We start from the raw sequence: 126,829 nt of genomic DNA, 5'->3' as shown, positions 1-126,829 counted from the left end.
CCATCCTATATTTTTGCTCAGATAACTAATTTCATGAGTGTTTAAAAAAAATTATAAAGTAGGGCCGGGCCGGTGGCACAGTGGTTACGTGCACACCTTCCCCTTCAGAGGCACAGCGTTGGTGGGTTGGGATGCTGGGTGAGGACACGGCACCGCTTACCACGCCATGCTGTGGCAGGCGTCCCACATATAAAGTAGAGGAAGATGGGCACGGATGTTAGCTCAGGGCCAGTCTTCCGCAGCAAAAAGAGGAGGATTGGCAGCAGATGTTAGCTCAGGGCTAATCGTAAAAAAAAAAAATTATAAAGTAGTCCTTTCTGTAGCAAATTAACAAATTTGGTGGGACAAGATCCGACACACCAACACTGACCTGCCTTGAGGGAAAACCTACAGGATGTGCCATTGTGTAACTCCAAGAAACTCAAGGAAATGCTTTCTGAAAGTTCCTATCTCCTGCAGGGTCTGGTATTACATGTTTTTTGTGTGTGTTTGTTTGCTTGTTTTTGTTTGTTAAAGATACTCTGATGCTCAGCTGGAAGTTTTAAGTCTATCTTGAAAAAGTTGGCTCTCCAGTACGCCCTAGTTTCCTATAGCTGCTGTAACAAGTTAGCACAAACTTGGCGGCTGGAAAGAACACAAATTTATTCTCTTCCAGCTCTGGGGGCCAGAAGCCCGAAATCAGTTTCACTGGGCGAAAGTCAAGATGCCGGCAGGGCTGACTCCTTCTGGGGGCTGGGAGGGGAGAATTTGGTTTCTTGCGTCTTCCGAGGCGGCTGCTGGCATTCACCGACTGTGGCAGCGTTACTCCAGTCTTTGCCTCCATAATCAAAATTGCTTTCTGTTCTGTGTCAAATCCCCCTCAACTTCTCTTTTATGAGGACACTTGTGGTTACAGTCAAGGTCCACGTAGGTAACCCAGGATAATCTCCGCATTTTAAAATCCTTAACTTCATCACACCTGCGATGTCCCTTTTGCCATATAAGACACCATTCACAGGTACTGGGGACTAGAAAGGTATCTGGATATCTTTGGGGCCCATGATTCACTATGACAGTGCCTATCATTGTTCTCCTTGAACAAAAGGATGCTTCCTTCTCAAGGGATGGCGTAGGAACACCAGGCTCGGCTCAAAGTTGCTTCTACCCATTCTGCCAGCAGCACTCACGTGTGCTTCCAGAAACTCTCCTGCTCCTTTCACCCACTCATGCTGTGCCACAGTTTCCAAGTTATTTTGAGCTTTCTTAGCAAAATATATTCCAGCAATATAATACTACTTAAGGAAATAATGACAGTGCTCTCTTGAGTAGAAAGAATATAATAAAGTAAAATAAAATAAATCAATAAGCGTGCACTTTGAGGCCTATTGATCCTAGATTTGAGTTCTAGCTTTGTCACCCATCATCTGGGGATTCTTGGCTAAGTTTCTTAACCTTTCTAAGCCTCTTACTTACTTTGAATGGTGGTACCAACCCATAAAGGGCTGTACACGTTAAATGAGGTAATTCGTGTAAATCTCATAGCATAGTGCTTGTTAGAAATTATTATTTGCAAAACGAACTGTTTTATTTCTCTATTCTAGCAACTTTCTTCTTATTAATAGTTTTACTTTTTTAATATGAGACCCACAAACTTATGAAATGCTTTTACTGATCTTGAGAAGAATTTTTTCCAGATTTATTGAGATATAATTGACATATGTGTAAGTTTAAGCGTACAATGTAATGATTTGATATGCATATATATTGCAAAATGTTTCCAGAATAAGCTGAGTTAACATATCCATTACCTCACATATAAGTTTTATATGTGTGTAGTGAGAACTTTTAAAATTTACTCTCTTGGCACCTTTAGAGTATACAATACAGTATTGTTAACTATAGTCACCATGCTCTACATTAGAGCCCCAGAACTTATTCATCTTCTAACTCTGGAAGTTCGGACCTTTTGACCGCCTTCACCCATTTACACATCCCCCCTAGGAACCCTGCCCCCAGCTCCTCTGTCCATGGCAATCACCAGTCTGTTCTCTGTTTCTGTGAGTTTGGCTTTTTTCAGTTCCAGTCTAAGTGAGATCATACAGTACTGCATGTGTCTTTCTCTCCCTGACGTACTTCACTCGGCATAATGCCCTCAAGGTCTATCCATGTTGTCACAAATGGCTGGGTTTCCTTTCTATGGCTGAATAATATTCCATCGTGTGTGTGTGTGTGTGTGTGTGTGTGTATCACATTTTCTTTATCCAGTCACCTGTTGATAGACACTTCCATGTCTTGGCTATTATAAATACTGCTTCAATGAACATGGGGGTGCAGATATCTCTTCAAGACTGATTTCATTTTGAGAAGAATTTTTTTTTAAGAAGGGCAAATCATTAAAAAAAAAAAAAAAACAGTACCCATCGCAGCATTATTCACAATAGCCAAAATGTGGAAGCAACCCAAGTGCTCATCAATGGATGAATGGATAAAGATATATATATAGACACACACACAATGGAATACTACTCAGCCATAAAAAAGACAAAATCGTGCCATTTGCAACAAGATGGATGGACCTTGAGGGTATTATATCAGGCTAAATAAGTCAGACAGAGAAAGACAAATACCATATGATTTCACTCATGTGTGGAAGATAAATCAACAAACATATAGATAAGGAGACAGAGTAGTGGTTACCAGAGGTGAAGAAGGAGGAGAGAGGGCAAAAGGAGTAAAGGGGCAAATGTGTATAGTGATGGGTAGAAACTAGACTATCAGAGGTGAACACAATGCAGTCTATACAGAGACTGAAAAATAATAATGTACACCTGAAATTTACACAATGTTAAAAGCCAATATGACCTCAATAAAAAAATTACTCAGACTTTTGCTATATAGACCAAATAGGGTTTGAGTATTGCATTTTATATATTTTTAAATTTTTAAGAAAAGAGTAAAATTCATCTTTGAAAGCATCCAGTACTGTGAATTCTGACAAAGACATGCGGTCATGTAACCAGCACCACCACAAGAGGCTATTTCCTTCACCCCCACACTTTCCTCCTGCTCCTTTGCAGTCAGTCCTCTCCCTGCACCCTGGCCCCTGGCACCCACTGATCTTGCGGTCAGTCCTGTGTATTTTGTTGACTTTAGACTTGGGTACAAAGCGAGCTGCAGGGTGTCTGCAGGAGCGTTTACCTACTTCGGTTCTGAAAGTCACGTGCAAGTTAGTAGCCCTCTTCCTGTGCCCCACATCAAAAGAACCTGGATGCCATCAAGGTCCGGGGCAAAAGGGATTCCGGGACAGGCCTCACTGGGATTTCCTGAAGCTCTTTGAGGAATCCTGGGCAGCCCTGGGCCGGACGGCAGCTGGGGCTGAAGCATGGACAGCAGGGGCTATTCTGGAGCCCTTACAACACTGTTTGAAGTCATAGACATGACAGTGTTGAGACTGGTGCCCCAGATGTTGGAGGAAGCAGTGTAAAAGCAAGAGCACGAGATACAGAGAGACAGCCGTCAAGCTGTGGCCCCTCTTCATGCACTCGTCCCCCCAGGGCCCACTGCCTCTGCGTTAGAATCTTCCCATCTCTGCACTGTCTGTGCCAGTGAATTTTACGCCTTTATTTCTCTAATACAACTAAAGGTAATGGGGTTGCAGATTTTCCTTCTTCATTAAAAATGGTGTTCTTCTTGGGAGAAAATTACCCTTTTGCTCTAAGAGGTATTTAGACCCAGACAAGCTAAACAGTGAAAATGTTGTTGAAGGGCAAGAATACTACTACTTACCTTCCTGTCCGTTATGTAACTGTGTACTTTGGGGCACTAATCTGTGAACTTCTGGGAAATGAAAGCCGTATCATATTTATCTTTGTTTTCAAAGACCTATCACAGAGCACGGCGGCGCGTTAAGAAGAGCTCACTAACTTCATCTTCACCTTGTCAGCATCACGGTACAGGACTCTGTGGAGGGGCTTTTTAACATTCGATCCGTATTAGTAAGAACACGTTTGAAAGTTCATTTGGTGTTATGAAAAACAAGGATTCAACTATTTGTGTTGCGAAATAAATAACTGTAATGCTGAAGTAAACCACTAGATGGCTTCTCAAAAAAACCAACTATTCCTTTGGCTTGCTCAGCAATTTGCTATAAACTGTAAGCCACTCTTGTATCTCTATTGATATATAGATGTTATCCTTTCTTTAAAACCGGAAAGGAGAATAGCTTGTTTCTTTGTTCCGTTGAATATGATGGATGCATTTTTTTGTGGACATTCATAATGTACAATTTCATATTATAAAATTATGACTTTCTAGACTTATAAAATATATTCTGCACATTAAACAGTTTTCACATAATGATTTAAACAGCATTTAGATTGAACATGATTACCGAGCATATAGTACTCCCTCCATAAATATGGATGGAATAATTAGTTGTTGGATTTGAACACACCAGGCACTGGGCTAAGGCCCTTATAATATGTTATCCTGTCTCTACTGGAACCCCACGAGGTAGGAAGTATTCCTTCCATTTTACATATGTAAAAACTATGGCTTAGAGAAGTTAGTTGCCAAAGTAACATAGCTGATCAGATTTCAAAGTGAATGGTACCCACATCCACTCCATTATCCACTGCCAAGTAGATGAAGGCAGTTTTTACTGTCTTTAATTTGATAAAACAACTTCTTTTCTCCTGCAGAGTAAGCAAGATTATTTAGAGGAATAGCTGAGACCCAATTCTAAAAGCAAACAGGAAAAAAAGGAATATTATTTGTGTTTTTGTTCTCTAATCTTTATTGTGGTATAATTTATATCACAAAGTCCACCCATTTGAAGTGTTCAATTCAATAGTTTTTAATATATTTACAAAGTTTTGCAAGGTTCACCTCATCTAATTTCAGAATAGTTTTATCAACCCCCAAAGAAATGTTAGTAGCCACCAGTCCTACCCACCTCCATTCCATAGCCTTTGGCAACCAATAATCTGCTTTCTGTCTGTATAGATTTGCCTAGTCAGGACATTTCATGTAAATAGGATCATACAGTTTGTGGTCTTTTTGTGACTGGCTTCTCTCACTTAGCATAATGTTTTCAAAGTTCATTCATGTCGTAGTATGTTTTGGCACTTCATTCCTTTTTATTCCCAAATAATATTTCATTGTATGGCTATATCACACTTTGTTTATCCATTTATTGAATGATGTACATTTAGGTTGTTTCTACTTTTTGAGTATTATGAATAATGCTACTATGAACATTCATGTACAAGTTTCCTGTGGACATAGGTTTTCACTTCTTTTGGGTATATCCCTAGGAGGGGAATTTCTGGGTCACGTGATAACTCTATATTTAAATTTTGAGGAACTGTCAATCTGCTTTCCAAAGCAGCTGCACCCTTTGCCATTCCCACCAGCAGTGTATGAGGGTTCCAGTTTCTCCACATCCTTGCCAACACTTGTTAATCCCTCCCTGCCTGTTTGATTATAGCCATCCCAGTAATTGTGATGTGGTTGTTTTTTAAGCTTTTTATATTAGATTTTTATAAAGCAAATATGGTTCCAAAATAAAACAGAAGTCCTTACTACATGGCTGTAATAAAATCTTAAATATAAAATAAAATCTCTCCATTATTCTCTATGTGAAAATATAACACAGCAAAGAATTAGTTCAAGTTCCAAGAGTTACACTGTTTCCAATCCCAATGACAAAGGCATTATGATGCTTCTGCTGATATTTGAGAGGCTCCAATCTATCACACAGATGTGTTCTGAGGATTAGAATGAAGTACAAAAGGCATCTGGTACTACGGGTGCTATTTAGGAAGTTCTCAATACATGGATGTTTATTTTCATTCCAAATCAAGAAAATGGTTACAAAGAATTGCTTTGCACACTTGGCTAACAACTCGAATGGTGACTCATGAGCCAGAGAAATGGAAATTATAATGTATGGTGAAATCTCAATAAAAAACAGCATTAATGGGAACAAAGTCCAACAATGGAAACTAATAGGAACACAATGAAGTCAAAATTCACATGATGCGCAAAAATAAATAGAAAATCTATACAGTTATGTGCTGCATAAAGACATTTCAGTCAATGACGGACCACAGAGACAGCGGTGGTCCCATGAGATTAGTCCCATTGAGCCTGGTGTGTAGTAGACTATATACCAACTAGCTTTGTGTAAGTGCACTCTAGGATGTTCACACAATGACAAAATCATCTAATGACACATTTCTCAGAATGTATCCCCATCATTAAGCGACACGACTGTATTTAAATTGTCAGACTTTGGAAAACGAAATCTAATAGATTAGCCAATTAGATAAGGAATTTCTGTGTTCCTTCAAATCAGAATTCAGATAAGATAGAAATGTATAACATTTTCAGGTAAAACTTGACCTTACTGTAGTGAAATTGAGAAAAGCTTTTGAATAAGGTTTATATGTTGCTTTTTTACTGTAATTTTGAATAGAAAGAACTTCTCTGTATTTCTGTTATTTATACTCACTCAGCATATGTTACTAAGCCCATAGCATGTAGTCACATCTTTCCTGTTCTGGGGCTGTGTGGAAATTCTTCATTTGGGCCTTTTTATAATAAAATAAAGAGATCTGTGCCAAGATACCCTCTGCCTTTGTTTCATGAATCTACTTTTTATTGCGATAGTCATAAGTTGCCCTGTAATCAAGAAAACAGGACAATGACTGCTATAGGAAATCTGCTCTTCAGAAAGTGCTAGTAATAGACAAAATGCATAGCACGTGGTGGAGGGCAGCTTGGAAAAAAGATTAAAAGATTGTTTCAATTTGGAAAATGAATCTGTAATACTGACAATTAAAATTCACTTTCAATCTCTTATGTTTAAGACTCTGGGAAAGGCTTCTGCATAGTTTAAAAAAATTTTTTTCCTTTGTTTAATCCTTACAGTAACCCCTAAGGATAGGTGTTATCCCATTTTCCAGATGAGACAACAAGGCTTAGTGAGATCAAGTGATTTATTCAGCTATAAGAGTCTTCAAGTGGTGGAGCCAGGATTCACACTGTGATGTGTCTGACTCCAAAGCGCACCCTTTTCCATCTCACTCTTATTTCTCCTAAGTAAAGCTTCTGTGTCGCTTTTAGGAGGATGTTAAACTTTTTTGGGCTTGAGCCTCCCTCCAGCACATAGGAAAATCCATTCAAATTGACATCTCAGTATCTTTACTTGAAATCACTCAGTAAATTCTTTTCAAAAGCTATTTCATTATCAATAAACCACGTGTGCCCTAGGTTAGCATTGGGTGACTTAGTCTTGTCATGTTCCAGCACTGGTTTCCAAATTTTATGAATTCTCAAAGCCCTTTGTTCAAATGAAATCTTACAGGAAAGTCCAAGAAATGAAGAGAGTTGCTGTTGGAAGAGAGCAGGATGAGCAGTTTATTGATAACCCAACCATCAACTGCAGCTACATGAAGTACTTAACCGTCAGTCTTCTAACTGGTTTATATACATTGTATCTTTTAATCCTGCAAACCACTGTTGTTATTCCCAATTTAAGGGCCGCTCATTGAGTTAGGAATGTATTACTCTGTGGCTAGCTGAGAAGTCGTCTACAGTTGCTTCACGTAACCAGTAGAGGTAGCCACACCGAGGCTGGTGCAGCTGCTCAGGGATATCAGGCTTTTTTCTCTTCCTTTCCCCAAACCTTTAAAATGAGGCCCCTCTCCTCCTGGATATTGGGTATGCAAGTCGCAGTGTTTGCTACAATGAGGGATCTAAGTGGTCTGAAAATCACGAGGTTCTAGGAGTCCTGTAAGCACCTCTTTCCAGATTCAGTCCCTATGGTGATTTCCTCGGGACTCCGGCTCAGCAGGATCCTGTCTCCTCGGTCTTGGAATTCCCTTCAACTCATCACAGTCGGGCTGCTACAGTTTCTTCTCCCTTTTCTTGCTCCCATTTTGACTTTTATTCTAGGTTGTAACTCATTTCCACGATCCCAGGGCAAGTGCCTGCACTCAGAAGCACTTGGAGTAAGCACTCCTTCAGGATCTTCAGAACCCACGACTCTTTTTGGACTTTTCACATACAATATCTCATTTAATTCAAGCTTCAGAGATGTGTTCTGTTTAACGTTCAGACAATGACAATAATAGCAAACACACAGCACTTCCTATAAGCCAGGCACTGCTCTAAGTGTTTTACGTGTATTAACTTATTTAATCCTCCAACAGTCCTATCATCCCTGTTTACAGATGAAGAACTGAAGTACAGAGTGATTAAGTGACTTGCTGAAGATCACATGCTAGTAAGGAGCAGGAGAGGATTAAAACCCAGGTAATTTGTTTTCAGATTTTTACCATGTTGCCTCTAATAAACTTAAAAATAAAACTTTTATAGGTTATATCATGTTGAAAGTGAAGTTATTTCAAATATAGTTGAAAAGTAACCAATTAACATTTACCAACTGCTAAATATGTTTACTTAAAATTGCATCAATGCTATGATTTCTGACTCAAATAATATGCTAAGGAAAATTGTTTTATAATAATTTGTAATAAACAAATATAAGATATGCACAATTAACATACTTGACATATGACAAGGAGCTGAGTTAATTTGATATCATTTTAGCAAATGAGCTTCTTACTGGTACTGTAAAACTGTTTTTCTGCTTAAAATATTACTACCTGCAATTTAGTGACTCTTTTCTATCAAGTACTGTGTGCTGTGATAGATTATAGATGTCACTAATTCTTCGCTATATTTACTCTTGAGAGTGCATTCTATTTCTCTTTCTACTCAATCTGGGTTGGCCTCAATGATTTCTTTGACCAAGAGAACATGGCAGAAGTGACGTTCTGGGCCTTCTGAGACTAGGTTGTAAGAAGCCTTGCAGCTTCTGCAGAAATGTCTTGGGATTCTCACTCCTGGACCCCAGATCCCATACTGTAAGGAAACACAAGCGCCACAGAGAGGCCCAGATGGAGAGGTTCCCAGGCTCCTGGTGAAGCTTCCAGCCTGCAGCCAGCACAGACTTGCCAACCACACAGGTGAGCTCTTTTGGGAGTATATCCTCCAGCCCCAGGAGATGCCAAGAGTAGGATGAGCTGATTCACTGAGCTCTGCCCAAATTACTGATTTCTGAGCAAACTGAATGACTGTGGTTGCTTTAAGCATAAAGTTTAGAAGTTTATTACACAGCAATAGATGACCAGAACACGCGCTATGGCCTTTACAAATGTTTTAATTTATTCCTCTCAATAATTTTATAAGGTAGCTATTATTATCCTTACTTTAAGAGGAGGAAGCTGAGGCTCAGTGAGTTTGCATAATCATCCAGGTCTGTTGGCTCCAATGTGATGGCTATTTCTCCTGATTGATATCACTTCACTTTATGATCCATCTCATTCACAAGACAACTGTTGAGTCAGACAAGACTGACAGTCAAGTCAATTCTTAGTTTTGCCCTTATTGGCTGTATGCCCTTGGGTAAATAGAAGTAAGATATGGTTTCCATTTCATAGGACTGAAGATTCCAAAGATACATATAAAGGACTTGGTAGATGGTAGGCACTCAACAATGAGTAAATATTATTTGCTTTGAGAATTCTTTCCTGAGATGAAAAAGTAGCTAGTGGTAAGGACTCTCAGAAATGGTTGTGATAGTGTGAACATGGCGTACCTCACATTTAGGGTCAGGTATGTGTTGAAATGCCCAAAGAATTTCCTGACTTTTTAAAGAAAAAATCCTGTTAACATAACATAATGATAAACTCTGTATAGGCGTATTGGCCTATTTACACAGCATATATTAAGTACAGATTTCTTTGAAGTTGAGGACATTCCTGATTCATCATCTATGTATGTTGCTTCCTCAATTTTAAAGATTCCTTCCAGCTCTAAAGTTCTGTGAATTTTACTTTGCCTTATTCTACCTCCTTGAATGTGGACTACCTTAGGAAAAATTGCAATCAGCCAACTTTCAACCCATGCCAATATCCACATGCAATTTGTAGTCTGTATGCTATTCCTGAACAAGATATTCTGAGAACTGACCTTTCCCTCTACTGCCTGCTCTATCAATTTTTAAACAGACATCCTCTTGAGTAAAACAGGTCCTATCAAGTTGCTATCTCTTCTCCCTCAGAATTCAGGGGAAAGGGTGTAAGCAGTGACCAAGCAGTTTGAATGGAGAGCAGCGGTAAGGTACACTGCTGTCAACGCCACTGGCTCTGCAGCAGGTACTCAATAAATACCTAAAATATTGAATCTCCTCTTTTGCCTTTATCCCTTTAACCTGTCTTACGCATTTATTTCCACTAACAGTGGATGATGGTGGTAAGCAGCAGTAGCAACTAAACCCACAACAGCTTGTAGAAAGACTCCCCTTCATGCTGTGCTATATTCTCAGTTCCAACCTATGGCAGCTCAGGCAGGGGCTGCCGGCCCACAGAGCCCTTCTCAGCCCAGCCCCTTTTGTTTCTCTTCTCTTCCACACTAATACGAGAGCTCTGACAGACTGACAGGACAAGACAAAGCGCCGTGGAGAAGATCTAAATGATGCAGGATAAATCTGAGTAATATCTACTAAAATCTGTATCCTGTAAAAAGAGAATACACTTTTTTTAAGGTGCTCCTCAAACATTTCAAAAATTGAGGAAAGACAATAGACTCCCCAAATCAGATATAATACACATAACGTTCTCTGATCTTGATGCCATAAAAATAAAAATTAATAAAAGAAGCAGAAAACAAAACTACTGACCATACCAAAAATCCCATTATCTGGGGGGAAAAAACAGCAAAGAAAAGAAAAACGGAAAAAGCCTTCTTTTATATAACTTTTGGGTTAAAGAGGAAATAAAAACAGAAATATCAGAACACCTAGAATATAAAAGTAATGGCAACACTAATATATCTAAGTTACTCAGCTTAAGCAGTGCTCAGAATTAAGCCCACACCTTAAATCTCACATTAATAACTAAGAAAAAATAAAAATGAATGAATTAAGTGCTAACTCAAGGAGTTAGGGGAAAAAGCCAACAAAATAAACTAAGGTAAGCAAGAAGTAGGAAATTTATTAAGGTGAAAATCAATTGGAAAACAAAAATAACGAATATAGAGACATTCAAAGCATACCACTTTGGGGGAAACAAAAGAAAGATAAAAAATAGGTCAACAGTGAGCTATCTTAATTGAGAAAATAAGGGAGCAAGTATAATACATAATAAGAGGAAAAGAGCTATTTGCACAGAAGAGAAGAAGATAATTTTGTTGAACTCTAGGCAAATAAATTTGAAAACCTGGATGAAATGGATGATTTACGATCCCAGCTAAGATATAAAACTACACAGACCAATTACCCTAAAAGATACCAACAAAGCTGTCAAAGAGCTACTTGCCAAACATCCACCAGACTCAGGTAACTCCACTGAAATTTTAAGGAACAGAAAATTCCAATGCTATTTAAACTGCTCCAGAGCATAGAAAAGGGAGGAAGTTTCTAAATTCACCAGCATAAAATTACTAACAAAACTGCTTAAGGATAGCACACACACACAAAAACTATAGACTAATCTCACTGATGAAGACAGATGCAAGTATCCTAAATAAAGTATGAAACATAACCTAGCAATATTAAAAGAATAATACACATGGCCAAGTAGAATTTATTTCAGGAATGCAAGGATGGTTCAAAATTACAAAAACATATTAACAAAATCCATCATATTAAAAGATCAAAGGAGAAAAATCATATGATCATCTCCATAGATAATAAAAAAGCATGTGATAAAATTCAACATGCATTCTTAATTAAAACTTTTAAAAAAATAGGGATCAACAGATACTCCTTAACATGACAATGTATCTGTCTCAACTCAGTTCATTACAGCCAATACATTTAACATTATTCCAGAAGTACTAGACAATGCAATTAAGACATAAAGAGGTATGCAAATTGGAAGACATAAGTGTGTATCTGGAAAATACAAAGGAATTAACTGAAACTCTATTACAAATTATAAGAAAATGGGAGTGTGGTAGTTGGGTAAGAAGATTAACATAAATAAATCATTAGCCTTCATATACACTAAAATCAGACTAGATTACAGAAAGTATTTCCTTAAGAATAGCAACAAAAATCATGAAATTCCTAAGAATATACTCTTGAAAAATATACAATCTCTGTAAAGTAAAATGTAAAATGTGTCTGAAGGAAACAAGACTTGAACAAATGGAAACCCTTTTTAGATAGGGCACCATGATTTAGACAGAAGCTTTAACATGATAATGATGTCAAATTTCCCGAGGTCAACCTATAAACTGCCCCCCAAAAAGTACTAATAGATGTGTTTTGTGAAACTCAGTAAGTTGATTCTAAAGTTCAAACAGAAAAATAACTAAGAATATTTGAACATTTAAAAATTATAGTTATTTAAACAGTGACTGGAGAAAAAAAGGCAGATAATTGAAGAAAATAAGAGTCTAGAAACATATCCAAATAATATGGGAATTTAGAATATGATAAAAGGGTCATTTTCAATAGTAAGGAAAGGACAGATTATGTAATAAACAGCTTTAGGGAAACTAGGTAAATTACCTGGGAAAAAGACTATAGCCTTAAATTCAGCATAGACAAATGATCTAAATGTAAAAAATCAAATATAGAAATATCCAATTTTACTTTTAATATTCAAACTCTGATACATTTTTTCCCTTGAAGAAAGATGCAGAAAAAGTATACATGGAATGTTACAATTTGCATTACTATATATGGCATTTATATGTATGGATACATCTATGTATCCATATGGTATCTCTTCAGGGATGCACAAGCATCTGGTATTGGTATCTGTCTCTGTGAAAGGAAACTAAAAGCTGAGCATCAGGGGTAGGAGAGACTTACTTTTCCCTGTTTGACCCAGAAAGGATGTATCTGTTAATTTAAAAAAAAGAAATTAAAAAACATGCCAGAAAACAAAACCAAAAAACCTATATATGATAGTATATTATTAGAAGGACTTATTTTTAATTTGGTAACCCAAATCTGCTGGTAGAATATTCTATAGCAGTTTGAAATGTATCTGAAAATAATATAAAAAGAGAACTGATTGAGTTACTGTATTTACAAGGTATATCAATTAAGAGGAAGTTTTCTCAAAAGCAAAATAATATTCAGGTCCTTAAGGATTTTTACCCTTGAGTACTGGTATAAGCTACTACTTTACTATAAAGTAATTAAGGAACAATAACCGCCTTTAATTTTTCTTCTAGACATAATTGCATATTTTGTGACCTGAATTTGTATATGCACCAAAAGGAAAGAAAAATAAAGAGCAATTTTGACTTAAAAAGTACCTCAAGACAATATAAAAAAAGTCATTTTAATTTTTGATACATATTAAAACATTTCAGTCAGTTCTTCCTGACAGCATAACACGACAAATACACAAGACCTCAAACATGCTTTAAAAGGACATTCAGCAAAGGATTTAAAATTTAATAAATAGCAATAATCACACACAAATACATTTTTCATAATCATTAAGCTAGTAAAACAGACAGCTAAAGAATAAATAAACAGGAATTGACAAATAAAAAATGCAGGTTTTGCAACTCTTACTTAAAAAGGGGGGGTGATCTGAATGACTTCTTAATTTGCTTTTCAACATGTAGCATGATCGCCCCCACGAATAAAATATATTGAAAAAAATCACTTTCTTACAACAATGCAGTCTTTAAATACAACAAATAAATACGAAACCAGCGAAGCAATTTCAAGTTGTAATAAAAATGCCCCCCATCCCCCCCAAAAAGCTATGGAAATATATAGTCATTATGATAGCAAATAATAGTATTTAAAGTGATAGTGCTTGTGCACTAAACTCATCTGAGACCTTGATACGACTTTAGTGCAAATCCCTAGGGTCCAATACAAGCATAGCCCTGCATCAGGGAAAGACATTACCAGTTGGAACTTATCTTGTACAATTTTTGTACATATTTTATAAAGTTCAAGATTTAATGCATAGTAGAATATCTTCATCTGCTTAATTCTGTCCCTAAATAGAGATGAAAAAAGAAATGATTTGGGATTTTACCATTTGGTTTGTACCATATTAGAGTATTAAAGTCAACATTAGAAAATCTATAAAAGTTTTGTTTTTGCCATTAATTTATCTAACTCTATCTAAATTTCACATCACATGTTAAACATAAGAGAAAAGTCTCTAGACAAAGTTTCTTTCCCTTTGACAAGCTCATATTATGATGAAATCCAATAATATTTAGACAAATGTTATACAAATAAAAACATACATGAGTATAAGGGGTTTTTTTGTATATTAACAACTTTAACATCTAGTATATTAAGTTACAAGATGTACTGGCAAAAGCATAAAGCTTCAATTAAAAGAAGGTATTATTTTGTACAAACAAATGTTTTAACATAAGATAGGATAAACGGACAGTCAAATGAATTTCAGCAGCCATATTTCTACCGTGAACTACAGTACCAGGATAAAAACAATTAGAAACAAACGGAAGAACGTTACTGAACAATATGAATACATAATGCATTTTCAGATGCTAAAATAGTAAACTCTAAAGTTCATAGAGTTAGAAGTTGTTTAATTTAACCATGCAGGCTAACATATAATAATAAGAAATCACCCTGCATCTTTTTTCTTTTTAAATTAAAACTAGTTTAATTTTAAAGTTACAAAACAATGAATGGATATTGCTCCAACTTGTATACAACCTCCCTTATGTGATTCGTACCTAACAAAGTAACAAAGCCTCATCATCACTCGTTTCATTTTTCAATGTTGCTTCTAAGCAAGTGTCCGGTATCTGGGCAGTGTGGACAATACCACAGCGCTCACAGGGGCCATCTCGACTACTTGGCCTTACTCCTGGGTTTGTTGCACTGTATGGTTGTCTAAACCCTTGCCCTTGATCTGAGGCAAGATCAAGAAGAGGTCTGGAGCAGTCATTCACATCAAAGTCTGAAGCTCCATCAGAAACTGGAATTAGCATTTCGACATCATCATCTTCTTCTCTTCCATTTACCCCATTATCAAGTTGTCTCAAAGGGCTCTGGTTCTGGTTTACAGAGCTTGATCGCCCTAATGTAAAACGTACCCAACGCAGCCCCTGAGTCATACGACTTAGTGCACTTGTGAGCTGGTGACGTGCTGGACTCACACTTGGGGGTTCCACACTTGTCACATCCCTTCCATTATCTGTGTGACCACCTCGGGTACTCTGAGTTGAAGAACTTCCACTTGCTCCCACTGTTGCTTCTACTGCCGTTATGGGAGGGACTTTTTGGGGCAAAGGAGCTGCAACACCACCAGATGCTCCTGGTGTATCTCTTCTTTCATTTTCTGTGTCTGTGTCGTCAGACTCCACAGAAAACAAACTTCTGTGAGTATGACTTCTTTCAGGTTCTCTGTTGGTACTCTGACTAGGGCCAACCTCATCTCCATCCGCTGAGACCAAAGCCAGTGACCCTGAATGTCGTGATCTTGCAAAATTAAAAATACGGTTCCAAATGTTGCTGGATCTGCCTGCCATAGGAAGCCTGATTGAAGTAAATCCAAGCTGGGATCGTACAGCTAGCCTCAGGTTTTCCAAAACAGAAGCCTACAAAAATAAGAAAACATCTTAAGAGAGCTAACAACCAAGTATTAAGATGGAAAACATCTTTCCATTAAGAATGTATTGTGGCTAAAAATTCTACTACCCATTGTTAGGGTCTATGAAGGATGAATTAAATTCTCTCATCTACAGAGGCTCACCCCACTATAGAATCTAATCTGTAACCTGAACCACTGCTCACTGTGTTTAAGATTTTCTTGACGCTTCCTGTTATATATGCAACTTTATTTTATTTATGTTTTTTAAAGATTGGTACCTAACAACTGTTGCCACTCTTTTTTTTTTCTGCTTTTTTCTCCCCAAATCCCTCTCGTACATAGTTGTATATTTTAGTTGTGGGTCCTTCTAATTGTGGCATGTGGGACACCACCTCAGCATGGCCTGATGAGCGGTGCTATGTCCACACCCAGGATCCGAAACAGCGAAACCCTGGGCCACCGAAGCAGAGCGTGCAAACTTAACCACTCAGCCATGGGGCCGGCCCCAATATATGCAACTTTAAAATGATATTTAATGTCAATTATAATAGCTATTTTATTTCAAAACTTCACATAGAGGTGTCCCAGAGCTGGAAAATAAAATTATTTGATACTTCTTTAGCTAGGAAGGTAGAAGAATCTCTACCATAATTCACTAAACGACCTAAAGTAGTGTGACAACTAGGCTCTTTATCTGGTGTTTTTTGTTTGTTTAAACACAGAACAAGTTAGACTTGATTTACAAGGTTGAGACTTTCCAAAACGTGAAAATTATATTTCACAGTTTATCTCAGGGATTTGCTGAATGAATGAATACTGAGGATTTATTTATATTATCATAAATAAAGGAATTAATACATTTGTAATACTAAGAACAGGAAACTAACAAGCCAAAGTAATTAATGTGGTTATCGCACTACACAATAGTATCTGAGACATGTGGATTCCTTCCCAATCTTTAAAGATTAAGTTTTATTTTCTACAGCTTAGTGTTAAGCATAAATTATCATATCCTCATTCTTTGAAAATTGGTGATTTTTAATTAGTGCATATGGGAGGTGAACTATATTGCCCAACTGAAAGAAAATTCTACTCTTTTTTTATAGATGAAAGAATTTACGGATCATTTTAAAAATGCACATTTTTTATGTAAAACAGTCTTTAAGCTCCATCTAGTGGTTATAAAAAGGAGTATTCATACTTGGAACAGACACAGCTTTCATCAATCTGGCATTTAGTATTTAAATGACAGTATTTCCAGGAAACAATGGTGACTTGATACACTCCCTTTCAAATGATGGTACAGTTTCCCTCTGCCAAAAAGAACGGCTCTTGCCTTTCCCCTCACAGACAAAAAGAGGGGAAGAGAATAAGGATGATACCATAGTGTTATGTTCTCCATCTCTCTCGTGACTGGTATTGAATCTATTTGTGATTTCCATATAGGTGTTTTGAACATAATCCATGGAATATAATTCACAGAAAGCTAAGAAGCTACTATCACAGGAATATTTCATAGTCCATCTTTGGTATAGCACAGATTGCCAGTAAGAAATCTGGATGTTAGCACACATAGATGTGCTATACAAATGAGTAAGATTTTTCACCAGTTAAGCAATACCCAACTATAAATTAAAAAAAAAAAGTGGTTCACATCGCTATGAACTTCTCCATAGATCTGGTCCTCGCCATTTAGCACGCAGGCTCTGAGGCTTGTGTGAGCAGTTACTACAGCCAGCAAGGCACAAACGGCTCTTCAGATAGCCTTCCCTTTCACGCAGCTCCCATCCATCAAGATCCACAATGCCTTCAGCACACTTTACTGCTGACTTTCACGTGACAGTGTTACAGTCTGTCACAGTGAGGCGAAGCTCTCTACTTAGCTCAAAGTCTGTTTAACTAAAGGACCACCATTTTAACAGTAGATGGTACAAGGGGATCTCATGAATGTTTTAGGAGTAATTTCATATACTTCTTCAGTTTATGAAGCAAAAGCAAGTAACCTTTAGAAAGCATTTCTATTTTGAATGAGATGGTAATTTAGAAGATTATTTTTCTTTTTAAAAACGGCTATGGAAATTTGATAATCTGTTACCAGAAGTTTCAAATTTGAGTTTAATCTTATTAACTGAATAAAATTTAGTTCATCAATCATAAACATATTTTATCTTAAAACTTTGTTGAAGAATAATTCCATCACAAGGGCAAATTGTAACCCTAGAGAATGGTGTAGTATGTAATAAAGATCTAAACCTTACCCTAAGTGAGGTCTGACCTTTGCCTCTTGCTCTGGGATGTGATCGCTGTCCTTGGAATGTCATCTCTGACAGAGGTGTCAATGCCTGGAGATTAGGCCAGCCAGACAGTAACAGTGTGTTTCAGGTGGAGGCTCTGAGCCACACCAACAATGTGATGTAGGCTGGGGGCTTTGGGTCAGCATTATCAGTCAGTCTCTGGAGGGGCTAGAGACTGAGAGCAGCCACAGGTGCAAATAATCATGCTTACGTCATGGTGCCCGAGTAAAAACTCTGGACACTGAGTCTTGGGTGAGCTTTCCTTGCTGGCAATATTCTGTGCATACTGTCACACAGCTGTGTTGAGAGAGTGACACTGTCCTGAGTTTACAGGGAGAAGACAACTGGAAAGTCCATGTTTGGTACCTTCCGGAACCCTGTCCTACTGTCTCTTCCTTTGGCTGATTTAACCCGTGTCTTTTCCCTGCAGTAAAAGGTAACTATGAGTATAAGAGCTTTCAATGAGTTTTGAGTCCTTCTAGTGAATCATCAAAACTTAGGATGGTTTTGGGAACCCCTGAACTTGCAATTGGTGTTAGAAGTGAGGGCTGTCATGTGTGGCCTGTGCTCCCTCTAACCTCAAGATTGGCTAAACTCTTGAAGGTAGCCTCAAGGTACAGGGGTGGTGGGTGGTAGATGGTGGAGTGGGTGAATGGAATTAACCATCATCTGAATTCCTGCCTAAAAAGAAATCTTCCCCATGGCCAGGCCAATAATATACAGAAGCCACAATGTAGGTTTTTTCTATTTTGCATATAAAATTCCAAACAGTGGAACTTCTCAATTATTTATTTATTAGCAAATTACACCCAGAGAAATGTTTTACAACTAGGAATTCTCACCAAAGATTTCCTAAAAGACTCAAATAAGGCAACAGACTGTAATCAGAAATCTCATTTACTGAAAAAGAAATGTTCTTCCATTTTGAACAGAATTAAATCACTGTTTATCAACTCTTCTTAATTCTTCTACTGGGAACAATTTTTATAAATGTTTCTGGATGAATTTACATTTTAAATGTATAAACTCAACACCCTTATAAACCCTGGCACAATTCTAAGCATTAAAAAAGAAATCTAAAAAAATCGCTAACAGAAATTTAAAGAATTGAGAAACATTAATAAAGAATGAATGACTATTTAAAGAAAATGGTATGAATTCTTAAACACTGTAAAATTCAGCTGAAAAAGTTTTCTCCTAAGTCTGGTGAAAATGTTAACTTCATTTCAACTACTTTTACTTATAACTAGTTAATCTAGCACGTTACTAACATAGTACTAGCATATTAATTTTAGTACACATTCTTAAATCTTCTAAATGTTCAGTTCAAGTAGAAAATTTGCCAAACTTTACTTTTGAATTTCAATGCATTAAATTATCCTAAACAGTAAAATGCTTAAGAATCACATAACCAAATTGGAAGAATGAAAAATATACCATTTTTTTTTTTAAAGATTGGCACCTGCACTAACATCTGTTGCCAATCTTTTTTGATTTTTTCTTTTTCTTCCCAAAGCCCCCTAGTACATAGCTGTATATTCTAGTTGTGAGTGCCTGCGGCTGTGCTATATGGGACGCTGCCTCAACATGACATCCTGATGAGCGGTGCCATGTCTGTGCCCAGGATCCGAACTGGCAGAACCCTGGGCCGCAGAATTGGAGTGTGCGAACTTCACTTGGCCACAGGGCCGGCCCCAGTATACTTTTATATTTTGTAATATTTGTTAAAATACAACGAAACAATTGTAATTTCAAATCTTCCATATATTTAATCCTTGACTTGACTGCAAAAATTCTGACACAGTCAAGGGTGCTTTACCATACATACAAGTATAGATTTCATTTTAAGAGGAACTGAAACAGAAGTCATAAACTGCAACATACCTGATTAGGGGAACAAACGGGAAAATCTTCAACTGGTGGAATTAAACCCTGAGCAATCAATTGTCCATAAGAGGGAGGGGCTTCTCTTCTTAACAGTTCTGCTTCCACTCTTGACAACTGCGTTTCAAATGATCTTTGAGAGGAAATGGGGATAAAAAGGGTTAAAAAAAAGGCAAGCCAAAATATTATTTTTTTTATTACCAACAACTAAAACAATCTGAATTTTAATATAGGTGATCATTTTTAAAGCCTAGTCAACCAACATTTACCAAATATCTATTCTACCCTTAGACACTGAGAATACACAGATGAAGCAGACAGTCTGTCCTCATGGGGCTTTACACTAGGAGCCTGGATCTCTTAAGTTTTAATAAATTAGAAATCCCTGTAAAAGGTAAAGGTATTAGATCTTTAAATTCCTAAGAATATAGGGAGCTCGAGACTGTAGGTCAAAGTATCTGAATGCTCTTAGAAGACACACAAAGTGTCATGAAGTCCAACACTTATTTTTCAGATAAGGAAAAGAGTGAAATGAGTCACCATACACCTTCTGGAATCTGAACTCAAGACCTCTAACTCTTCATTGTGCTTTCATGTTGCATGTCGTAAAAAGTTTTCCGGCCATTTATACTCATCCAAAGAAAAGCAGCAGCATGCTTACTGTGATACTGTGTGTGTGTGCTTCCACTCTTAGCTGTCTGGTTCCTGAAGTACTCTGTTGAATCGACTGTTTCTAACACTTCTGGGGCTGGGAGGTTCACTGTCTCCACAACAGCCTAGGAGGCCCTTTCCCATCAGCTTATCCTAGGTCAGTCTATCCTCCACCACATGGAAGACAACTCTCACTGAAGGTCACCCTTTAACGTGTAACCATTTCTTGCTTAACTGAGAACTCTGACACCTGGCTTTCACTGAGTCCACAACATGACACTAGTCCTGTGGTTCCAGTCTTATCTCCTATTAGTCCTTCATATGTGTCGTAGGCTCTAGACAAATAGAACTATGTATTATAATAGAACTCAGAGAGTATTTAGTCTCCAAGCAATGCTGGGCATTCCTACTTCTCTGTATTTTCCTAGGCTATTTTTTTCAACTACAATAACTTTTCCTATCTACATTCCACTCAGAGATTTCAAATGGTACCTCTTCAATCAAATTCTTTCCACCTCCTCCTCCCAACAGATTAGGTATCTTTTGACTTTTATACTATTTTGTTTTATAGCTCTTACAACACTGATATTTTCTGTCATCTAGTTCCACCCACCAATTCCTTCCTTATAGCTGTAAACTGCCTGTGAGATTATGCCTTACTCATTTTTCTATTCCTCTGTAGTGTTTTGAACATAGTAGGTTCTCAAAATATCTGCAATTGTTTAATTAATATTTATAAAAACTCAGGTTAAAAAATTACAACTGAGAGCTGTGGCTTACAAAATTCCTATAAAGCAGATTAATCTGAAAATAGGAACTGGTAAATATAGATTGGCTTTTCTCACATCATAACTCTAAGTATTTATTTATTTTTTAATGTGTTTAAGCCTTTTGAGTTGTAGGCTTTTAAGAGTAATTTTATAAATCATAAACAACATTTATGTATTTCTAAAACAATATAAAACAAAAATACACTGCTAATCACATTAAAGTACTTGTTGCAAATATTTGGGTCATGTTTTTATCGTGGAGAGCATAACCACGTAGTTTTGTCTTGATACTGACCTTCGTTCAAACATTCTCAGAGAATAAAGCTTACAGGTACATCCCAATGCAATGACCAGCAAGAGGCCACAGATAAGGCTCCCTATGACGGCCGCAGTTATGACTCTGGTAGGCACAATCACCGGGCAATTCTCCTCATCGCTGCCGTCACCGCAGTCATCCTGAGAATCACACACCCAGCTTTCAAACACACAACGATTGTTTTTACAATGAAAATTTCCTGGCTGGCAAAAAAAGCAGTTTTTTTCATCTGAGCCATTTGGGCAATGGTTCTGGTAGTTGCAGCGATCAGAACGAGGATAACAGACACCGTTTCGGGAACATGGAAATTCTTCCTTTTGGCACATGGTACAATTGATTTCGTCCCTTCCATTTGGGCAATGCCAATACCCATCACAACGCTGCTGCTCAGTATAACACCCCCAGTTACCGCCACAGGGTATTTCCCACGGCAAACAGAAGCCATCTACTTGGTAAGTAGCATTAAACCCCCTTGCAGCGTTCACTTTATCGGCACAAAAATGTACCCTTATCTGTCCAGAAGAAGAAACAATGGTAAGAGGTGCATGAGAATCAAAAGCAGTTAACACACGCAAAAGCTTGTGTGGATTCTCCTCTAATCCATCGTATATTTTGACATAATCACCATAACCAGTACCATCCAGTTTAAAGTCAGTGAAGCGTAGAATAACTTTACGATGATCACCAGTGTCTATCAACCATGTGCAATTGCTTCCAGGAGGATAAAAGTCTGGATAATTGGGAGAATTAAAAGTACCGTAAAAATATTTTAACCACTGCCCACAAGTTGGCACATCACAGTCTATCTCATCCCCTAGGTCGAGGCAGTCAATGTTCCCATCACATTTTAAAGATTCGGGGAGGCAAGTGTAAACTTTGGTAAACCGGGACAGACACTGGAACTGGTTGTAAGCACAGGGCTGAAAAGAAGCAGATGTTGGAGGAGCTTCTCTGGCACAGATCTCTTCATCGGAACTATCTCCACATTCATCCATGTTATTACATTTCCAGGCTTCTGGTATACACTTCCCATTACCACAACGAAACTGATCACAGGCACAGTTTGGTTCCTCAGATTTCCCTGGGAGGACATGGGGAGGAGGCAGATGGAGAGGGAAGGAGGAAAAAACATATCCTTTAAAAAGATATATAATGGCAAGTGATATTTTTGTAATAAATGTTGATTAAGCCCAAGTGATAGGGGTTTAAAAGATCTTGTTTTAAAAAATAGGTTCAGTTCTAAAGGCAAATTAACATTGGCTCACTACTCAACAATTCAATGTATTAAACAAGTATGATTTGTTCCATGAAGATCTTTGCAGTCAGATCTAAAGAAAAGGGACCAATTCTGTTTTTGCAGAGAGCTATTTTACTGCAGAACACCTAGTAAAATGACGTAAGATATATGAGCCAATGAGCATATACTGCCTAAGAATTTTAAATAATCTATTCTGTAAACATCATTAGAATAGTAGACATTTTGAAATGAAGAAAAATTCATCCACAATAATCACCTTTTCAAATCCACTTTTTTCATATTCTTTTCTAGCTGTTGTTTACATATACAATATTTTGCAATGTATAATTCATAGCATATTTTGCAAGCCCACTACTTAGAGTCAAATATTTGCTAAGATTATCATAAGGTTAACTTTATACTGTTCATAACATTTCATGTAATCCTAACACAGTACTTCCATTTAAAAATTCCTATTGTTTTAACACAACTGCAAAATATTGCATGAATCTGAGCTAAAGGTATAAATTTATTCATCAAAATAGTAGGGAGAAGGAGAGAGAAAAAAACTGAAATCCTTACAGAATTCTAATTATCTTAGTGTACCATCTAAATATATAACAATAACCAGGGGAAAAAACCAAACCTTAGGTCCCCACAGTGCCCAAACTGACAGTGTTGGCCAATGTTTACTTCTCCATTAATGACTTACTTATTGGTAAATGGGTGACAGAAAATATGCTTCAGAAGCAAAATAAATATTGTAAAGACTGCGTTTTTAAGAAAAAAGAAAAAGCAGCATGTATCCTAAAGGAGATCATGTAATTTCAGAAGATGTAAAATGATTTTCAGCAAAAAGCATACATAACTCTAATGCTCTGAATTATTTACATTTATATGATCTAGTCACTCTTTGAATAAAGTTTAAGAAAAGCAAAAGAAGACTTCTGAAACTATAAACTATGAAAGCAAAATTAGTTATGCCTTTTTTTGAAGGTGTAAAGACAATGCTAATTTATACTTTATAAAAAAATATATTCTGAAGTAACTTTCAGGATATGGGTAAGCACTTGAGGGAGAAAAAATTACACGTAAAGTAAACGTATTTAAAATATTTTAAAAGACAGTTGACCTTAGTTTATAAAATTAATCATTGGGATTATACAAAACACCTTTTCAAGACCCAGCTCTAGGGCCCCTGAACCTTTAGCTTTTAATTCCTCAATCTCAGGGGCCTTGAGGACTTAGTTACAATTAAATGGACATTGTTAGAAGACTAGCCCGAAGTGACTGAGCACTTAATACTCCAGAATTCTGTCCAGTATTTTCCTTCTTATTTAAAAACACACCTGAAAAATACGACAGTCTGAAACCCTTTCTAGAGATACTGTCATCGGAATGGAACCTGATCCAGATGTGGTCTTGTGAAGAAATATATGGTGGTGGAATTGTGGAACCACAAGCTCTGTAACTTTCAATATTCTTGTATGTTTCTATCGTCAACCAGTCCAAACTGCATCTTCTGGATCCTTGAATATCAAAATCCTGAAAACTACAAATAAGAAGTCAGAAAAGGCTTAATAAGTAATTTTGGAAAAAATTTCATAATAATACAACATAGCTGAGGATTTTATTATAAGCCTCCATATAGTCATTGATTCTCCTGGGTTCTCCAAGCATACAGCCATATCATCAGCACATAAGAACACTGTTGCTATGTTCCTAATATTTATATCTCTTTCCCAGATTACAGAATAATACTTCATAAATAACACCAGATTCCAAAATGGTGCTAAAAAAAGGTGATAGTTGGCATCTTCTTTCTTTTTCTTCTCTGTGTGTTTGTGTTTAGGAATGACCCTTCTAATTCAGAACATCCTAAACTGTTCTGTGTGAAGCAGAAACACTACTCGCTAACCTGATGAACTGAAGCACACACAGAGAAAGCCAGCCTTCTGCCAGATTAGACTGTTTCATCTGCTTGCTAAATGAAAAGTCTATAGCTTGCTTTTTCATGAGAGCAAACAGCACAAATCTCAGCAAAATTAAAAAAATTAAAATGAACAAAAAATTTTTTCAGTGAAAAGTCCCCAAATTTGGGAATAATTTTTTTACACAAATTACTTTATAGCCAAACATTATCTTGTAGATCATAAAATATGGGCATGAATAAAGGGCAATAAAGTCAAATAAATAAAAGCACCTATAAAATTAGCCACTGCTATGAAAAAGAGAAACCAAAACATCATTTTCCAGTAACATGTCTCACCAAAAAGAGAAGATCTGACTTTATGTCCTTGCCTCTGCCTTAAACGAAGTGATAATGAAGTTAATTATCTAAGGATTATTAAATCAGGGTATTTCCTCTTTAAACATTCTGAAGAACGATAACAAAGGCTGACAATTTGATTGTTTCCAGTTTTTCACCGTTATGAACAACGCTTTAAAGAATCCTTATACATGTATCTCTCTATATACACATGAGCAACTATTTCTTTAGGACAAATTTTTCTACAAGTATAATTGCTAGGTCAAAAGACACAATTCCACTTTAAATTTGACAGACACAGAGAAATTCACCAATTCACAATTCCACCAAGTGTGCATGAAAGTACCTTATATCCCACAACTCTGGCAAAAGTGATATCCCATTTTTAAAAAAATTTTTGCCAATTAGGTGGGAAAAAAAGATTTATCATTGTGCTATTTTGCATTTCCTTATTTACTGAGACTGAAACACTTTTCCCTATTTTTATTAGCTATTTCTATTTCTTTTCTTGTGAATTGTCTTGCTACATCCTTCATCTGTTCAGAGTTTTTCTTATTTATTTAAGAGCCCTTTACGGTGTATAACCACAAACCTGTTTGGGGGCATGTCTGTTCTACGTGAACACACCCACACTCTCTCCAGTAGGTGATGCTGTCAGTCTTTGTATGTAATTTTAGTCATTAGTGGGCGTGAAATGGCATCTCTCTCTCTGGTTTTATGTGCACTTCTCTGAAGACTAATGATGTTTAACACCTTTTCACGTTTATTGGCCATTCTTAGATCTTCTGCAAAGTGTCCAAGTCTTCCGCCCATTTCTTGAATTATAAAAATTCTTATTATACTCTGGATTCAAGTCCTTTGTTTGATATGTGTATTGCTAATATTTTCTTCTAGTCTGTAGATTGCCTTTCCATTTTCTTAAGGGTATCTTTTAATGAGCAGAAGTTTTCAATTTTAGTTCTGATGAAGTTTAATTTATCATTTTTTCCTTTACGTTCAGTGCTTTTAGTGTCCTAAGATACCTTTGCCCACTCCAAGATCCAAAAAGTAAAGTAACAATGTTTTCTTCTAATATTTTAGAGCTTTAACTTTTACGTTCACACCTAGGATTTATCTTGAATTAATTTTTGTGTGTTCTCAGGGATAGGTCGACATTCTTATACTAATGTTCATTCTATCATGCAGTTAAATTACTGTCTGATCACCCTGAACTTGTGGAGGTTTGGTTTTACACTTTGTTAGTGAGTTTGGTTCAGCTTTGCTCTAAGTCTTAGATGAACTCTTAATTTTAAGACATTGTCTTTACTTACAAAGTATGATATTTCTGGGATTTCAATAAAAATTCCAAGTTATTTACCAATCCCCTAAACTTAGCAAGTTTCAAACTCCAAACTCCGTCTCCCCTGTGATGGACGGGATTCCAACTCCAAACTCTGCCTCACCTGCAGTGCAGAGCAGCTGAAGTCCTTGCACAGCTTATCCTACCGGGTTCCTTGGAGTCTCTTTAAGCATGCACAGTTCGGGGGTCGGCCAAGGATTTGAGAAGGATTTTATGTGCAGACATAACGGCTTCCTACTCTGCGGCTCTCTCCTTTCCAGGATTTGCCTTTTCAATTTTCAGCCACTCTGACAGCCTCAACTCCATCCTCTGACACCACCAGTCGAGAAGACTGTGGTGATGCTTGAGTTCTCGTCACTCCATTCCGCACAGACTGGGGAGCACAGAGGAAACAAACATATCTCACCCAGTGTGGTTCTCTTCTTTCAAGGGGTGAATTCCCTCCAGTTTCGGCCAGCTTTTAATTAGTCTCCAGTGCTCTCAAATAGTTTTTAAAAAAAATTTTATCCAAACTTGGTAAGTGTTGTGTATGGCAGGGCTAGCTGGAGTCAAGCTAGAGAATCCCTTACCATACTTTTAATCCACTAAAATGTTTAACATTCATGAAAGCAAGGACCTTGTCCAGAGCAAAAGAAATAATCAATCAACCTTTATTCATGTATACACTGTGGCATTTTGTTTGCTAATATTTCATTTAGGATTTTAAAAATACATTTATAAGTGGAAACAGTTTTCAGTCTTTCTTTTTTCATGCTTCATAATAGTTTATGTAACAAAGACACTGTTCACATACCTGTGCCTTTTGCCTCTTCGGAGTGTAGATTTATAGAGATTTTCAATTTCTTCATGTTTTTGGTTTTATCAGCTTTTCCTAAGCTTTAATTTTGATTCAGTTTTGATAATTTAAATCTTCTCAGAAATTTTTAATTTTGAGTCAGTTTTGATAATTTAAATCTTCTTAGAAATTATCATTGTACCTTGATAGTAATCTTTTTTTGTGAGGGACAAGAGGGAAATAGGTCTTTTTTTTAACGCCTTTTTGTTTGGTGAGGAACATTGGCCCTGAACTAACATATGCTGCCAATCCACCTCTTTTTGTTTTCTTCTTTTCTCCCCAAAGTCCCAGCACATAGTTGTATATCCTGGTCTTAGGTCATTCTAGTTCTTTCACGTGGGACTCCTGCCACAGCATGGCTTGATTAAGTGGTGTATAGTTCCGAACCCGGGATCCGAACCTATGAACCCTGGGCCACCAAAGCAGAGCATGCAAACTTAACCATTGTGCCAGTGGGCCGGTCCCCTACTGTACAATTTTTTAAATTTTCGTATCTCTGATCTTTAAATTGGGTTGGATTTTGTATGTAGATATGCAGAGTATTGGCAAATGAGGAGAGTTTCATCTTTTCCTTCTCATTTTTTTATCACTAATTTCTATTTGTTGTCTTGTGGCATTGACTGAGGGTTCTAGTACAAGCTGTGAAAGGATGCGTATCCTTGTCTTGGCTCTTGGTGCTAAATTAACTTCAATATTAAGTTTGACTTAAAAATTTTTTTAACAGATACTTTTTATCAGGTTTTAAGGAAATTCCTTATCTATTCATCTGGTAAAACTTGCTTGTAAAACTATCTGGGTGTAAAATCTCATTTTGAACGTTGATTCAATTTCTTTAATGGCTAGTGATTTAACCAGTTGTCTAATTCTTCTTGAATCAATTTTGGTACTATGAGTTTTCTAGAAAATTATCCAATTCATCTAATTGTATAAAAGTATTAACATAAACTATTCATAATATTCTCCTACGATTTTTAAAATATCTATTACTATATTTATAATTATAGACATTTTTACTCTTTTTATTTATTTGTACCTTTTCTCTTTTTTTAGTCTTGCCTTGAGATTTGTCTTTGTCTATTTCCCCCAGTTTTTCAGAAAGCCAGTTTTTTGTTTTACTGAATCTGAATGTTTATTTTTTCTATTAATTATTTTTGATTTTATCTTCATCTTTTCTACCGAAGACTTATCTTGTAGTTCTTCTAAACTCGAGTAAATGCTGCGCTTATTTCCCATCTTACTAATTTTTAAACCAATGCATTAAAGCTGTAAAATTTTCTCTAAGTACTCTTTAAATGTATTCCAGCAGTTTTAATATACAAAACTTTCACTATGGATGGTTATTTTCAAAATATTTTATGAGTTTCACTGTGATTTTCATCTTTAATGCAGGAATATGTTTCCAAACGAATGGGTTTTGTAGTTATTTTTTCCCCTCATTTTTTATTGTTTGTTTCTAATTTAATTGCACTGTGGTCTAAGAACACAATCTAATGATGTAAAGTCTTGGAAACATATTGAGAATTCCTTTGTGATTTAATACATGATCAATTTTTTATAAATGTTCTACATGTCTTTGAAAAGAATACACATTCTCTATTCATTGAAATAGGTGTAAACATTACACACATATGTAATACATACTCCTACTGATCAAACCAACAATTGTCAATTTTGTTTATCAGATCTTCTATATCTTTACTAATTTCTTTCTGTTTAATCTATTAAATTCTGATTAAAGGTACATTTATAAATTTCCACTATAACTGTGGATTAGTTAAACTTGCTTGGCAAATATTACCCCACATTTTGCTTTGTTATATATTTCAGGCTGTATTGTTAGGTACACAAAGTTTACCGCAATCATATCTTCCCAGTGGATTATTCCATTTATCACTATTATTTTGTGTCTTAAGTCCAATTATATCTGATGTTAACCTTCCCACTGTAGCTTTCTCTTGATCAATCTTTCCAAAGCTTATCTTTTCCTATCCCTCTTTTTTAGACTATGTTGGTTTTGTTTTATGTATGTTCTTATAAGCTCTTTCTAGGGGAATCATACCAATCAACCAACCAATAAACCCAATCAGACAGTCTGTCTTTTAAAGGTTAGATGAGTTTTTATTGAATAGCCTTTCTATTTAGGGAAAAGTCCCCATTTTCCTCCTTTCCCATCTTCTTTTGTATTGATAGATTTTTTTGGCTTTCTTTAAAGTTTCTTTTTCTTTACTGGATACTTAAGACTATTTCTATTTTTTCAGTAGTTATCTTTAGATGCTGTAATTCAAATACTAAAACACACTTCTGTTCTAGTAAAGTTCAAGTAAGAGTATCCAGTGTTTCTAGTCTCCTCTTAAATTCTCAAAATTGGTAGAAAAACTTAGTTTATTTTCACTAATCTCAAACTGCAATTTAGCATTTCTTTCACTTATAAAAACCGAACTATGACAGTATTGACAATACCTGTCACTCTGTTACCAACAGAAACCACAGATTTCACATTACATTTCAGTTTTAACAGATATCTAGAATAACTGTTTACATTCAAAACCACTTTGAAATTACAGTACTTGTTAGGACCACCGCTTGCTAATATGTTAATAAATAAGCATGTATTACAGCCATGCACACGTAACAGACATTTTGGTCAACGATGGACTGCATAAAGGACAGTGGTCCCATGAGGTTAGTCCCATGTGGCTCAGGTGTGTAGTATGCGCTACAATCTAGGTTTGTATAAGTACACTCTAGGATGTTCACACAATGACCAAATCACCTAACAATGTATTTATCAGAAAGCATCGCTGTCATTAAGCGATGCATGACTGTACTATATTACAAATTAAAAAAAATGTCTGATAGCTGTATTTCAATATAGTTGGTTCCCTTTGTAATGCTATGTATTTTATTTCACGAATTTAAAAACATTATTCTCGGAAAGGATCTGTGAGTTTGACCAAACTACCAAAGTGTTAATGGCATAAAAAGGGTTAAGAAAAAAATTCCGATATAATAAAGTTTATAATGCCTGGCACAAATCTGTCTTGCAACTTGATTTTGTTGGCTGTTTTTGTTAGTATTAAATTTTTTCATACCTTCTGAAAATTTGGGTTACAGGCTTATTTTGCAGGTTTTTTGGTTCTTTCTCTTTTTTCAATCCTCTCCCTCAATATTCCCCCAGTGTGACAGTTTTCTAGCTACCTCCACCTGGGTCTCCAATCCAGAACCAGTCTTAACATGGTGATGCAGAGTATTACGGATGCTGTCATGGAGTCAGTAGGTGGCTTAAATTCCTATTTGTCAGGGTATGTTCTCCCATCTCTCTGAGCTCTCAGCACCATAAAAGTTCAAGCAGTGGCTAGCGGAAGTTTTCAGCTTCCTTTCTTAAGCAAAATATCCTGACCCTAGTGCTTGGTTTCAAGCAGGGAGCCAGAATCCAATCCTCTGTCTCCCATGGGTAAGGTAGTCTTTGTTGAATTTAGTAGGTTCCAGGGGAGAGGACTGAAGTAAAAATGCCTTGATATCACCATCTTTAACCAGTTGTATAAGAAGAGCTATAAGTGTTGTTTGTTTATAGTCTGTAATTTCAGTTTCCCTCTTTTATCTAGATTTTAATTCTATTTTAAACTCAGGAATGAATGTTCACTTTCTTTTTACCAAAATGCTTTAAAACATCTATCTATGCTACCTAATCATATATTTTTTCTTTGATTTAATATGGTAAATTAATTAAAAAATTTCCTAATACTGACTCATGTGTATGTATAATGAGCTGCATTTGATAACAGCATAAAATTCTTTTGAACAATTTAAGATTTTACATCAATATTCACAAGTGAAACTTGACTGTTTTGTATGTGTGTCATTTTTTTCTTCTTTTTTGGTGAGGAAGATTGTTGCTGAGCTAACATCTGTGCCACTCTTCCTCTATTTTGTGTGTGGGATGCTGCCATAGCATCGCTTGATGAACAGCATGCAGGTCCACTCCCAGGATCTGAACCTGCGAACCTCCAGTTGCCAAAGTGGAGCACGCAAACTCGACCACTATGCTACCAGGCCCTCCCCTGTGTCATCTTTTTAAAGTTTGGTATTATCATGATAATGATTTCAATAAGAACTAGGAAATTACTAAAATCACTTTCTGATCTTATTAGGTTGTGTAAATCCAAATTCATTAACTCCTTCTAGACTTCAGGAAATCTTCCTTTAGATGTGGGGTTCACTTCTAATTTTGTTCTGCATCTCAGCATTGTGCTTGGTTTTCAGTGTAGGTTACTTAGTGAAATCTCAAAGATCCAATATATGATCAGAACCAGACAGCAGTATTCCAGGTAACCTCCTCTGAGCTGGCAAGAATTTCCAAGTTTTACAGGACTGAGCTGGTAAGCTGTGAGTTTAATTATGAGGTTGGATTTTTATGTTAAAATATAAAATTCTTCAAAAGTTCTAGTTTCATGTTGAAAAATCCCCAATATTTGGAATCTCTATGGTAAAAATGCTACTTTGTAAACACATTTATACTTAGTCACATTACAAGTAACAGAAAACAGGCATAGTGTTCAGATTCCAACATTGGTACTGTTGCAGAAGGATGATAACCTTAACGTACATCCTACCAATCCATCAGGCAAGAGAATCACACTTCTGACAGAGGAGTGGAACAGCTTCAGCTCGTGTTCCAGAAGATGTGGCCTAGGGCAGAGGGGACCAAAGGAAAACAAACCTATTCGGCGCCCGTTTTATGGTTTCCATAGAAAAAGGGGACAGATAACAGTTGTGTTTCTCAAGAGACTGGTTCTCTCACTAGTTAATGGATATAAAAAAGGAAGATGGAAAGATTCAAAAGTAGGTTAAATTTACAATCTCATTTTTTAAAAATGTAAAATGAAAGGATTTGAGTCCATGATCTGCCAAGTCTCTTCTAAATCTAAAATTCCACGATTCTCACCTATAAAAGATATTAATGAAAGACTGCTGAAGACGCCTTTGTGGCGGTACAGAGCGCTGTCTCTGTGACAGGAACGGCATTCTGATTTGTGCTCTAGCTCTAACTATAGTTCTTTGTGTAGGCATGCTATTTTTTTTCTGCCCTTCAGGCAAATTTTTTTTTCTAATAGCCTTGATATAACTTCCTTAAGCAAGCAATATCTACTTCCACTGAATAATTTCTCCTTAATATCTTACCCCCCAAGTTTTTCTCTGCAATTTTAAATGTTTTTAAAATGAATCTTAATCTTCTTTATATCATATTTATTCATAGAATCTTAAACTTACGGTTATTTCCCCTAGAAATATCTTTCTGTTTGTATTCTGATTACAAATATTCTTTTGTTTCATTGTTACGAAAAAGAGATTTTTCTAGACACAGTATTTATCCAGTATCAGCTATTTCAAGTTTTATATGTACACACACATACAAAGACACACCCAACACTCATGTCTTAACTCATTAAGGTAGAGGACTCTACTAACGAGACCAGGGTTATGGGCTAGATCTCCAAGCAGATTAGTGAGTTTTGTTTATTTGTCTAACGGCTAAAAATTACTTTTGATCCTAACAAGCTATTCAGTAAATGTGTACCTTTTGTTAAAAAGTGGCCTGGAAGAATATGGATGGCCCAGTGCAAATCTATTATCACAATCAGAAAATACTCAAAACACCTCCCTAATGGTAGGGGAAGGATGGGCCATTATTCCTACCCCTTAAGATGGTACTGATAACTGTAATTTATTACGTTTTCTGCAAACTGTGTTTTTATGTTACTGCATAGTTGAGTGGTGATACTTGGAAACTGAATTTATATTTTGTAATAAAACATCATATAATAACGCAAAGGCATCAGAATTACCTTATTGTAATGATTTCCCCTGGGTTTGCCCTTATGAACCAGCTACAGTTGGTTTTGGCAGGATACTCAGAAGGCCAGCCTGGGCTCGTGATTATACCACTTGGTGCTCGAATTTGTTCTGGAGTCTCTCCACAAGCTGGAAGACAGCCAAAGCAATCTTAGCTAATTATTATACTTTAACACAAAACATTAAGTAAACCAGTGTTTATTTAAAAAAAAAAACACACTTCAGACATCAAATCATATGCAATAAAATATGGTATTATCAACCTTAAAAAGCTTTTATTATTGTAATGAGATCTATTTTATTTTCCTCCCTTTTAGTCAAAGTATCCTATCGTAATTAAGTACTCATTTTAAAATTGGATCTTTGAGTAACAGTTTGAGAGTCAAGATTGCTAGTTTTAGCCATGAGATTGAAGGATCTCTTGATTGATCGATCGATTGATCTATGCATCCATCCATGCATCTGTCCATTGACCCACCTATCCATCCACCCATCTTTTTTCAAAACTCACCTCTTAAATTTATTTTCTTTATTATACACTATCTAAAATTCAATACATACTGAACTACTATGTTTAGATCCTTGGACACTTTAAATAAATATATAAATAGTTTTCTGAACAAAATAATTAAGGGAAAGCATTAATAAACATAATACTAAGATGTTGCATTGTTAAGAAGTGAGCGGATGATTGGATAAAGAAAGCAAAACATTACTTCAAAATTACTGCAAAGTAGTTCTTTAATTTGTTCCATTGATACTTCCAAATTTCATTACAGGGTCAGGAATGAATCCAAAATTATTTAAAAAATAAAGCCTTGAAATAGTGATTGAAATGTCATCACATAATTAGATTTCTGAATATCACAGAAGAAATACAGAATAAATTCATACTACTGCCAACACTTTCCTTGACTGTTCTTGCAGGTCTGAACTCTCACAGCAGTACAGTTAACATCTTACCTATCCAGAATTCCACTGATAATTTGATGACTTGTTCTCCCTCAATTTAAAAAATATTCACTGGACTCCAAAAACATGTGAATGTATAAACCTTCAGTAAAATTTAAAGTCCTAGAATTTCTTATTTGATCCAATTTTGACAAATTGTATGATCTGATTTTTAAAGTAAGAGCAGATTAGAAGCAGCAAATTAGAAGTGGGGAGAGGAGCTGCCAGAGGTACAAAGAGAGTTAACAGAGTGATGGGGTAATTTTCAGAAAAGTAATAAAAACCATGTGCTGAACTCAAAAAACATGAGAGCTCAGAAGATGGACGTACAACACTGCCTATCTTCCAAAAGGTAAGAGAAGATTCTCATTATATCTTAATTAATTAACGGTTATACCTAGCTAGAAGAATTGTTGAATGAATAAATGAATCATTGCAAGCAAAGTGCCTTGTCCAACATGTGGCCTGAAATTCCAAGCTTTTTGAGTTCTGCTGTTAGTTTAAAGTAACCCAATTTACTGATAGGCAAGTATCCCTATTACAATTATAATTTGCCAAAATGACTTTTTTTCTGGTAATAGAGGTTAGAGTCTGTTTAATTTAGGTTAAAAATGCTAGAAAGTATACTGTATAATTCTACAAACTTTTTTCCCATAAGGATCAAAATAAAGCAAACTGTATTGCTTAAAGAGTCAATCCTTATTTCTACAGGATAACACATTCCCTGAAGCAAACATGCAATCAACGTTTTAAAAATATATTTTACTGCAGAAAAAATGTTCATGCCTAAAATGAAATTGTTCATGCCTACCCTGGATTTAGGGTACATGCCAAAGAGACCTTGTTTTCAATCACTTTTAGATCGTAGATTAATGGCAAAGAATACAAGGACATAATACATCAAGGGCCTAGCATACATCTTATTGTCCATTCATAGTCAAAGCTTTCAATTTTTTTTAAAGTTTCATTAAGAGTAAAATTTCCCTTACAAAAATTTTTTTAATTTTAATGAATGATACTTCAGAAAAAGACTAAATTTATCTGAATGTGACTCTATTTTAAGAACTTATTAACAATGAAGTGCCAGAACTTTGCTTTAATGAGTTATCACCACAATAATTAATGAAACGATAATCTAAGTCCTTTATAAGACTTTTTTATTTCTTCATTATCTCTTGCCAAAGCATTCTAGAGTAGTATATTGAAGGAATTCTTAAGTTCATGAAGATACAAACAAATACACAAATAAACAGGCAAAAAACAACTACCCCTCCCCTAGAATGTAGAAAATTATTCATTTTCGTTAAAGGATTCATCTGCATTAAAGAAAATAATATAATTTTGAGTTCAATTATTTAACTTAGAATTATAATACTGTACTGCCATCTAAGTACTCAAATATTTATTAGCTAATTTAACAGCATTAGGATACATCCAAAAACTAGGTGGAAATAATTTAGGACAAAGCAGGTAACTGTTAACCTTTAAAATAAATGGATGGAATAGCTATAGGGAAAAACTAGAAAGAATTTTACTAGGTTTTGTTTAAAATTTTTTCCCCAAATATCTGAGAAACCCATAGGTGGTGCTCTTATACCAAAAACCAAAGAAGTTATGTTCTGGTATGGATGCTCAAAAATACCACTGTGAATATTTTATTTTCATAAAACTGCCCAAGGATAAGAGATACCACACATAAATAAGAACGGTTATTTTAAGATTCAGTATTTTACATTTCTAATTCAAGAAATACTTTAAAAACAAAACTATAGTATCCTGTGTCTCCCTTAATTGGTTATAAGTACATATTTTGATTTAATTTTGCACATTTGCAACATGACTGAGTTTGGCATTTTGTTTCAGATCCAACCAGAGCTTTTTATTAACATATTTTTGCAAGTACAATACATTGGGCATGTAGGTAAATATACTCTAGCACAACCCTAACTTACTCCCTTCTCTATCTGAGAAAGAATAAATTCAAATGCCAAAACAGTACGATTAACATTAGAAACCATTAAAAAAATTTTCCCTACCTTTTGGGTTAAGAATTTGCATATACACACTGGTAGATTTAGAATCAGAAGACCTAGATGCCGTCTGTCCTACCTGCCATTTACTGCCTTTGCCATAGTGTGAACTACTAAAACTTCTCGGTCTTGGGGCTGGCCCCGTGGCCGAGTGGTTAAGTTCGCGCGCTCCGCTGCAGGCGGCCCAGTGTTTCGTTGGTTCGAATCCTGGGCGTGGACATGGCACTGCTCATCAAACCACGCTGAGGCAGCGTCCCACATGCCACAACTAGAAGAATCCACAACGAAGAATATACAACTATGTACCGGGGGGTGTTGGGGAGAAAAAGGAAATAATAAAATCTTTAAAAAAAAAAAATTAAAAACAAACAAACAAACAAAAAAAACTTCTCGGTCTTGGTTTCCTCATGTGTTAAAATAAAGAGTTGCTATTTGAATATCTCTACGGTCTATTTCAGCCCTAAATCATGCCACCCATCTCATCATCATGATATATTTCTACTATACTTCGATAGCTCATCAGGATGCATTGAAAGATTTGTCCTTATTTTCTCACTTTGCAATTTCTCTTCGACCCACTGAAATGGGACTTCCAATTCTCAACTTCATGAAAACCTTGCTAGCAGGCAAAGGCCATCACTGACCTCACTGCCAAATCCAACGACCCTCAGTCCCCACCGTACTTGATCTCTCTGAAGTCCCTGACAGCGATTTCTTTTTTTCTTCTTGATGCTGTACTACCTTGACTTCGCTGACATCAGCTCTTCTGGTTCTCCTCCTAATTCTGACTGTTCTGTGCTAGTTCCCTAGCACTGGCTCCTCCTTCCTCAGCCAGCTCTTGGTATGCTGGTGTCCATGGTTCATTCCCAAACCTTCTACTCTTCTCACTCTCTATGGAAGATCTCATTCACTCCTACAATTTCAATTATGGTCTATACATCATGGGTTTAAAATCTCTAACACAGAGATTTTGCACAGTCAAATGTCCACTGGACATTCCAACCTCAAATTCAACATGATCAGAACTGCGTGTTTCCCAAACCTTCTCTGTATCCTATATTCTGAATCTTTATTGTCTTAGGAATCATTTGATTAAAAGAACACTCACTTTTCCTAATTCAAATAAATAGGAAATTTACTTTATGAATACCAAAGACAATTTCAAGGATTTTCAAGCACAAGAAATAAGTAAAGTGAGGCCTCACAGTGACTAAAACTAGAAATTTCAAAGTCAGAGATTGAGCCTGCCTTCACCACCTCTTAGGGAATCAAGGCCTGCTTTATCGCCTAACATCTGCTCCAATTTTCCAATTGGCTTCCTCTAAGTCCTCTATTTTTTCATTATTTCACTATCTTCTAATGATCTTCCATTCCCAACTCATTGTAACCCTTCAGCTCATGCACCTACCATCAACTGTAATTTCATTTTTCTCTTATTTTATTATATTTACACTAATTATATACACTATATTTATATTATACCTTTTTATATAAAAGATTTAAAGTGACTTATGGTTGCAATCATTTTAATAATACTTAATCCTCCATTTCCTCACTTGTGAATGGGGACTAAAACACTATCTACCATACAGAGTACTGGAAGGATTAAATACAATCATTTTGGTAAAGGACTTAGCACGCTGCTTAGATTACAGTAAATTGTTAATAAATAACAGCATATGATATACAATCAGACTGGTTGGTGTTAATGCCTGAAATGCTGTATTAAGATGGCTACTAAGGTTGTGTTCAGACTAAGTGGGAAGGAGGGTAGTGACTGTTCATTTTATACGTACTGGGCACCACTATGCTCTGGAAAGAATAAGAAATTATGCCACAATTAACTGGTTATCTGACAAGGTAGAAGCCAGAGTAAGAATGGAGTTGGGATACATACTCACAACAGACTGCTATAGGAATAAATCTCTGTTTTAAACCAAAGTGTTTATATGATTCTGCTAGTTTGAACCTCATCTTTCTAGATTTTGACTACACTCCCAATTTAGGATATATCAAATCTTACATTTTTACCTACATTTATTATACCCATACCTTCTTTATTGCTTAAACATAATTACTTTAGCCACAGTCTGATTAATTCTTCAATGAGAATTAGTTTCTATGTAATTGCCAAAAAAAGAGGAATCTTGCCAGTATAATACAAAGTTGTGAAAAATTTTATTCCCGGCATATTAATGATTTGAAGTAACCAGAGGCAGGAGTTTTCACAGTTGAAGAAAAAATATAAAAACTCTATAGAATAGCCTTCCTTTATTACAAGAAGAGGTTACTTTACTAGCTAAGAACTGCTTGACTTTCCTCTATATAAAGCTATCTTGTGAGGCTGCAAATACAGATGGAGATGAGAAGAAATTTCCCTGCTATAAAACAAAATACCTTAATTGATGAAGGATATCTCTAAATTATATTTTTAATTGATTAAATTGGTCTCCATTAGAAGCAAATGTCTTTAAGGGAGAAGTATGAACCCCAGAGTATATGGCTGCAAAGTATGGACTGATTCTAGGTGTAAATGTCAGGGGATCTTTGACAGTGTGAGTATCTGGATTGATGTTTGATTTGTTAGGCTGTACCTACTAAGGTACATAGTTGTAAGGGACCTGTACCAACACTACTTTTCTCATAAGGTCTGTTAGTTTAGTATTTGATTTTGCAGAATATGAGATTTCCCAGGAACACATACAAGGCATCATGGCAGAAATGGTTATATTTTAGTCTTCATTTTCCTTTCTTACTATATTTCTTAATAACCAGTATCAACTTTCTGTTCTTGGAATACAAAAATCTACAAAAAAACTCATATCCATTTAATTTACTTTAGTCAGTATCTTTAGATATAAACAAACATTCAAGTATTTTGAAGGAGTAGGATATATATCTCTACTTTTGATAAATTTCCCATAACTCCAGAAATAGAAACCCCCAAATTAAAGGTTTCCAAATGTTTGTTCAAAAGACAGCAACTTTCAACTCAGACGGACAGCATCTTCATCACAGGAGTATGCAGTGATTAGGTTACCTGATTTAAAAAGCCTATTTAATACATATTGGTTTTAGTGTACAGGACATCTAGAATGAAAAATAAAAGAAAATGGCATTATTACAATGCTACTGGTTAAGCTACATTAAAAGGCTAACCTAAATATACAGTCTTTAATTTATCCTGTATGCTGTCAATTAAGAAAGGGAGAATTAAGCGAAGAAGGGATACATAAAGATTTCCTGATGGAGTTAATAAAACTTTGATACTAGTTTCGGGTTTAAAATACAAAGATCTCACTGTATATTAGAAAACAGGGCAAAAATGATGGGGAAATACTCAAGATTTCTTCATGTTCATCCTGATACTATTTGAATAACCTCAAAGAGAAGCAAAGAACTATGGTTTTAAACTAGATTTATGCATTGTAACTATTATCTTTAAAAAAATCATGTAAAAGGGGCTGGCCCCCGTGGCCGAGTGGTTAAGTTCGCGCGCTCCGCTGCAGGCGTCCCAGTGTTTCGTTGGTTTGAATCCTGGGCGCGGACATGGCATCCCACATGCCACAACTGGAAGAACCCACAACGAGAAATATACAACTATGTACTGGGGGGCTTTGGGGAGAAAAAGGAAAAAATAAAATCTTTAAAAAAAAAAATTAAAAAAAAAATCATGTAAAAAATAGCGAGGGTTCTAACCACCTCTATTTTAGAAGACACATGGAAGAGGAGAGGATGACTTCCAAATAATGTCCAATAAACTGCCCTTTGATTTGAGATTTCATGTTTTAAAGTCTGAAAAAAAAGGCAGGCATAGGAAATTTATTAGAGCTGAACTAGTTGTAAAAGAAAAAAAAAAGTACAATTTCCTGTTCTACAGATGAAGACCTGGGTTTCTTTTCAAACCTGACAAGGGTTGATACTTTATGACTAGAAGTAGTGGAGACTAAAAGTGACACAAGATCTCTGTGCTTTTGGTTTTAATAAATCACAAAACTGAAATGCAAGCAAAACGCAGCCCTGCTTACAGACCACCTAAGTACTTAAGATACATACGAAAAGCATAAAAGAGAATATGAAGAGAATTCATGGTGTCATGAAAATTGTAGTTTTGTAATAATAGGATATACTTATTGACTGAATCCAAGAAACACATAAACAATTATGAGAGTATATGACAATATAGTCCTAAATGATACAATGCATATTTAAAGTAATTTTAAACAATGTATCAAAAGGGCAACTGGTATTATTAAAAAGATGCAAAGCCCCTCTCAAAAAACAGCATTATGTAAGTATAGACCAGGGAGGGTTTACTTGACTATTAACATAGGATTTCTTTCACAGAACCAAAGTGTACAAAGCCAGAACAAAGAGCATAGTCCAAATTAAAAGAATTTAATGACTCAATTCTGTAGACACTAGGCAAGCCAAGGTAGGCTACTGCGAAAAGAAGTGATATGATGCAAATATTTTGTAAAGATTACTTTGTAATGCTATATCCTGTGGGGGAAAAAAAACTGGTGAGGTAAAGAGATCAGGTAAAAAGCAAATACAGAAGCTCCTCTACGTGTAAAATTTTACACAATGAAAGTTTCACTATCTAACAAAGCACACTCACCCAGTTTATAAAGGATAACATTTATAGTCAATGGTGGTGACTAGCTTTTAGCTATCTCAGAGTACAGAGTGGTTTATAAATATTAACTCCATAATGGCTGATGGATACAAAAATAATTCCAAATGTTGAAAACACTAGTAAGAAGGGTTTGATTACAATGGAAATAAATGTACTGAAGGAAAAAATACCATCTCCAAAATAAAAACTAGTAAGCAAGTGGTGATTGTTGGATGGCTACATGGGATGAGAGCAAGAATGATTCTGAAGGTTAACAAGTGAACCATGCAATTCACGGAAAATACTGTGCCTATCAAGCAATAAAAGGCACCGAGACATGGCAAAATTAGAACATGTAGAAAACCAGATACCTACTGGCCCACTGTTAATTTGGGAGAAGGGAGCGGTTTGAAAACTTAAAGGCTAAGTATGGTGCACAGTGCTGAGGGTACTTCTGTTGCAAGTCAGAAGTTTATGGTTCACGAGCTCAAGGCCTGTGATAAAATCAAAGTGAGGAGCGTGTGGTCAGGTCTGTGGATCCCATGGCTGATGATAATGTTACTATGTCAGGTACTTCCATTTCTCATGTCTTTTATTATTTAATTCTTCATATTATTATCCCTATTTAACAGATAAGAAAAAAATTGAGGCGGAGAGAAATTAAGTAATTTTCCTAAGATCACAAAAAAGCTAGTAAGTGTCACAACTGGGACTGGAAGCCAGGCAATAGGCTCAGAAGCTGGACTCTTGACCATCCAGGCACACTACTGCCCACTAGGGAGCTCCCTATGACACTGGATAATTATTGGGGTGGGGGCAGGGGGAGAGCTGCCTCAAAAGACTTCAATAAAGATAAAAGTCATCTGTCTTGGAAAAAAGATCTCTTGGTCCTATATTAACATGGAAAGCAAAGACAGAATCTATGATAACACAGAGAAAGAAAGTATACTTAGTTTTAAAGCTTCTAAGACTGATTCCTACTTGCCTCCAGTCTCTGTAGGGACTGCAGGCAGGACTAAACTGCTTCTTAGACTCTTTGGAATCAAACAAGATTTTATAAACAGCATTCTAGAGCCACCTTTTAATAATAAGGAAAAGGTATATATATACACATTAATTATAGGTAAGATGATTAGGGCATGGGGTAGAATAGTAGCAATAAGGGGATGCTGAAGGCTGATGGAGATACTGGAAAAGAAAGAGGAACAGAGAAGCAGAGAAGGTTGGGTGACAATGAAATGTGGTAGTATTCTTAAAGATGGTTGATACTGGACAGAGTCAGAACTTAGAAAGCAAGCATGTTGATTATGAAGTCTATGGGCCACAGGGCAAGTATCAAGTGAGTATCAGAATCTGCAAGATAAATGAAGTTAAAGCACAAGAGTGGCCCTTTGTCAGACTGTCCCATACGACACAGCTAAGCCCTGCAACCTCAATGGGAAACAAGAAGTCCAAGGCTAGGAAGAACCGACTTTAGTTTGAAAGTCCTCTTCTTGCAACTTGACTGGGTTTGTGGCCCCCACCTAGTCTCTTGATTTCCTTGACCCTTTGTTGTTCAGACTCCTTGAATACCTCTGAGCTCTGACATAATGGGAATGTCAGAACCATCAACACACTGAGGATGGACAGAGCTGGAAAGAGACAGAGATTGGACATGACTCATGTTCCCCTAGAATTACTCCAATTTTCATTCCAATTTTTTCAGGAAGTTAGAAAACTGAACTTCTCTTTTTATGGAAACAATTTCTGTAATAGCAATACTTACTAGTCTAAGATGGGGAAGCTTTTAATTATTTAAAAAGTAAGAACCAGTCCAAGTAGAAAAATTTATATTAAGCTACCACTCACACTCAGGACACTCTCTCATTACCCTCAGACCTATTATCAGAAATCACACATTTCTACAGCAAGCAGGCAATCCTACACCCAGCTGCTTATAATTAAATGAATATTCCTCTGCATTAGCACAGATACTTAAGAATGAATGCAGCAATCTATTTATTCCTATTATTCTTAGAGATGTTTTTTAAGGACCAAAACATTTCACTTGGTCATTAGCTCTAATCAAGGCAGGTAATTCCTTGGTTTCTTGAAGGCTACTAATGTCCAGAACAAACAAACAAATAATAATCAGGGGTTACATGGCAGTAAAATAAAAAAAATTTTAAAGTCAAAAGAGACACAAAATATGGAAAAAGACAAAGAAAAAATAGAAAAAACAGAGTTTTTCTAGTTCCAGTAGGTCACAGCACAATATGAACAAGATGAGGAGAGGATTGTTAACGGAACTATGTAACTAGCTTTACCCTAAAATTTCTAACAAGTAAGAATAATTTTGACTTTTGCTAGCAAAGCATCAGATAAGATGAATACAGAAGATCCAATCTTTTATATCTTTTCTTTAAAGGGTATAAAAGGGCATTTTTTTCCTGTAAGGGCATAAAAACTATTGATATCTGGTACTTAAATTTTCTAATTTTAAGCTCTACAGAAGACTAAAATGCTATGTAAGCTACTACTTCTATTTCCTGAATGGGAAAAATTATTAATTTTTGAAGTTTACTGTGATTCTTGCTGGAAATATAGAAGAAATAAGGCAGAAATCAGCACCTGAGTGAAGATAAATTGGCCTTGGAGCTCATCATTTCCTAAGGCAATTCTATCAGTTTTGACATGGTTTTTAGGATACATCTTCTGAGTGTGGTCCACTGTTAGTGTCTTTCTGTCAAGGGCGATGCCCAGAAACAAACACAATACTCAGAGAGTGTTTGGGCGGGGGGGGGTGGAGAAGAACTATCATCTGCTTTGTTCCAGATATTGTCTTTCCAGTGCTGCAGTTTCAGATCAAGTCACCCCCTAACTTAAATCAGGCTATTTGTCAACTGAACACCAGTGTGCAGTCTGCCCCCCTGCTGAGTGACTGGCTTCTGCACCACAGCTGCACAGCACATCCAATTCAAACTCACGCCTTAGCAAAGCTACAAATAATTAACATGATGTCACACTGAAGGATTATTCTCAAGGTGAAAAACGATTATTCTCAAAGTTACAGAGTGAAGAAGAAAGTGTCAAATGTTTGAATGCAACTCGTTTTTATTCCTTCACTGGATCTGGCCCACTCACTTGAGTGGACGAACTTCACTTCTACCATCTAAGCATCACACACTTCTGTCACATTACGATCTGCTCTGTCTACGTTCCTGGAGCTCCCATTTACTGTTCTAATGCTGAATTTATTTCTTGCTTATTATAATAATGTAATATAAAACTCTAAGATGCAATAATCTTGTTATAAACATATAATTGTTCAAAAATATTTATAATACATGAAAAGTTATGATCATGTAATACAGAAATATGCTTCACATAAAATATATTATTGTATAACAAAACATTATAAGATTTAATTACGTAGCATATAATATTACATATGAAAGCATAATATATAAAAATTATAATACTACCATTACTTTCTTTTCTAAAACCTACAGGGAGTGCTCTACTCCAAAAGCTTAAGTGTCTCATAAATAAACTCTCTGAAGGCAGGCAATGTCTCTAAAAATTAACAGTATCCTAAACTCATGTGTTTGGTCTTTTTTAAAAAAATGTACTCTGTCTTGTATTCTCTACTTACTTTCTTCATCTGAAGGATAGTTTCTCGGGTTCACGCTAAGCTCTATTTTTATATTCTGAAATTCTAAAAACCCTAATGAATCCATTATCACCTAAAATACAATAAGCTTTCTTTCCTTTCCTCATTTGAAACATGGATAAAAGACACACTGTATAATATTGGTTAAAAGAACTGGTAAAATTCTTTTTATTAAGTTTAGCAAGAGGTCCAGGTATTTGATTGAAAAACTGAAAATAACATTAAAATCATATAGGAAAGGTAACTTTTCACTTATGAAGTCTAGTCCTTTTTATTAACGGCTTTACCAGTATTCAATCATTTTTAGCATCAGACAATGCTATTGGTCAGACCCATTAAAATCTGAATGCTCCTGAAAAGAACTGAAAACAAAGGGACAGTTTGACTCTCCCAGGTTCATGTGGCTTCTCAGTGAAATTGGATCATCAGATCCTCGGGCACCAACAGCCCTGCTCTCAGCCCCTGTGCTTTGCTGCCTTTCTGCATGGTCTCATCCACATCAGTGTGTTTCCCACACAACTTGTCTGATAGGGGTTTCAAGTGCACACTGAATTCCATAATCTTTCTGAAGCCCAACTTTGATTCAGATGGAAATCCAGTGAACTATAAGATGAAAATATTGAACTGAGAAGAATTTATTACTAATTTTCCTCTAGTCTTCTGTCAATAACTCTCTCAATTGTGAATGAACTTCCCACAACCGATCTTCTTTTTTTTTTTTTTTTTAAAGACGTGGAGAAACTTTAAAGATTTTATTTTTTATTTTTCCTTTTTCTCTCCAAAGCCCCCAGGTACATCGTTGTATATTCTTTGTTGTGGATCCTTCTAGTTGTGGCATGTGGCACAGTGCCATATCCGCACCCAGGATTCAAACTGATGCAACACTGGGCCGCCTGCAGCGTAGCGCATGAACTTAACCACTCGGCCACAGGGCCAGCCCCCCCACAAACGATCTTGATGTATTTTCATATAGGCTTTCATGTTCCGAAAGCCCAGAAGATCCTGGTATGCCCAGGTAACAGGGTGTGTCTGAGAAGTAACTGCACCGAAGGTATTGTGGAAATTCAATCATTCGGTTGATTCAAGATTAATAATGGTAGCTTATTAAATTTCCTGTTAGATAAAACTACAAAAAGGCTAAACCGTATTCTTTTTTTTGTATGTGAAAATTTCATTTAACCTAGTCAAACAGTGTTCCTACCGCCACAGAATTAAAGATGCAATGAAATCTCATTTGGTTAACATTTCATAGTAGACAATCTTTCGAGCTAATGTCTAGATGTTATCTGATTGTTGAACGTTAGCAAAATCAGATCTCTGCCTGAGACAGTAATGCCAGATTATTAATTTTTTTTTTTTTTTTTTTTTAAGATTTTATTTTTTCCTTTTTCTCCCCAAAGCCCCCCGGTACATAGTTGTGTATTCTTCGTTGTGGGTTCTTCTAGTTGTGGCATGTGGGACGCTGCCTCAGCGTGGTCTGACGAGCAGTGCCATGTCCGCGCCCAGGATTCGAACCAACGAAACACTGGGCCGCCTGCAGCGGAGCGCGCGAACTTAACCACTCGGCCACGGGGTCAGCCCCCAGATTATTAATTTTTAATTAATAGTTTGTATCATCTAGCAGAGGTTTAGAGTGACATGAAAATTGAGCAGATAATACGTGTAGTTCCCATATTGCCCCTTCCCCCATCCCTACTACACAGTGCTCTTTATTATGAACTTTTTACATTAGCTGGCTACACTGGTGAAAATTAGTGAAAAATATTGTTTCACTATTATGATCTAAAGTTCTCAGTTTACATTATGGTTCATTCCTGGGGCTGTAGAGTTCTATGAGTTTTGAAGTATGCATAATTTCATGTTCAAGATTATAATTTACTGCATTAAAGTTTCATTGCCCTAAAAATCCCCTGTGCTTCACCTAATAACTCCCTAGCAACTGGATGTCAGGCAGGTGCAGTGCTGACTGAGAGACCTCGGGTAGAAGGATGGCTGGGACATACGGCCAGAGACTTAACCTGTCCCTGGACTGTCTGCATAACGAGGACCACATTTGTGAACGCATACAGTGAGACTACGTGTTGCTTTGTTAGAATTGGGCAGAATTCATCAGTGAAACAATATGAGTATTTTATTGTTTTGGAAGATTATCACTACTAATTCAATTTCTTTGATAGATATAGGATTATTTCAGATTTGTGATTACCATAAGGATCCTATATAATATTCTACATATACAGCAGTTTATATTGAGGTGATAGACTCTTCAGCTTGACCTCTTTCTAAAAGCTCTACTTTTTCATTCCCCTCCTCCCGTATTTTATGTTTTTGAAATCATATCTAATCTCTTGTTTTGTATGTGTCTATCCCTTACCCTCTTATCATTGAAATAGGTAATTTTAGTACTTTTGTCTTTTAACCTTCATATTATCTTCACAGGTGGTTGATCTGCTACCTTTACTATATTTTTACCTTTACCAATGATTTATTGCCTGGTTTTTGGGGGGTTTTTTTTGATAATTTTTTTATCCCTGTTTGTGGTCACTGATTTCCCACTTAAATAAGTCCCTTTAGCATTTCTTGTAGAACTGGTTTCTTGGTGATAAACTCTTTTAATTTTTGCTTGTCTGGGAAGCTCTTTATCTCTCCTTCCATTCTGAATGATAACCTTGAAGGATATTCTTGGCTGTAGGTTTTTTCCTTTTAGCACTTTAAATACATCATGCCATTCTCTTCTCATCTGTAGGGTTTCAGCTGAGAAGTCCACTGAATAGCCTTATGGGCTTTCCTTTGTATGTCAACGTGTTGCCTTTCTCTTGCAGCTTTTAGGATTCTCTCTTTAATTTTGGACATTTTAATTATAATGTGTCTTGGTCTGGGCCTCTTTGGGCTTATCTTGTTTGGAGCTCTCTGTGCTTATTGTACTTGGATGTCTGTTTCCTTCCTCAGGAAAATTTTAAGCTATTATTTCTTCAGATAGATTTTCTGCCCTCTTGTCTCTCTCTTCTCCTTCTGGGACACCTATAATACAAATGTTACTGTGCTTGATATTGTCCCAGAGTTCCCTTTGACTGTTCTCATTCTGTCTCATTCCTTTTTCTTTTTTCTGTTCAGCTTGGGTGATTTCCTCTTTCATCTAGCTCGCTGATCTGTTCTTCTGTATCATCTACTCTGCTGTTGAGTCCCTCTAGTGAATTTTTCATTTCCAGTATTTTATTCTTCATTTCTGATTGGTTCTTTTCTTATATTTTCCAGTTCTTTGTTGATGAGCTCACTGTGTTCATCCAGTCTTCTCCCAGTACCTGTGAGCATCATTATGCGTTTTTGTTTGAACTCTTTGTCAGGTAGGTTACTTATTTCTGTTTCATTTAGTCCTTTTTCTGGGGTTTTGTCCTGTTCCCTTGTTTGGAATGTATTCCTTTGTCTCCTCATTATGCCTCTTTCTCTGTGCTTATATCTATGTATTAGGTAAGTCAGCTATGTCTCCTGATCTTGGAAACGTGTCCTTATGTAAGAGATGCCTTTTGAGGCCCAGCAGTGTGCTTCCCTCTTGTCACCAGTCGAAATAATCTAGGAGTGACTCCTTTGAGGGCTACTTGTGTCTTTCTGCTGTGGCAGAGCTACTCATAAGGCAGGCACCCAGGGAGTCTAGTCTTTCTTTCCTTGGCCAGCTGATTGTAAATCTGGTTTGGCTAGCCTCAGCACTGTTGGCTACAAGGTCTAACAGCACACTCCTGTTGCAGTTTTCCTGTTAATTGGGTAGGTACCCAGTGTAGCTGGTTGCTAGGCTCAGGGGCTTACAGTTGCTATAGGCTTCAGGCCTACAAGACTGTTGTCAGTTCTCTTAGGAGTGCAGCTGAGTGGGGCTGGCCCTGGGCAAGTGAACACTTGATTGTTTTTCAGGTTTTGGAAGGTCGGGTTGATCCTTTTTATGGCTATTTGTGAAGCACAGGTCTTCTGCCACTGATAAGCCTCACCCCCACAGGACCACAAACACTGTCAACACAGTCCTGGTCCATGCACACTTCCCAACCCCCTGAAGCATACCCCAATGCCCCACTGCAGAGGCCCTCATCTCTCCACCAATGTCCCCCACAGTTCACCTGGTCCTCACACAGGTGCTGCCCCACAAAAGCGGACACACGTGCCTGCCTGTAGAGGATCAAGGCACCCAGTCAACACAGGACAAGTAACCTGAGGGCTTGCTGTTGGGTGGGGCCAGGGTGGGCTGCCTGCCCTGGCTGAACTAGATTAAATCTGCACTCTAGTGGGTGTGGCAGACCCCTGGGCTAACAGGACAGGGTAAGAACTTCAATGGTGTCTGCCTGTCTGTGTCAGCACGCATGGACCAGGTGATAACAATGGCCACCACCAATGTCTCAGTCTCCAGAAAGGTCCCTCCTCTCACTGAGATGACCCCAGAGACCACCAGGTGAGTCTCTTTTCACCAAAGAACTGTCAGCCTTCTTTCTGGTGATTTTAGGTTGCTGAGACAGGTGAGTTTGTGTATGGGCCCTCTAAGACCTGAGTCTTTTTGGGTTTCATAAACAGCTTTTCTGGGGGTATTCCCCACTGCAGTTAATAGCCAGTGAAGCCAAATAAGACCCTTGTCTCAGATGTGCTGAGTCTGAAGGATGCTTATAGCAGCATCGGCCCACACTCTAGACCTTGCTCCTCCAGGGAGGGCTGCGTACCTTAGGGTGGCTCCCGACTGGCTGGCTGAGAAACTCTGCTGCTCCTGAAGGTGGCTTTTTTTCTCTCCAGAAGGAATTTCTGCCTCTTCCACATTAGTGAGGACTGTCCATTGTTGTGGGGGTTCTTTTTATCCAGTTTTCAGTTCTCTATCCAGAGCAGTTTTTCCAAGAATAGTTGTAACCTGGTTGTGTTCATGGGAGGAGATGAGTTCAGAGTCTGCCTATGCCGCTATCTTGACGAGATCCTCAGGATTATTTCCACCTGTTACTTTATTCATGCAACTTTTCCATATTTAAAAAATAATTGTAAACTGTATAAAGTCATTATAGTTTAAGCTTTATTTCCTTTCAGATTCTTTATTTGGAAGATCTTAAAATTCTAGAATAATAAAAGTGTTATCAGACTAGATATTCTTCCAGGGAAACTTCAAAATACCATATTATAGTATTTAAGTCTCAACCTGTGGCTAAAACAAAAGCCATTTTACAATAGTGTAGGGCACTATTGTAAAATGTTAAAATGTTGCTAATTAACTTGTAAGCAAATTAACTGCAATTTAGACAAAAATATATCCTAATTAAAACGGCTCCAACTCAATTATTAGTTTTAAAAGGCTAGAGGACCAGCAGTGTGCTAGGCCTTTGAGTACTAGAAAAGGAACTATAAAATGTAGATACACAAAAGCAAGAAAGGGTGACGATTTTGATGGAATAAAAATTATGACAGAATAAAGGAAAAATAATTACTTGAAATCCACTTTATATACTCTGCTAATTCAGTTAATATGAACAAGGATTAAGAAAGAAACTTCTTAAATAGACATTCTCTTTCTCAGCTCTCAGAAATGTCAGCTTTGCCTGACAGAAGATTCCAAGTCAAATGTAAAGCAGACTCAAGATCAAGCTAACCTCAGATAGAGATTTCAGCTATGGACGTTATAAGGTAGGAAAATTTAGAAGCTGTATCACTGGTGAATTAGGAATAACATGCTAATCCTCATGTGTAAAAACTATCTACTTGAGAAAGCAGCAAGTCTCAACATCTGTTCCTATTAGCAACCACAAAATCTTTTTTAAATTTCAGGGTAGTTTTGCCTAACTATAAGGGAAAGTCAATCTCATTCTCCTATTCTTTGCAATGTTATAACTCCAGGTAATGAATCAGAAAGAGAGGTAAATAGTGACATTTCTGAACAGTTTGGGGAAAATAAAAGGTTGGGGACTTTATAGAAACATGGTAAGAAAAAAGTTAAATAGGAAAAACATGATTGTACCCAATTTAAGTGCTTTCATACGTTGCAGATAGCTGTGTAAACTAGTACAAACCTTTTTGAAACTGATCTGTCAAAAGGTTTTTAGAATCATTAAATTATTTATGACCTTTGATACAGAAATTCCACTTCTAGAAATCTATACTAAAGAAATAGCCTTAGGAATAAAAAAGTGCTAAACATATATTAATATGTCCCCAGCAACATGACCCAGACTATAGAGAACCCAGTGGAAAAAATCCATTGATATGTTTAAGAACATTAGAATACAGCTACAAGATAGCAATTTTATACAATTATTAAAATAACGATAAAGAAAAAATGTATTCTATAAAATGTTAAATAGGGCAGGAGATAAAATTAGTTATAATTCAAATGCATACACAATTATTTTTAAGGTATGCACAGAAAAAGGACAAATAAAACCTATTATTAATTATACTAAGAATTCAGGGTTAATGAGTAATTTTCTTAATCTTTCTGCTCTTTTTCCAATTTTTATAAATGTTTAATAAAACTTGTATAATGAATAAACAATATTTGTGAAAACAAGTAAAAAACTTAATTTGGAAATAGTAATTAAGAGTAGGGAGGGCATAATCAAATTATTTCTATAATTATTCTGATTCAAATAAATATCATAGATCATAGAGTAAAATTCAATTTAAAAGTAGATACATTTAAAAAGTCAAATATTTTTTTAAATATGTGCAAAGATCTTGTTATAAATCAATTTGACCTAAAAACGTTTCATTCTATACAGATGAGTAGTAAAATTTAGCTATTTTATAAAGTTTAGACATTTAAAAAAGAACATGAGATTTAATTTAGACATTTTTAAAAAAGAATATTAAAATGGCCTTCCTACTCTCTCATACATACAATTAAACTACTTGGCAGTTTCTATGATATAATTTCATAATGATTTTCACAAATTATTACATTCACGAAAATACCATTTGTCTTTTCTTCTTTCTCTATTTTATATACAAAAGTAGATTTAAAATTCTGGAACATGAAAAGTTCTAAAGTAAAGAAAAAATATAAAAAATAAGAATTTATCCAATAATTCTTTTCCATTATATAATAACTAGATACACACTTTTTGATAATTTATGTTTTCTTATGCTACTACTTGTAGCATAAGAACCAGAAAAAGGGCAAAGATTTATTTCTCTTGGCAAAGATGAAAATGAACAGAATGTTAGAAATAGAACAAATTATCCCAAGCATAAGAACCCAAACTATATTATCAATCAGAAATTAATAATTCCTATAAAAATTCACCTGAATAAGCAAAACTAAGCACTTAGTACTTTCATAATAAATAAGAAAAATATTGAGTCATTTACTACTCACCAGACATTGTAACTAAGCCTTTTATAAATTCATTATCTAATTTAATATGCTCATTATTTACCACAGGATTGACCACATTAAGACCACATTATAGGAGGATTTTGCACATGTCTATTTACTCCATTAAATGGTAACTTCCTTGAGACAAGAATATTTTACTCATTGCTTACTCCCAACACTTCTTGACACAAGGTCCACATCAGGTGCTTAATTCATGCTAAATGAATTTAATTCATTATACATCCCAAATTGTCTAAGACAGTCCTAATCTTGTCTGTATCAGCATAATTAAAAATAGTGTACCCTTTCACTTTCAAAGTGTCCTGATATGGACAATAAATTACCTGAAAATACTAACTGCAGACAAGTTAAAATTCCTTCTAAAATTGCCAGTAAAATTTCCAGAACGCAAATGATGCATGGGCTATGGCACTGAGCACCGTCAAACGGAGCAGCAGAGGTGAAAAGGGCAGGTGAGACGCAGAAACATGGAGCACCAGAGAACACCGAGCTACCTCATCACCTCCACTGCTTGGTCTCAAGAGAAAGCAAGTCCTACATGTAGAGATTCTTCCAAAGGTTAGTTCTCCACGTAGGCCAGCACTGAAGGGTCTCTTGTTTCAACTGGGGATGCAAGGAATTCAGAAGGCTTATACTGTATCAAGTGTTACATTTCTCTATCTCCATGCCGACCAAAGAAAAACTGGCATGAATCTCTATATCCAAAAGCACCTTATGAGACAGCATCCATTTATTTTTTTTTAAATGGTATAATGGGAAAGGTTTCATATGATTCTTCTCTTTCTACAAAAGAAAGATTTTATAAGACCAACCTTCAGGAAAAACAATAAGCCATTAATAAGGTTTCAATGACCTCTGAAATTAAGTATTTTATTGATGTATAAATACACTTAATTAAAACATATTTTGTTATGGGGTGAACTGTGTCACTCCCAAAACTGTTATGTTAAAGTCCTAACTCCCAGTACCTCAGAATGTGACTGGATCTGGAGACAGGGTCTTTAAAGAGAAAATTAAATTAAAATGAGGTCAGATGAGTGAGACCTAATCCAATATGTCTGGTGACCTTATAAGAAGAAATTAGGACACAGATACACACAGAGGGAAGACCATGCGAAGACACAGGGAGAAGACAGCCACCTACAGGTCAAAGAGAGAGGCCTCAGAAGAAACCAACCCTGCCAACACCTGGATTTTGGACTTCTAGCCTCCAGAATTGTGAGAAAATAAAACTACGTTGTTTAAGTCACCTGGTCTATGGTGCTTTGTTACGGCAGCCCCAGCAAACTAATACACATTTCTAAATATATGTCTGAAATACATCAGTAGAAAATAAAAAAGAGTAAAGAAAATAAACAAGATTAAAATATGCAAAACATGTTTTACATGGTCTAAGTGATGAATTTTTAAACTGCTGAATATTTTTCACGTAGGAATTTAAGGGTAATTTCAGTGCTCAACAAGAGCCTAGTTGTCTAATTTCAAGCAAACAGATAACTGTAAGAAGTAGAATCTAATCCTGATGAGTTGAAGCAAAATTCAGAATTTAAGTAAATTCTGGATCTCTCCAAATTTCCATAACTTACCATACTCCATATAAATCTGCATAACTCAGAAAAACAATATTTTGCAAACAACTAATGCAAATTACAAAATGATGCATGGTAAAAAAGAAATCCATTCAAAGGGCAAAAAAGGCCATTGGATTTTTACATGACAGAGAACAACGTATTCACTCATATGATTGCAGATTCCACTTGCAACTAAGCTTCAAGAAACTACCAGTTGTTGAGCTTTGGTATAGCATCAAAGAATAATATTCACAAGTATCTGAACAGGCTATTAAAATACTCCTCCCTTTTCAAATTGTCTATCAGTGTGATGCTGGATTGTCTTCATACATGCCAAACAAAGCAACATGTTACAAAAGACTGAGTGCAAAAACAGATGTGAGAATGCAGCTAGTTTCTTTTAAGGCAATCTTTAAAAACTTTGCGAAATTATAAAACAATGCCATTCTTCTTCTTGATGTTTTTGCTTTGGAAAATACATTTTTACACAAATTTTTGTTATTGATGTAAACATGTGATAGACTCATTACTGTTATTTGCAAATGAATTGAGTTTTTAAACAATTTCTCAATTTTAATTTCTAATGCAGTAAATATCAGTAGCTATAACCTACATAAACAAAAACTCTTTGAAGTCCTTGTTATGGACTGAACTGTGTCCCTCTCCCAACCCATTTGCTGACGCTCTAACACCCAATATGACTGCATTTGGAAGCTAGGCCTTTAAGGAGGTAAACTCAGGTTACCTGAGGTCATAAGGGTGGAGCCTTAATCTATAGGACTAGGTCCTTACAAGAAGAGGAAGAGACACCAGAGACTCCCTCTCTCAGTGCACAAAGAGGAAAGGTCAGGTGAGGGCACAGCAAGAAGGTGGCCATCTGCAAGCCACGAAAAGAAGTCTCACCAGAAACCAACCCCGCTAACACCTTGCTCGTAGACTTCTAGCCTCCAGAACTGTGAGAAAATAAACAGCTATTACTTAAGCCACTCAGTTATGGTATTTTGTTATGGCAGCCCTAGCAAACTGGAGAATCCTCAGTATTTTTAAAAGCCTAAAAGGGATCTTGAGATCAAAAATTTTGAAAATCATTGAATTAGACAATACCCATTTGGTGGTGTCAGTTAAAATGTTTGTGAACAGCCTTCTTACGTCATAGTTACAACTTGTAAAAGTAATCATAATTATCATTAGCTATTCAAAATAGAAAGAAACAGGGAGAAAATTAAGGTCGTCTTTAAAATAACCTCACTTTTACTTGATGTATATAATTATACACCATTTGAAAGCATATTCAAATGGTGAAACAAACTGAAAGAATTAATGCAGGCTACTAAAGCATCTGCTTTTCAATTTCAGGAAACCAGGCTTGTCAGTTTGTTTGGCCAGGGTTCACTAAGTCATAGAGTACTTGTTAAGTCTATGAACTCTCTGAATATAAAACCAGACATAAAACAAAAGAGGAAACTTACAGTTTTGCTTCATGAGAAAAAATAACCAAATTACAAGATATCACAAAGAAGTCAATCAGTAGATTGATGAATACACTAAGCACAATTTTAACCACAGAAAACTTATCAAGAATATACGGAAATAATAAAATAACAGTAAGAAACTGTATTTCTTTTTTGCAAAAGAAATTTTGCAAAATTGTATGCAAAAATAAAAGATTTGTTCCCCTAGTAACTGCAGCTGATACACCAAAAATGGTAATAAAAGCTGTGGAGGTCACCTAAGAATGAAAATTTTAATAGTTATGGGCTTTTAAGTAATTATTAAGTTATAAAAGCTCATCTGAGTGAAAAAAATGCATTTACCTCAACAAGTTTCTGAATTGCACGGACACAAATATACTGTTGGGTTGCTTTTCAACAGCATATAAATTGTGTACTCAAGTACTGCAGTTTTATGTATAGTGGTACTCTAAAAATCAAGCAAAATGTTTAATTTCTAAGGCTATAATGTTAGGAATAGCACCCAAAATTATATTTTAATAAGTTACACTTCATAAAAAACTTTGTATGGAAAGAAAATACTAATTCAACTTGAGCTAACTTTTCTCCTGGTTCAATGTTAGCATGAAAAAATAATTATGCAGTCCATTTGGAAAAGTATAACCAATCCATGGGCATGCAAGTATCAATTTTATCTTAGGTGAATTTCTCCATGTTCCAGTTACTTCATTCCTTATTACATGCTGCAAAAAACAGTAATAATTTTTATAGCCAAATATCACTTTGTAAGATACCAGGTGGTTTTCAATATTTACCATATAAGTCATGCATGAAATTTAAACATTACAAAAAATGACTTACCAGTTGACACTCCTGAAATATGCACATTTTCAGAATGTTCTGCAAGAGCACCATTTCCTAAAATTAAACATAATGAATAAACTAATTTCCAAGATAAAATTTATAAAAATTTTTCAGATTCTCCCTTTACAAGAAAAATAACTACAGAGAGCTACTTGTAATATTCAGAAACTAAATTAAAGTCTGTTGTAATAATCTTCAAAACAATACTATGAAGCCCAAAATTATAATCGTAGTAAGGAAAACAAAACATTTTGGAAATCACAGCAACAGAGGGTAATACATAAAGGTCAAATATATAGATCTGATTCATACCAGAAAGAAGTGTCTATCAAGTAAATAGTCAAAAGAGAACTCATTACTAGAAAAGACAGAATCATATATTTTTTAAAAACAGCATTCTTCGAACAGCATGCTCAATCGGTCCACAACGTGCTTTCTGCTAGGCTTACACATGTTGGTACTTAAAAAAAATATGTCTTGCATTGTCTTCTAAATCTTTCAAATTCTGTGCATCAACAACTTTATTAGTCTTAAGAGTAGGGACAGAATTGTATCCTATTTTGGTAGCCCCTGATTTTTATACCTCTTACCACAAAGTTGAACACGTGGAAGCATTCATATAACTTACTGAAATGAGTTACTGAGTATCACCTAACAAAAGCGTTGTGTTAAAAAGACTCCCATTTAAAGTACTGAGGATATTTACTCCTTCAAATTAACATGAACAGACCTTTAAGGTATTCTTTTTTTTCTTAGTTCTATTATAAATTATTTCATGTTCCTCTGTTGTTTCTTTTCTTGTACAAATGGCTCATTTTTACTTCTAAAGTTTCGTCTCCCTCTACTCACGAGGTAGATTTGGCATCACAACAGCTCAGGAACCGAGCTGATAGAGAAAGAATTCTCCTTGCAGTCGGGTAGGGGAGGAAGCGAGGTGGGAGAAGCTTAGAGGGCAAAAGCAGAATTCTCTTTGATGCTTGGAAGAATAGAGACAATGGCAAATATTGTAATTAACAACTTTTCTTTCACAATATCACACTTCTATGCTTGCTTGATTATTGTATAGCATCCCCCAATGCACTAAGCTCCAGGAGAGCAGAATTTGTGCTTATTTGGCTCACTATTGTATGCACAGTTCCTAGAACAGAGCAGGTGCTCAAAGAGTTGATGAATGAATAAATGAGGGAGTTCATGATGATTAAATGAAATCATACCAATTAAACACTCGATACAGTGCCCAGTACATAGCACTGAACAGGTATTCATTTTTTAACTGTGTAAAATGTATTATTAATATTACTAAAGAATAAATTAATAGTGGTAAAACAAACTTTTTAGTTCAACTACAGCTACAGCCTTCAAAATAAGAATGATACAGTGGAAATGGTGACATAGGTGCATAAACTGTATTTGGTACACAAAGAAATCTGATTACAGTCATTTAAGTACTGTACATTAATATCTCAGAGACCAAGATTTATTTTTCCCAGCAATGTTAAATGCTACATAGAACTGAAATTACTAGAAAGCCCCCACCCATTTAACACACACAGCTCATGAAAATTGATAGCATAAACAAAATAATGTAAGAAGCTGATTTAACAAAACAACTAACAAGATTTACTAAAGGTCATTATAAATTGCCTAAACCTTTGCTACTAACAAGTAGATCAGCAGTACTGGCATCATCGGGAGCTTTTTAGAAATGCAGAGTCTCAGGCCCTACTCCAGATTATTGAATCAGAATCTACATTTTAACAAGACCCTCCCCTACTCTCAGTGATCTGAATGCACATTAACGTTTGAGTGGCACTGGCTTAAACCTTCTATTTCTATATTAGATGCAACTACAAACTACAGTTGTGTAATCTGTGACCCTAAAGTTTCCATTATCCTTAAGGTAGTATATTAAATTATCCTCAGGAGAGTTTTAACATTAGATATATTTTACACATTAAAATTTTTTTACAATTCAGTAAACAGAGTAAAGGTAGGCAGAAGGAAATAGTAATATAATGTGATATTTGGGACTGTGGATTCTAATATGAGCTCCACCACTTACCTACTGTGCAATTTAGGGCAAATTACCTAACCTCTTTGTGTCTTAATTTCATGTCTAAAATGGAGAAGATAGGGCCAGCCCAGCGGCACAGCAGTTAAGTTCTCATGTTCTGCTTTGGCAGCCGGGGTTGGCAGGTTCCAATCCCGGGTGTGGACCTACGCAAAACTTGTCAAGTCACGCTGTGGCAGGCATCCCATATATAGAGGAAGATGGGCAGCAGATGTTAGCTCAGGGCTAATCTTCCTCAAAAAATAAAAATAAATAAATAAATAAATAAATATAAATAAATAAATATAAATGAAATATAAATAAAAATTTAAAAAATAAAAAATAAAATGGAGAAGATAATACCTATCTTATAGAGCTTAGTGGAATTCTTTATAATAGAAAAAAATAAAATTTAATCTAAATCTCCATCAGCATGCAAACTAATAAACTTAAACACCCTTATAATGAAATATTCAATAAACTGAATTAGGTAATTCTATATGTACTAGCTTGGAAAGATATGACATTAAGTTAAATACATTTCAGAATAATATTAAAATATGATCTGATTTTAACCTTAAAATGATGCATAGTTAATATGCATGTTTACATAAGCATATATGTATGTATGTGCATTTATATAAATATTGAAGTTAAGTTAAATACATTTCAGAATAATATTAAAATATGATCTGATTTTAACCTTAAAATGATGCATAGTTAATATGCATGTTTACATAAGCATATATGTATGTATGTGCATTTATATAAATATTGAAGAGTCTAAGGTTACACATAAATTGTGAAGGAAAATCTCTGAAACTGAAATTAAAATAGAGGAAGACTTGTTTTGTATACTTTAGAACTAACTGAATTTGTTACAAGAGGCATGGATTTCTTTAAAAACTTTATTCATATTACCAAAAAAAAAAATAGGTGAAGAGATTATAGTTCATTTCCGACCATTCTGAATAAACGGAAGTCTGACAAATATTGTGCAAAATGTTACAAAACATAATTTAAGAAAAGTATTATTAATGATTTTTAAAACTGATGAACAATACCTTAAAACATCAAACACGATACTGCTAATTTCCCATATATTTAATTTAACTTAAAAACAATCCCATTTAGAAGTTTAAAAAATCAATGATAATTTCTATTAACATCAAGTGACTATCCATTTTTGGTTCCAGTAGATATTTCTTATTCTGAGTATCACCTGAAGTAAGCGGGCTACTTAACTTAGGTGTATTGCCATGCTAAAAAGCATTTTTACAAAGATGCCACTTATATAACACAACTATTTCCAGGTGATAAGCAGACAGCCCTCCCAAACTGCTTTGCTGATACAAAGCTAATTGCCTTCTCCCTAATGCCTCTCCCCAACATCCGAGAGAAGACCCTATTAATATGATGATGTACACACACCACCTCCTTACTATAACTACAGTGCAGTCAAGTTAGATATTCTCACAGAAGTCACCCTTTACAGGTAGCATATACTGGAAAAATACAGTCTGATAAAACATTACTTCTATAACTATACATTAGCAGCTGACTAATTAGTTAATGGACAAGCTAATTAACAAGAACTCTAAAAAACAGTTTTCAAGTAAGAAAAAGTTTCATTATCATCTAAACCAGGAAATAATTTTTATAGCTTAATTTTTTTTAGTCCCACTAACCAAATACCAAAGGTGATCGGTCGTCCCCATTCTTCTTGCCAAGCTGAAACATGGTTTTATAGATTTTTGATTGCCATACAAGAGAGAAAAAGAATCTTCCAAAAGAGATCCTTTTTTAGGAACCCCAGCTTTACAATTTATTTAATCATTAATTAAACACTTTAATTAAACTACTTATCTTAAGATTTGGTTTACTCATCTGAATAATCAGGGTGTCATCATTAAGAGAATGTCTAAATTTATGGTCTCTGCGTCCCTGTTGCTTTCTATCTTTCTTTCTGTTTATTTCTGTTCTTTTTAAGAACTAAAGTTCTTAAACAACAGCTAATAAATACAGCTAAGATATGATAGCTATGTGCCAGTCAAACCCTAGTGGCCTTACAAGCCTTCCTTCAGCTCATCCTTAAAACATAAGTTCACTTTACAGATGAGAAAACCAAAGCTCCTAGCAATTTAGTAATTTTTGCAGAGCTAGTAATTGGATGGATTAAAAATTCAAATCCACAATCATTAAGAAGATTGTGTTTCTCTTAAAACAGAACTCAGGTTCTATACCAATTCCCATGGCACTGATAAGTTTGTGTTCCTTACTTTTTTAAAAGAATTCAGACATGAATATACTTCTTGTTTATAAAAGAAATAGTACTTAGCTTTCAGAGTTAAAACCCATTTGCCACAACTATGGGGGAAAATCATTGGTTAAAAGGTAATGAGCAGCAGTTACAAGTGAATTATCTGCTCAGCATCCTACAATCTCGTTCTCACTGTGCAGCAAGAAGTTATCAAACATAAACACGTGTGTACACATATACACATAAAAGCAAACATCATTCTATTTTATTAGTAAAATCGTACTTAAGGAAAAAAGTCCAAAATCCTAATAGGCCTTACCAAACTCTCTACTGTCTGGTTCTTCCTAACTACCTCAAAATTTTCACCTCTTGTGATCCACTTTCCACTTTATCTCTTCTCTCCAGAAATATGGATTTCTTAAGTGTCAGCTGTCTCTTGTGCCTTTGGATTTCCCTTTAATATTACTTCTTTAGGGAGGCATCTCCTGATTCCCCACACTGTTAGGTCATTCTGTTACAGGCTTCTATGGTATGCAATTCTGTCACCTTTTCTAAATTCATCACACTTGTGTTATCTCGTGTAATGTCTGTATTTCCCACAGGATCTTAATCCTGGCGGGGGGCGGGGGGTGGAGGTTGATGGGGTGATGGGACATAGCTGGGTCTGTTTTGGTTTGCAACCCACTGAGTAGCACAGAACATAGCACATAATAGGAGATACTTAGTCCATATCTGCTCAAGTAAATGAATGAATGGTAAGTCAATACATAAGTAAGAGGAATAGTCCCTGCTCGCAAAGAGTTGACAATCTATTGAAAAAATGATAAAAAAATATATGAAATAGAAGCAAACAACAGAAAGACAAAATAATTATCAAGCTTCTTACTCAAGTGGAAAGCCCTAGAAGCTTTTATACTGAAAATGGGAATGGAAGACAGGGTGTCCACCATAGGCATAAAAATTGGAAAAGAGGTAAAACTGTCTCTCTCTGTAGATGATACGATTGGGTATCTATCTGGAAAACCCAAGACAGTCAACAGAAAAATGATTATAAACAACATGAAAATTTGGCAAAGTAGCAGGATATAAAATAAGTATGCAGAAATCAAAAGTCTTCATAAATACAAACAATAGCCAGTTCAGATGATACAGCAGAAGACCCCATTTGTAGTAGTGACAAAAAAAGATTTTTGAAAACTCAGACACAGAACTTCTAGGCCAGCCCCAGTGGCCTAGTGGTTAAGTTCAGCATGCTCCACTTCGGCAGCACGGATTTAGTCCCAGGCTTGGACCTACACCACTCGTCTGTCAGTGGCCATGCTGTGGTAGCAGCTCACGTACAAGACAGAGGAAGACTGGCAACAGATGTCAGCTCAGGGATGACCTTCCTCAGCAAAAAAAGAGGAAGCTAACAGATGTTAGCTGGGGGCAAATCTTCCTCAGAAAAAAAGAAAAAAAGGATGGAACTCCTGCTGTTGGTGATGACAGAGTAACTGGTAATGGAACAGCAATTCTGCTACAGACACCTAGAAAGGCTGGAAAAACACGTGAAAAAAAATTCAGACACTGGACAACAGACTGTGATCTCTGAAAAATGGGAAACAAATTAAGATGAGCCCTATTATTGCACTGGCTTTCTGCCTGGAGACTTTCTGGACCCTGGCACACTGAGGAAGCAGTTAAGTTCTCGACAAGCTGAGAAGACAGAGACTGGAGTTCAGAGAGGCTGAGGAAGCTGGAATGTTCAGAATATCAGGGAGGGAGGAACCACATTAAAAAAAAAAAAAACTTCAAAAGTCTGCATCAGGGCTCTAGTCTTAGGCTGAGCACTGAGCTCGGCTAAGCTGTAAGGTGAGACTTCACAACGACAGTCAAAGAACAACTACTGGAAGCTGGACGCTTAAAAACTTCCATCCCACAGAGTTGGAAGAGGCTGAAGTTCTGACCAAGGAGAAAGAAATCCAAAGTAGACTTACTATTGCCATTTTGTTCATTGTTTTCTGGCTGTTCTATAAAATTCCTTTGTTCCTTTCCTTTCTCTTTTCCTTTGTGATTTCATGACTTTCTGTAGCGGTATGATTAGATTTCATCCTCCTCCTCTTTTATGTATCCACTTTTTCTGCTTTCTGGTTATCATAAGCTTTACATAAAACATCTTATAGCAGTCTGTTTTAAGCTGGTAACAACTTCGAACGCATACGAAAGCTCTACATTTTTACTTTCCCCTCACTTTGTTTTTGATGTCACAATTTATATCTTTTTACCTTGTGTATCCATAAAAAGTTATTCTAGTTATATTTTTAATACTTTTGTGTTTTAGCCTTCATACTAGAGTTACAAGTGATTTATCCACCACCATTACAACATTGGAGTATTCTGAATTTAACTATATATTTACCTTTACCAGTGAGATTCATACTTTCATATGTTTTCTTATTACTAATTAGCACCCTTCCATTTCAGCTTGAAGAAGTCCCTTTAACATCTCTTGTAAGGCTGGTCTGGTGGTGACGCACTTCTTAAGCTTTTGCTTGTCTAGAAAACTCTTTATTCCTCATTCAATTCTGAAGGACAGCTTTGCTGAGTAAACTATTCTTGGTTGGAAGTTTTTTTTTCTTTCAGATGTATTTCAAATATATCATGCCACTCCATCTTGGCCTGCAAAGTTTCTGCTGAAAAATCTGCTACTATCTTTCCCTTGTAGGTAACACATCGTTTTTCTCTTGCTGCTTTTAACATTCTCGCCTTGGCTTTAATTTTTGATGATTTAGTTATAAGTAGATATTGGTCTGATTGATGTTGTCCTATAAGTCCCTTATGCTATCTTCACTCTTTTTCATTCAGATTCCTTTTGTGTGTGTGTTATTCATCAAAGGATGCAAAATGGTGACCACAGGAGTTTAAAAGTAGTAGTCATTTCTGGTTAGGTTGGCTATTGTGTTAGACATTGTTTTAGCATCCAGACCAAATTTTTCCAAATTGTGCAAAGGGTTTAAGACAACTTGTAAGACCCTTGTAGAAGCTAATATGCATTTGTCTCAGTCATTTCTACTAGTCTGAGTGTCAATCTGTAAAGGAAATAAGGTTTCTCTAACATCATTCTCACCAAATTCATATGGCTTACAGATTTATTTCCTCTCCTACGTCTTCATAAGCCACTTCTTTTACTCTTCACTTATAATCTTCCCTCATCACCACTAATTGTTGGTTTGTGGAATTCTCATCCCTCCTGACCCACTTTGGAAAATCAAAACTGCATTTCCTGTTTCCAGTCATCTGACCTTTCTTCCCTCGGAAGTATTTCAGTACCTAAGTCAGAACTCTTAAAGTTGTTTAGAATACCTGAATAATCTTTGCAGCTATGTTCTTCAAGGTTTTCAGAAACAGTTAATCTCATCCTTTCAGTCTGAAGAGCACACTGGACAGAGGGGACATAAACATTACCAGTATTACACAATCTGCCCAAGCAACAATCCTATACACCTTTCTGCTATTCTTTATTCCAGAAATAAATGCTTCAAAGACCAATTTTGTTGTCATTGGTACTTCTGCTCAACTCAACCTTGAGTTTTCTCTACATTAGTAATATTTATAATTTATTCTTGGTTATATATCCTTTCCATCTTGGGAATATGTTCTTAATTAGCCTGAAGTCATTGGACAACTTGACTTCTTTAGATTTCTCCACCATTCATTCCTTTTTGAGATTATTTGTGATTTTAATAACCAGAAATTATTTTTGAGATTTTAATAACCTCCCTGGACTGTGTTTCCTTCCAGATTTTCATATTTTTGAGGCATATTACTTTTTTTGTAAGTTACTTTTGGATCTATAGGTCTTAAGCTCTGATTGTGCCCACTCTCATCTTTTTTTTTAAAAAAAAGCAATTATAACTTAGCTATTTCTTTCTGTTTGGTCAAAATAAGGTATAGAGTAGCACACTATTATGTACTGAATTGTGTCACTGAAAATCCATATGTTTAAGTCATCAATGTGACTGTACTTGAATTTGGGGCCTTTCAGGGGGTAAGGAAGTCATAATGGTGGGACTTAATTTGATAAGACTGGTTTCCTTAAGAAGAGATATCAGAAATCGCTCTCTCCACCTATGCACAGAGGAGAGGTCCTGTGAGGACACAGTGAGGAGCACACTGCAAACCAGGAAGAGAGACCGCATCAGAAACCAACCCTGATGGTACCTTGATTTTGGACTTCTAGCCTCCAGAACTGTGAGAAAATAAGTTGTTGTTTAAGCCACCCAGTCTGTGGTATTTTATGCCCAAGCAGACTAATACACACACTTTTCTCAGGTCATAGCTCAACCAAGACATGTGTGAACTTCTTGAAAGTGTATGAAAAATTCAGCACATTCTTCTGAAGACAGGTTCCATAGTGTCTAACAAATACCTATAATGAGATGCTTCACCCATACAAAGGTTAAGAAATCCCTGGGAGATAGTTTATTTTCTTGCTTTACTTACTAGTATTCTAAAAGTATTATTTCTATAGCTTTTTCTGAAGATCTTTTTTTTTTTCTTTTTTTTTTTTGAGGAAGATTAGCCCTAAGCTAACATCCACTGCCAATCCTTCTCTTTTTGCTGAGGAAGACAGGCCGTGAGCTAACATCTATGCCCATCTTCCTCTGTTTTATATGTGGAATGCCTGCTGCAGCATGGCTTGATAAGCAGTGTGTAAAGTCCACACCCAGGATTCAAACTGGTGAACCCTGGGCCACTAAAGCGGTGCACGTGAACTTAACCGCTGTGCCACCAGGTTGGTCCCTCTATAGCTTTTTAATTGTAGCCATTCATTATGGATTGAATAGACTTTAATGAACTGGCCTGAATCTATTTGCCACTTAAAATAATAGTAGTGATCATTCATAACACTACTTTTTATGGAAATATACATTCTAATTTTCAAACCACATTTTTAACAGATATTTGGGAGTTCAATGTTTTTATATGTTTAGACTTCCTGCAGTATTATGTTAGTAAGATTTTACATTTGAAATGTCTTCAAATAAGGGTATGATGACAATAAACTATTACTCAAAGTACAAATACTAAACAAACACAAGTTCCCAGCATTCAGAAAATGAATCCTAGCCCCTAAAGAACATGAAAGATGGTTATAAATCCCACTACTGAGCGCCTCAGTGACAGCGTTCATGCAGATGGAAATAATTTCCTTTATTCTAAAATAGCTTGAACCACTAATGTCAAGAACTCAGTAAATTAGAAAGGACTAAAGACTGTATGAGTTCAAAGGTTCCTATCTGTGACTCCTCTGGTTCATATGATTAAATACCAAAATTTGAAGAGATTCAGAACTCCAGAAAAAAGGAAGAAATTAGACACCTATATTTCTTATGAGAGATTTATTGAGACATATTTTGTATATCATCAAATTCACCTTTTTAAGATTTTATTTTTCCTTTTTCTCCCCAAAGCCCCCCGGTATATAGTTGTATATATTTTTAGTTGTGGGTCCTTCTAGTTGTGGCATGTGGGACGCCGCCTCAGCATGGTGTGATGAGCGGTGCCATGTCTGCGCCCAGGATTCGAATGGGCGAAACCCTGAGCCACCAAAGTGAGCACGTAAGTTTAACCACTTGGCCATGGGGCCGACCCCAAATTCACCTTTTTAAAGTGTAGTATGTTCAAAAAGCTGTGTGACTATCACCACCATCTCATGCTTGAATGTTTTCATCACCCCCAAAAGAAAGCTTCTACTTATTAGCAGTTATTCTTCTTTCTGTCCTCCTCCAGCCCTTAGCAACAACTAACTTAGTTTTTGTCTCTATGAATTTGCCTGTTCTGGACAATCCATATAAAAGGAATCACACAATATGTAATCTTAAGTGTCTGGTTTCTTCACCTAGCATAATGTTTTCACAGTTCATCATGCTGCACCATGAATCAGTACTTCACTCCTTTTTATGGCCAAACAGTATTCCATTGTATGGATAAACCACATTATGTTTATCCACTCATCAGTTGAAAGACATTTGAGTTGTTTCCACCTTCTGTGAATAATGCTGCTATGAATATTTGTGCACAAGTCTTTGTGTGGACATGTTTTCAATTCTCTTGAGGATACTCACAGAGTGGAACTGTTGGGTCTTTTGGAAACTCTGTTTACCTTTCTGAGGAAATGCCAAACTGTTTTCCAAATGGCTGTACAATTTTACATTCCCACCAGTAATGTGTAAGTATTCCAATTTCTTTACATCCTCACCAATACTTGTTATTGTCTGTCTTTTTATTACAGGCATCTTAGTGGGTGTGAAGTGGTATCTCATTGTGGTTTTGCTTTGCATGTCCTTAATGAGTAACGATGCTGAGGTTCTTTTCACCTGTTTATTGGCCACTGAGTATATTCTTTGGAGAAATGTCTATTCAAATTCTCTATTTCTCAATTGGTTAGATTATTTGTCTTTTTGTTGTTGTTTAAGTTGTAAATGTTCTTTATACACTGTAGATATTAACCCCTTATCAGATATATGTTTCACAAACATTTTCTCCCATTCCATAGTTGCACTTTTTCACTTTCTTGATGGTGTCCTTTGAAGGACAAGTGTTTTTTCATTTTGAGACAGTCCAATTTACCTATTTTTTGTTGTCATTGCTTGTGTTTTGAATAGAAGTAGCAAGAGTAGACATCCTTGTCTTGTTCCTGATGTTAGAGAGAAAGCTTTCAGTCTTTCACCATTAGGTACGACATTAGCTGTGGGTTTTTCACAGATGCTCTTTATCAGGCTGAGGAAGTTCCCTTCTATTCCTAGTTTGTTGAGTGCTTCCACTATGAAATGGTTTTGGATACTGCCAAATGCTTCCCCTGCATCTACTGAGACGACCCTGTGGGTTGTTGTCCTTTATTCTATCAATGTGGTATATCACATTGATTTTCCTATGTTGACCCTTACATCACATTCCTGGGAAAAATTCCATTTGGTCATAGTTTATAATTCTATTTATATATTGCTGGATTCAGTTTACTAGTATTTTGTTAGAGAATTTTTGCATCTATATAAATAAGGGTAATTAGTCTGCAGTTTTCTTTTTCTGATATCAGGGTAATACTGGCCTTACAGAATGAGCTGGGATGAGTCTGTAAAGGATATACATGTAAACACACACACACAAATATATATACACACATCCATATAAAAATACAAATATACACAAATAACACACACTGTGTACTGTTACTTATGTATTTTATTATTTAAAGAAAAACCATGTATATTGCTTTTGCTTCTAATTTTTCTTCCTGGTTTATTAAGCTTCAGAGCTTATTACTGAACAGTAGCTAATTAGCTTCTTGCTTACATTATAACATTTCTGGAAAGTGGCTAGTGGCCTGCTTTACTCAATGATGTATCAGGCACAGTACCCAAATAGATAAATCCAGTACATGGTCAGCTCAGCAAAGGAGAAAAGTGTAACAGACAAATGAAGGTAGTTTTTCTTTCTTTCTTCCTTGTTTCCCAACAGGCAAAATCTTGGGAAACGTGGGGGCCTGTGACTGGGGTTGGGAAGGAACAGTAGGAGAAGCCTGGTGATAAAAATGTTGGAAACCTTTGATGTTAACTCTATTCTAACAGCTGATGAAACGAAGTAGAGAGAGAAGGCAAAAACAGTTACCTTTTTAAAATCAGATTTGTTGAGGAATAAATTACATGCAAAAAATTCATTAATTCTAGGTATACAGTTTGATGAGTTCTAACAAATGCGTACAGTCATACAACCACCACTATAATCAAGACACACATTTCCATCACCCAAACATGCTCTCTGGGCCCCTCTGCAGTCAATCCCCTTCCCACACTCCTAAAGCCAGACGAATACTGATCATAGACAGTCAGTATAACTTATAAGCATTATGCATTGTATTGAACTCATGATGTATTATTTAATCCTCCTTCCAAAGCTGTAAGAATAGATACTGTTATCCCCATGTTATGGATGAGGAAACTGACTCAGATTAAATAAATTGAGTAAGATTCTTTCAGTAGTAAGTGGTATCCAGATCTACCTAATTCAACATTAAAAACTGAGTTTTCACCTAAAAATACCAATTTCTTGAAAAAAAATTATATCTGTCTACATGTATTGCTGCATGCAAACCTACTGAGCTTCTCTCTTTTAGGAGAAGTATGCATTTTTTTTAGGTGCCCCACAGCCCCACTACCTTCTACTGTCATTCTGATCTGATGCTGACACCAGGCCCTCTAAGTTCATTTGTGTTACCTTCCTGGTCTTTGTCAGCATTTGAATTTGTGACCTCTGGTGTATTTGATGAGTCCAATTTAGACATGCATAAAAATGTATGGAAGGATACAAACTAAACTGCTAACAATGTCTACACTACTTTCCAAGACAGGAAGAAGGAGGGACAGAAATGATTAACTTTCGTTCTTGATGCATTTCTATAATGTTTGACTTATTAAAGTATATATTGCTTTCGTAAGTTAATTCATGTAGATTGACTATTATGCTGAATATTATGTATTGGAATGGTACCTTCAGAAAGAAATTAACACAACATTAAATTCTGTAGCTATGTAGTTTCAAGTTTTTCTTTATAACATTGTAATTGAAAAATTATTACAGGTGACTTTTTTCCTTAATATTATTGACCAAATGGTACAAGAACTATCATTTAATATAGATACTAAAACGTTTTCATTACCCTCTTATATAGCAAAAGGTCACTTTAAAAAATGTTCTTATACATGAGATTTAATGAGAAGGCCAATGTGTGGCTGCAACTTACCTATTCTTGCTGACATCACTAATAACACTATCATGTGAATGCACAGAGTAAAACAAACAAATAGAAACAATGTTGGCTTTTGTAATAACAAAGATAAATGATTCTCAATGTAGCAGACTGCAGGAAAATAGCCATTTAGAGGTTGCATTATAAAGAAAGCAGAATTTAAAAATCAGTAACCATCTAAAAAGTATATTTTTAACAATATTTAAAAGAAACTACTAAATCATTAAAATCACAGTCAATAGCATTTGTAGATTTGCATTTTACTTGACATTAACTCCGTTTTTTCTTTTTTTGCATCAAAGATCCACACTTGTGTCTTTTTCCTACCTTTATTATTTATGAAAGACGAGACAGTAAGTAGCTTGTTTCTACTTCTAGTAATATCTATGAAAGGAAACAGGAAAATTACGAAGGAAAGTATTTCACTGATAGGGAAGACTGGTCTCAAGTTTACCAGAGGCTCCATCATGGGAGCCAAGGACACAGTAAGTCTAAAATCACTGGACCCTGGAGTCATTCATTAGCTCCTCACTTTCCTTCCCCTTCAGACTTTTCCTCTCTTCTGTACCTTTGTCTCTTCTTGATACATCAGGTCTTAACAAAGAAAACCTCTTTCTTGCCTGTGCACCTTCCTGTTTCTGCTTTCCCATCTTTCTCAGCCAACTTTTTAAAAACAAGAATCTACACTCCGTAATGGAGCTTCCTTACCTATCACTTGCTCCTGAACCTGCCTCAGTCTAGCTTTTACCCCTTGCACATCTCTGAAACTCATATGGCAAAGATTACCAGTGACTGACCTATCAAACACTTTATCCTCAAAAACATCAACTCTGAATCCAGTTTTCTGATAGTTGGAGAAAATCACGTGAGGAACAATATCACTATAAATTCACAGTTTCAGCTCATCTGGATACTCAATGCTGGAGTACAATCTTTTAATAAAGCCTTATTCAGCTCTATCTCCACTTTCCTCAAAAACTACATTCGTCCTTCATTATCTTCTTCAAGCCTCCAAACAACCTCCTTGGCCAATACTCTTGGTAAGTTCTCTCTCTTGCCAACCATTCAGAGATCTTTTGGCATATTATCCTCTCCCTTTCTAGAAACTCTTCCTTTTCAGTATATATGTTTAAAAGGTTCATGTCTTTCACATTGATACCTCTGAGATTTCCATCCCTAATCAGAATCTCCTTCTGAGGTGAAAAGTTTTACTTGACCCGCCCCCCCCTCCCCCCACACACACCAACATTCATTGAGCACTTACCTTGTGCCAGTCACTGTGGTTGGTGCTTTTCATACACTATAACTAATCCTTACAGTATCCCTGTAAAATAGATACTATCCCCCTTTCACATGCAGAGAAATTGAGACTCAAAGAGGTTAAGAGACTTGCTCAAGACTACACAACTGGTAAGTGGCACTGCCAGAATTTAGGCAGATTTGTCTAGCTCAAAGCCCATACTCCTGAAACGGCAGTAGCAGCAACTGATATGAGTATGTCCCATGTGCCAGATGAGGGTCTAAGCAATTTCCATGCTTCAGTACGTTTAATCTTCATAATCACCTGTGAAGGACTGTCATTATTATTTTCATCCTAAAAGCTGTCTTTTAACTTCCTACTAAACAGGAATTCAGAATTACCTTAATATTACCTAGGTATCTGAAACTCATTATGTCCAAGACCAAACTCCTTTTATTTACCCTTGGTCTGCTCTTCGTCACCTTGGTGAATGACACCAATTGTCCATACAGAAAGCTGTAAGTCATTCCAGATTTCTTCTTCACCATCCTCTTTTTCTCCTCACGCACTATATATTAAAGTTTCCTTCATTCTTTTCAAATCTGCTGCTATTTCCTTCCTTGATGTCACTGATATTTCTTCCCAGTTTTACTGCATTAAATATAAGCTTCATGAGGACAAAAGTATAGAACAGTGCCTGGCCCATAGTAGACATTTGATAAATATTTGCTTAATGTATGAATAACTGAATTAGCTTGTAAGCTTCCTACTTTTGGTCTTGCAGCTCTCTGATCCACTCTTCACAATGCTACTAAAGATCTTTTTAAAAGGTATATCTGATATTAATCTTCATCTTATAAAACTGTAACTGATTCAACTCCTCATGTGTATTAAGAGCCTCTACGTCCCACCATAATCTGGCTCTTCTCTATCTCTTCACCCTTAACTTTTACTACTCCTTGTCTGCTTGCATCTCATACAGATACATTCTGGTTTTAGCACTGATGAAGTACACAGTTTCTGAAATTGTGATGTTTTTGAACATGATGTTCTGTCTGCCTGGAACAGTCTAGCGCACTGCCACCAGTCACCTGCCTAACTCCTTCAACTCCGCTCAGAAAACAGATCTCCATCCATCTCAGGTGAGGAGTCCTCCCTGATGTTCCCACTGTACACCATATTAGTACTGAGTTAGGAGCATATTACTACACAGTCCTTACCATCCTGTTTGGGGTTATTAATTTAACCACCTATCTCCCACACCAAATTTTGAGTGTCTGAAGGGCAAGAAAGAATTCCCGCTACTTTCTTCTCTCCTTCTCTTTTTCACTCTCTTTCTACCTGCTTTCCTATTCCCCAGCAACTATCTCCTAGTTCCTGACAAAGAGTGAGATCTCAGTAAATGTTTGTTGATTTAATGAATCAAAATTATCAGATTTTTTAATGAGACATGAAATATCTTCTGTATAACTAACAATTTGGTTTCATGTTATAGTTTGCTCAGAGGGTAAGAGGAAAAAAGAAAAAGGCTGAAGAAATATAAAGAGGGAGATAGGCATTCTTTCATTAGTGAGTGAAGTTAGAAAGCCACAAGAGGAAAGAGATTTCAGATTCAATTGCTCACTTCTTATCATGGTCCCTCAAAATGTAAAATATTTGGTAAATGACTGTTCGAAGCTCTCGAGCAGCTTCAGTCTTTAGAGTAAGGGACTCTACTCTGCATTAGCTTTAGCAACTGGCTGGGGGGAGAGGACGCCGAGCCAAAGGCACGATGCTTTTACCATTTCTGCTCTTCAGTGACTCCTGGGTTCTTAGAAGCTTAAAGCTCATCAATCTAATGAATATATTTAATGAATTCTTTTTTTCTCGGAGCAAATGGCTAGCTTTTCACTGACTTCTATTGAAGTTCATCTCGTAACTTACCTACTCTTTCACAGAATCTTAAAATAGTATCTTGCAGTTTATCCTGTCACCTGGGTATTTTCCTATAGAAGGATCATATGTGAAGTTGAAGATTATCTTCTTCACATAACTTTAAAAATTATCCAATGTAAATATATCTATCCCTGCTATACAGTTTGTTTCCCCAAGTGAACACAGAAAAAATACTTACCTATCTAGCCTGTATTTGTTGCTATGCGTACTTTTACAAATTTTAATTTACTTAACCATCAGAACAAACTGGAGGCAGATTCTGCCTCCAGTTTACAAATGAAGAAACTTTAGAAATAGTATACAACTTTCCCAAGGTGACATGGCTAGGAAACAACATCCAAACCCAGGTCTGCCCTATTACAAAGATCGTGCATTCAATTCCCTTACAGTTCTTCTCAAAATATAAATAGGTCCTATTTTGGATAATAATTTCATCATGTAGAAAACACTTTCCTACTACATACCCTTAATTTTAAAACAACCCCAGAAGTAACCGATAGTCTCATTTTAAGGCCCAGGAAATTGAGACTCGGCAATTAAATTGAAAGCACTAAATCTCATAGCTACTGAAACGTAGAATCAAGTATGGAATGCCAGGCTCTTCTGCTACTAAGATCAGAAGATACAGATCCATCCTTGACCGATGCTCTCTTAATGACGTCTACATATAGTGAAACAGAAGAAAACCAAGAGTATGCTTACATTGACAAGGATTCCAAGAGATGAGGGAATTTTAAGAAGTTAGGTTAGTGGTTGTCAAAAGCAACCCAGAAAGCAATACTAAAATCTACCATAGATAGTATATGATGGCATGATGTGGAAAGTGGAAAGTATACACAGAGCAAAGAATCTTGAGTTTGACTCCTGCCTTTGATACATTTTCTTTTTTTTTTTTTTGCTCAAGTATGTTAAAGTATATGCCATGTATCATTTCACCTCTATACACTTCAATACCCAACTCTAAAAACAGACATTTTCTTACCTAACTACAATGCTATTACTTTAACAAAATTAATAATTTTACATCATTTAATAGAGCCAGGCCATAATCAGATTTTCCTGGTTGTCTCCTAAATGTCTTTTTACAGCTGGCTTATTTGAAACAGGATCCAAAGTCTCAATGTTTCATTTGGTTGGTATGTTTGAGTCTCTCCTAACCGTGATACTTCCTTATTTTCCCTACCACCGACTAGTTACAGAAACCTGATCAGTTGTCCTCTAAGAGGCCCATATTCTGTGGTGTCACTTCCTTTTGGTGTCACTTAAGTTTGCTCTTCTAGCTCAAGGGTCAGCAAACTTTTTCTGTAAAAGGGCCAGATAGTAAATATTTTAAGTTTTGTGGGCCATACACTGTCTGTTGCAACCACTCAACTTTGACACTGTACCATGAAAGCAGCCATAAACAATACTCAAACGTATCAGAGTGGCTGTTTCAATAAAACATCATGAAAAAACAAAAAACAGGCAGTGGGCTGGATTTGGCTCAAAGGCCACAGTTCTCAACCACTGCTGTAGAAGCTGGATTTGACATAGGTTCAACATCTTTGGCTGGAATTCTTGAGAGCTGGTGCTGAATGCTTTGTATGTATCACAGCAGGAGGCACACACACTATCTGCTGGCCCTCCTTTTCTTAAGACAGAGGTTAATCAATAGGCTCAGGTAGGGCAGCCTGATCCCTCCATTGTAAAGTTCTCACATGACCGTTTGTCTAATAGCTTCATCTATCGATGATCATAGAATAAATTATTTCATTAGCGGTTGCAAAATGATTTTCTAATCCTGCCATTCTTTATACATTCATTAACTGAAATTCTGCAAGGAACTTTCCCTCAACAAATGTTATTTGCTTACCCTGAAACACAATTCATGCAGAAAGAGGGAGGATAAATGATTAATTCTTTCCTTATAATTGCTTAAAGAGCATGGAGTTAATGCCCTATTTGTTACCACTGGTATCCAGTAACTTGCTGTAGTGGTACGTGTATGTTTATTGCAAGTTTGTGGTTATGAACCAAGGAGTTTTTCTATATTGAGTGAATTTCAACCAACTGTCTTCATTACTCCTTTTGATACTTAAGTTCTCTCATCTTTGGCCAATGGGAGCCCCTTTATATTGGCCCCTGTGTCCTTCTGGCATGAACCACTAGCCTTTGAGAGTTTCCTTGCTTTCTGATACAAGGGAATGTACCAGGCTCATCTTTTCTATTTTCTGCCTCAGACTGGAATCAGTCATTCATCCATGACCCTTGGATCCTTTCAGTGAAGAATGGTATTTAGAGATGATAATTAGGGTTCTAGTTGTGCTCACTGCTATTGTGCTAGGATTGCAACATTTCACTGTTGAGGGTATAAAAAGATATACAACTTTAAATTTCATGAGCAGAAGGTTAAAGTAGTATATTCTTTCTGGAAAACAAACCCTGCCTTTAACTGTGTGACCTCAAGAAATAATTACTCTATGACTTAGTTTTCTGTAAAATGGAGTTAAAATAGGGTCCATCTCATAGTTTTGATACAAAGATTTAAAGGAATTAAAATTTTATATATATATTTAAAGCAATGATTAGCATATGATAAACACTCAATAAAAATCAGGTATTATTTTTATTTTTATTGAGAGCTTTGAAAATACTCCAACCTTTGACCCAGTAATTCTACTTTTATGACTTAATCACAAGGAAAATAATAAAAAATTAAGATAAAAATCAATAAAAGCATGTCATGTCAATTACAGTACTCATAAATGTGAAAAAAAACTGTAAACAATCTAATGTTAAACATTAGGGAGAAAGCTTATGAAGAAAAAGTGATATGGAAAAATGCCCAAGACATATGTTAAGTAATACCAATAAATCCATCAGTCAAAGATTACCATTTAAACCAGTCATGTATGAATGCTCATTGCATTGGACCCTAACTGCATTTTGATTTTTATGTCTTTATTGAACATTTTGAACAGTTAACAAAATGGTTTGATTTTTACATATTTACTAAATTAGTATGTGGTATACATTAGCATTTCTTTGTGAAGTTAATTTTTATTTCTAATTTTCTTAGCCATCCAATTACTGTTTCTACAAATTATCTTTTGTCCATCTATGAGGAAAGAAGGAAATTAACATTTTATGTAGAAAGTATTTGCATAAGTTATTTAATAGCTCCACAACAAACCTTGAGGGTAGGTAGCATAAAATCCAATAATCCAGCATCTTGCCATTTAGAAATCTCAATTAATAGCAAATCAAAATTAATTCAGAAAACACTAATCATCTGGCATCTGTGGCTCATCTATCAGCACCACAAGCAGATGAGTTCTGGTAATGAATTTAAAAGAGCAAATGGATCAGGAATTAATCAGTTTGCATATGAGCTGCACTGAGTTTAGTGAGGTCTCTAAGCAAATCTACAAAGAAAAAGTATGTATAATGGTTAAGAGCACAGATTCCAGAGCCATGCTACATGGGTTCAAATCCTAGCTCTTCCACTTACTAATTATGTGACCTTGGCTAAAACACTTAACTTCTCTGTGTCTCAGGTTCTTATCTGTGAAGTGGAAATAACAACAGTATCTAGGCTGATAGGGTTATTATGAGAAGAAAATGAGTGTGTGTGTACATACATACATATATATACATACACAACAAACAGTGATTAGAACCCTGCCTCGCACACAGTAACTACTACGTAAAGTGTTTGCTATTGATACAAAAATGAGTTTATAAATAGTCCCTCCTTGTCTCCTGCTACTTCATATAGTATAGCTTGCTATTCAAATATCATATTGTAGTCCACCTATTTCAAAATATTTCTACTTTAATTACTCATGCACAATTTGGGTGACCAAGGTATGATTTTTTTTTAAAGTGCTCCTGATGATGCACCAAATATACTATCTAAAAAAAACAAGGAAAAAAAAGAAAAACAATGCAGATCACATGCACCACACCACCAAAGAGGTTTCTAACGTCCCACAGCAGTGCTTCTCAAACTTGAAGACGAAAGAAATCACCTGGGGAGCTTGTTAAAACAGAGATTCTAATTCAGTACCCGGGGCAAGGCCTGGGATTCTGCATTTCTAACAAGCTCCCAGGTAGGACGAAGGCACAAGAATAGCACTATTAGGAGTCGTAAATGAGCTTTAAGGATTCAGAAATCACATGACATCTATACAATTTTCTGTGAATGTGCATTTGTGGATTATTTTCTGAGGAAAGGACCTATAGTTCCTGCCATATTCTCAGGGGGTGGGGTGAGAGTAGTGGAAAGGGCAGGTAGGGAGTAACAAAATTCACAGGAGAGGTGAGAAAGACACAAATCAGTCCCATAACGAACTGAAAAGAACAAAATTGTCATTATAAAAAAGGAAAATTATTTGTAAAGACAAATATTTTATATTTGTACAACAGATAATTATAACTTAGAAGACAAAATTGAAGAATCATAGACAATTCTATATTACAGACAATTATATTGCAGACAATTACAATTTGAACACTAAACTGAAGAATCTTTAAATCTAGAATAAAAAGACAAGGATATAAAACTCTAAGAGGCAAAAAAGATAAAGCTAAGATACCCGATATTCACTTAGTAGGAGTCCTAAAAGTAGAAAATTTATAGGATAAAAGGGAGTTAAAACACATATACATATATACATACATACACACAATATATACATATGTGTGCATACATATTCCCACATACTTACATACACACATATATGTATTCTAGACAAATATCTTTAGAACATACATCTAGGTATGTTCAGATAAAATGCCCACTAGATACCAAACAGTAATAATGACTGAAGACATATACACAAACACATACTGGTGAAAACTGTAAACTCCAAAGATAAAAAGGAAATTATTATCAGCTTCCAAAGGAACAAAGGAATGAGAACCAAATTGGCAAATTAAAAGTTACAAGATGATAAAGTAAAATACACAGAATTCTGAACAGAAAATACCAGAACCTAGAATTCTACACCCAGCCAAACCATTACTCAAGTGTGAGGGCAAAATAAAGAAACATTTTCAGCTGTGTATACCTAAGAATATATACAACCAACACATATTTCATAGAGAAAGAGAATACAATTTAAGAATGTGCATCAGCAAAACAAAGAAATATCAATCTAATTAAAGACTTCAAGAAAAACGACATGGGACAAAAAAATGGTTAGGGAGAGGGATAAGAAAACTTAAAAAATCAAAATAATTGTTGAGAATGGGGATGTTAATTTTAATGCAATTAATTTGGGGAAATATTTTAACACCTTTTTCTGGCTTTCTTCTGTAAAACTTCAAATATGCACAAAAGAGAATAGTATAGTAAGTCCTTATGTATCATTCTCCCATCCTCCCAACCTCAAAAATGACATGCTTTAATACAATTATTTTAAAGGTGATTATAAACAAAAATAAAATATCTGCTTATTTTAAGCATCCTTACTTAAAAATAAGGATGGCTCGCCACTTGCATTCAACACTGTATTGGAGATTCTAGCCAGGGCAATTAAGAACAAAAAATAATAAAGGGCATCTACATCTGAAAGGAAGAATTAAAACTATCTCTGTCTACAGATATGACATGATCTTAGAATTTCCTAAAATTCTAAGGAATCCACACACACAAAAAGAGCTAATAAACAAGCTCAGTAAGGTTGCAGGATATAAGAAAAATTGTATTCCCATACTTTAGCAACGAACAATCTTAAACTCGAATTGAGAAAATTTGATTTACAATAGGACAAGAAACACGAAGAAATTTAACAAAAGAAGTATAAAATTTACACTCTGAAACTACAAACCACTATTGAAAGAAATTCAAGAAGGCCTACATAACTGCAAAGACATCTCGTTCACGGATCAGAAGGACTAAAATCACTAAGACAGCAATACTTCTCAAACTGATCTAGACTCAAGGTAATCCCAATCGAAATCCCAGGTGCCCTTTTCCCCCCTAGAAATAGACAGATTAATCCAAAAGTTCATATAGAAATTCAAGAAATCCAGAGGAGTAAAAACACTCTTGATAACTTCGGAGGATTAACATTTCCTGATTTCAAAACTTACTTCAAAGCTATGGTAATGCAGACAGTGTGATACTGGCATAGGGACAGACAAATAAATTTAAGGAATAGAATTGAGAGCCCAGAAATAAACCCTTACATTTATAGCCAATTGGTTTTCAACAAGAGTGACAGGTTAATTCAATGGGGAAAGAATAATCTTTTCATCAAATTGCGATGAGACAATTGGTTATCCACATGCAAAAGAATGAAATTTGACCCTTACCTGTATACAAAATTCACTCAAAATGGACCAGAGACCAAATATAAGTGCTAAAAAACATACCACTTCATACCCACTAGGATGGTTGTAATAATAAGATGGACAATAACAAGTGTAGGTGAGGATGTAGAGAAACTGGAACACTTAAACACTGCTAGTGGGAAATGTAAAATTGGACAGCCATTTGGAAAACAGTTTGGCATTTCCTCAAAAAGGTAAACATAGAGTTACCATATGACCCAGCAATTCTGCCCTATGAATATCCTCAAGAGAAATGAAAACACTCGCCCACACAAAGACTTGTACACAAATATTCATAGCAGCATTATTCACAAAAAGTGGAAACAACTCAAATGTCTGTCAACTGATGAGTGGATAAACATAATGTGGTTTATCCATACAATGGAATACTATTTGGCCATTCTTACGTAATGAAGTACTGATTCGTGGTGCAACATGGATGAACCATGGAAACATTATGTTAGGTGAAAGAAGCCAGACACGTAAGATAACACATTGTACGATTCCATTTATATGAAATGTCCAGAACAAGCAAATCCATAGTGACATGAAGTTAATTAGTGGTTGCTAAGGGATGGGGGAAGGGAAAATGGGTAGTGATTGTTAAGATGCACAGTTTCTTTTCGGGCTGATGAAAATATTCTAGAATTAGATAGTGGTGATAGTTGGAATATTCTGAAAATAGAAAAAAACAACTCACTTATACACTTGAAAACACTGAACTTCATTATATAAAATTGTTATTTTTAAAAAAGCATAACACATTGTGACCAAGTGGTTTACCCCCAAATGAAAGACTAGTTAAATATTCAAAAATCAATCAATATAATTCACTATACTAACAATCTAAAAGGAAAAATCACATAATTAACATCAATAGATGCAGGATAGCATTTTTCAAAATACAACAGCCACCCATGATAAAAACTCTCAGCACACTAGGAATAGAGAGGGAACTTTTTCAACCTAATAAAGGGAGTCTAGAAAAAATCTACAGCTAATGTACTTAAAGGTGGAAACTGAATACTTTTCACTCTGTAATGAGAAACAAGGCAAGCAATCTCACCACTCCTACTGGATATATACTGGAAGTCTTAGCCAATGCAATAAAGCAAGCAAAAAATATTAAAGGCATGTAGCTTAGAAAGACAAAAATAAAACTTTCCATATTTACAGGTGCCATAATTATGCAGAAAACCCCAGCAAAATCTACAGAAATATTCCTAGAACTAAGAAGTGAGTTTAGTTAGGTTGCAGGATAAAAGGTCAACACACATATGTCAATCACATATCATATATACAAGCAAAGAACAATTAGAAAGCAAAATTTTAAAAAATACCATTTTCAACAGCTCCAAAAAAAAATGAAACACATATAAATCTTACAAAACATATACAAGATCTATATACTGAAAACCACAAAAACTAATGAAAAGAAATCAAAAACCTAAATAAATGGAGAGATCCTGCATTCATGGATTAGAAAACTCAAAATAGTGAAGATGTCAATTCTTCCCAAAGTGATCTGTAAATTTAACAGAATACCAATCAAAATGCCAGCAAGATATTTAGTAGGTAGAAACAAGATGATTCTAAAATTTATAATGGAAGGGTAAAGGAATTAGGGTAGTTAGGACAATTTCGAAAAAGAATAAAGTTGGGGGCCAGCCCCCATGGCCTAGTGGTTAAGTTCGGCATGCTCCACTTCAGCAACCTGGGTTCAGTTCCTGGGTGCGGACCTATGCCACATGCCACTTGTCTGTCAGTGCCCATGCTGTGGCACTGGCTCACATACAAAAAAAGAGGATTGGCAGCAGATGTTAGTTCAGGGTGAATCTTCCTCAGCCCAAAAAAAAAAAAAAACAAGTTGGAAGAATCAGACTACCTAATTTTAAGACTTACTATAAAAGCTAGAGTAATTAAGACACTGTGGTAATGGTAAAGAGATGCACACAGATGAACGGAACCAGAGTCCAGAAATAGATCCATGCAACTATGACCACTTGATCTCTGACAAAGGTACAAGAGCAGCTCAATGGAGAAAGGATAGTCTTTTCAACAAATGGTGTTGGAACTGGTTATTCATATTCAAAAACGGATCCTCTTTCTAAACTTTCCATCTTATAGAAAGCTAAACCCAAAACGGATCTTAGATCTAAATGTATAATGTAAACTCAAACTTTTAGGAAAGTAATATGAGAAAACTTTCATGATCTGGGATTAGGTGAAGAGTTTTTAGAAACGATACCAAAAACATAATTCATAAAATAAAAAAGTGACAAACTGAATTTCATCAATTAAAAAACTTCTGCTTTCGGGGTCAGTCCAGTGGCCTAGTGGTTAAGTTTGCACATTCCACTTCAGCAGTCTGGGGTTTGTGGGTTCAGATACCAGGTGCAGAGCTACACATCGCCCATCAAGCAATGCTGCTGCAGCATCCCACATACAAAATAGAGGAAAATTGGCACAGATTTTAGCCCAGGGCCAATATTCCTCACCAATAAATAAATAAAAATAAAAAACTTCTGCTTTGCCAATGGCACTGTCAAAAGAATAAAAAGACAAGCTACAGACCTGGGGGAGATATACATCTATATCTATATCCATTTTTATATCTATATCAGTATCTATCAATATCGATATAGATATAAAAACTCTCAAAACTCAACAGTAAAAAAACGACCAAATTAAAAACGGGTAATGGACTTAACACTTCACCCAAGAGGATACAAAGATGGCAAAAAAGTATATGAAAAGATGTTGAACATCATTAGTCATTAAAAAAAATGCAAATTCAAATCAGATGAGCTACTACGACACACCTATCATAAAAAGAAAAAAAAAAATATGGACAATACCAAGTGGTAGCAATGATGTAGAGCAACCAGAAGTCTCACACATCACTCATCAGAACGCAAACTGTTACAGCCACTCTGGAAAACGGTTGGCAATTTCTTATAAAGTTAAGCATATATGTACAACTTATAACCCAGCATTCCCACTCCTAAGTATTTACTCTAGAAAAATAAAACATATCTACACAAAAACCTGTACATGAATGTTCATAGCAGTTTTATTTACAATAGCTAAAAAGTGAAACAACTCAAGTGTCCTTCACCAGATGCACTGACAAACTGTGGTACATCCATACACAGGCATACTGATCAGCAATAATGAACTATTAATCCACACAACAATGTGGATGATCTCAAAGACATTACGCTGAGTAAAAGAAGCCGGTCTCAAAATGTTACATATTGTACAATTCCATTTATATGACATTCTCAAAACAAAAAAACTATAGTGATGAAAACCAGATGAGTGGTTATCAGAGACTATGGGTGGAGAGAGGGGGTGACTATAAAGGAAAAGCAGGAGGGAGTTTTTTCAGCTGATGTATCCTGATTTTGGTAGTAGCTACACAAATCTTTACATGTGTTAACATTTACAGAACTGTACACCAAAATGAAAGAGAGCCAATATTATTGTATAATTTAAAAAATAAAAAAATAAACAATCACCTTAAAAGCTAGGAAAACAAAATAAACCAAAAAAAGATTAAGTTAAAAGAGGAAATTAATAAAATAGAAAACAGAGAAATCACTAGACCATAAAACCACCAGTTGATTATCTGGGAAAACCTAAAACAGAGACACCTGTGATAAGTACGTTCAAGAAAAGAATGACAGGTATTAGCAAATGACAATAGTGATATAATCACACGTATAAAATATATTTGAGAGCACATTACTCATAACTTTAAAGCAAATATGGAGATACAAATGAAATTATAATATTCTAGGGAAACATAACTTAGTATGTTAGCAAAAATTGATCCAAAGAAGTAGAAATTGAAAAAATAAAGAGTTATTCCACAAAAGCACCATGCCCTTATAGTTTTAGGGTAGAATTCTAACAAACCATTAAGAAACATAACTTCTATTATTTTAAATTTTATTGTGGCTAGCCTCCTACTTAGGTCAGGCAATAAAAGAATAAATAAATAATTAATTTTAAAAAACTCAATAAATAAAAAGCAGAGATAAATCATGCATTCTAATTCAAATTCTCTGTAACCCACCCACATATGTCAATCAAATCACTCAGTCCCTTATCATAATGCTGTGGAAAAAATTAACGTGGAATTGAATTCTATTCAGATTTAATTTATGCAATTTTATCTATACGTACTCATTCATATTTTTCATATAGCCCCTAAATACAACCATTTTATCTGGAGCTCAAAAAACCTTCTCTACCAACGCTAGAGAGAAAACTGAATGTTTCATACTTAACAAAAGTATGCTATTCAACGTTAAATATATAAACCATGTATATTGTACGTGAAGATGATTTAAGGGACTTTTAAAAGAACTATATTTTATCCTAACTCACTGACATCAGAATCTAAACTCTGTGTAGTGATTCCACTCCAGGAGTACCAAGTGCAGGTTCCCCCTTAATCTCCTGCCCTCTGTCCTAGGGTGAATACTCTCTGTAACCATGTTAGTGACACTGCTTGGTGATGGCTTAGATAGTACTGGTGCTACACTTGGTTAACTTTATAGCTGGTACCTTTTGAGCAAATAAGTTTAGTCTTAAAGTGTCATCCCCAACAGACTAGAAGCACCCAACTGACAGAATACAGCAGTCCTACCCCCTGACTTGAGCTCCATCTTCATTTACCATCTCCATTTTACCTGCACAGATCCTTCCTTCAGATGTGAATTCCACTTCTCATGGGATCAATCCATCTCTACTAAGGTATCTTATTGTCTTATTTGGTCATAAGGCCAGTTCATAAGAAGGGATCTACTTCTTATAGGTTCATGTCTATTATCCTGTTAAATGAAACAAAGTTTAACCACACTAGGAACAAAAACATTTCTCCTGTCAACAAGACAAAGCTGTTAATTTTTGCTTTCCTATCATAGTACCTATATAGTTCATAAATACTTACTCTCCTTTCCTAATCTCAAAAGGCAAAATAATCACAACTGGAACACTAAAATCTTCTCATTGTTCCTGACCAATGAAATCAACAAGAGTAAAAGTGTACCTAAAAGAATAGATTACCAGATGTGAAAATCAGGCAGAGGAGAGGGGAAGTTAGGTTACAGGAAAGAGAGAGAAAGAAAGGGGCGAGGGACAAAGAAAGCTAGGACTGACTACAGATTGATCCCATAAATATCAATGAAAAGTGTTTAAAAACATGAGTAAATTATTCCAGCAGATTTTAAAAGATATCATTACCAACTTGTTATGGCCTATTCCATAAATGCATAGTTCAACACTAGGAACCACATCAATGTAATTTACTCCATTCACGGATAAATGCATTTATTTAAGAAGTACTGTCTGGCATTATGTGAGCTATGTTAAACTCACATAACTCTGGCCCTCATGAATGCCTTCTGATCATCTTGGAAATGAAAAACTTATATGACAAAATTAAATACCTAATGTCAAAATCTTATTAATATAGGAATTTAAGGAATATCTACAATTTGATTAAGAATACCAGATACCTCTAGCAAATATCATACTTAAAATTTTAAAAAAAGAAAGAAAAAGGGAGCGGTGAACCATTAAATTAAAGACCTAACAGATATCAACAATTGCCAAGTATGGACCTTATTTGGATCCTGATCCACAAAGTTTCTAAAAATTCATGTTTATATGAGAATCAGGACAATAGGTACATGGCTGGATATTTGATGATAATTAGGAATTGCTAACTTTAAGTGTGATAATGGTATTGGGCTTAAGGTTTTTTTTTTTTTTTTAAAGCTCTCATAACTTAGAAATACATACTGAATTATTAGATGAGACGGCTTGGATTTGCTTCAAAGTCATTTGCATTTAGGGAGTGGGTGGAAGTCTAGATAAAACAAGGCTGGCTATATAATGATCATTTGTTGAAGCTGGACGTTGGATCTATCAGGTTAATTATACTAGTGTCTCTACTTTTGAATATGTTTGAAATTTTCCAAAATACAAAGTTTTAAAATTGTTTTTAATTATTAAACACAAAGAAAAAAATCAGACAATAAAGAACAAAAACAAAAAGAAAAATACTACAGAGAATCTATATTATTGGACAACCCATAGATACAACTATTCAACACTGTCCTATTAACATTAAAATTTCTTATTTACTAATTTTTAATTGAAATATACATACCAAAAATGCACAAACTGAAAGTTTACAGTTCTATGAGTTATCACCAAAAATATCCCTCTCTGTGTAAACCACCATTTAGGTCAAGAAATAGAATTCAACCAGCAGTCCAAAACTACCATGATACCCATCTCATCACCATCCACCTCCCTCCCTCCTCCATAGGTAACTACTCTCCTGCTTCTAATTTCTTAGATTGTAACCATACAGTATCTATATCTTTGCGTCTGATGTCTTTTGATCACCATGTGAAATTCACCCATGCTACTTGTAGCACTGGATTTTTTCTTTTTTCCTTTTTTTCAGTTTGCTATTTTCATTACCATGTAGCAAGTGATTCCCAGTGTGGTCCGTGGACTCCTGGGAATCCCCAAGACCCTTTCAGAGTTTAACAGAATACAAAAAATTCATTGATGTGGTTTCAGATTCCATGTTGCAACCAAACTTTAAAAAACTACTTGTCGAGTTCTGGTGTAGCATCAAAGAATATTCACATTTATCTGAAAAGGCTATTAAAATACTTCTCCCATTACAATTACATATCTATGTGAAGACAGTTTCTTTCTATACTTCAACCAAAATATGTCACAACAGACTTAACTGCAGAAGCAGACATGAGAAATCAGCTGTCTTATATCGAGTCATACATTATAGTAATTTGCAAAAATGTAAAAATGCTACTCGTCTCACTACATTTTTCTTGTTTTTGAAGATACAGTTGTAATTTTACATAGTTTTATTTAGCATATACTATTTATGATCACATGTAATGGTTTCTTATTGTCATTTTAAATGAGTTAATAAACATTTTAACAATTTCTCAACTTTAATTTCTAATGTTACTTAAAAGCACATATATCAAGTGACATCGACAACACAGTAGAGTGAGCTGTTTCCTTTGTCTCTTCTCTTCGAATTAAAACTAAATGGACATTCACTGATCAGCAGAGGATACACACACAGCACAGCAGGATGCTTGAGAGACCCAGGCAGCTATCCATCTGCAGGAGGACAGACTACCCCTGGGGAGGTGGTAGAGATAGGTGAGCACTCTCCAGCCCCCTGGCAGCCCTGTACACAGCCCTGTGTGACAGCTCTCCTGGCTGGAGTGCCCATAGCACCATTGCAGCCCCAAGGGTGGGAGCGTGCCTTGGTGCAACTGTGGAAACAGGTGATGGCAGCCCTGAGCCCGTATGTAATAGCTTTCCCATCTGGTGGAAGAGCCCACAATGATGCTACAGTCCCTAGGGAGCGGCCGAGGCTCAGACTCAGTGAGGAGGCCACACCTACGAAGCACAACAATGGTATGACCCAGAAGGAGATGGCAGCGGATCTGCATGCATGGGCGAATGAGTTCCTGGCTGCTGTGAATGCCCACAGTACCGCTGCAGCTCTGAAGCGGGGAGTGTGTGTCAGCAGGAGTGTGGGAGCAGGTGGCAGCAACCCTGGGCCCCCACATGATCACTTTCCTATTTGGTGGGAGACCCTACAGGGCCACTGTAGTCCCAAGGAGTGGCCCAGGCTCAGACATGCACAGGTGACAGGGACTGCAGCAGGCTCAGAATGCATAGCTCCTGCCCCACCCCCAGTGGTGGAAGGTGGAATCTGCAACCAGATACTATCACTATGCAAAGGCACAAATCCACAGCATCAAACAGTATGAAGTAGTATATTAATACCCCAGACCAGAAGGAAAAAAGACAAACACCCAGAAATCAATCCTAAAGGCACAGAAACCTACAATCTAAATGATACAGAATTCAAAATAGTTATCATAAAAAAAGCTCGAGTTAAAAGAGAACTCAGAAAGACAGTTCAATGAAATTAGGAACACAATTAATGAAGAGAGGGAATTCCTCAAAAAAGAGATTGAAACCATAAAGAAAAAACAATCAGAAATGTTGGAGATGAAAACACAAAGAATGAGATAAAGAAAAATCTGGAGGCCTTAAATAACAGAGCTGATATTATGGAGGACAGAATTAGCAATTTACAGGACAGGAATATAGAAACGCTTCAGATGGAGGAGGAGAGAGAACTAAGACTAAAAAGAAAAGAAGAAAGTCTCTGAGAAATATCTGACTCAATTAGGAAAAACAACATAGGATTATAGATATTCCAGAGAGAGAAGAGAGGGAGAAAGAAGCAGAGAGCTTGTTCAAAGAAATAATAGCTGAGAACAGCCCAAACCTGGGGAAGGCATTGGAATTCCAAACAACAGAAGATAACAGAACTCCTAATTACATGAATGTGAAAAGACCTTCTCCAAGGAATATATGAGTAAAACTTGCAAAAGTCAACAACAAAGAAAAAATACTAAGGGCAGCAAGGCAGAAGAAAATAACTTACAAAGGAATCCCTAAAAGGCTTTCAGTGGATTTCTCAGCAGAAACCTTATAGGCTAGGAGACAGTGGAATGACATATTTGAAAATTCTGAAAGACAGAAACTTTCAGCCAAGAATACTCTAGCCCGTGAAAATATCCTTCAGATATGATGAAGAAATAAAACTTTCCCAGATAAACAAAAGCTGAGGGAGTTCATCACCACAAGACTCCTCCCACACAAGATATGATCAAGAAGGCCCTCATACAAGTGTTTAGAAAGCCTTGAGCAAGGAGATAAAAGAGCAGACAAAATCAGAAAATTGCAACTATCTATCAGAACAGATTAGCAAACAATTATAACACTAAAGAAGGAAAACATCAAGAATAAATATGATCACTTTTTTTTTCCTTGCTGAAGAAGATTGTTGCTGAGCTAACATCTGTACCAATCTTCCTCTATTTTGCATGTGGGATGTCGTCACAGCACAGTCTGATGAGCACTGCACAGGTCTGTGCCAGGGATCCAAACTGGCACACCCTGGGCCGCCGAAGAGGAGTGCATGGACTTGACCACTACGCCACCAGGCTGGCCCCTATAATCACTTCATTTTAACCACAAACACAATACAAAATGGAATAAGTTGTGACAATAACTTAGAAGGAAAAGAGAAAAGGGATGGCACCTGCTTACACTAAGGGAATAAGAGGGTATCAGAAAATGGACTATCTCATCTACAAGATATTTTATACAAACCTCACGGTAACCATTAAACAAAAAATCAGAACAGAGAGACAAATGATAAATAAAGAGAAAACCATCATAGAAAGTCACCAAACTGAATTGGCAGTACGAAATACACAGGACAAGAAACAAGCAAAATACAGAACAACCTGAAAACAAGTGACAAATTAGCAGCATTAAGCCTTCATATTTCAATAATCATTCTAAATGTAAATGGATTGAATTCCTCAATCAAAAGACGGAGAGTGGCTGGATAGATTAAAAAACAAGACCCAAAAATATGCTCCCTCCAGAAAACACATCTCAGTTCTAAAAACAAACACAGGCTCAGACTGAAGGGATGGAAGACAATACCCAAAGCTAACGGTAAACAAAAGAAAGTAGGTATTGCCATACTTATATGAAACAAAGTAGGCTTCAACATAAAAAGGAAATGAGAGACAAAAAGGGGAAGTATAGAATGATAAAAGGGACACTCCATCAAGAGGACATAACATTTATATATGCACCTAACACAGGAACACCAAGGTACATAAAGCAACTATTAATTGACCTAAAAGGAGGTATTAACAGCAACACAGAAATAGTAGGAGACCTTAACACCCCACTTTCGTCAATGGACAGATCATCCAGACAGAAAGTTAACAAGGAAATACTGGAACTAAATGAAAAACTAGACCAGATGGGCTTAATATAGAGAGAGAGAACATTCCATCCAAAACCAGTAGAATACACATTCTTCTCAAATGCACATAGCCACTTTCAAAGACAGACCAAATGCTTGGAAACAAGGCAAGCCTCAACAAATTTAAGAAGACTGAAATAATATCAAGTATTTTTTCTATCCATAATGCTATGAAATTAGAAATCAACTATAAGAAAAAAGCTGAGAAAGTGACAAATACGTGGAGACTAAACAACAGGCTACTGAACAACCAATGCATCACTGAAGAAATTAAAGTAGAAATCAAAACATATCTGGAGACAAATGAAAATGAAAATACACCATAGCAACTCATATGGGATGCAGCAAAAGTGGTCCTAAGAGGGAAACTCATAGCAATACAGGCCCACCTCAACAAACAAGAAAAACCTCAAATAAGCAATCTTAAACTACACCTAACAGAACTAGAACAAGAAGAACAAACAAAGCCCAAAGTCAGCAGAAGGAGGGAAATAATAAAAATTAGAGCAGAAATAAATGAAATTGAAACCAAAACAACACCAGAAAGGATCAATGAAATTAAGAGTTGGTTCTCTGAGAAGATAAACAAAATTGGCAAACCCTTAGGCAGACTCATGAAGAAAACAAGAGAGAAGGCTCAAATAAAATTTGAAATGAAAGAGGAGAAATTACAATAGATACCACAGAAATACAAAAGATTATAAGAGAATACTATGAAAAACTATATGCCAATATATGAGACTATCTAGAAGAAATGGATAAATTCTTAGACTCACATAAGCCTCCCAAAACTGAATCAAAAAGAAATAGAGAATCTGAATAGACCAATCACAAGTAAAGAGATTGAAAGAGTAATCAAAAGCTCCCCAAAAATAAAAGTCCAGGACCAGATGACTTCCCTGGAGAATTCTACCAAAGATTCAAGGAAGATTTAGTACCTATCCTTCTCAAAGTATTCCAAAAAACTGAAGAAGACGGAACACTTCCTAACTCATTCTATGAAGTCAACATCACCCTGATACCAAAGCCAGACAAGGACAACACAAAGAAGGAAAATTACAGGCCAATATTGCTGATGAGCATAGATGCAAAAATCCTCAACAAAATACCAGCAAACCAAACACAGCACTACATTAAAAGGATCATACACCATGATCAAGTGGGATTTCTATCAGGGACACAGGGACAGTTCAACACCTGCAAATCAATCAATCTGATACACCACATTAACAAAACAAGGAATAAAAAGTACATGATCATCTTAACAGACACTGAGAAAAGCCTCTGACAAGATCCAATATCCATTTATGATAAAAAGAAACTCTCAATAAAATGGGTATAGAAGGAAAGTACCTCAAAATAATAAAAGCTGTAAATGACAAACCCACAGCTGACATCATACTCAACAGGGAAAAACTGAAAGCCATCCCTCTGAGAATAGGAACAAGTGTGCCCACTTGCTACTCTTATTTAACATAGTACTGGATGTTTTGGCCAGAGCAATTAGGCAAGAAAAACAAATAAAAGATATCCAAATTGGCAAGGAAGACCTGAAACTTGCACTGCTTGCAGATGACATGATTCTATACATAGAAAATCCTAAAGAATCCATTGGCAAACCATTAGAAATAATCAACAACTACAGCAAAATTGCAGGGTACAAAATCAACTTACAAAAATCAGGTGCATTTCTATACTCTAATAACAAACTAACAGAAAGAGAATTCAAGAACACGATCCCATTTACAATCACAACAAAAAGAATAAAATATCTAGGAATAAATTTAACCAAGGAGGTGAAAGACCTACAGATTGAAAACTATAAGACATTATTGAAAGAAATCAATGATGACATAAAGAAATTGAATGATATTCCATGCACATGGAGTGGAAGAGTAAACATAGTTAAAATGTCCATACTACCTAAATCAATCTACAGATTCAATGCAATCCAAGCAGAATCCCAATGACATTCTCCACAGAAACAGAAGAAAGAATTTTAAAATTCATATAGGGCAACAAAAGATCCTGAATAGCTACAGCAATCCTGAGGAAAAAAACCAAAGTTGGATGCATCACAATCCCTGATTTCAAAATATACTAGAAAGCAGTAGTAATCAAAACAGAACAGTACTGAACCAAGAAAGACACACAGATCAAAGGAACAGAATTTAAAGGAAGTCCAGAAATAAACCCACAAATCTACAGAGAGCTAATCTTTGACAAAAGAGCCAAGAATGTGCAATGGAGAAAAGAAAGTCTCTCCAATAAATGGTGTTGGGAAAACTGGACAGCCACATGCAAAAGAATGAAAGTAGACCATTATCTTTCACCACACACAAAAATTAACTCAAAATGGCTTAAAGACTTGAAGGTAAGACTTGAAACCATAAAACTCCTAGAAAAGAATATAGGCAGTACACTCTTTGACATCAGTTTTAGAAGCATCTTTTCAAATACCCAATGCCTACTCGGGCAAGGGAAACAAAACAAAAAATAAACAAATGGGACTTCATCAGACTAAAGAGCTCCCGCAAAGCAAAGGAAACCAGGAAAAAATGAAAAGATAACCCACCAAGTGGGAGAAAATATCTGTAAATCATATATCCGACAAGGGGTTAATCTCCAAAGTATGTAAGGAACTCACACAACTCTACAACAAAAAAAACAAACAACCCAATCAAAAAATGGGCAGAGGATATGAACAGATATTTTTTTCCAAAGAAGATATACAGATGGCCAACAGGCACATGAAAAGATGTTCAACATCACTAATCATCAGGGAAATGCAAATCAAAACTACACTGACATATCACCTTACACTTGTTAGAATGGCTATAATTACCAAGACAAAAAACAACAAATGTTGAAGAAGATGTGGAGAAAAGGGAATCCTCATACGCTCCTGGTGGGAATGCAAATTGGTGCAGCCACTATGGAAAACAGTATGGAGATTTCTCAAAAAATTAAAGATAGAAATACCATATGATCCAGCTATCCCACTACTGGGTATTTATTCAAAGAATCTGAAATCCACGATTCAAAGAGATGTATGCACCCCTATGTTCACTGCAGCATTATTCACAATAGCCAAGATGTGGAAGCAACCCAAGTGCCCATCAACTGATGAATGGATAAAGATGATGTGGCGTGTATATACACAACACACACACACACACACACGCACACACACAATGGAATACTACTCAGCCATAAAAAAGATAAAATCATGCCATCTGCAACAACATGGATGGAACTTGAGGGTAGTATGTTGAGCAAAATAAGCTAGACAGAGAAAGGCAAATATTGTATGATTTCACTCATATGTGGAAGATAAACAAATACACGGACAAAGAGAACAGATCAGTGGTTACCAGAGGGGAAGAAGGTTGGGGGTGGTCATAAGGGGTAAAGGGGCACATGTATATGGTGACTGACAAATAATAATGTAGACCCGAAATTTCACAATGTTATAAACTATTATGACCTCAATAAAAAAAATTTTAAAGAATCTCTCTCTCTCATATAAAAAATGTTCCTTGGATTCCTCCATAATTGTGGAGTCCCGAGACCCAAAAATTTGAGAACTGCTGCTGTACAGTATTCCTTATGCTAAAATACTATAATTTATTCATCCACTTTTGTTGATGGACATAGGGGCTGTGTCTAGTCTGGGAACATAACAAATAAGGATGCAATGAATATTCCTGTACATGTCTTTTGGCGCACATTATGTCCATACTTCTGTTGAGTTTATAACTAGGGGTAGAATCGCTAGAAGTCGCTAGATCATAGTGCATGTTAACATTCAGCTCTAAGAGACAATGCTTTCCAAAGCGGCTATTAAGCATCTGACGTGGTTAATCTAATTGAGAGGGACTACAGGTATAAAATTTGCACTGTATTTCAAAGACTTAGTATGAAAAACATAATGCAGAAAACCTCACTAATAATCATTTTCTATCGATTACATGTCAAAATGATAATATTTTAGATATAGTGGGTTAAATATATTATTCACATTAATCTCATCTTTCTTTTTCTTGTATTTTGTGACTACCAGAAAATACAGAACTACATATATGACTTACATTTGAGGCTTCCATTATATATCTATTGGACAGAGCTGCTCCAGGGGGAAAAAGAGAAGTCAAACAGGCCAATACTAACACTGCATATAAGAACAGTCTGAGATGCTTCTGAGAAGGGTATCGGGTTTTGAGGAACCAGGAAAGACTTCCCAGAGGAGGTGACATCTAAAGGAAAGCTGAAGGACAAGCAGGAGTTAGCCTAGTGAAGAAAGAGGCAGAGAAAGGGAGATAAAGCCAGGCAGAGGGAACAGTGTGTGCAAAGACCAGGAGAGAAGAGAAATGTGTGCAGTGTGGCAGGAACGTGGTGCAGCAGAGGGGAGTGGTGAAGGGGACTGACAAGTGACAAGAAAGGTAAAAACCAGCCAGACCATGAAGGGCCTAACGAGTTATGTTTGTATTTTGTGAATAGGGAACTACTGTTGGGTTTTAAGCAAGAAAGTTACATAATCCTATCTGTACTTTAGGAAAGTCACACTGGCTGCTGCTGTGTATGATATGACTAAAGTCAAGACCAGTTGGGGGCCGTTACAATAACGCAGACAAAAACAAATGGGTCTCTAGGTGAAGAGAACAGCAGTAGAGGGATGTGAACCTACAGCAAAAGCACTATTCCAAAAGCTTCAGTTTCTTCTAATAAGAATATCTACCTCACAGAGTATTTTATGGATTTCTGTAAAAGTGTTCTGTATTCTAACTCTCAGTAAAAAGTTTGAATGTCACTAGTACAGGCAATAATCTCAAAAAACTGAATTCTATTTCAGAATATACTATACACAAAGATTCATTTTTCTACATCTTACTAACTTAAAACCTCAAAGACGCTTTAACAATCGATGAAATTAAGTCAGATAATAAAAGGCTTACTCTTACTTATATTTGAAAAGTAAATCTCAGCTACTAACCATCATAGTACGCTCTATTTCATCTCAATATTAATCTCAGCACCATTTCCCTAAAAACTGAAATGTAAGTGAATTAAAGGTAGCTATCAAGTTACTCTCATTCAGTGGTAAGAACATGAGTGTGAAACAAGTTCAGTTCTTCACCAAACTGAGACTAGCACGGCAGTGAGTTATTAAGTATTTGAGAGAAAACCAGAAAACTGTTCTGTCAGCTTCATTTATTTTGAAGTTTTGGGACATTCAAAAGTTATATCTTCTGTAAATAAACTATACAACATGGGAGAAAAAAAGTAAAAGGTCACTTTATTTTTCTAAAAATTTCTGAAATTCTCTAAGCTACTAATATACTCTTGACTCTTCTGAGACATAGAGCAATCTTTATTGATCACTTATAATTTAACTTGGGCAAAAAGGTACTTGAAATCTAACTTTTGCCCCACCGTTCGCTTCTTGCCTGAAATACTCTTAAAACACTGTAGCAAGTTACGTTCTGTACCTATTTCCTTGACAAAAATGATAGCCCTTAGAATAGAGTTCTCCACAGACCCCCTTCTTAAACTTCTCCCCGTGTAACTTTAATCCTCATCCTCTCTAGTCAGGTGTTGTATAACAGTCGGCGCTCCGAATCCGCCTCCGCGTGCTCTGCATCCGCGGATTCAACCAACCAGGGATCGAAAGGCCTATGACGGCTGTCTCTGCTGAACATACACAGACTTTTTTTTCTTGTCATTATTCCCGAAACAATACAGTATAACAACTATTTACACAGCATTTACATTGTATTAGGTACTATAAGTAATCTAGAGATGATTTAAAGTATATGGAAGGATGTACATAGGTTATGTACAAATACTACAACGTTTCACTGTATTTAAGGAACTTGAGCATCCTTGGATTTTGGTATCTGTGTGTGTGGAGGGGTGTCCTGGAACCCCAAGGGACAATTACATGCACCACAATGTCCTTTTGTACACTGAATGTTCTTAGCTTTCTCTTTTTTAGATTAAATAATAGAAACTTAACTTCCCAAGGGTCTAAATTGTTCTACAGAATCGTAGAAACAGAAATTCCCTTCACCTCTCATCACTCCTTTTCTCTCTCACCTGATGATCTCATGTCATACTACTTGGAGAAATCTCCACCTTCCCACCCGCAAAGCTGCACACCCAAGAACACCTGCACCAATTTACCTCCTCCCTCTTGTGACAAGAAAGGAAGTCTCCTTTTTTTCCTGATCTCCATACTCTTCTTTCTGTCTCCATCACTACTACCCTGGTCCAAGCTCCTGTCTCTCTGGCCTGGATTACAGCCAGAACCTCCTCACTGATCGTCCCATCTCTACTTCTGCCTACTTCACAACAATACTACATACAGTGGCCAAAGCGACTGTTTCAAAATATACATCACACATCACTTAAACCTCTTCAATAATTACACTTAAAATAAAACCCAAACTCTTTACAATGGTTTCCAAAGTCCTGAGTTCCTGCCTGTCATTCTAACTTCACCTTGTCACTTTCCCTTATGACCACTGTGCTCCAGCCACACTGACTTTTATTCATTTACCTGCAACACACTAGTCCTTTCACACTCTCCTGATTCTCAGTCTTTCATGTTGTTCCCAGGTGCAAGGTTCTCTTATCCCAATCATAACATATTTAGCTATTCTTTAGGTCTTACAAACGTCTCCTTGACAAAGAAGCCTTCCCCGAATTACTGTTATTCACTACCTCGGGCCTTTGTTTCCGTTAGAGCACTTATTACAACTTATTCACTAGACGGTAAGCTCCATGGGGCAGAAACTATGTCCATCAGGTTGCTGAGCCTTACACAGTGCCAGACATAAGAGCTCAACGAGTATTTGCTGAATGAATGAATGAGTGAAGAGACGGGGTTAGGTTGCAATCTCTGCTCTACCACCTCCTAGTGGTTTAATTTTAGATAAGTCACAACTTCTCTTGAGCTTCAATTTTCAATTTTCTCTTCTATAAAAAAGGGATAAATACCTCACAGGATTGCTAAATGATACCTAGTGAAGATTAACTGGCAATAAATAAAGACCAAGCACAGTATCTGAACCTAATTTAATAAACGTTATAAACTTAATTTAATAAATGTTCAGTTTCCTTCCCTTCCTTCCATAGCTTAGACAGTGAACATTCCCTCAGCTAATTCAGTACTGGAACCATATATAGAGATAGATAGATCCATTTATATATATATCTATTGTTGCATCTATTTAAAAAGACTGACGACATGCATCTGAACAGATAGATTGGGAACTTGTATTTGCAGGATCTAATCCTATACCTTAGAAAGTGGGAATAAGTAATGTACATCTATTACTCGCCCCTCCCAAAAAATGGATGGGGGAGTATGAAGAGAAAAAGAGGAGAAACAGGAGGGAAAAGTAACTTTAGAAATGAGAAATCATTAATTCAACTTCAATTCCTAAGTTTAGAACAACCTTTACTTATCTATAAAGATTTGCAACAAGAACAGGATTAATACTCATTCTAAATTTCTGAAATAAAAACATTTTCTATTTGCTTAAATTCATGTAAATCTCACCCATATTAAACGTATTTTCCTCGTTTTTACCTTTCACTCCTTAAACCATAATGTCATTGATAAAACATAAAAAAAACAACAAAAAAACCCATCCGCCACAAAAACCCCTCAGATCAGAAACCCAAAAAGGTCTCACTGCTCCCTCAATTTCTTGATAAGCTTTAAATTTTCTAACCATCAAAGTATGTATTTTCTTTCCTAACATTTTCATTAACTACTGCTCACTTTTCAAACTGACATGACTTTTATGTTCTCTTCAGAGATTTGACTTTCTAGAAATCTTCTAAATCATTTACCACAGCTCATTCAAATCTCCTCCATACTCTTCCTGGAACACAAGTACCCCTCTGAAAGAGGTCATTTAATACTTTCTGCCTGATAACCACCTTGAATTTGGTGGACTGTGCTACATACCTTCATATTCTCCCTAGGACGTGGATATAATTTAGATTCTAAACCCAAGGAAAGGTTTATGTTAAGCAATTTAATTCAGTTTTACTCAATATATTTTATGTAATCAAGCTTGACTTTTTTAGAAGTAATTGGAATCTGGTTTAGATTTTTTTTCTCATGTTCCAATTATTTCTACAACCTTTCTAAAATTGGAACTTATTTTCTATCCTTAAACTGGAAATGTATAAAATGCTGCTGAAACTCCCATAAAATTCATGGGTAAAGATTTATCCATTAGATAAAATCCAAGAGTAAAAAGAATATTTTATGCTACCACAACATCTAAAACAGTACACTGTGCAGAGCAAAGACTCTTGAACATAATAAGCTGAAAACCAGTTTAAAGATGAATTTTATCACAGGTCAGTCAGTATATGCCAGGAAGAATTCTCAAGAACAGCAAATGCTCTGCCAGCAAGTAACCAAAAACTAACCACCTTGCTATTGTAAAATGATAGACAAATACAACAAACATTCTAAATTACATTTTAAGGCTTCATCTAGGGCAGCATTTTTCAAACTACAGACTACAGTCTATTAGTGGGTCCAAAATTAATTTAAGGAGTCCAGATCAGCAAACGAAGAAAGGAAGGGTGAAAGAAGGGAGGATAAATAGAATATAAAATGTCAGAGTGCTTACAGGTAATAAGGGCATTATTTCATGAACAGGTAGTATTATTTCATGAACTCTGTTTTGTTCTGTATACTGGGAGTAACATAATATGTATTTTAAGGGTGGGTTTGACTAGAAAACAAAAGTTAGAAAATACTGATCTGGAAAAAACGATAAAGCAATGAAACTGTTACATTTACCAAGTTATTGTTTGGGAGGTTGAGTAAGACTAACAGCTTCTACTGAGTAGCAGACAGTTTTAGAAACCTTCATACATTTGGTAAAAGCCGGACATCCCTCTGTGAGATGCGAAGAAGTACCTTTTCCTCTTACAGAAGGCCTAAAACATGCCCAGCAAAGCTCACAGGTGCCCCCACTAATGTTCTTATCCCTTCAAACTTCCCAACGCACAAGTCAATCTTTACTTCCTCCTAACTCTCAGGACCGTTCAGTGCAGTTAAGATACAGGAGCTCCTGAAAGGTAATCACTGGTCCTTGAACAACTGCTTCTAGAAAACATAAACTGTATTCCATATTACAATCTAGAGGTTAAAAATAAGACTCTGGAATTCAGAAAAATAACTTGGAAGTAAAACAGTCACACTATTCTACTTCAGGTCACATTTAATAGTCACATAGTCCACTAAAATGGTCATGTGAAGAGAATAAACACCAAAGTAAACAAAGATCTCTTTTTAAAGGTATATGAAATGTTTCCAAGATTCAAGGCACAACCTGGAGCCATTTAATATTGCAGGTAACAGGTAAGAAAGAGTCACTCTGAAGAGTCAGTATTGGAACTGCCTAAATATTGGCCACTCAATCTGCATTTCTTCACCGGGTCTATGTTAAGAGTTACTCTGAAAGCTCAGTTCTTTTAACAGAGCTTTCTAATTATTTTTGAAGCCACTTAAAAAAAAAACACCACTTTTTGATGTAGAAGGGACAGTTTCATAAATTACAGCTAATATCTGTTCTAAAGGCTCAAGATGATGGGTATTTCTCAGGATGCACCCACTACTCATCACAACTACTGTATATTCAAGGTAAACAAACCCCACTATTGTCATGGAAGCACATCCCCCCTCCCCCGTACTACTGTTAGAGCTTTTTCTTCTCTAATACAAAACTGCATGTGGTTGGATAGAGAGAAAAGGACAAAAAGTGCAGCTACAAAGAGAATTTTCCCAGTTGCAGACTGAAGGGTTCCTTTAATCTCTGCTCACAGTTTAATCTTCTGCCTAGCTCACTACCTCCTTTTTTCTTATACTTTGAAACTTGTTGTGGCTTGAGACATCAACCCTTGGCATAATCACTGGCTAGTTTTATAATTTGATCCCACACGATTGGAAAAAGGAGTTTCAGTCTTTGCCTACTAACAACTCCTCATTAAACACAAATTCCAAAAACATACATCTTTGATAAGCACCTACCAGAAAGTCATTTTGTGTACAGGTCTAAAAGAATGCACCAAGACAAATTACAGGTTCACAGCCTCTTATTCCTAGAGGCAAAAAGACTTTTAGTTCAAACACTAACGACACAGGTTTTAATGAGAGAAGAGCAAAAGAACTCGTTTGTTTATCCATTCTGATCAGACATCACTAAAACTCAATTCCGATTACAGTAGACGACAAAGCTGGACACCCCTAATCACCCTAGATTAAAGATGCCTCTCACTTTCTTCTCTCTCCTGGGCCATTACACCAAACCTAGAGAACTATACCCACCTTCAGGCTACAGGAAACAACATAATAGCTTATTGATCTCTGGTGTAGACCCAAAACCACAAGTCATCAGGCAAGTAGGGATCACAGCCACTTGATGCAACTAACAATCAAAAGTCATGCACTGGGTTTTCTGGTCACACACAAGCACACCAGTGGCTATTACCACATCAAATCTGGACCAACCTCCCCAGCTTCCCACCCCAAACAAACAAAAATAATAACATAGTAATTAGGTCAGGGCTCAATACATTCTGAATCACACAGAAAAACTATTTCTTGGCTGTCAGTAAATTTCAATTTAAGTTCATTAAATTCTTCATTTAACGTAATTTCTCAGGTTTTAAAAGTTACCATCACATTCAATTCCACAGACAAACGCTTTCAAAAGAGAGAATACTCGCTCATGAATTACATGTTGACTGCACTCCATCACCACCGCCATTATTGGAATGAGTGTTTGTGGCAAATTTTAAGTAAAATTTACCAAAGCATGATAACTTCTAATTATTTTCTTCTGAAGAAATCAAAGCACCACTCCAAAAAGCAAAGGTTAACCGTGTTCTCTAAACACCTATTCAATGTGTTTAACTGATGAACTAAGAACGGTGAAGTCAGAAGTGGAACTAAAGTCTCCCGCAAGGAATGTTCTTTCCAATTAATTCCATTTAGCTCTTTTTCGGAACCCAACGTAATATAAAGCTTGGTCCTCACACATTGTCTTCAGCCTTCTCTTAACCTCAAAGGAATATAGGTAATGCAATCCATAGACTAGAATAAAGCAACAGTGACGACATAAGCAGACAATGATGGATGAAATGACAAACGAACTAGGAGTCAGGGTAGACACTAAGGAGTCAGTAACTAGGAGTCAGAACGCCCTAAGACGGAGACACTGAGGTGGGGCTGGAAACTATTTTCTGGCCTTCCCCGCGTGCCGCTCCTGGGGAAGGCACAGGATCCTGCCCGCCCGGGATCCACGGAGCCTCGGCCCCCGAGGGGCAGGCAGGGGAAGAAAGCAGCGGGCTGCTCGTTCAGGGAGTGGGGAAGCGGGGAGAGATGCGGTGGGAATTTCACTGGGGAGAGAACTTCTCGACCCCGGAAGGGTCGGGGTGGCAGGACCGTCCCGGCAGCGGCGGGGGCGACCTTCTTTCCCACACAGTCACACATCTTTGTGTCTGCGGGTTGTGCAAGGGGCTATGAGTCCTCGAGGAGCCGGCCGCGGGGCCCTCCAGCCCAGGTCGGGAAGTCTGCCCGCCACCCCTTGGTCCCCGGGGGCTCCCCCGGCCGGGAAGCCCCAGCTCCTCTCCAACACCCCGCGGGTCCGGAGGTGGGCGAGCGCGCGAAAGCATCTTCGCGTGCGGACGCCCCCTCCGCTGCATCCACCCCTCGCCGGGTCTTTGTCCCGCCGGTGGCCGGGGTCTCTCGCCAGTTCTCCCGGGGAAGCCCTGTCCTGGAGGCCTCGGGGCCCGGGGTCGCCCCAGCTTTGTGAGGTCAGCGGGGCGCGGAGACGCGGACACTTACCGTACACCCCGGCGAAGAAAAGCAAGACCAACGCAGACCTCCACCGCGGAGACTCTTTTGTGCTCCAGCGACGGGCCATAACCACGGCAGATGGAGGGAGAGAGGAGGAGATGGAGGAGGAGGAAAAGGAGGAGGAGAAGGAGGAGGAGGAGGAGCCGGGGCCAGACACCGCCGCCACCGAGCCCCCGGCTGCTCCCTGCGCTCTCCGCGGCGGCGGGAGGGGGAAGGGAGGGGCCGCCGCCGCCCGCGCGCGCTCCCTCCTCCCTCCTCCCTCTCTCCCTCTGGCCCTCCCTCAGCCGCTCGCCAGCTCCCACCCCGGGCGGCGCGAGAGCCCTACGCGGGGCGGCCCTCTCGGGGGCGGGGGCAGGCAGCGCGCGCGCCGGCGCGAGGCGAGGGCTGGCGGATGCGCAACCAGGGCCTCGGGCTGCACAGGCCGGCCGGCGCCGCCAACCGCCAGACGGAGCGCGAGCCGGCCCTTGCGCTCATCCGTGCGATCGGCAATCCCCTGGCCCGCCTGCTTGGGTGCCCGCCCCGCGCTCCGCCGGACTTTCCGAGGCTCCGGGCCGCTTTACTCTCGACTGGAGCCGGAGGAGCAAGGCAGTGCCAATCGATGAGCGAGCGCGCGAGCGCCGGCCGCTCCGCTCCCCGGCTGAGTGGGGCCCCATTGCGGAGCTCAGCCGCGGTCCAAGACCTCGTGCTGCCCCAGCAGTGGCGTGAGGGCCAGGTGGGAGGCTGAGCGTAGCTGCGTGTGCGGAGAGCGTGGGGGTCGAAGGCTGGGAACTTGGGAGTTTCTCTCCCCTATCCCTTCATGCCTCCGCTTAATATCGGCGCGGAGCCCTGGGTGGGTGGGCGCAGGTTAGGGCAGCTGATCCAGGCCAGGGGTCGGTGCAGAGGCCTGCTGGGGAGCTCGGGCTGGACACCACGCTCATGGTGCCCGGGATAAGTCGGGCAAGGCTGGAGTGTGGAGCTCTTCCAGTCTGGCGTGGAAGCCGCGGGAGACAGTTTGACATCGCGCAGGGGAGACGGAGTGGGGGCGGTGTTTAGAGCTGGGCCGGGATGCTCGGCTGGAGCCGTCTTTGGGGAGTCGAGAAGTGGGAAGGGGGAGTTCATTCAGCACTTCCTAATTTCCCTAAACATCTTCGCCCATCCCAGCAAGTGTGACGCCTCCTTCCTTAGATCTCCTAGCAGTTTCTAAATACCTTTGTAGTGACACTCGCACGTCAGACCTTCGCCTCGTGTTTTTAGTGTTTGTCTGCACGTCTCATCTCGCCTGCTGGATTTATCATTGGTCTTTACTCGCACTCTCCCGGCAAGTCATTGAAGACCTACAAGGCACTATGCTGACCGATTGACAGAGGTTACCTGTTTTTAATCCCTAACAACCTTGTGACATATTTTATCCACGTTTTATAGATAAGAAAATGGGACTCAGTTTAAATTGCCAAAACAATATAAGTAAGTGCTTTGGAACAATTTTTCTCATTCCAAGTTCAAGACTGTTTTCCCTATACCACAGCATACTCTGTAGAACGGTGCTTAGTATATAGGAGGTAAGTGTTAAATTTTAAGACATACTTTTTTGAATGTACATTTAAGGCTTTCCCTCTATCCCCCACCGATGTGTCCCCTTTAAGATGGTTTTTCCAGGAAATGGTATTCCAAAAGATAAAAAATTTATTAACGAACAATACAAAATCCAATAATTAACAAATCTTGTATCATCTGGCAAAAAAAAAGGAAAACTCAGACCTCCAAAAATGTTTTCTACTCTCATTGGAGAAGAGGAGCAGCTTCATAGTTCTTCGTTAAACAATCCCCAGTTGTCTTTCCTAGTTTTTGGAATCTACGCTCTACTTGGTTGTGTCTTGAGATAGAAATTGTAGAAACTGTGCTGCCCGTGACTGCTGTGTTTAGGACAGGCCACAAACAAACAAAATGAGGAGAGACTGTGGACTGCATCTTCCCCTCTCCACTTTTAGTACCACTTGGGGAACCCTATCCAGAACACAAGACACACTGTGCCGGCAACAGTCCCTTGGCTGATGCATTCACGCCCCTCCCACCCCTACACTTGCTCTTCCACCCAGACCTGTCTTCTGCGACTTAACGAGTTCTAAAGCTTTTTGGTCTTAGGGTCCCTTTAAAAACACAATTTGGTAGGGACTCCAAAGAACTTTTTATATGGGTCATATCGATATTTACCATTTAGAAATTAAACCAAATTTTTCAAATATTTTTAAATTCATTTAAAATAAAAAATGCATTACAAGTTAACTCTGTTTTCCAAAACACAAAGATTTAGTGAGAAGTGTAGCATTGCTTCCATCTTTGGAAATCTCTTTAAGGTCTGGCTTAATAGAAGACAGCTGGATTCTCCTGTCTGCTTGTGCATCCAGTCTGTTGCAATATGTTGTGTTTGTTGAAGTACATGAAAAAAACCCAGCCTCACACAGATATATAATTGACAGAAGGAGGACCTCACTACCTCCCCAGGGTCCTCAGATAAAACTTTGAGAACTGTTGATTTAGGTGTCTATCTTAATGCCTTCAAAACCTAACCATTGGGGCTGACTGGTGGCTCAGCGGTTAAGTTCATATGTTCCGCTTCCGTGGCCCAGGGTTGACGGCTTTGGATCCCAGGTGCGGACATGGTACCGCTTGGCAAGTCATGCTGTGGCAGGCATACCACATATAAAAGTAGAGGAAGGTAGGCACGGATGTTAGCTCAGGGCCAGTCTTCCTCAGCAAAAAGAGGAGGATTGGCTGCAGATCTTAGCTCAGGGCTGATCTTCCTCAAAAAAAAATAAATAAAATAAAGGAAAAAAACCCCTAAGCATTTTGTTTCTTGTTGGAAAGAATCTAATAAATATGTATTCTAAGGTATAAGCAACTGAACACTTCAATGTTCGCCAGCCAGGAATGTTTATCCTTCATGAGAGAACATTTTTATTTATATGAAATTTAATTCTGATAGAATATCAGACATTGGTAAGCAACGTGGCGCAGAATAGGTACTCAATATCACCCTTTTTCTTAATCCATCTAGCTGGTACCTAGATGTCTACTTCTGGGCTAGTATATCAACATATAGGAGAAAGCACTTGGAAATCTATAAAAATTATTTTAAGTGGTTAGTATTGGAAACAGTTCTGTTGCAGTTGGCTGCTAGTTTAACTTGGCCATTTTCAGATTTGCACCCTATAAAACGTAGAGCAAATTCCTGAGACTTGTATGGTTCTTAATCCCGGTCCCTGAATCCGTAGATGGCTTCAAGGGTTTTCTTAAGCTTCCTGAAATTGTATGAAAATTTTGTGCTTGTGTATTTTTGTAGGCAGAAGATTCATTGTTTTCCAGTAGATTCTTGAAGGGCTGTGTCAACCATTAAAAAAGTTTAAGATAAATTGAATGCGGCAACTATTTGAGCTGCTTATTAATATTTTTCCAAATGACTCTTAAATTCCTCAAATATATGCATTTGGGAGTGGAGAAGTACATGAACTGTTTCTTTTTCCCTTGATATATTTTGAAAAGAGCCACAACCCTCCACTTTATGGAGACATGCCCTTAATAATCCTTCTGTTTTGATTTTAAGCTTGTCTTTCCTCCTTGTTTGTTTATTACCACATATAATGGTTTAATTTTTACTCTTGCCACCAATAAAAATTCACTTCTTCCTGATGTAGACCCTTCTCCATTTAGTAACATTTGAGAATCTCATCAATGCTATGAGGTTATACTGGGAATTTAAGTCTACCACTCTGAGCATCATCTTTTATTGGAAAGAAAATTGATGATAGTAATTCTTCTACTTGGCATGCTACCAGGCAAAGCTAAATCTTTTAACTTCCCCTCAAAGAAATATTATGTTTAAAAAAGAAAAACAAGCTTGATAAACATATATAACTAAACGGGAAAGAAAAAAAATTTTTTTTAAAGATTGAAGTTAAATAAATGAGATATCTTTGCAAGCAGATTGTAATTTCCACGGAAACTGAGTAATGTTGGGTAGCAAATGAGGTTCATCAATCTAGGCAACTTCTATACCAGCTCCCTAGCACATTTATTGTGGTTATTGTTTATTATGGTCTGTGCTCTGACATGATACCTAGCATTGTACCAAGTAGCAGAGACATAATCCTGGCTCAAATTAAATAGCCCCAATTCACATAGATTTAGTTTTGCCCTCATAAACTCAACTTCTTAATTGCAAAACCTAGCCAAAGAGCATGCGTGAATTTACAGTGCTAATAACATGTACCTCTTATAGCCATATGAAACAGTTACCCTTACCAAGAAAATGAGGAGAAGGAATGTTAGACATTGGTATTTATAAAAAGATACTCTGAGCATTTTTGTTGTTTAACTGCTAAGTTTCAAAATGCACATAACTGTGTTTTTTAAGTTCTTCCTATAATTGATTGAGGATATGAATTGGAAATGCTCCTAGGATGGAATTGAGTCCCATATGAGCCCAGCAGAAGTGAATTGACAACTGTGTGGCAACCCAATGGCCCTTTATGGGGAAATGTTGTGAATTTCATATATAACTTATGTGTTAGTACTCTCTCCAAGTCCAAAAAGGATTTGAGGTTCCCCAGTATATTTAACAATATAGTAGACTGTAGTTGTTAAGGGTATAGCTCTTGAGAGTTCAACAAAGCTGAGTTTGACCTAGGTAGTTAACCTGGGTCAAGTAACCTAACCTTTTGTACCTCACATTCCCACTTACAGAATGGGAAAAAATGAGGGCCTCGTTAAATTATCTACATGCCTTAAATGAGATAGTAATAGTTGCTAATATATATTGAGTGCTTACGGAATACAGAATTACAAAATATATATTGAAATGCTATACATTTAGTCTTCAAACAATCCTGTGATATCAATACTATTATCATTTCCGTTTTTCAAATGAACGAACAGGCACAGAGAGGTTCAGTAATTTTCTCAAGATTACACAGATAGTAAATGGTCAGCATTTAAACTCAGGCAATTTGACTCCAGAGCACACACTCTTAATCATTCTACCATGTATATATGTATGTAATGCACTTAATTCAATGCCAGGCACTTAGTAGGTACTCAATAAATGGCAGCTACTGTTACTAAAACACATAAATGACATAAACAAAACAGTCCTTATTCTTTAATATCATACAATTAAACATAAAATACATATAGTTATTTTCTGTCTCTCTTCCTTTCATTTCCTGGAAGTAACTGATACTGCCTTGAGTTTCGTTTAAGTTAGACATAAATTAGCCTCTTTTAGATTTCTTTCTAAAAAGGAAAGTAATTTTTTAAAGTTTTATTCCTTGAATTTAGGAAAACATCAAGTGAATATCAGTTAGATGAAGCATAAGTCTGGCTTTTTGCTGCTTGTTCTAATTTATTTTTTCAGTGACCTTGTAGTCATTATTTATAGTTTCCTTTGAAGATCAGAGAGCCTTGGGTTGCTTATTGCCCTAATCTTCAGAAAAGATCTATGACAGATTTTTGTGACCCCAAAGAATACACCAAATCATATGAAACCGCTCAGTTATCAGGTTGTGAAAACAGAGGTCATTCCTACTAAAGAATAGATTACCCCGGCTTCGTCATGAGAAGAATATTCTCCTTGGAAATACCCAGGTGGGTTTGCATTTTGAATAAGTACCAGCTGTGATGGAAAGGAATAGTCTAATCCTTTCGATTCCTGTAGTCCGCTGCCTCACTTGCACAGCAGGGGACATGAAAGAAATGGTGTCAAAAAGTATTTCAGTATAAAAATTTTATTTTCATACCCAATAAAATGAATTAAGGAACTGGAAAAACGTCCAGCACTTCAAGAACATTATGTCTGTTGGTTCTAGTCACCAGGGCACTTAACTCCAGTCACCACAACTTTTTTCCATGTTATTACTAACTCTGCTTAAGTACAGACACTCCTGAGATGGAAACCCAGTTTATAAATACTTATATGTACAAAATTTCGTGAAATACTTGTAGCCCTTTAAATGCCTGACTTGGGGCAATTGATGGCAATTAGCAGGAAGAGACCTAGCTATATGGAGGCTGCTTCAGCTGGCCCATGAATGAGCATAAGGACACAGGCCCAGAGCAGCTGTGCTGACTTGCTGTCTCTGGATTAGATTCCCAACAGCTCTAACCTTCAGCACTCCAGGCAGCAAGATCTGTGGGAATGAGGTTCCTAAGGACATTTTGCCCTTTTTTTCATTGCCTCACAGAGCAGAGAGCCAGCCCGCCTACTGTGCCCACTTACTCTTTCCCACTCCCTCTCTCTCTCTTCATGCTTGATGTCTTCCAGGAAGTCTGTCCTCAGTGTCACCTACCCTCATTAGAACAGTTAACCTGTTCCCTCAGGAGACTCCTTCTAGTACAGGTTTCAGACCTGTTCTGGCGAGCCACTTCAGGGACACCCCTCATTAATGCAAAAGAAATGTGTTAAGAATTGAGACATGGACCAATCTCTGAAGATGGAGGAAGTACTCTGAGTTCACTAATCCCGTTTATGGCCTATGGACTGCTGCATTTGCTAATCTGAGGAGTAGAATCAGCATATTCAGATTCTCCCATCTTCCTTGAGGGAGGTGGATAGAGAGGGAGGGGTGACATCTCCAGTGAGACAGGGACTCTGGTCTGTTTTGTTTACTACTGTATCCTCATCACCTAGAAGGAGGCATGTTTCCCAGTCAATGCTCAGTCAACATTTGTTGAGTGAGTGAATAAGGAAGTTCAGGAATGAAATAGATCCCTGGGTGAAGAGCAGAAGCAAAGCTCTTTGTCAGGGTAATAGAGGAGAGACCAGCCACGCTTTTCCTGACCTTAGTGCCCAGGTGGCCTGCAGAGAAGGCTGCTTGCTTTGGAGCCCAGGCACAAATGGAGCCTTCTAGGAAGAGCCAAGAAACCTCACTGCAGGATGAGGCACGTATAACCTCGTGTGCTGGTATTCAAGATGTTGCTTAATGAGGTTTAAAAAAAAAATGTGCTGGTGTTGAAGCCATAGTTTTCTACAATTTTATTGCCAAAGTTTAATATTTCCAGTATACTATAGGTTAAATGGGCTTTTAGTGACCTTAACTGGCCTTAGATGATAAATTGGGCATTACTTATTTTATTGACTATTAAAATAATCAGGAACTTTTGTTCTTTAACCCAGAAGCAACCCTTAGAAAAGAAGGCTTTTAAAAATGTTTTTCTTCAGGAAGCTGTGAACTAACACCTTGCTTCAGGTGTGCCAAGAGATTCTATTCTGTTGTCATGAAGTTAAGCTGTTCCTTGGTATCAGTCTAAGAGGTGAGGAAATCGATGCCCAGTGTGAAGTCAAGATCAGAGGGCGGAGATGGGACGCCAGATGGCCAGACCTTTGCAGTATGAATTCAAGATTTGTTCAATGTATTATGAATTTCTGGGTCATCAGTCACTCCCATGTTAAAATGTGAGTACAAAGAGCACTTTCCAACTTCCAAATCCCAAAGTAAATTATCTTTATTTATCATTTGCTATTTTCAATATTGTCTTCTCTCCATTAATATGTATTTGCTAAAGTTGATTGTTCAGCAAAATAAAATTGATTCTCTAAAAGTTAACTAGAATGTTGTTGGGAATTTAATAATAATTCACTTAATATTTTTGAATGCTTGGAATATGCTGAAGATTGTAAAATGCAGAAGTTCGCGTTACCTGACTCACTAACTTAACGGTGGAGGTTCTACTCCGTCAGACTAATCAGCACAGGGACAAAGGAGTTTATAATCTAGTGGGGAAACAGATATACAATAAATAGAAGCAACACTCATTCAGTCAACAAATATTTATTGAGCATCTACTATGTGCCAGTCATTTTTCCAGATGCTGGGAATGCTCATAAATAAACATGGTAACTGCCTTGATAGAAGTTGGTGCACATAAGGTACACCACAGGGAAGAGTCAGAGCAGGCCCCACAGAGGGAAAATACTTGATTTGAGGAACAAGAGGAGGAGACTGAAAATGAAAAACAAGGTAGATAAGGAGTGAGGGAAAAGCATTCCAGGCAAAAGAACATCAAGTGGAAATAGGAGAGGAGAATAGAGTGTGTTCTGGGAATGTAGTTTGGTATTGCTGATTTGAAAGTATATGTGTTGGGGGAACGGGGAGGAAATAAACATATAATCATAAATTACATGCTAAAGGGTCTTATATGACATGCAAATGTGTACAGATTTTATTCTCTGAGATATAGGAGATGGGAAGTCTGGAAAGAATTGTGAGCAGAGGAGTCATGTTCCATCTATGTTGGAGCCTGGAATGGGAGGGGGAGGGAACGTGGAGACCAGTCAGGAGGATATGATAGTAGTGAGGGGTGAGATGGGCTGACGAGTGCCCGGTGGGAGTGGGAATGGAGAGTAGTCAACAAAATCAATAGAAGATAAGAATCATCACTCCCAGATTCCTAGTTTGAGCAACTGGATGGTAGTACCATTCCCTCAGATAGGGAATATGGGAGGGGAGTGAGGTGGCGAGAAGAGGGCAGAGAAAATGATGATAACTTTCAGCAGCACATTCAGGTAGAGAAGTCCAGTAGGCAGTTGGATATACCAAATATCCTGGAGGGACAATGTTAGCTCAAGATAGAAAACTACTGGCATTGATAATACTGCTTTTGGAGAGGACAAATTTTCCCTCAGAGAATGTGAAAAGCACCATCATTTCAGGGAGTAGAGGTGGTCGCAGAGGAGGAACCAATAGTAGGAGGAGAGTGAAAAGAAATAGCCAGAGGGTAGGAGGAGATGCAGAAAAGCCTGGTGTCACGGAAACCAAGTGCAGAGAATTTTAAGAAGAAAGGAGAGGTGAGGAGAGTCAGCACCAAAGAGAGCTCAAGTAGTCAAAGGTCAAGATGTGAAGAAGTAACAGGATTGGCTACAAGAAAGTCTAACGTACTTATCTGAAGGTTTCTACAGATACTTGTTTGGCCTTTAATTTAGTTCAAAGCTGATTTCTTGGTGATCTGTATAATCTTATTTAATCAAGCATTTTACCATTTTTTTCTCAGCTTGTTGGGTCACAGCATCATCCATTTTGAATTTAAACTTAAGAATTTCTAAGTTCAGCACTGACGCTAGACACAGCATTGAAGTACATAAAGTTTGTCTTCACTACCCACTGTTTCCGTTTTTGTTTCTTTTCTCCCCTCATCAGCCTCGCTTACATTCTCTTCCTCCGACTTCAGACTCCTGACATGTTCATGCTTTCTCACCCTCGCCTTTCCTCCATCAGAAATGCTTCTCAGGAAAGAACTTTATAAGCAAATCCATCTTGAAGCCAAATATGGTTTTTCTCCCAGGAGTACAGGGGAGAAAATGTGAAACATCCTTAGTGGATGTTTCAGGGTGGAATGTCAGTAGAGGGGCGAGAGATCTGGGGGCCAGGGAGGTTTTCCGAATGCCCCTTTTAAAGTAACCTCTTACTGCAGGGCATTCCTGCCTGAGATAGAAGGTATGGCTGTGCAAGAATGCCTAATTTTTCCTCCTAGAACCATACTAAACTTTTAGAAGACATAAAGGTCACAAACGTTTATTATATCCATAATGTTCTTTTTGGAAATTATATTTTTGGCTGATAGTATTTCAATGTACTTAGCTGCTAACATAATAGCCAAGGAACACATATCCTTTATCTTGTTTAATGCCAATTACTCTGTCACTGTTTTGCTCAGAGCTATTGGAATACCTTCAAATGTGGTTTGGGACAGACAAGTTCAAATCTACAGAGGCCATATATCCATGTCCACTGAATCAGCTGTTTCCTATTGAATTTTTTTAAAACCATATTAATGACTGACTTCTGTACAGCCGAGCAGCTTGATCATGCTTTTAATTTAATTCAGTTGTCTAGGAAGGGGAAACAATCTCATTAATCATTTTCTAGATTCAGCTTATGCGTGCGGTATAGGTACCATGCTCCCTGAAACAGTCTCTACTGAAGTTCTTTGGGAAAAAAGAGTAGCTCAGTGAGTGAAAATTTTTATTGTTGTGAACTTTGTCTCTAAAAGTAAGGGTGAATAACAGGAGGATTTGCATACTCTGATTTGCAGTGGAAAACTGTGTTAACTTTTTCTGAGTATGTCATTTAAAATGTGTTAGACTTTCGTGGATATGTTTGTATCTCATGTAAATTAGTTATGCTCTTAATCCTCTATTTACATTTAAGCCTCAGGGAACAAGGTTCCTAATAAATGCATTGTGTGTAAAATATTTTACCAAAATTGAGGAGGACGTGGCCAAGCTCAAACATCTCCCCATCAGCAAAGGCCCAGTGCCAGAGCTATGTATGGGTCCTGGCCAGAAAGCTCAGTGACAAGCTCCTGAGGGGCAGGAAGCAGTCCATCAGCAGTGCTTTCCATTTAAGTTCAAGTTGTGTTGTGTAAGAAACACGGAAGGAAAATCTTTAGCACATCCCTTGATGGTCTGACTAGAATAAATTGGGTGAACTGATTATAACTAGAGTACTTAAGGAATAGTACTTTCTAAGCAATAGAGGCATTACTCCAAAGGAATGGTGAGAAATTGATCATCGCAAAAAAAGAGGTAGGCATAGATATGTAGGAGTAGAAATAATCTCCTCAGGACCTGGTGTGATTTTACTTTCTCTGAGGCGCTGTCAAGGACCATTAACTAGAAGAGGCATTTATAGAATCATAAGACTGTTAGAGCGAAAGGGTCATCTCGAGGGCAGTCTCCTAATTTTACAGGTGAGAAAGCCCAGGCACATTTATACAAGGGTAATAATACTCTGTGAATTCTGCCAGAGGACAGGCAATCTGGGAGAAATGGGGACCTATAAGTAGACCTGCAGACTTGGCTGAAGGTGAGGAAGGAAAGAAGGACTGGCTTCCAGAGAGGAAGCCCAATCTCATGGAAAGAGGATGGCATGTGAAGGGTACAGCAACAGAGAGAAGGCTGTATTCTGAAAAAGTAGCCCCAGCTGGAAGGGCAGAGGCAGCAGGAGTGTCTGGAAGTTGGATGGCACATAGCTGGTGCTGGGAGGCCCACAGTTAGGACTGGGAAATCCAAGGAGGTAGTGGCTCCTGTGCAGGTAGCTTGTGCCTTAGTTATTCATCTTCAGAGCAAAGACTGAGGCTTCTCAAAGAAGGGATTCTCTTCAAGACTGCAACATAGAAGCTTTGCCTGAGTTTTCATCCTGCTACACTGTGGGATTTGGACTGCAACATCAACTCTTGCCTGAATTTCCAGCCTGCAGACCCGCTCTACGAGTTTCAAACTAATCAGCCCCCACAATCACCTGAGACACTTCCTTAAAATATCTATCTATCTATCATCTGTCTATCATCTATCTATCATCTGTCTATCGTCTATCTATCCTAGTGGTTCTGTTTCTCTGGAGAACCCTGATTAATACACGTGGACTATTCTCCCACTGAGAATCAATCAAATGCAAAAAATCTTTAGTATCTCAGGTAGCCTGGTCTGATTAGGCCAGTAGCATTTGGATTTTCTTTAAGTGTTATCAAGAAAACAACACATCTCAATACATTGTACTTCAGTTTCCCATCCAAGACTTGACTAGTTTTGTCTAAATTTGAATCACAGTAAGTTTAGCATCTGCTAAATCTCCACCATTTTTCCTTTCAGGAGCTCTTTAAGCAAGGTTTAGTGGGAATGTGTGAAAATATCTGTGAGGCCATGGCAAAAAGAAGAATCTGAGAGTTTAAAGGGTGCTTTAATGAGCAGCCTAGTTCATCATGAATTACCTGTTGCCAAGCATTTATTAACAAATAGTGTCAAGTTAAGCAATTAATTGACTGTCTGTTGTCAATCACAAAACATTTAATTAAACTAGAGATTTAAAAGAATACTTTTCTCCTCACCGTTTTATGATTTCTTAAAAGTTGATGTAACTCCAAAGGATCTCTAATCTAGCGTACTGGTTTTTGTAAATGAGGTACAGAAAAATTAAAAGACTTTGAATAGTGATTTATTTCCACCAGCAGCCAGAGTGAATTTTTAAAAACATGTCAGATCATGTTACAGCTACTCAAAGATGTCCAAGGACTTCTCAGTTCACTCTGAGAAAAAGCCAAAGTCCTTCCATTTTATACAAGCTGCTACTTAACCCGCATCTTCCTTCTATGCCCCTTGGTTACCACTTTGACTTCACCTCCTTCCACTGTCTTCCTGGCTCAGTCTGCCCCAGCCAGCCACACAGACCACCTTCTTGTTCCTTGAACAGACCAATAACTCTCCCACCTCAGGACAGAGATGAATACTGTTAACAAAATGTTCAGAAGAACTCATTTATGCAGAAAAGGGTACATGATTGGTGTACCCTGATGGCAGGCGATTAAGTGGTCGAGGTGGCAGGAGCATGTTCGGCATCAGGGAAGTCTATCAACAGATTTTGAAAACCCCAATTTGTAGGAAAACTGAGTAAGGAATCTCAGTTCCTCCACTATAGGGAAAGTGGGGAACAAAGTCGGACAAGACCATTCACACAGCAAGCATACCCAGCAACTACGATGTGGCCAAAGTTTTAGGCTCTGGGCATAAAACAATAGATAAAGAGGACCGCAATTCTTGTTCTTACGGCATGCAGATTTTAGTGGAAGAGGACACAGGGTTAAATAAATAAGTAAATGTGATATGTGAGAGCATGATAAATGTTATAAAGGATAATAAGTAGCAAAGAAGGGTGGGCTAAAGATTCTCAGAGCTGGGGAACGGTGGGGAGAGGAAGGTTCAATTTTATATCGCAAAAGCCCCCCTGAGAAGGTGACGTTAAAGCCAAACTGAAAAGAGGTGAGAGAGTGAGCCATACAGATATCTGAGGGAAGAGTCAAGAGGGCTGGAGTTAAAGCTTTGTGGGTCATGAGGCTAAATGAAATCACCAAGGAAGTAAAGATACACGAGGAAGAGAAGAGTCCTTGCCCTTAGATCCTTCTCATTTTGGAGAAGAGGAGCAATCAGCAAGAGAAAATTGTGACAACATGGATGGACCTTGAGGGCAGTATGCTAAGTGAAATAAGTCAGACAGAGAAAGCCAAATACTGTATGATTTCACTCATATGTGGAAGACAAAAACAGCAACAACAACAACAACAAACAAACACATAGACACAGAAAATAGATTGGTTCTTACCAGAGGGGACGGGGGTGTGGGGGGGCACATGTGTACAGTGACCAAAGGCAATTAGACTTTGGGTGGTGAACATAATTAGTCTTCACAGAAATTGAAATATAATGATGTAAACCTGAAATTTACATAATGTTATAAACTAAGGTTACCTCAATAAAAAATTAATTAAATAAAAAAAAAGAAAATCAAGAAAGAGCAGCCCATGGAAGAAGACCAGGAGAATGTCCGCATCCTAAAAAGCAAGAGAAGTAACAATTGGAGAGAACAATTAACTGTCATAAAAGCTGCTACTAAGTCAAGTAAAATGAGGACTGGTTATTGACCACTAGATTTACAACATGGTGGTCTTCGGTGTCCTTGGTAAGAATAGATTCAATGGTATAGTAGGGGTGAAAACCAGAAGGCTGTGGATCAGAAAAGAATAGAAGGAAAGGAATTGGAGACAGCAAGTGCACACAACTCTTTTGAGGAACTTTGTTATAAAGGGGAACAGAGCATTGAGATGTTAGCTGAAAGGGGATGTTGAATTAAAGAGTGATTTGAAAACTTATTTTATTTCTTAAGATGGGAGAAATGACAGCATATTTTATGCTGTTGTCATTGAGCCAAAAGGAAGGGAAGAATTTCTGGAGTGGGTAAGAGGAGGTGGGATCAATGGAGCAGTTGATCTCAGAAAGGAGTACACTGGGAGGAAGGCAGAGTACAAGGACCAATAGCAGATAGATGGGTAGGTTGAGGTGGTCAGAGCTTGAGGAAGTTCTCTTCTGGTTGCTTCTATTTCCCAGTGAAATAGGAATCAAGACCATCAGCAGGGGGAGGACGGGGAGGACACATCATAGGGGGAGGACACAATTTTCCGCCCTATTTGAGTTTTTGACTTATCTTGTGGCTGGGGAGTGGGAGAGAGACCTTCTGTTGTGGAAGGAAATGCATTACTGAGATAAATGGAAATAAGGATATAAAATAGTTGGCTTTAAACAAAATTAAATGTGACCTAATCATGTGCCCCAAGCTAGGCATATCAGTCACAGTTCTCCAGAGAAATATATATATCTGAAATTGTACCAATAGGAAGAGAGAAAGATTTTATTTAAGGAATTGGCTCATGTGATTGTGGGGGCTGGCATTCCGGAAGTCTGAGGTCTGCAGGGCAGGTTGGAGACCCAGGGAGAGCTGATATTTCTGCCTGAGTCCAAAGGCAGAGACAGACTTCCCTCTTCCTGGAGAAACCGCAACATTACTCGTAAGGCCTTCAACTGATTAGATAAGGCCCACCCACATTAAGAAAGATAATCTGCTTTACTTAAAAATCTACTAATTTAAGTGTTAATCTCATCTTACAAAACATTCACAGCAACATCCAGACTGGTGTTTGACCAAATATTTGGGTACCATGGCCTAGCCAACTTGACACATCAGAGTGGTATAGTCTGAATTAAGCAAATTAACCATCATTTGTTAACCATATTTACTAAATTAACCCACAGTGATATAGTATGAAGAAATAAGAATCAAAGTTAGGGGGAAATGGAATGGAGAAGAATGGGAAAACAGTGTGGAAGCAGCAATGAGGAGCAAGGAGGACCCTCACCCTACATTCAGTCTGACGATGCTGGGTCAATTAGCCACTTAACTGGAGAGTTTTATTGTCCTGATATATAGGAATGAGATTGGCTCTAAAATCAGGAACCAAGGTAGCAGGTAGGTATAAAATCGGTCTTCAATTGTTGGAGCAAGTTAGGGTACAATAGTTATGGTCATTGGCATTCTAGCCGTATATGTTGAGTATACTTGCCTAATAGTTATCACAATTTTCCTTGTATCTCCTCATACTACAAATAAAACGTTAAATAAGATATATATCTCATGTAATAGAACAAAAGAATCCTCTATGCTTATTTTTATTCGATATATATTTTTGTATTTTCCCTACTTCTTGATTTTAAAATATAAAAATAATTTTAGAAAAATGTCATGTGATAATGAATACTGGGCATTTGATCTTGATAATAGCAACAATGGTAATGATTCTGAGCAGTTTTCCTATGTCAGTGTGAATTCCATCATGGACTCTAAAATGAGATCCTACTTCTACTAATTTTACTATAGCAAGTGGGACTGGCTATCTCACTATGTAATCTCCATCCTAACCTAGCATGTCACACCAGGCCAACAAGAAGTTATCCTGACTTTTCGGAATTATCTTATGCTACATATAGATTTCTCATTTTAGCTCTGGATAGTGAAGATGTTTGTTAGAATTGTGGTGAGGGCCACCCATTGACTAAGTCTGATTTCCTTAGAAAGAAATATATGTATAACCTACCAGTTGCTGTTTGGCAAACCTACCAGGCAGAAGATTGTAGCTGTGAGTCCACAGACCTTTCTCTTCATTTTATGAATTTTGCTGATATATTCATTACTTTGTTATAGACATAGATTTGTTCCATTTCACTGTTGTTGTTTTTCTTGTTTCTTTAGAATATGCTTTCTTTTTACTTTTCCTGGTAAGGCTTGAGATAGGGACTTCACATATATCTGAATACTACTCTCTTAAGTACTATTTGAGTAACGATGTTTTTGGCAAGTAACTTTTGTGTAGTACTCATAATAACCACCATTATGTGAGTACTCACTGTACTCTTTATGTCTGCTATTGTTAATATTCATAATTTTGAATTTTGCAGTTGAGGTAACTAAGGCTCAGAGAGGTAGAGTAACATGTAAGATGTCACAGCCAATAAATGGCAGAGCATAATTTGAACCCAAGTCTGTTGAACTCTGAAGCCCTTCCTCTTTCCACTATGTCATGCTGCATGTACTAGTTCATTTTGTCTCCTCAGCAATAACAAGATCCGACATTTTTTGAGCAATTACCATGTACTTGTTTTATACATTTGGTGTGTATTGTCTCATTTCGTCCTTAAACAGCCTTACGACATGGGTAGTATGCCTACGCTTATTTTGTAAAAGAGGAAATGGAGGCACAGAGAGGTTAAACAATGTGCCCAAATCAAACAACTAGTTACTGGTGGAGGTTGGATAAGTAAAAGAGATGTCATTATGATTCCCATTTTTACTGGTGAAGAAACTAAGATTCAGAGAGATCAATGATTTGCTCATGTTTATAAAGCTGGTAAGTGGCAAAATTGGGTCTTGTAAGTCCAAATTTCATGGCTTTAACAAGAAAAGTATAAACATTATTTTCAAAAAAGTAGAGTTCTTAATGGCTCTTGAAAGATATAAGAGCTGTGTAATGAGAGCTGTAAGCATTTACTGCATATGAAGCTTAAATGAAGTGAGTGCAAGTGAGGGATGAAGAGGAAACGCATTAAGAACACTGAGGAACATTTCCCACCATGAAGGATGACTGTGGAGCGTTGAGAAACAGTAATAAAAGACAGTCCAGTGGAGCGTGCAGAAATCAGAAATTGGATTGCTCGTTGGAAACAAATGTCACCAGCAATTGCAAAGAAACTTTTTAATCTATGAAGTAAGTATAACCTTTTAAGTCTACATCTTTCTTGTTCTCTCTTCTCCATGTTTAAGAGCTGAATCACTTTGGGCAGTTTTTGCAACATTTGAAATGCAAGCAATTATGACTTCATCAGTATGATGGTATGAAGTTTGTAACCCCAAATTTAAGAAGCTAAAAGAGTCCATTTCTGAACTCCAAATTCTTCCTAGCTCTTTTCTTTTTAGGAGTGAGCATAACTATTTACTACCAACAGTAAATTTTAGCAATAAAAGAATTATTGTTTAGGCAGCACTTGATCTCAGCACTTGATCTGGGTAACGTGCTACTATTTCCAGGAGCTGCGGTCCAGGCTAGCAGAAACTCTGCAGTCATTCATGCACATGTCATATGGAACAATAACAACAAAATTTGAGACACACAAAGGAAAAATAGCAGAGGAATGTATACTCTTATGGGAGTTCAGATTTCTGTTTTAAAACTCTCCAAATATTATAAACCATGTTTAAAAAGGGAATATCAGTATGGTGAAATATTAATGCTGTTACTCATCTGGAGGATTCAGTGTTGCTAAATTTATGTTGAATATTATCGAGTGACAATATATATGACATGGAGTATATTTTAAAATTGCTTATCCTTCAGTTTCTATGTGGAATCAATTATTTGAAAGTCGAAATGCAGACATGACAAAAATGAACAAAGTTCCTCTTGTTGATCTCTTCTAAGCTTCTTGAAATGTACACATGTGTCTCTTGTGTAAGGTTGACAAAATTTTAAAGACTGTTTTGTTTCCTTATTTGGTTCTTATGATAGGAGATTTACTTTTGTAAGATTATTCATCCTGTAAATATATTTCTTTGTTTTATCGAATACACTAACAAAATATATTTTATATATAATTTTTGGTGTACATTTATAGGAAACAAAGCATAGCTACTACTCCATCAGGGTGTTAGTAGGAAAAGTGTTGGAATTGGTCCATTCTGGATATTTAGCAATTTAAGAAATAATATTTAAGAACTTCATTCAGCCTGTGACCAGATATCATATCCCAGCTCTTCAGGGTGTAAGGAGGATCGGTGTTGGAATTCCAAGACTTTAAGCTTGAGTGGAGGAAGAGAGGCCTTTGAAGATGCTGAGAAGGTGTATCCAGAGAGAGTGCAGAAGTTTATCATCAAAACAAATGAATAAAAAAACAGAATCACCGTAGAATGAGAACCATATTTTAAAATCACAGTGGTATTATTTAAATCTACTGGAGACAGGATGAGTGTACCAGAAAATTCTCTGCACAGAGAATGTTTCACAGTGGAATTCCCTAGGAAAAAATCCATCAAACTCTTGAAAAAATTCATAAGGAAGGTGAGCATGACGAAATTGCGGGGTTGAAGAGTTCACAAAGCTTCTTCAGATAGTGAACTGTTGAACCAATTAAGATAAATCTGAGAGGAAAAAAGTGGCTGATGACCTTGTGGATTCAAGTGTGAGATAATATTAGTAGTATGAACAGTAGCCACATCCTACATGTCAGGTACTGAGGAAGGGGTTTTATGTACCTTAGCTTTGATTTTCACCAACACCCTTGACAGTTCAGGGTGGTCGCTCAATAAGCACAAGCTTGGGGGTCCGACAGTGGGATTCCTGCTGTGACTCCACCCCCCGCCTGTTTTGGCGGCTTAGGCCAGTTCCCGAAATGCCCTGCCTCTGATTCTGACAGGTCTACTCTCCCTATCCCTACTTCTGAAGCTCTATCCAGCAAATTCCCCTTGGATCAGGTAATCTTTGATTTCAAGGAACCAGGCCTGAGACTGGACTGCATCTGTAAGTAGCTCCTTGTAAATCTCTGACCTTTGCCACTGAGGACCCCATTTCTGGCTCTGTTCTTTTTATTCCTGCCAAATTTTGGTGAATTCCCCCTTACTTAGCTGCTGTCTCCCTTTGCTTTGTAGGATGCGGTGAACGTCCTCCTGGAATTAACTCTGAGAAAGAACTAAAGGTCAGAGCAAGAAATAGATCAGATTTGGGTTGGTCAAACTAGATTCAGGAAGGAAGAGAAAGTTAAGCAAGGCAAGGTCATGAGTGCTGGATAACGTCTTCAGTAGAACCCTAGTGTGAGCTTGGCCCCAGAGCAAGTCAGCCTTCAAAAGCACAGAGTGTCGGTGTAAACTAACACTGCTTCTGCTCTTTGCTCTCCGCGCTCTTATGCACCAGCAGCACAAACATGGCTCAGGGCCCACAGGTGTGTAACTGTAGCCTGAGGGGACTCTCAAGGGTCAGCAGGGGCACACTGTTTCTACATGGGGCAGGGGCAGAGGGGCTGTAGTTAGTGGAAGAGTCTTACTACATTGGATAGCAAATCTCCACGCAATTATGAAAACCTACACTTTCTATTTGCCCTGGAAAATATTATTCAATGAGTATTTCATATTTCATTATTATTATAGTTAGAATTGTATTTTAAAGGCAGAACCAAATTTTGAGGCTGAGTTGTGTTGCTGTAGTGAAATTTTAATGTGCTATATTATTACCATTTTTAGACAAAAGGAAGTATCTTTTGTGATAGTGGTTTTATTCTTCTGACACTGTAAGGGCTATTTACTCATCTAGCCAGCTAATGTTGTTGTCAACTATATGTTGCACAGTATGTTTGCGCCAGGAGTAGGAAGATGAATAAGTTCCAGTTCTGACATCGAGGAACCTAAAATAGAGTTAGGGGAACTTAGAATATAGTAGAATTATTTTTAGGTGCAATGAAGTGTTTGGGGTGCATGACAGATGCCAAAGAATGCAATGGGACTGCAAGAATGAGTCATCAATTTTATGGGATTGGGAGGGTTAAGAAGTCTCCATGGAGAAGGTTATCCTTGAAATGTGCCTAAAAAGTGAGTAAATGCTCTGAATAAACAAGGACTAAGTCACTCTAGGCCAAGGAATGTGAGTGAGCAGACACAAAAGTATAAAGAATTGGGATACAGGGAAGGAACTGCAGTTTGAGAAAAAAATTCTGACCATAACATGGTGGATGGATAAAATGGATGTTAGGTGGAGATAGAGAGAACCTTAGAATACTATTTCTTTGGGATTGAACAAAGCAGTAGCCACAAGGATGGAAAGAAGGAGACATACTGGGGAAATGATACTGGGAATCAGCAGGACTTGGTTGTGGACTGGGATGAAGAAGAGAGAGAAGTATAAGATGATCCCCAGATTCCTGTCTGGGATGATCAGGTGGGTGGTCAGCCGTTTACTAAGATGAGGAAAGTTCAGCAGAGAAGCAAATACAGAGTATAGATTGGAGATGATTTTGAGACGTCTGCAAGCAATTCAGGCAGTAAAATAGGTGCTTCTGGACCACAGGAGAGAGGTCTGATATAGAGGCATGGATTTGGGTGTTACTGGCATATAGATGTCAAGCTTGAAGATAAAGGAATTGCTAAGATAACATTGCAGAATGTTAATATAGGAAAGCAACAGAGAAGTCATCCCTGGCAATTACCAACATTAGAGGACTGGGGAGGAAGGGGATCTGGCAAATAAACCAAGAAAGAGTGGCAAAATTAGGCACATCGGTCTCAAGAGAGCTATTTTCTATTGACCATAGGAAGAGTTGTTCCAAGCAGGGAGATATCAATATAATCAGGTGATTCGGAGAGGTCAAGATTTCAAATAAAAAGAGACCAGTGGGTTAGGATGTCAAAGATGACCTTTGCCAGAGCAGTGTGTCAGGGGAGTAGTAAGAGCAGAATCTTGACTACAGTTCACTGAAGAGTCACTAAGGGAAGCAAGACTGTTGTTTGGAGCAACTTGCTGAGAAGGGACAGGGATTGCTCGTGGGAAATTAAAAGCCAAAGTGTATGTTTCCAAACAGAGGAACTTAAGCTTGATTAGGCTTCTGAAAGCAGCCTGTGGAGAGAACAAGATGTTGAAATACAGGAGAAGGGGGAAATAACCTTTGCGTCATGTTACCAGAGGAGATGGGAAGAAATGGATTCAGGAACCCAGGTAGAGAGGTTAGCCCAGAACAAAAAGGACACTTCTTCCCTTGAGACTTCAGGGAAGGAGGTGAGATTTGGCATGACCACAGTTCTTCTGCACATCTCCTCAGCTATCCTGCGAAGCACTCTAGTCCACATTTTCCTGACAGTTGTTAGGATATACTGAATCATGGAAATGTTTTCTTCAGGTTTCCATTCTTCCTTTGATATTTAATCAAACACTGGTGCTTGTTTATTAGTTATGCTTCCGTGTTTTTGATTTTTTTGAGGATGCAGTCTTTCTGGCACAAGCGTTTGTAAATTAAGGGTTATTAAATCCACAAGAGCTGAAAAACCCTGATTGCCAGCCTTAATTACCAGCTTTAATTCTCTCAGTTGTTTGAGTGTTGGTGTCATAAGGCAAATGCCAAATGTCTGCTTACAGAAGTTCTTCTGTTCTAGTCTTTAAGAAGTACAAAATGGAAGCTACTCTCCTTATATAATTTGCTCTGAACTGTTCCTGAAAATCAAACCCTTAACTTTTGGTTGCCTATAATCTGTCTCTCCTTTCTTTCCTCCTCACTCCCTTTTCCTCTCTCTCACCTCCTTCTCACTTGCCTGCCTTCCTTCCTTTCTTTCCAAATCACAGATTTCTCTCCTTTCTATGTTGTAAACAATTCTATAATCGGTATACCATTGCCAATTCCTTCTTTCAGACCTTCAGCATTTCTTGCTTTAATTGTGGCAACAATGTCCCAACTGGAAGTGCAGCCACAGTCTTGATCCTCTCCAGTCGACCTTCCATATGTCCACCAGCATTATTACCCATTTTTAATGCTTTTAAATACACTGATCTGCAACATGGAGACTGTTTGTGGCCTTGACAATAATATTTTTAGTGGAACAGTGGCAGTGAAAGCTGGAAAGGACCAGGTTAATGAATTATCTTATTGTCTAAGATCCCAATCTGACTGTCATTGACAACAGTATAGAGGTCAAATGCATTTAAGGACTTTTAATCCACCTCCAACTTATTTTTCAAGGCTTGGCTCCCTATGCTGTGTCTCATCTTGTCCACATGTGTGTGTAACTGAAATTCCACACTTTTGCTGCACTGGAGTAGTTTCTTTTCCCAGAACATTCCATGTTCTCCCACATCCTCATGTTTCATTTTCCTGAAATGCCTCCCATATTTTTTCCATGTTAAAAAAACTCCTGCTTATTCTTTAGGGACCAGTTTAAATGTCATCTTCCCTGTGCTCATAGTCTTTTGTTGTAATTTTCATCCTATTGCGTTGTCATTATAGGAGGTGCCAGTTGTTTTGTCAAAGAAAAAGAGTTAGGAGTTAGGAGGAAGTTGGGGTTAGGAGGAAGGATTCTTGTGGCTTCTACCCTGCCTTCTCCTCAAGATAAAAACTTTTACTGACTCTATTTGAAGGAAGTGAGCGTTATCTCAGAGTCCCATTGTGGTTATTGACTTGTCTACTTCTCTTGCTGTGTCTGAGCTTCTTAATGGCAGGTCAATGTCTTATTAATTTTTGTATTCCCAGTGCTTGGCTCATAGAAAACATGAACAGATGTAGGATAAATAATATTTAACTGCAAAAATAGGTGATCCCTAAGGCTTAGCTTTGTTTATCTACGGCAAGAGATAAAAAAGGAGGAGCCAAGTAGTTGAGCTAACTAATAAGCAATGCTGTCTAGTTACATTTTGAAAGTTATAGCAGATGTTTAGTAATATGTAGAAGTGAATGGTTTCTCAAATTAGTCAAAGTTCACCATTGACCTAATTTTTATTGAAATGTACTGTGGTTTCAGGGCTCACAAGTCAAGTACAGCTCAGCAGTTTTGGAAACTTGAAGAAGAGTCCTGTAAAAGACTGGGTCTGTTCAGCTCACTAAGAGAAGAACTATTCTCTTAAGAACTAAGAACTATTCTCTCTTTAAAGTCTTTTAAAATGGATACCATTTAGCATGTGTGTGTGTGTGTGTGTGTGTGTATGGGGGATGCTAGCAATAATTTTATTCATTAAAAGAAGATTGGCTCCAATTCTTGGACTAGGTTGTTTTTTAACTGGCAAAATGAAAAGCTGCTCTACATAGCACAGAAACCAAATAGACAAAAAGTGGTTTTTATTTTTAGTTATTCTTTAGCAACATTAATAATAGCTACTATTTAGAAACACTTATCATGGATCTGTGACTATACCTTATGTTGTGGAGAAAACTATAGAGTAAATCTGTTTTAAAAGAATATAAACTTATTTTGAAAAGTTACTGAAAGATTAAAAGTGCAAAGACACTTCAAAAAAAAAAAAAGAAGTAATATGCATAGGGATGAGACCTACCATGTTTGAAAACAAATTTCAAAATGCAGTATTTAAAACTGTATGATATTGGTACAATAATACTCAGATCAGAGAAACACAACATGTAGACCAGAAACAGGTACCACTATATATGAGAATTTAATACATAACAAAAGAGGCATTACAAAGCAGTGGAGAACAAACCGGTTGTTCAATAAATGGTGCAACAACTGGCATTGTTGCATTGTGAAAACAATCAGTTTAGTTATTCATTCTGCACCATACACAAAAGTAAGTTTCAGGCAGATAGATGGGTTAAATATAAAGCCAATCTATAGATAATATAAAAGAAAATGGAATTTACTTCTTATCAGGCTTCTAGAAGGGGGAAGATTTTCTAGGTTTAGAAGCAAAAGAAGAAAGCACTAAGGAAAAAATCAACAGCTTTGTCTTATTCATGTAGATAAAAGTTTTGCACAGCCCCTTTAAAAAAACAAAAACCTAAATTCAACCTACATAAACTGGCAAATGATAGAGTAAGATAAAGTATTTTTAGCAAACTTAAGAAACAAACGTTTAACATATTTACTATAGGAAGAATATATACAAATCTCTCAAAAAATTAACTTCACACACATACAAAAGAAATAAAACTGATAAACAAATATGGCAAACTATTTGTCTTCGTTAGCAACCAAAGAAACGTAAATTAAAACAAGACTGAGATACTATTTTTGCATACCAAAATAGCATACATTAGAATTAATGAAACTATTTAGTGATAGAGAGGGTGTGGTGAATAGACATTATTGGTGTTTTTATAAATTGTTTTTAAAAATCATTTTAGTAATCTTCATTGAGCCTAAAAAATGGTCATATATTTTGACCCACAATTGCACTTCCGGGAATCTATCCAAAGGAATTAATTGCTAAAATCAAAACCAACACAATCCTTAAGGTAAAAGGTGTGTATCCATGTTTGTATTAGTGTATGTGGCTGCTGCAGCAAATTACCACAAACTTGGTAGCTTAAAACAACAGAAGTTTATTCTCTCACAGTTTTGGAGGCTGGAAGTTCAAAGTCATTGTTACTGGGCTGAAATCAAGGGATCAGCAGGGCTGTGCTCCTTCCAAAGTCTGCAGGGGAAAATCCATCCCTTGCCTCTTCCAGCTTCTGGTGGCTGCTCGTATTCCTTGTTTGGTGGCTGCCTCATTCCAATTTCTACCTCTGTGGTCACATGGCTTTCTTCTCTTCTGTCCATAGTCAAATCTCCCTCTACATCTCTCTCATAAGGACACTTGTGATTGCATTTAGGGCTCATCTAGAAAATCCAGAATAATCTCCCCCACTAAGGTCCTTAACTGATTCACATCTGAGGAGACTCTGTTCCCCGTAAGGTAACAATTACAGTTCCGGGGTTTAGGACTTGGATATCTTTGGGGGCATTTTTTAGTCTACCACAAGGTACGTGCATTACCCCCCACAAATATCTGTGCAAGATGCTATATGACGTATGGGAGACGCAACAGTGAGCCAGGACATTGTACCTGCCCTCAAGGAGCTTACAGTTTGGTAGGAAAGCCAGATAATGAATCAACAATTGCAGTCTACAATGAAGTGAAGACCATAGCACTAAGGGGACCTGGTTTGGAGAGTGTCAGGGAAGGGGGGCAATAACATGTTATTTGGAACCGAAAGATAAGTGGGAGTTGGCTAAGGGGTGGCATAGGAAGGAAGGAAGCCAACCATACTTCCATGCTTCATATGTACTTTAAAACATAACGCATTTTAGTTTCCCTTGTGCATACGGCACTCTCTTATTTTTGGATCTTTGTTCATCTTTGGACCTTTACACTTGCTGTTACCTCTTTGTGGAACACTTGCTCCTTCTCAATCTCCAAGTTCTAGCCTACAGAGATGTTTCTCTGTGCAGTAAAGTTTATCCCAAGTTCTTTGTGTTTCCATAGTCCTCTCTACTTCCCCTGCCACACGTCGAAACCTGATTCTAACTGCTTGTTTCCTTGTACACATCCTCCACTAATTTGTTATTTCTGAGAGATTCTGATTTATGTCTGTCTTGGTGACTATTGCAGTCCTAGCTTCCTATCTCCTAGTAGAGTACCTGGCACATAGCTGATGGCACTATGTCTTGAGTGAGTAAGTGAGTGAGTCAATGAGTGAATGAATGAACGAACACAACTGATGGGGGACTTCCAGTGGGGTAGCATTCACTTACCAATCTCCTTTTTGCATTGAACTTCTATTAAATATGCAACTCATCAAGGTAGGCTAAGCACCAGAGTTGACATAGGGCAGACAGCTGTAGGTTCAAGATTTGTTTTTCCACTCTTAATTGTGTGGCTCTGTGTCATGTAACATCCCTTGTCTCATTTCAGCTTGTGGTTTTTAGTCTATAAAATTCAGAGCTCGGATTAGAGTACCTCTAAGGTCTCTTTCTGTCCTGCAGTTCTATGATTCTTGCCATTTCCCAATCAAACCACTGCTTTGTTCATGCATCTCTCTGTTTGGAATGCTTTTCCTCCTCTTGTCTCCCTTGGAAAACTCCCAATAACCTGTTACAGTACAGCTCAAATATCTACTCTTCCCACTTCTCCCCAAAGCTGGCAGGGCTCCTCGCTTTTTTCCCAGAACACTTTGCAAACATCATTATTATAGTATGTATTACATTTTATGTGTTTTCTATCCCACTTCCCTTTCCACCCCTTCACCCACAACTAGAATGGCAGGTCTATGAAGCAAGAATGATGTTTTTATGTTTTAAAACTCTTTGTATCCCTACTCCTGAGCACACTTCCAGCATCGATTAACAGTGAATGCAGTTGATTTAATTATTTTTCCCTTTCTCCCGTGTTACATATGAGTATTTTAGAATATGGGGTAAGAAGAAGAGAAGAGTGATGTTAATATCATGGCATCCACTAGCAACTGGGTACCAACAGTGTACTGCAATCCTGCAGTTTACAGGACTGCCTTGTTCAGCTATGTAAGTTAGCTCTGTGTAAATATAATTCTCAATATCTTATAAGCAGTAGATGGACTTGACTGGGGTTGCTCAGAGCAGGGAAAAGAGGAATAGCTTACCTCTTAGGAGGAAGTAACAGGTATTAAGCTTTTTGAGCTACCTGGATCCATTTAGTAATTTACTTTTAGTAAATTGCTCAAATAGAACCTTAGTGGCCTAGAAAGTTAACATATCTGCCTAAAAGTAAGCAATTTACTCTTCTCTCAGTTGTAGGATTAGTCCTTAATGTTCTCTTTAAATCTTAATGACTTCCTCGGAGTGTGGAATGGCATAGTCTTTTATGATATTCTAAGTTAAGCATTTCAAGTCAAATCACACATAATATTTATTGAGCTCTGTGCAAAGCGTGGTGCTCAGCTAGAGGGCGTACAGAGATGAATGAGGCATAGCTGCTGTCATCCAGGAGGATATTGTCTTATTGGACACACAAGACAAAAGTGTGATAAATTAAGTAACAATACATGATTTAAATAGCGATTTGAGAGACTCGTTGAAAAGATTTCATGAGGCAGTTAGTGATTACTTGGCAGATTAGTTATTCAGGCTACATATACTAGGCATTCCAGAGAGAGGGGAGAACCCTCTAGTTTGTATAAGGCTTTATGAAGAAGGAAATATTTGAGTTAGGCCTTCAAGATTGTCTGGGAAGGGAAAAGAAATTTTTATTGTCTAGGGACATAAGTATGAATGTCTTGTTGCCTAGTTGGACAGGTAACACTATCAGGAAGTAATAAGTAGTGAGTTGTCTTAGTTCATTTGAGCTGCTAGAACAAAATGCCACAGAGAAGGTAGCTTGTAAACAACAGAAATTTATTTCTCAGAGTTCTGGATACTGAAAGTCTGAGATCAGGACACCAGCATCGTTGGGTGAGGGCTGTCTTCTGGCTCGCAGACTTCTCATTATATCCTCACACGGTGGAAGGAGCGAGGGGGCTCTCTCAGGTCTCTGTT

General features: G+C 37.1%; 1 protein-coding gene across 2 annotated transcripts; it reads right to left on the bottom strand.

Moving 5' to 3' along the window:
* Positions 1-11,684: 11,684 nt before the first annotated feature.
* Positions 11,685-100,320, bottom strand: LRP12 (LDL receptor related protein 12). Of its 2 annotated transcripts, XM_046642573.1 has the most exons (7): positions 99,942-100,320; positions 55,533-55,589; positions 33,047-33,182; positions 24,107-24,309; positions 21,500-22,601; positions 19,784-19,916; positions 11,686-15,612 (listed from the first exon to the last, which is right to left on the bottom strand). In XM_046642573.1, the coding sequence occupies exons 1-7, from the start codon at positions 100,018-100,020 to the stop codon at positions 14,746-14,748; spliced, it is 2,577 nt and encodes an 858-aa protein (XP_046498529.1). In that variant the 5' UTR covers positions 100,021-100,320; the 3' UTR covers positions 11,686-14,745. The 2 variants fall into 2 exon arrangements, with proteins under 2 accessions (XP_046498531.1, XP_046498529.1); XM_046642575.1 differs by lacking the exon at positions 55,533-55,589 and having other exon boundaries at positions 11,685-15,612.
* Positions 100,321-126,829: the final 26,509 nt, after the last annotated feature.

This window comes from Equus quagga, chromosome 16, assembly GCF_021613505.1.
Source record: "Equus quagga isolate Etosha38 chromosome 16, UCLA_HA_Equagga_1.0, whole genome shotgun sequence".
NCBI lineage: Eukaryota > Metazoa > Chordata > Mammalia > Perissodactyla > Equidae > Equus > Equus quagga.
The sequence above is the reverse complement of the archived record's forward strand: the minus strand, read 5'-3'. Positions and strand labels throughout refer to the sequence as shown.

Excerpts from the sequence above, each read along its gene's own strand:
- LRP12 (XM_046642573.1), bottom strand. The coding sequence starts at position 100,020 with ATGGCCCGTCGCTGGAGCACAAAAGAGTCTCCGCGGTGGAGGTCTGCG. Across the intron at positions 22,602-24,106 it reads CAGACTGTCGTATTTTTCAG|GGAAATCTGAGGAACCAAAC; the intron begins GTGTGTTTTTAA and ends ATGTCCTCCCAG. Across the intron at positions 15,613-19,783 it reads CCGTTTGTTCCCCTAATCAG|GCTTCTGTTTTGGAAAACCT; the intron begins GTATGTTGCAGT and ends TTATTTTTGTAG.